This window comes from Geotrypetes seraphini, chromosome 2 (assembly GCF_902459505.1).
Source record: "Geotrypetes seraphini chromosome 2, aGeoSer1.1, whole genome shotgun sequence".
Taxonomy (NCBI): domain Eukaryota; kingdom Metazoa; phylum Chordata; class Amphibia; order Gymnophiona; family Dermophiidae; genus Geotrypetes; species Geotrypetes seraphini.
In genome coordinates this window covers 88,957,602-89,101,780 of record NC_047085.1, presented here as the reverse complement: position 1 = coordinate 89,101,780, position 144,179 = coordinate 88,957,602, and the positions used below count along the sequence as shown (strand labels likewise).

At 44.1% G+C, this 144,179-nt stretch overlaps 1 protein-coding gene across 2 annotated transcripts; it reads left to right on the top strand.

Annotated features, from left to right (window-relative positions):
• The first annotated feature begins 72,653 nt into the window (after nt 1–72,653).
• On the top strand, nt 72,654–138,377 carry MRPL53 (mitochondrial ribosomal protein L53). Of its 2 annotated transcripts, none has more exons than XM_033929534.1 (3): nt 72,654–72,738; nt 115,526–115,638; nt 137,866–138,377. In XM_033929534.1, exons 1-3 carry the CDS (start codon nt 72,677–72,679, stop codon nt 137,982–137,984), a joined length of 294 nt encoding a protein of 97 aa, XP_033785425.1. In that variant the 5' UTR covers nt 72,654–72,676; the 3' UTR covers nt 137,985–138,377. The 2 variants fall into 2 exon arrangements, with proteins under 2 accessions (XP_033785425.1, XP_033785424.1); XM_033929533.1 differs by lacking the exon at nt 72,654–72,738 and adding an exon at nt 112,958–113,128.
• Nucleotides 138,378–144,179: the final 5,802 nt, after the last annotated feature.

The following is a 144,179-nucleotide window of genomic DNA, read 5'->3' as shown; positions in this document are numbered from 1 at the left end:
ATCCTGGAGGATTGGAAGATAGCCCATGTTACGCCCATCTTTAAAAAGGGATCAAGAGGTGACAGGGGAAAGTACAGACCGGTGAGTCTGACCTCGGTTCCGGGGAAAATGGCGGAAGCACTGATAAAAGAAAACATCAATGAATATTTTGAAAGAAACGAACTTCTGATAACCAGCCAACATGGTTTCTGCAGGGGGAGATCGTTCCTAACTAACTTATTGCACTTCTTCGAAGGAATTAACAAATGGATGGACAGAGGAGACCCCATAGACATCATATATCTAGATTTCAAAAAAGCCTTTGACAAGGTGCCTCATGAGTGGACGGAGACGTATATAGATGGATCAGAAACTGGTTGGCAGGTAGGAAACAGAGGATAGGGATGAAGGGCCACTACTCGGACTGGAGGAGTGTCATGAGTTGTGTTCCGCAGGGCTTGGTGCTCAGGCCGCTGCTATTTAATATATTCATAAATGATCTAGAAACAGGGACGAAGTGTGAGATAATAAAATTTGCAGACGACACCAAACTATTTAGTGGAGCTCGGACTAAGGAGGACTGCGAAGAATTGCAAAGGGACTTGAACAAACTAGGGGAATGGGCAACAAGATGGCAGATGAAGTTCAACGTTGAGAAATGTAAATTATTGCATGTGGGAAGCAGAAACCCAAGGTACAACTATACGATGGGAGGGATGTTATTGAATGAGAGTACCCAAGAAAGGGACTTGGGGTAATGGTGGACATGACAATGATGCCGACGGCACAGTGCGTAGCGGCCGTTAAGAGAGCGAATAGAATGCTAGGTATAATCAAGAAGGGTATTACTACCAGAACAAAAGAAGTTATCCTGCCGTTGTATCGGGCGATGGTGCGTCTGCATCTGGAGTACTGCGTCCAATATTGGTCACCGTACCTTAAGAAGGATATGGCATTACTCGAGAGGGTTCAGAGGAGAGCGACATGTCTGATAAAAGGGATGGAAAACCTTTCATACGCTGAGAGATTGGAGAAACTGGGTCTCTTTTCCCTGGAGAAGAGACTTAGAGGGGATATGATAGAGACTTACAAGATCATGAAGGGCATAGAGAGAGTAGTGGGACAGATTCTTCAAACTTTCAAAAAATAAAAGAACAAGAGAGCATTCAGAAAAGTTGAAAGGGGACAGATTCAAAACAAATGCTAGGAAGTTCTTCTTTACCCAATGTGTGGTGGACATCTGGAATGTGCTTCCAGAGGATGTAATAGGGCAGAGTACAGTAATGGGGTTTAAGAAAGGATTGGACAATTTCCTCAATGAATATGCATGAGATCTATGTGCATGCACTGCTTTCAGTGCAGATTCATTGGGGAAATCCTGAAAACCCAACTGGATTGCGGCCCTCAAGGAGGGACTTTGAGATCCCTGGTATAGATAGAGGATTATTACACAGGTCCTGGACCTGTTGGGCCGCCATGTGAGCGGGCTGCTGGGCGCGATACACCTCAGGTCTGACCCAGCGGAGGCATTGCTTATGTTCTTATGTTCACAGATTTTTTTGAATATAAGAGGTAAATTAATATATAGCAATTTGCAAGAGTTTTACTTGTCCACTGTACTGCCCTTTGCATTAATTTTCCTGTGTTAATATTTCTTCTTGTATCAGGAGTAAGACTAGCACAGGGAAATCAAGTGTAAACCACTGAACTAATGAGTAGGGCAGTTTATTACATCAGCCCCTAAATTGGTATAGTCCTGAATCCAGGAACATGTGAGGCAAATAAGAGCTATGAAGGGATCCCATTCCTTACAATAAAAAAGGAACATTCAAAACTTCTAAATTAGTTAATACAGCTGACAGAATCACATGCATATCTCTAAACATGCATATCTTCTTTTAGATCAATATTCAGTATAGTTTAAGGGGACACAAGAGACTCCTGCCTGCTTAAATCATACTGAGTGGGACAGCCACCGATATTCAGAAGTACTTAACTGGATGGCTGAATAATTGCTCTGATTACCCATGCTGGGAGGAATGAGGGAGGATTGGGGAGGAGCCAGCAGTTATACAGCATGGACCATATTAAGTGGCAGTGCCCACATAGCAAGAGGGATTGTTCTGGGCCCGATCCTATTCAACATCTTTATAAGAGACTTGGCAGAAGGGCTGTGAGGTAAAATAGCATTATTCGCCGATGACGCCAAACTAAGCAATGTAGTGGGCAAAAGCACAACAGACATAAATTCAATGTCCGACAACATGATGCACGACCTACTCCTACTGGAGCGCTGGTCTAGGTCCTGGCAACTCAGTTTCAATGCCAAAAAATGCAAAGTCATGCACCTGGGCAGCCAAAATCCATGCAAGACTTACACCCTTAATGGCGAAATCCTAACAAGAACTGAAGCAGAACGAGACTTAGGGGTGATCGTCAGTGAGAACATGAAGACTGCCAATCAAGTGGAGCAAGCTTCATCCAAGGCAAGGCAAATCATAGGTTGCATACGCAGGAGTTTCGTCAGCCGTAAGCCTGAAGTCATTAAGCCATTGTATAGATCCTTGGTGAGACCCCACCTGGAATACTGTGTGCAATTCTGGAGGCCGCATTACCGTAAGGATGTGCTGAGACTGGAGTCGGTCCAGAGAATGACCACCCGGATGGTCTCAGGACTCAAGGATCTCCCGTATGAGGAACGGCTGGATAAGTTGCAGCTGTACTCACTCGAGGAACGCAGAGAGGGGTGACATGATCGAGACATTCAAGTATCTCACGGGCCGCATCGAGGTGGAAGAAGATATCTTCTTTTTAAAGGGTCCCGCAGCAACAAGGGGGCATCCGTGGAAAATCAGGGGTGGGAAACTGCACGGAGACACCAGGAAATTCTTTTTCACTGAAAGGGTGGTTGATCGCTGGAATAGTCTTCCAGGTTATTGAGGCCAGCAGCGTGCCTGATTTTAAGGCCAAATGGGATAGACACGTGGGATCTATTCACAGAGAAAGGTAGGGGAGGGTCATTGGGGTGGGCAGACTAAATGGGCTGTGGCACCTTATCTGCCGTCTATTTCTATGTTTCTATGTTTCTATGACCCGCACAAAAGGCAGGCCTTAGTTTGGCAGGCCTAAGTTATGCAGGCACTGAGGAGTAGTGGCTCGTGGCCAGCAGGGGGTGCTGTTTATGGGACGGGAATGGATGTCAGGACATGATAAGTGCAGTATTTTTGTTTGTGGAGTTTTTTCTACAAAAGCGCCAGTTTTTCGTATGATTCTGGGTAATTCTAGTTAGACAAACATCTGTGTCAGTTAAGGACCACGCCCAGTGGAAACGTATGAAAAACGGGTGAATAAAAGTCTGAATAATGTAGCTAAGGCCAGAGAAAAACACACTAAGGATTAATATAAGGGAAAGCATAATAATATCTGTTTATGTACTTTGCTGTTGAGCCAAATCATGGTGGAAATCATGATTACATGATTACATGGAATTCAGTTTGGGTTCTCTGTGTGTACTATATCTGTCCTGTCTTCGGACACCATCTTGGGCCAGTGACTGGTTTTCTGTCTTCTTTGTCCTCTCTGAGTTTTTCCCACCAGATGTGCTTGCTTTAGACTGGTAGAGAAGGATAGTGTGTCCCCAAACTGAATTGGATGTAGTTTTGAATGAAAATTATGATTTATTGAATGGAAGCTTGGCCAAGCAAAGTATAAATGAAGTGTATGACTGTGTTGCTTTGAAAAAACATATTTTATATATTTTAAACCTGAAGAAACACTAAGGAAAATCCTAAGGCAGCATCTGGAAGTAATTAGAGTCAGTCTCAAGAATGGGAAGGAGGGGCATTGGAAGCCCATGCTTAGCACTGCATCAGTGTAATATGAAGCTGTCAGTTTTCCTCCTCCAGAGTAAGGTTTCTGTGTAAGGCTATGCAGTTTGAACCTGTCAGCTTAGGAAGAGTTTTTTCCTTTAGGGCTGAGAATTTCTCAGCACCCTGTTAATAATTGTAGATTCTCTTGAATAATAATGTTAATTCAGAAATCAAATGTACTGTTCTAAACTTTTAAACATTGAAACATGAGGGATTTATTTTTCCTTTGTCTTTTTAAGACCACCTCTTTGGTAAATTGTTATTGGCTGTTATGATGATGATGTCACCGAAAAGCCAACAGTATATAATAGGAAATTTGGAGCTAGTAAAACGAGACCGTTGTGAGAAGGCCAGCATTTTGGCACCTCTGACGATCTCCCATTAGCGCAACCGGTAAGCAATTATGCTGGATTCTTTTGATCTAATAATGGAAAAATAGAAACAATAATTCAATAAATCTTGGTTATAATTTTAAAAACCTTGCGCTGGTGTCATTTTGCATGTATTATTATTTTCAAACCTGAAGCTTTCACAAAGGCGTCAATGACCCTTGCTCAGCACCGGCACTGAATACAAGCCAGCATCTGGCTTGCCACCTAATGTTCCCATCCTCCAACATCTCCCCTAGATTCCCTCTTTCTGATACTTACTACTACTATTTATTATGGGGTTCATAATAATGGGGTTCATAATAAAAAAAAAAAAAAGTCTAAAAAGTGGCCTAAATGGGTACTTGGACGATCAAAAAGCCTGATCGTCCAAGTACCCATAATCAGAGCTGGTTTTAGACATATCTAAAACCAGCGTAGGCCTTTCCCCTGCATCTAAACGCATAGAGCCAAAAGAGGTGTTTTTAGAGGAAGGGAAAGGGCGGGAGGTGGGCCGATCTAGACCTAGACCTGACCTAGGCTGATCTAGACCTGTTTTGGTTACAGCAGGTGTAACCAAAACTTTAGGCAGGTTGCCTAGTCGGCACTTATACATTTTGACTTAGACCAAGTCAAAACAGGTATAAGTGCTGAAAAAGGGGCCGCTGAGCTGATCGCTGAAGGTCAGCGGCCCCAGCAACCTGCCTATTGCTGCAGGAGAGATGGCTCATCTCTCCTGCCGCGATGGTGATTGCCCACCCCCTTCCGAACCGCGACACTTCAGGGTGAGCATCGTGGCAGGAGGGGCCTAAGGCTACGGGGCCTATTCCGGTTGGCCCAGGTGCCTCAGGCTTCACCTGTGGGTGGGATTTGAGCTGCCTGGGCCAATCAGGCCCTAAGGCCAGCCATTCAATGGATGGCTGGCCTGTCGGACGGACAGGCTTGGCACCCATCCGTCCGACCAACGATTTTGAAGGTACGGGGAGGGGGTGGGATGGGGTAATCAGGGGTTCGGGGGGCCCTTGTGTCGAGGGCAGGAGGGTCTGGGATCCCTCCTGCCCGTATCTTAGTGGGGGTGGGGGGTTCACCTGGGCAGGAGGGCTTGGGCTCCCTCCTGCCCGATCGTGATGGGGGAGTGCAGGTGCCGCCGGGGCAAGAGGGCTTGGGCTCCCTCTTGCCCAATCGTGATATGGGGGTCGCGGTGCCACCTGAGCAGGAGGGCTTGTGCTCCCTCCTGCCTGATCGTAATGGAGGGGTGCTGGTGCCGCCAGGGCAAGAGGTCTTGGACTCCCTCTTGCCCGATCATGATGGGGGGTCGTGGTGACGCCTGGACAGGAGGGCTTGGGCTCCCTCCTGCCCGATCGTGATGGGGGGGTGCAGGTGCCGCCGGGGCAAGAGGGCTTGGGCTCCCTCCTGCCCGATCGTGATGGGGGGTGTAGGTGCCGCCGGGCCAGGAGGACTTGTGACTCCCTCCTGGCCCCGATCGTGTTGGGCAGGTGGGGGATCGCGATGCTGCCGGGCAGGAGGGCTTGGGCTCCCTCCTGCCCTGATCGTTATAGTGTGTTTGGGGGGGAATTCTGTAACCGGTGTTCTTTTTGACAGACACCGGTTACAGAATCCAGCTTTTAGGCAAAGGACTGGCTCTTCCTTTGCCTAAAAGCTCTTGTTTTGGGCGTTTGGGAGTTAGGCCTTTTTTAGGTTGATTATATGGTGTTAGTGTAGACGTAGTGATGATCTGGGCATTTAAACAACCGAACGTAGAGGCAGGCCATTATCAAAACAAATCTCCTTTTGGACGTTTTTTTTGATAATGGACATTTTCCCTGCTTCTACTTTCAACATTTAAGGCCTTAGGCTAAAAGGGGACTTAGACGTTTTTTTTATTATGCCCCTCTCTTTCTATAGCACTATCAGACACATGCACCTTGGCAACAATAATCCATGCAGAACGTACACATTAAATGGAGAAACCCTGGCTAGGACTGCAGCAGAATGCGATTTAGGGGTGATCATTAGTGAAGACATGAAAACTACCAATCAAGTGGAGAAGGCTTCATCCAAGGCTAGGCAATTGCTGGATTGTATCCGCAGGAGCTTTGTAAGTCGGAAGCCCGACGTCCTAATGCCACTGTACAGAACCATGGTGAGGCCTCACCTGGAGTACTGTGTGCAATTCTGGAGACCACATTACCGTAAAGATGTACTGAGAGTTGAGTCGGTTCAGCGAATGGCCACCAGGATGGTCTCCGGACTCAAGGATCTCCCGTACAGAGAAAGGCTGAACAAATTGCAGCTATACTCTCTCGAAGAACGTAGGGAGAGGGGAGACATGATTGAGACATTTAAGTATATCACTGGTCGTATCGAGGTGGAAGATGATATGTTCTCTCTTAGGGGACCCTCAACCACAAGAGGGCATCCGCTAAAAATCAGGGGCGGGAAGTTTCATGGCGACACCAGGAAGTATTTCTTCACTGAAAGAGTGGTTGACAATTGGAATGAGCTTCCAGTGCAGGTGATCGAGGCCAGCAGCGTGTCAGATTTTAAAAATAGATGGGATGCCCAGGTCGGATCTCTAGGAGGGTAGAGTTAAAGGAATATCTCAAAAGGTAGTTAGAAGGGAGGGTCAATAGAGTGGGCAGACTCGATGGGCCTTGGCCCTTTTCTGCCGTCACTTTTCTATGTTTCTATGTTTCTATGCAGCAATGTACATTGAACACTCAAGAGACAGTCCCTGCTTGAAAGAGCTTATAATTATGACAGATTCACAGGACAAAAAGGGTGAATCTATACATGCTGCTCAGATAGGAACTGCAAAGGGAATGATGAGGCGGAAAGGGTAAGGAACTGCATAGGGAATGACAAACAGATATGGGTTGACCCATCTTGGGTCCATTCTCCCCCTTGTCCCCTTATTTTTAATCTGCCCCCTTGAATCTGATTTCCCTCCTCCATAGCTCCTCAGTTTCAATATCCCTGATCCATCCCCTGTAAATATTGTATATAATCTAAAACAAATAGACTACTTTTGTTGCATTACAGTAAGGTTCATGTTTCTTCCCTTTTCATTAGATTTCTTTACACATCCAGGGAGGGTGGGTGGGTGGGGGAAGGGAAATGTATTTTGAGGAGTTAAATTATTTAATTATAATATTAATTATATTATTGAAATCACATCATATGTTTTATTGTATTAATAATTAAGATGAGGATGGGAGTAAATGACTGTCTAATGTTATAATTGTATAGTTATTAGTGCGTTCTATGCTGTATTTTATGATTTACCAATTGTATTGCACTATCAAAGTTTGAAAATCAATAAAGATTTAAACAAAAAAAAAAAATAGAAACATGACGGTAGATGGCCAAATGGCCCATTCACAACATCCACTATCTCTTCCTCTTCCTAAGAGATCCCACATACCTGTCCCACACTTTCTTGAATTCAGACACAGTGTTTGTCTCCACCACTTCTACTGGGAGACTATTCCAAGCATCTACCAACCTTTCAGTAAAAAAGTATTTCCTTAGATTACTCCTGAGCCTATCACGTCTTATCTTCATCCTATGCCCTCTCACTCAGGAGTTTCCTTTCAATTGAAAGAGACTAGCCTCATGCATATTTATGCTACATAGGTATTTAAATACCTCTAACATATCTCCCCTCTCCTGCCTTTCCGTTAAAGTTCTTTGAATCTGTCCCCATACACCTTATGAAATAGACCACTAACCATTTTAATAGCCTTCCTCTGGACCGACTCAAGTCTATCTTTTTGAAGGTGCAATCTCTAGAATTGTACACAATATTCTAAATGAGGTCTCAAAGTCTTATACAGGGGCATCAATACCTCCTCTTTACTACTGGCCATACCTCTCCCTATGCAACCTTCTAGCATTTGCCGTCACCTTTTCGACCTGATTGGCCACCTTAAGTTCATCACATACTATCTATCACACCCAAGTCCCACTTCTCTTTTGTGCACAAAAGTTCTTCACCCCCTAAACTGAATTGTTCCCTCTCTGGTTTTTGCTGCCTAAATGCACGACCTCCCCTCAATTATTTGGTTGGCTTTGTTCTTATCTTGGGGTACCACTAGTTTCCAAAAGAATTACATTTCAGGATCTCTTTACCGAAAGTCTTCAAACACATACCAACTCCCCTGATACGCCACACGACATTTACAAGGGAATTGCAGGTAGAATATAGTCACTCTGGCCCATATTTTATAAACGGCATCTTAAGTTAGACACCAGTAGGCACCCTACTGGTGCTTAACTTAAGTGAAAAAGCCATTTTAAAACAATTAATATAAATATTTTTTAAATGTAGGTGCCTGTTGGCACCTAAAAAAATGGTGCCTGCATCATGACTACAGAGGCATATATGATACTTAATGCCACTTAATGGCACTGTAGGTGTGGCTAACACCAGATGTGGCATTAGGCATCATAAAGCGCCTCCATAGCTCCGATTCATGTGAAACGTAGGCGCCTGAATGTAGGCCTTTGAAACCCTGGCCTACATATTTTGGAGCCTTTCACGAAGCCGCGATTCTGTAAACGGCGCCTTTGTGATTGACATGCGATCAGTAGCCATTTTTTAGGCAGACAACAATGGCACCATTTATAGAATCTGGCCCGCTATGCATACGCCCACTTTTTTTTGCTTTTCCTTCTATGAAGGATCATTTAAGTAAAAAATATATGTAACGATTGATTTCTTACCAGGAGGCATATTGGGAACATGATTTTCTATCTTTATTATTGACTTCGAGGTCTTATTTGCATTTTAGAAAATTGTTAAAACTCCATTTGTATACTAGATTTTTGTCTGATTGATGTTTTGTTATTCACTGATGACGTTTTATTTGTTAACCACATAGAACTGAAAGGTTTTGCCGTATGTAAATGAATTATTGTTATATTATCAACTACCAACATGTAATATAACCTCTCTCGTTTTTGTGATGAGGTGAGATTTGGGTGCTCATATGACTGGATGGACAAATAGAAGGAAGTTATTTTCTCTCACCCCCTTTTACTAAACCTTGATAGCGGTTATTAGTGCAGGGAGCTGCGCTGAATGCTCCACGCTGCTCCCAATGCTCATAGAGTTCCTATGAGCGTCAGGAGCAGCGCAGAACATTCAGCGCGGCTCCCCACGCTAATAACTGCTATCACAGTTTAGTAAAAAGGGGGGGGGGATCTATTTCTTCTTATTTTGAATTTTCTTTATTAATGCTTTTTTACTGTCTTCTTCATGTGAACATGAATATTTGTATTACTTTGCGGTTAATGTTTCTTATGTTTACGTTCCTGATTTTTCTTTGTGTTTTTGGAATGAAATAGTTTCAAAATGTTTAAAAAACGGAATTACATTTCTGGTCATTCTCTTTAATATTTTGTGATAATTTCAAAGACAATATTGATGCAGGCATGGAGGACCTCTCATATACTGACAGACTAAAAAAGCTAGGGCTTTTCTCCCTGGAAAAGCGGAGACTTAGAGAAGACATGATAGAAACCTTCAAGATCATGAAGGGCATAGAAAGAGTAGACAGGGACAGATTTTTCAAATTATGGGGAACCACAAGTACAAGGGGGCACTCAGAGAAATTGAAAGGGGAGAGGTTTAGAACAAACGTCAGGAAGTTCTTTTTCACACAGAGGGTGGTGGATACATGGAACGCGCTGCCGGAGGATGTGATAAACAGGAGCACGCTACAGGGCTTCAAAGAAGCTTTGGATGGGTACTTGGAGGACAAAGGGATTGAGGGGTACAGATAAGAGTAGAGGTAAATTATAGGGATGGGATTAGAGGTAAGTTATAAAATTAGTCAGGGACCACTGTTCAGGCACTAGGCCTGATGGGTGCCGCGGGAGCGGACCGCTGAGCAGGATGGACCTCTGGTCTGACTCAGCGGGGGCAACCTCTTATGTTCAGGCTCTGTCATACTCTGGAGCTCCAGCATTTCTCTTCCTTCATAGCTGCAGAAAGACATCAGTCAGGCTGAGAAGACATTTTGCATATTCCCTCAGCAGTTTCTGAACAATGAGAATTTTAGAATATTGAAGCTCTACCGATATGAAAAATAGGTTTAGACTGTTAAAAAAAAACCACCCTGGCAAAACACCAGCCAGCTGTTGCATTTCTTCTCATTAGAGACACAAATCAGGCTATTAACATTTCAGTGTAGCTGCCAGAATGAGCCCTTACAGGTTAATCACTAGTGACAATGCCAATTATTCATAACTCAGTACAACTGAAGCATCTACATGGTCTATTCTTAAGTGCAAAGTTGCAGAGCAAATGCAGTAGTGAATATCTGCTGAGAGCTACAGTTTCAAGGAAACACAGAGAAAGGCCATGGCATGTACCCAATCACTCTTCTTTTGACAGTTCCTTAAACAAGGCTGGATACATACAGATCTCAAACAGCTGTAATCAGAGGGAATTAAGTGTGGAGTGGTGAGCAGAGAGCTATGTCATCTGCAGAAGAGACCGCCTAGTTTTATACACAGCCTTGGACGAATCGTTTCACAAAGAAGATTAATAAATCACACTCAAATCAATAAATGTAAAGAGACAAAGAGAGCACCCATACACACATTTCAAAGTGAAGCACATGCCCCATGATGTGCTTCTCAGATAGAGAAGGTTTATCCCAGGGAGCAGCTATTATCTCAAATACCCAGTATAAAGGCTGAAATGTAAGGATGAAATTGTATTTTTGGTTTGTATAGCATCTCAGGTAATGCATAAAGCCGAGCTAAAAAGAGAGAACATTTGTTTTATTGTACTGATTTAACTGATTAGAAAAGCAATTAAATGGGTATTTGATTTTTCTTATTGTTGCCTATTAGGCTGAAGGCCAACAGTAACCACCATTCAGCAGCCACTATTTATGCTGAAAGTCAAAGAAATGTGTGAGCATATATCCGCATTCTGTTTCAAAATAAATTTTGATTTGAATATTAAAATAAGGTATATAGGAATGGGGTTTATGGTAGGTTTTCTTGAATTTAAAGAAGGGAGGGGGATAAATTCTGATGTGGATTTTAACAGAATATTAAGTGTTGTATTTGAGTTTAAAATGTTATAAATGCTGTTATACTTATTGTAAATTTTTAAAAAATGAATAAAGAATTGGAAAAAAAAAATGAAATGTGTGAGCATTGGAACCCACTACATCTTTCTTGGTGGGGAAGAGTCCAAACTGTAAAAATGATGATTTTGCCTGTAGTTTGCTACCAAATGAGTATGCTGCCAGATTTTTTTCAATTTTATAAGAAATTGAATGGAATTCTCACTAAATTTATTTGGCTGGGTAAAACTGCTAGAATAGCTGTGGAGGAGCATAATTGAAAGGGATGTCTAAGTCCGTTTACGTCCATATCGCAAGTCGTCCAAAGTTAAAAAGAGCCTAAGACACATTTTCAAAAGATACGTCCAACTTTTTTTTACTTTCGAAAATCATCTAATTATACGTCCTGCCGATCTGACCGTCCAAGCCACTAAATCTTTATACCACATTTCCGTCCAACATTCCGTCCAAGTCCAAAATGCCTAGAACAAGCCCTGTTGGATGGCAAAGTGATGGACTGCACACCCAGACATGGCACCTAAATAGTGGGGTACCTTACAGGGCGCCGCTGTGAACTTCACAAAAAGGGTACCATGGCTTCTCCTCACTACAGCTCCCTTATAGGTGACAGTGAGCCCCCCAAACCACCTCCAGAATCCCCACGACCCACTTATCTACCACCCCAATAGCCCTTATGGTTGCAGGAGCCACTTATATGCCAGTCAAAAAGGGTTTTGGGGGTGTATAGGGCAGTGCACATGTTTCTGTATCAATGCAGTGATTACAAGGGTTTATGGGCATGGGTTCTCCTCTCTATGGGTCTCTAACCCACCCCCAAGACGACTTAAGCTGCCTCTGGACTGAACGACTAGGCTTTCCTATGCCAGGCGGCCAGGTGATGATGGTCTGGAGGCTAAAATTTAAAGTTGTGAATAAAATTTTTATGGGGGTGGGGGGGGGGGTGATCACTGGGGTAGTGTGTGGGGGGTCTGTGTTATGTGTTTGCAGTGCTTATCTGGTGAGTTTAGGTGGGTTTTTGTGACTTAGACCATGTTTACATGGTCTAAGTCACAACGTCCAAGTTCCGTCTGTTGTTAAACTTTCGGTTATACATGCTGTACGACTAAGTCTAAGCCGGCCCACGTCCCGCCCAACTCCTGCCCTCGACAAGCCTCCCGAAATGCCCTGTTTAGCTTTGGACATTGAGCGGCACTATGAAGGCCTAGGTCATTTTTAAATATGTCCAAAACCCGGTTTTATTATCGGCGCTTGGACGTTTTTGAGAAATGTTCGTCCAACTGCCGACTTAGGCCGGTTTTTGGACGATTTCTCTTTCGATTATGAGCCCCTTAGTATCTTTGCAAAAACCAATTGCGGTGGGTAGGGTAAATTTCCCAAAGTTTTATAGATACCATCAAGCTTTTATTATGCGGCAAGGTATGTATTGGATCCTTCCTGAGGTCTTGGAACATCTCCCAGATTGGCTTTACCTGGAATGGCAACTTATGTCCCCACTGAGATTGTGTCATGTTTTGAGTATCAAATTACCATGTATTTATAAGGACAACAGCATTCTTCTGTCTACTTGGAAAACCTTACAATTCATTAATAATTTAATATCTGAACCGATACAACAGTCCACATGTCAGTCCTTGTGGTTAAACTCCAAGATTCAAATTGGCAAGTCTAAGATCCTTTGGAAGCATTGGCTGCAGGTAGGCATATGCACATTAGATGATATATTATCAAACGGGAACATGCTTGATTTTTCATGATTGCAACAATCATTTGGTATTTCAAAATCTCAAGCGTGTAAGTGGTTGCAGTTGAAGCAGCCATTCAGAAGGGGATCCCTGATTGGCAAAAATTAAAAAATCAGTATAGTTTGCCGGGCTTATGCTTCCAGACTGATTTGCTAGGGCATCAGGCAGCCAAGTGGTATAAATTAATATCTGAATTTTTGAACAAGAAACTAAAAACTAGTCTTAGAGACATTTGGAGCATTGAGATTAAGCAACAGATTTTTGCTACTCAATGGCCACTGATTTGGACTTGGAGGATGAGATATACATTGTTGGCATCTATGAGACAAACATGTTTTTTTTGTTGCATAGAAATTTTTGTACCCCTGTTTGTTTGCAGAAATTAGATAGTTCTAAATCTAACAGATGCTGGCACTGTCATCTAGATATAGAGACACTGGATCATCTGTTGTTCTATTGTCCTTTGATACTCAACTTTTGGAGGTCAATATAGGGACAGATTAATACCATATTGGAGTCGATTCCATTGACATATGATGTTGTTATATGTGGGGTGTTATTACGTCTTAAACCTCCATTGGACAGATATAAATGTCGGCTTTTCCTTATTATGACCGGGATAGCCATGCAATTGATTATTTGTAACTGGAAAAATTGGGATCGCCTTGGTTTTACTTTTTGGTGGGAGAGTTTATGCTTATGTTATAAATATGAGAAGATGAACGTTAAAATGCTGGGGCATAGTAAGTTATTCAAATTAGTTTGGGGTCCATTGACAACTTTTGTGGCTTCGTTATAGTTCATTATAGTTGTATTTTATCTTTATTTTCTGTTGCTTTAACACACATCCAGGGGAGGGTGGGAGGGGGGATATCTCTTTGGTTTGGTTTTATTCTTTGATTGATAACGCTGGAAGGAAAAGGGTTTTTTATTCTTTCTGTACTGTTATTGATTGATTATAAGTGCTTATAATGATGATGATGATTATTATAAGTATGTATATTGTTTAGCACATTTTGTTAGTTTGAAAACTTAATAAAGATTTTAATTAAAAAAAAAAGCAAATTCCTGAGATGCTTCTGGTTTGTCTTGCTTCTAAGATCTCCCTAGCAAAATTTGTGAGATTTTCTGTTGCCCCTACAGATTTTTCCTTGTACCTGCAATCTTTGGGGCTTTCCAGGATTATTTTTATTTGCTCAAATTTCATTCACATTTTATGAAGGCTCACAATCTAAGGGACGCCATTATCCCCATATCACAAAACCAGAACTCCATGGGCTGTTTTCTCTTCACTTCTTAAAGAGCCTTCTCAGCAATACCTATAAGGCCATGGGAAAAAGAGGAGGAGTGGTGGCCTGTATACCAGAATAGCTATTTTACAAAGAAACATTCAGAAAAAAGGAAGCATAGATCTCTTTTTTTATATAATTTCTTTACATTTTTCCTTCTCTTTTCAAAATATGGGCTAGAAATGCTTCTGTGAATTATGTTTAATTCTCACTATTTCTGTTTTCCTTTTTCTTTTGTGCTAGATTTCCTGATTTATTGCAAATTATGCAGGCAATGAAAATTTTAATTAAAAAACCCAGAAAAAGAACAGCATCACTCAGGGCTTTGAACTGCTACCATATATACTCGAATATAAGTTGATACAAATATAAGTTGAGACCCTCTTCCCTCCCCCCCAAAAAAGGAGGAAAAATGGTTGACTCGAATATAAGTTGGGCGGCTTACTATTCAAGTGCCCTGCCCTGCCAGGATCTGCACCCAGCCCCCTTCCCTCCTTCCCCTTTCAGGCTCTACACCCAGCCCCCTCCCTGCCAGGAACTGCACCCAGCCTCCATCCTTCTCTCCTCTGTCAGGCTCTGCACCCAGCCTCCACCCTGCCAAGCACTGCACCTAACCCCCTTCCCTCCCTCCCAGGGTCTCCACCCTGTCCCCCACCCTGCCCTGTCCATCATACCTCCTTTGCCACTGAAATCCCTGGTAGTCCAGAGGTGTAGCGGGCAGGAATGAGCTTTCTGTGCTCCTGCCCCGCTGATTATCCATTCGGTCGCTGCCACAAGTTCCTGCTTTATCCACTGACTGGTATTCTCATGAGAATTCATGGGAGCCATTCAGGAAGCTGCTCAGCGCTGAACATCAGCGCCCAAGCGGACTTGCGAGATTGGATAACCTCTTCCCAATTTTTAAGTTCGGACTTAAGCCTCCCAGTGTCTCCCAGTGGTCATTATAAATGTGGCCGGTGCAGTATATGTTCTCATGCCATGGAAATGCAGCAGGTCACACATCCCCGACTTCATAAAATGCATATTTTAAAACAACACATAAATTGCGATACTCAAGGGGTTGTGTATATGATCTCCTGTCCGTGCCAATTACTATATATAGGGCATACCACTAGGAGTATTCGGGTACGGGTTACGGAACACCTCAGTAAGATCTGTCCAGGTGGCATGGGGGCTCCACTCACTCAGCACTGGCAAATGAGGTCTCATACGTTAGAATATCTCAAATTTGTGGTGCTGGAAGCTCCGAATTTAAAGAGAGGTGGGAATAAGCAAGCTTAGTTATGGAAGAAAGAGCAGTCATGGATTTTCCATTGGCAGACAGTGGTTCCAACAGGATTAAATTGCGAAGTGGAGTGGTGGGAGTTCCTACACTGAAGATTGACATCTAGGAAAGCAGTTATATCGGGAGACCAGCTGAAGATAACGTCAACAGGAAGTGCAGCATTTATGGGCAAAGAGTGAGGTATCCACCGACAGCATCGTGAGTTTGTTTGAAGCACTTAATTGTTTTACAATTTAAATGGTGTATTCTATCTTCTTTTGCTAGGAAGGAGTTTTACTCATCTGTTACAGCCAGCGTAAATGGGTTCTCTGAGGAAGCCACTGGCGAAACGCGTCAGGACCCGCTGGAGTGAGACAACTTCCTAACAACCTCACCTTTACTGCCAAGTTAAGTTCTTTTGCAACACTTGCACTTTAATCTATTGGAGATAGCAGCTTTATAAAGAAATGGACATTTTAAAATAATATATTTATTCAGACACAATTTAAACCTTTCTACCGATTGAAGATGGTGCAATGATTGACTGTTGAAAACACTTACAGGGGTTCGTCCCAGTTTCGTGATTTTATTACCATCTACTGGTACTGAGCACCTTCTTGGTTATAAAGGATTATATATAATTTTTCATTGTCCCACTGTTTCGTTGTGTTTGTTTTTGTTAAAATTATGGATACATAATTCAGTGCTTCCCACACATATCAGAAATAATAGGGGAGGCATGAAACTGAAATGCCCACATATAAATCCAGAGTAATTTTGAAAATGCATACCTTTGGCCAAGTTTCACAAGAAGTTTAGTTTAGTTTAATTTATCTGATAAATCACAAATATAAAAATAAAATTTTATATCGAAGCAATTTACAATAATAAAAATATAAAGGGAAGGGGAATAACAATAAATAGATAAAACACAACATAAAACAAACGGGAACACAAAGATAAAAAGTAAGGATTGGTTACAATAATTCAAAGGTTCCTGGGAAAATGGTTAGAACGTAAGGAAAAGGGAATTAGTCCTGCCTAAAAATAAGAAGAGAAAGCTTGAGAAAAATAATAAAAACTTTTAACTTGGATTTAAATCTTAAAAATTAAGTTTCTATTCTGAGATAATGAGGAAGAGAATTCCATAAAATTGGTGCCATAACTGAAAAAGTTGAATTTCTGTGAGTACTAAGAAATAATTGCCTAAAGGAAGGAACCATTAGCAATTGCTTCTGAGAAGAGTGAAGGGTTCTCTGTGGAGCATATTGAAGCAAATAGTTTAATAAAAAAAAATGGAAGACCTGATGACTAATTCTGAAAAGTAAATATATTATATTTAAATTATTTGAAATGTAATTAGAAAAATATGCTCTGCTTTCAAAAGAGGAATAACGATCAAATTTTGAACGGTTGTGCACAAGTTTCACTGTAGTGTTTTGCATGAGCTGTAATCTTTGTAGCTGATAATTTGGAAGACCTATGACAACAGAGTTACAGTAATCAAGTCTGGAAAGAACCAGAGAGTGGAGAAGAATACGAGGAGAACCTTTATGAAGAAACGAACAAATAGAACCATGAGTTGGGTTAGATTTAATGTCTGAATTCTGCTAGTATGGTTTGCATCATACTGTGTATAACACTTCTCCCTCAGTATTCGCGGGGGGATAGGGGCAGAGCCGGACTGCGAAGTGTGAAAAACCGCAAATAACTTCTCTTCCAGCTCTAACCCATCTCCGCCTCCCTCCTGCCTTCCGCCCCGGCTTTACCTGGTGGTCTAGCGGGCTTTCGGGGCAAGAGTGAACTTCCTATGCTCCTGCCCCGTGCAGATCGCCAATAGTAAATGACTGCCGTGAATTCCTATTGGCGATCTACACGGGGCAGGAGTGTAGGAAGTTCGCTTCTGCCCAGAAAGCCCGCTAGACCACCAGGTAAGGAGTAATCTGTGAAATTCTGAATTTTAAGTCCTGTAGGGAGGCAGGAAGGTCCTAATCTATGCTTTTACTCCACCCTACCCAAAAAAAAAAATCACAGATAATCAAAACCGCGAACCCCGAAACCGCGAATAGGGAGGGGGAAGTGTACTGCAGCTTGTTTGATTTTTTTCAATGAACATCATTACTGCAGATGGAGTATTTATGGGAATCTTGGAATCACACTAACGTTCACCTGTGCATCTAGCATCAGGGTCTATTTAAGTAGATGACAGATCTATTTCTTTATCATTAAGCTGCCTCTTTTTTATATATATATATTCTTTATTCATTTTTAAAACTGAAAAAAGTGCCAACAAGTATACATACATACGATATCATAAAAATACAGCACTGATATTCGTACAAAATATTTTACAAAATCACTTAATCCCCCTACCCCCTCCCATTTCCCATCCCCCTCCCTGGATGTGTGTAGGAATCAGAAACCATAAATAAAGATGCAATCTATTGTCTAACATAAACCTCTAATGGACTCCAAATAGTTTAAAATCTTTTACTAGTCCCCAATTGCTCTGCCTCTTTTGTTTTTATAGCCTCATTTGGGGTTTTTTATAAGAACAAAAAAAAAAAAAAAACATCGAGGGAATCAAAAATGCAGTGGACAAAGCACAGTATAAAGTAGCACAATGTATATCCCCATCCCCCACCCTCTTATAGCCCAGTATCTCTCTTGCCACTCTATTCCCTGACCTCCACAGCCCAGCGTCCATTCTGTTCTTCTCTACACCAGCCACCCACCCCTGCCTACCTCTATCCATTCCCAAAGCAAGAATAAGGTATGTATTTACAGTATATTGTTTTGTTACCGGTGGGGGAGGGGAGTTGTTCAAGCAAGAGGGACTGGGCATCCCTCCTGCCGTCAATGTACCGGGGGGGGTGTCTGAAAAGAGGGGGTTCCGGCAGAAGGGACTGGGCATTCCTCCTGCCATCAATGTACCGGGGGTGGGGGGGTTCCGGCAGGAAGCACTGGGCATCCCTCCTGCCGGTAATCTTCGCGTTGGGGAGGGGGAAGGGTTGACGCTAAACTTATCGTGATAAGCTCAACGACAACCCAATTCTCTAACTGGCGCCTACGACATGGATTCCGGTCACAGACAGACACGATTCTCTATAGGACACCCGTGTGCGATTCTCAAAAGCCGCTGAAGCGGCTTCTAAGACTGGCTCTCCTATACAGAATCTGGCCCTTATTCATTATTGTTATTCATTGTCATACTAAATTTTTCATAGTATGATTCTGTTAATATTCTACTGTTGTATTGTTTTATTCATAAATTTTTCAACCAAAATATTGAATTAAAATTAATTCAGAAATGAGCTGGTCTCAGCAAAAGAGGATGTTACCTAAAAATGCAGTATAAGTTAGTCACAGATTTTGTTACAATGGTGGTATGAACGGGAAAATGATATAAGATGTAATGTGTTCACAGTGATAAAAAGGTGACTGAGAGACAGCAAAATTATATTGTAAAACTGCTATGAAACTGATTTTAAGCCTATTTGAAATACGTTTTGAGAGCTGAAAATAATCATTTGATATCTTTCAACTGATTTGAAATAGATGGAAAATAAACTGCAATAATGGCATTTTATCTTTGGGGGGGTCACATATTTAGAAATGATCTTTTTAATTTAATTTTTACCAGGGAATCATTTCTAAATGAAAGAAAACTAAAAGTGGGGATTGAAAGGTAAATGTCTTTTTAACTAATATATTTTTTTTTCTGATGGTCAGTTGCCCTTTTAGTCCAAATTTACACAGTATGGGCCTGATTCTATATATCACACCTAAAAAAAATCAGCATTGCCTAGTATGACACTAAGGGCTCCTTTTACTAAGCTGCGATAGTGGTTTTAGCGTGCGCTTAGCACGCGCTGAATTGCCATGTGCGCTAGACGCTAATGCTAGCACTGAGCTGGCGTTAAGTTCTAGCCATGCAGCATGAGTCTAGCATGCGTGGCAATTCAGTGCACGCTAAAAACACTATCACAGCTTAGTAAAAGGAGCCCTAAGTGCGATTCTGTAAAAGTTATGCGTAACTTGTAGAATCACACTAAGCAACGGTTATTCTTCATAGTTTTTAGGTACAAACCTTTAAGCCAAGGAAAACTTAGCCTAAATGCAAATAGGTTGCACTTGATTTCAAAGAATTCCCATGATCCACCCCTCCTTTCCTGATTCATGCACTAGATCTGACGCACAACATTTTGGGCGGTGCGCCTACCAAGTTGTACATATAACTTTCAATTAACTCTAGCATCAATTATAAGGTGTTAATTGCCAATTATTGGTGCTTATTAGGCCTATTAATTAAATTCTGCATACACATCAGTTACACGCACCAATGTAAACACATAATTTTAGGCGCCATATTCCATCATCTCTCATGATCCTCTATTTAACTCACTTTTCAAGGTTTAGCCATTTTGCGTGTGCTGTAAAGTTTGACATGGCGACAAAATTCATCACCGTTCCAGTCCCCGCAGATACCCACAGGAAACCATCTCTATGTCATTCTTTAAGGAGAGAGGGAAGAATCAGAGTATGAATGGGCACGTCCATTGACCCTCAAGCCTTGCATTGAAGAATGCTGGTGTAGAAGGACTGAAGTTGAGATAGACAATAAAGAATGACATGGGATTATTTCCCGCGGTTATCTGCGGGGACGGAAATGGTGGTAAATTTTGTCACTGTGTAATTCTCTAGTTTGAACTGAAGCCTGAAGCACACACTCCATTCTCATTACATTAAGGTCTGAGCATAATGCAGTATGGTTAAAGGTAAAAATAGCTGTTATTCTAGTGAAAGAGAATTGATGGAGACGCTATTATAAATCTACTGTAGATCAAATATATTCCTTTCTTAAATAAAGTCAGCAACTTTATAATATCATTTATCAAGCCATGAAGATGAGCAGATTTATGAGACCTAATGAACTTGTTTCTGAAAAAAACAACAACCCGTCACTGTGTTTTGATTAGATGATATTGTATTGCCTCAGGATGTGGATAACTCCGGGAAACCATTTTTAGGGCTCCTTTTACAAAGCCGCGTTAGCGGTTTTAGCACACGCAGCTTTTTAGCGCACACTAAACCCGCGCCACGCGGCTAGAACTAACGCCAGTTCAATGCTATTACACGCGTTAAACCGCTAATGCGGCTTCGTAAAAGGAGCCCTTTAGTGTCTATCTCAAACCTCCTACACCAGCATTCTTCAATGTAGGTCTTGAGGGTCGGTGGTTGTGCCCAACCATATTCTGATTCTTCCCTCTCTCCTTAAAGAATGATTGGGGATGGTTTCATTCTCTAAAAATGTATTGAGTTCAGTAGCACTATGTAACAAAAATGTTGGGGTTTTTTGTTCCTGGGTAATAAATATTCTTTCTTAATCACCTATGCCACAAATGTATAGAAAATGGCTATCATTCCCCTCAAACTTTGCTTTTGTGACAAGGACATTGATAATTTTAAAAATTAAACCTTTTTTGCAGAATATATCAGATTAATTCTAAACTGAGTAAACTTAGGGTTCTTCCACTGGCTCACTCAGTGCACCTCAAAAAAGATTATAGCAGCATCAAGACCTTACTAGATGCTTTGAAGTATGCTGAGTACGGCTAGGAGGTCATTGGAGATTTCAAAACAGTGACATTCCTAATGGGTCTCCAAGGCAGTTTTACCAAGGTTTCTTGCTATTCTGCCTTTGGGATAGTAGAGACACAAAGGCATACTACCAAAGGTGGGACAGGCTACAGCGAACCAAATTCTCTGTGGAGAGAAACGATGTCAAATGGGAACCACTGGTGGATCTTGGAAGGTACTGATGCCACCACTGCACATCAAATTGGGCCTAATGAAACAATTTGTCAGAGCTCTAGATAAGGAGTCAGCAGCCTTCAAGTACGGTACCTTCAAGATATCTTTCCTAATCTGTCACAGCTGGTGTCTTTGCCAGACCACAGATAAAGAAGATCCTGGAGTGCAAGGAATTTCCCAAGAAGCTAACTAGGAAGGAGAAAGCGGCTTATAACAGCTTTGTTGTAGTGATTTGGGGCTTCCTGGGCAATCACAAGGCTGAAAACTACTTGGGAGTTGGTTGAGAATCTGGTGAAAAATTACAGTAAAATAGGCAGTAGGATGTATTTCAAAGTGCATGTCCTTGATGCTCATCTTGAGACATTCAAGGAGAACATGGAAGCATACTCAGAGGAGCAAGGTGAGTGCTTCCACCAGGTTATACTGGACTTCGAATGGTGCTACTAAGGACAATATAGTGAGAACATGATGGGAGACTACATCTGGGGACTGATTCCTGAAAGTGATTTACAATATAATGGCAAGTCTCAAAATACTACTCACTTCTAAATCTTCTGTAGTCATCTTTGTATAACTTCAATATAAATATGAGTACATGTTAAATGTGATTCATATGTTGCTTTTTTGTGACTTTATAAGAATGAAAAGATCAAAATGTGTAACACACGCACAACATCTGTGCCATTAAAAAAAATAGAAGCCCTAACAGCAGTGACAGGAGGCTGCTTCCCCTGTCACTGCTGTTAGGGCTCTGTGCATGTGTCAATCACTCAATGAACAATTGATCTGTCGGGTCTGCACGCAAACTTGGTCGCTAGTTCACAATCGGCCAGAGAATCAGACTTAAGCGATCCAATCGGTATTACCGACTGGCTTTAGTGCATCTAGTTTCCAAGTTTATTATTTCTTTGATATACTGTCTATCAAAATTTATCTTCTATGTGGCCATTAAAAGGATTTTTTTTTAAAATAAATCTTTATTCATTTTTTAAAACTCACAATAAGTATAACACAAAATACAATCATTTTATACTTTAACATTACTTATTATATCATCAAATTATAGCTTTTTATCAAATATCCCCCTCCCTTATATCCAACAATTAATCATAAACAAAAGAAATCATAAAATATTTCCACTCCCCCACCCCACATTGCAGAAGCCCTTACTAGCATCTACTTTGTAAGTGGTAAAGGCTTGCAAGATAATGTGGACACACTAACTGATTAGCGCAGAAACACCTACTTTCTACCCCCACCCTCCACCCCCAACCCTGACATGCTCTCGCAACAAAAATTTTAAAAACATTTTTCTGCATGCAGTTAGCGTGTGCCAATTTTAAACTTACAGCAAGGTGTTAGAGCACATACTGAAGTAAGCCATTTTAAGCTGCGCTAAAAATGTGTTAGCGCTTACTGCAGCTTAGTAAAAGGACCCCTAAGTGAAGTATTCTCCTTACTCACTCATTGAATGTTAAATCTTATACAACAGATAGATATTGAACTGAGAAAGGATGTGATGCTTACAGACAGCTCTCTACCATTCTCTTATTCACTATAAGCCAGGCCTAAAAGCCACATTCTGAAGTTAAATTATTTTAATCTTAACATTATTTGATTACATGAAAGTACTTGAAAGCCCCATGGAGCCTGGAGAGCTGCAGTTTGATTATCATTGATCAGTACGCTTATCATGAAATTATTTAACTTTGTATTTCTGCGTGGTTTCTTAGATGTGTTTATTGAAATCAACAGTGATGCTGAAGATTTTCTTTCTAAATCTGATCCCTGCTTCTATGATATGCTACAACTGCCATGTAAATGAATTTATCTTGCAAGGTATCCAGGCAACAGTGTGAATTAGACAAAATGAGTCATTATCTGAGCATACAATATCCATTATAAAGTCATTGAAGTACCTCCAGAGAGTAAGCAATATGAAATCTCTTAGGAACAGCTGATGGGGTTAGCATGTCTCTGGTATGCTCACAGAGCCACTTAAGGGTCAACAAACCTTTATATTACAAAAGTAAATAAAAATAAGAAGGAAAAAGGATTAATAAAGCCGGTAATTGAAAAGGTAGATGTTGGTTAATTTGATAAAAGTTGAGTGTGTCGAAACAATGTTTTACATGCACAAATTGGGGGAAAGGGGTGTATGCACTGTTTGCTCTAAACCAGTGGTCTCAAACTCGCAGACCGCCAGGTACTATTTTGAGGCCCTCCGTATGCTTATCATAATCACATAAGTAAAATAAAACAGTTTCTTGATCATATGTCTGTTTAGTTATAACTTAGAGAATGACACGGTGACAAAAAAAAAAATGTCACCGCAAGTACGGGGACAAGGCCATTCACTGTCCCGTGGAGCGGTGAATGGTCTTGTCTCCACAATTAAAGGAGTGAGCACGCGCGGTGAATGAGTGTGCGGTCCATCAGCCCCCTCTCTCCCACCAGCCGTCCAGCTGTGCATCTCCCTCCCTCCCTTTCCCTTACCTTACCTTCTCTTTGTGCCGATTTCTATAAGGTTATGCGTTGTATTGCAGCCAGAGCCTTGAAGTCGCGTCGTGCATAGCTGCTGGAAAAGTCTCCTCTGACGCAACTTCCTGTTTCCGGTTGCATCAGAGGAGACTTTTCCAGCAGCCAACACGACGCGACTTCAAGGCTCCAGCTACAATACAAGGCATAGCCTTATAGAAATCGCCACGAAGAGAAGGTAAGGGGAAGAGAGGGAGATGCACGGCTGGCCTGCAGGAGGGAGTTGCTGGACTGCATGAAGGATGCTGGGATGGGGGGATGGAGAAGAGAAGACACTGGGAAATGGGGAAGAGAGAGTGAGGAGAAGATGCTGGGAAATGGGGAAGAGAGAGTGGACAGAAGATGCTGAAGGGAAATAGGGAAGAAAGAGTGGAGAGAAGACGATGAAGGGAAATGGGGAACAGAGAGTGGACAGAAGATGCTGAAGGGAAATGGGAAACAGAGAGTGGAGAGAAGATGCTGAAGGGAAATGGGGAAGAGAGCGTGGGGAGAAGACACTGAAGGGAAATGGGAAGAGAGCGTGGGGAGAAGACGCTGAAGGGAAATGGGAAGAGATCGTGGGGAGAAGACGCTGAAGGGAAATGGGGAAGAGAGCGTGGGGAGAAGACGCTGAAGGGAAATGGGGAAGAGAGCGTGGGGAGAAGACGCTGAAGGGAAATGGGGAAGAGAGCGTGGGGAGAAGACACTGAAGGGAAATGGGGAAGAGAGCGTGGGGAGAAGACGCTGAAGGGAAATGGGAAGAGAGCGTGGGGAGAAGACGCTGAAGGGAAATGGGAAGAGAGCGTGGGGAGAAGACGCTGAAGGGAAATGGGGAAGAGAGCGTGGGGAGAAGACGCTGAAGGGAAATGGGGAAGAGAGCGTGGGGAGAAGACGCTGAAGGGAAATGGGGAAGAGAGCGTGGGGAGAAGACGCTGAAGGGAAATGGGGAAGAGAGCGTGGGGAGAAGACGCTGAAGGGAAATGGGGAAGAGAGCGTGGGGATAAGACGCTGAAGGGAAATGGGGAAGAGAAGACGCTGAAGGGAAATGGGGAAGAGAAGACGCTGAAGGGAAATGGGGAAGAGAGAGTGGGGAGAAGATGCTGAAGGGAAATGGGGAAGAGAGAGTAGGGAGAAGGTGCTGAAGGGAAATGGGGAAGAGAGAGTGGGGAGAAGATGCTGAAGGGAAATGGGGAAGAGAGAGTGGGGAGAAAACGCTGACAGGAAATGGGGAACAGAGAGTGGGGAGAAGATGCTGAAGGCAATGGGGAAGAGAGAGTGTGGAGAAGACGATGGAAGGGAAGAAGACAGAGATGCCAGACTATGGGGGAGCGGAGGGAAGAAGATGGATGCCAAACCAATTGGGGGGGGGAGCGAAGGGAAGGCACAGTAACAGAGCAAATGGAAGGCACAGAGAGAAGACAGACAGTGGATGGAAGGAATTGAATGAGAAGATGAGGGAAGCAGAAACCAAACAACAAAGATAGAAAAAGATTTTCTATTTATTTATTTTCGTTTAGGATAAAGTAGTATATTAATTGTGTTTATAAAAATTTATAAACAAAGCCCTGCAAGCTGAACTTCTCTTTCTCTGGTTCAGCAGTCAGAACTTTGATTTATAAGGAAGGAATAAGCTAAATATTGCAGTACTGAGGCTTGTATGGATGCTGCGGGGACAGGGACGGGGCGAGGACAGTGGTCATGGGGACGGGGCGGGGACAGTGGTCGCAGGGACGGGGCAGGAACAGTGGTCACAGGAACGGAGCGGTGAAAGGGACGGTGGTCGTGGGGATGGGGACAAATTTTTTCCCCGTGTCATTCTCTACTATAAATTACAATATTATTATTAAGACTTAGCCAAAAGGAAAGATTTATAAACTATAAAGAGTTTTACCTCATGGAAAATTGTCATTTCTTTAATAAGATATTAACAATTTTTTTCTGAGGCTCTCCAAATACCTAGAAATCCAAAATGTGGCCCTGAATAGGGTTTGAGTTTGAGACCACTGCTCTAAACCAGTGGTCTCAAACTCAAACCCTTTGCAGTGCCTCATTTTGGATTTCTAGGTATTTGGAGAGCCTCAGAAAAAAATTGTTAATATCTTATTAAAGAAATGACAATTTTCCATGAGGTAAAACTCTTTATAGTTATTGAGCAGGTGTTAGTTGTTTAGTCAGCCGCCGGGGTTAGCGCGTGATGAAATGTCTGACGCGCTAACCCCGCTAGCACGGCTTGATAAAAGGACCCCTAAGTCTTAATAATAATATTGTCATTTATAGCTAAAGAGACATATGATCAAGAAACTGTTTTATTTTACTTTTGTGAATATGATAAACATACTGAGGGCCTCAAAATAGTACTTGGCGGGCCGCATGTGACCCCCGGGCCGCGAGTTTGAGACCACTGCTCTAAACTGAATGGGAGTCCTCCAACTCCATTTAAATAGCCTTACTGGGTCAGACCAATGGTCCATCTAGCCTAGTATCCCTTCTTCGCAGAGGCCAATCCAAGTCACAAATAGCTGGCAAAAACCAAAATAATAGCAGCATTCCTTCTGCCATCCCATGTCTGTCTCAACAGCGGACTATGGATTTTTCCTCCAGAAACTTATCCAAACTTTTTTCAATATCAGCTACATTAACCACTCTTACCCGCCAAAATGGTGGGGGAAAAAAGTGCTCACTGCGGATATGGGGACAAGGCTATCCACCATCCCGTGGAGTGAATGGCCTTGTCTCCACAGTTAAGGGAGGAAACGAACACGGTCACCGATCACATGCAGCCCCCTCCCTCCTTCCTACCTAACGGACGCATCTATCTCCCTCCTTCCTCCTTACCTTCGTGGCACGTTTTATTTTACAGTGTAATTTGTTCAAGCCGCCGGAGCTTGCCTGAAATTGTGGGCATATGCGGGGTGAAGTTGCATCAAAGGAGAAGCTTCCACCTGCAGATGCACACGACTTCAAGCAGACTCCGGCGGCTTGAACAAATTATACTGTAAAGTAAAATATGCCACGAAGGTAAGAGTGATGGAGATGCTTGGACCATGTGAAGTGTGCTGAAGGGCAGTGGAAAGGAAAAGAAGCTGAAGAGAAATGGGGAAGAGAGAGTGGGGAGAAGACGCTGAGGGGAAATGGGGAACAGAGAGTGGAGAGAAGTCACTGAAGGGAAATGGGGAACAGAGAGTGGGGAGAAGTCGCTAAAGGGAAATGGGGAACAGAGAGTGGGGAGAAGTCGCTAAAGGGAAATGGGGAACAGAGAGTGGGGAGAAGACGCTGAAGGGGAACAGAGAGTGGGGAGAAGACGCTGGAGGGAAATGGGGAACAGAATAGGGACACGACGCTGGAAGGGAAGAAGACAGAAATGCCAATCTATGGCGGGAGCGGAGGGAAGAAGATGGGTGCCAGACAAATTGGAGGGGGGGGGTAGAGGGAGAGATGGAAGGGAGAGATATAATATCAGAGCAAATGGAAGACACAGAGAGAAGGCAGACAGTGGATGGAAGGAATTGAATGAGAAGATGAGGAAAGCAGAAACCAAACAACAAAGGTAGAAAAAAAAATTTCTATTTATTTTCTTTTGCTTTAGGATAAAGTAGTATATTAATTGTGTTGATAAAAATTTATAAACAAAGCCCTGCCAGCTGAAAATCTCTTTCTCTAGTTCAGCAGCCAGAACTTTGATTTATAAGAAAGGAATAAGCTAAATGGTACTGAGACTTGTATGGATGCTGCGGGGACAGTAGATGCGGAGACAGGGCAGAGACAGTGGTCACGGGGATGGGGGACGTGACAGGGACAAATTTTTTCCCCATGTCATTCTCTACTAGGCACCCTGTTACAGAATTGTACTCTTAGGGATAGTTCTAGGAACTAACATTTTTGCACTGATTGAGTACATAAATTATTAGAATAATGGCATGTACACACCTCCTCGGCAATGAGTTCCAGAGCTTAACTACTGTTTGAGTGAAAAAATGTTTAATCATAAGTCTTTGTAATTTTTGAAAAAGTAAAAAATCGATTCAAATGTCTTTCATGCATATTCATTGTGGATATCTTGAAAACCTGACTAAAATTCTGCCTAAACATTATTCTATAACATGTGCATGTCTTATTTAGCAAACAAACAAAAAAGGCAAGCAAGATGTCTATAACAAGGCAAGTAATTTTATTGGGACTTTTGTTGAAAATAAACGTAACTGTTGGTTGTTGTAGACATCTCGCTTACCACACTTTGAGGCAAAGGTTTTTGTCTCATGTTTTATATAGCAACATATTAGACAGATGGGTGCTTACACATAGTGGCATCTGGACACAGCAGAGACAGGATTCATATTTATGCACTCATTTATAGCACATTATAAGTTATGTACTGTATGTATCTCCAGCATTTAGGTACAAGCATTTACAGTTGCTCGCACATAAATTATTTTCTCTAAAGAAAAATAGGCAGTACATAGGCGCCCTATAGGCAGCTAAATAGAGGTACCAGTACACTGTTATAGAAGTTTTTCCAACAAGTGTAATTTTGTAGCAAAATGCCTCACATACTTTAAAAGAACAAAAATTAAATAAAAATTCATGGTCATAAGTATACCAATATCCAAAAAAATTCCACTTAGAACACAAAACAACAATGTGAGAAAAATTTTTTTAAATTAATCTTTCTTTTCAAAAAAACAAAACAAAACAGGAATCGGTATCTCAGGACTGTCATAGGTGGTGTAATTAACACACAAAAACTACCTCACAAGCTGTTTTACACAGAATCGGAGACACTTTCCAAACAGACTCTTCTTAGCCTTTTCACTTATCTTAAAGTCTTTTCACTTTAGATGGTGCCAAATTTTACCACCGCTACTGCTTCAATTTACTCTGTCCGATGCAGCCTGCGTTTCGCGGGGCTAAAAAGGCTCCCGCTGCATCAAGGATTCAGAGGCAGTGGAATCTATAGTTCCAGTAGAGATATTAATTTAAAAAAATGTTTCTCACATTGTTGTTTTGTGTTCTACTTATGCACATAAAAAATAGCCTCCCCGAAAGATATCACAGAAAGGTATAACTTTTCCAAAGCAGATGTAACTTTTTCACATAAGTTAGGCAATTCTGACTGTATTTTATGGTAGAGGAATTAAGTGCTGCTCTCTCCCCTTCTTCATCCCTGGGAAGAGTGTGGAGTAGTATGTATTTTTTTTCTGTGTATAATCATGGCTCCTTCCAACATTAGGTTTTAAGTTTATTTGCTGCTTTAATGTGGGAAAGACTCAGAGGCATGCTAAAAGTCATGGAAAGTAATTTGCAGTTTTCAAAAGAAATTGTTCCAGACAATGTGTGAATTAGCTTGCAAAGGAAACCACAATTTTGTACCATTTATCACATATTTATGTTTATGTGAAAGTGCAAATCCGTCTGTGCAAAATGCTTCCTGTCTTACAAGGGAGGACCATATAAGAGACCAGAAATACTGAAAAGCTGTGAAGTACATCGGATTTTCAAGTTAAGGCACTTCTATTTTGTTTCCCAGACACAGAGTGCAATGTATACTCCATGGTTTAAATACGGGAATGCATGACCAATACCTTATTATTCTGCTACATAAGATATGCAACCTGGAGAAATCAGATAGATTAGAAACAAAGTCATAATTACTCTTATTCTTTCAGCAATCACTAAGCATTACATCCCCCCCCCTTACATTCTGGGATGGAGTTCAAAGGAGAGATTTGTTAAGCAGATGGATACAATGCAGAAACTGAACCGTGTCTCGTGTTCCCTGCTGGGGCTTAAGGAAGAAGCTGCCTATCAAAAGAACACACTTCACATAATGCTTTTGGATAACAAACATTTACATAACTTCTATTATGTCTATCAGTTTAAAAAAATCCCTTTCGGGTCCCTAAAAAATGCTACTGAAGAAAAATCTCAGTGCTAGCAGCCAAGATTGGAGCTAGACATGATGGAGCTCAGGGCAGATGCTAGGGAGCTGCCCCAAAAGTTTGCTTGAACATAAGAAAATAAGAATTGCCGCTGCTGGGTCAGACTAGTGGTCCATCGTGTCCAGCAGTCCGCTCCTGCGGCAGCCCTTAGGTCAAAGACCAGTGCCCTAATTGAGTCTAGTCTTACCTGTGTGTGTTCTGGTTCAGCAGGAACTTGTCTAACTTTGTCTTAAATCCCTGGAGGGTGTTTTCCCCTATAACAGCCTCCAGAAGAGTGTTCTAGATTTCTACCACTCTCTGGGTGAAGAAAAACTTCCTTACGTTTGTACGGAATCTATCCCCTTTTAACTTTAGAGAGTGCCCTCTCATTCTCTCTACCTTGGAGAGGGTGAACAACCTGTCTTTATCTACTAAGTCTATTCCCTTCATTATCTTGAATGTTTCGATCATGTACCCTCTCAGTCTCTTTTCAAGGGAGAAGAGGCCCAGTTTCTCTAATCTCTCACCGTACGGCAACTCCTCCAGCCCCTTAACCATTTTAGTCACTCTTCTCTGGACCCTTTCGAGTAGTACTATGTCCTTCTTCATGTAAGCCGACCAGTGCTGGATGCAGTATTCCAGGTGGGGGCGTACCATGGCCTGGTTCAGTGGCATAATAACCTTCTCCGACCTGTTTGTGATCCCCTTCTTAATCATTCCTAGCATTCTGTTTGCCCTTTTTGCCGAGCATTGTGCAGACAGTTTCATTGACTTGTCTACCAGTACTCTCAAGTCTCTTTCCTGGGGGGTCTCTCCGAGTACTGCACCGGACATCCTGTATTTGTGTACCAACATGAATCACTTTGCAGGCTGTCCCTGTCAACTTCAGGAAGGTTGGTGCCCCTTATGACAGGGGGCCCAGGGAAATTACCCTGTTTGCCTACCCCTGATACCGGCCCTGTCAGCAGCTAGCAATTAAAATGTCTTCCCCCCACCCACCCCATCCACTTCCCAAAGAGAAAACACAAATAAGATTAATACTAAGGGCAGGTGCAGCTCAAGGCAATCTGGTGCCTGAGGTGAGGGATGAGTTGGTGCCACCCCCACCCAACCCCACCCCCAGCATCCCAAATGAGGGTAGAGAAAGGGCTGCCCCAACTACTAGGCAAGTCTGACCAGCTGCCTGGGAAGCAGCTTCTTAAAGGGTATCAGCAAAGCAAAACAATAAATCCTGCCAGACAAACTCAAAGAGCCATATTTCTGTGTTTCTATCCTCAAATACTTTAACCTGCTTATTTGCAAAAACACAAAAGAGATGCAAGATGCTCAAACAATAAGAATGGAAAAGAAAAAGTGAGTAAAAGGAAAAGCTCAGTTATGGGAACTGATATTATAAGGCACTGGATAAATGCTGATTATAGAGATATTCAGTGACACTAAGGCCTGGATTCTCTAACCAGCACCGATTTTTTAGGCGGAAGTAGGCACCCAAGCTCAGTACAAAAATGTCATTTAAACAATATTTTTAACTGAGTTTCAAGGTACAGTAGTCCCCCCAAAATTCACAGGGGTTCCATTCCAGGAACCCCCGCGAATTTCAAAAAACTGCGAATGCAGTTTTTCGCCTATCAAAAGGCAGGGGAGGCAGGAGAGGACAGCTGGAGCACCGGCAGGTGAAGAAAATCACTCGCAGTCTGCTCCGACCTCCTCTTCCTGTAGTAAAGTCAGGCTACACCAATCAGGAGCTGTTTGACACGCAGCTCCTGGTTGGTGTAACCAGACTTTACTACAGGAAGAGGCGGTCGGAGCAGACCGCGAATGAGTGAGTCTGCGATTCGCAAACCACAAATTCAGAGGGGAACATTGGACCTACTGCAGCCCCATCTCCTTCCCCCACAAACAAGGTTTAGCACATCCCCATATTTAGGTCCAACACATCCACATACCCCCCAACCAGGTCCTGCACATCTCCATCTCCTTCCCCCAAACAAGGTCCAGCACATCCTCATATTTAAGTCCAACACATCCATATACTCCCCAGATCATGCACATCTCCTTCCCCCAAACAAGATCCAGCACATCCCTATACCCTGCCTAGCAGAGTCCAGCGCATCCTCATGTCCCCCCTAGATTCTTCTCTCCCTATACCCTAACCAGGTCTTACACAGCTTTCTCCCCTCACCTTCACAATGGGTCCAGCGCTCTCCCCCCAAGTCTTCCAAATTTGCCTGAATCACTAGCAACAGCAGCAATTAAGGCAGTCTGCTCCTGACCGGTGTTGGGCCCTTTCCTTTCCAGTGTCCCACACTAGCCACTGCTAGTGATCCAGGGAAGTTTGGAAAGGCGGGCAGGGGGAGGAGGATTAGAGATGTTTCACCTTTGAAAAGGAGGAGCCTCCTCTCTGGTTCGTTTACCATCTTTGTGCTCTTCCTCTCTTTCCCTCCAGCTCCTCCACCCACTGGCGTATCTAGGGTATATGACACTTGGGGCCAATCATTTTTTAACACCATCCCCCCCATAAAAAGGGATCAGAGGAGTACCGTCTAGAAGCTGTAGCTAGGGCAGACCCCCACCCCCCACTCCTCTTGGTACGCCACTGCCTGAGGAAATGTATTTTGGTGTCCAAAAGTTAGTAAGAAATGTATTAAAATTAGTCCAATAAAAAGATTACTTTATTTCCATTTTCTATTTATAAATGTTTATCAAAACAGCTACAATGCTACTTTATTCTAAAGCAACAAAAAAAAAAATTTTCTACCTTTTGTCGTCTTTGGTTTCTGTTTTCCTCATCTTCTCTTCACTCTCTATTCCATTCAGCGTTACCTTCCATTTTTCTCTTTCTGTCTCTACTTCCTCCCCTATGCTCTGGCATCTCTCCCTTCTCCTTTCCTTAATTCTCTCCCACCCAACTCACCCCATGGTCTGGCATCTGCTTACCTTCCCCCATGCCCTGGGATATCTCTCATTTCCTTCCATCTTCCCCTCTCCCTCCATGCTCTGGCATTTCCTTTCTTTCTTTTCCCTCCCTCCCTTCCTTCCTGATGGACTGGCATCTCAGTCTCCTTCCCTTCCCTTCCATACCCCCATGTTCTGGCAGCTCTTTCCTCTCCTTCCCTTCCATCTCTCCCTCTCCCTCCATGCTCTGGTATCTCCTCTCTTTCCTTTCCTTCCCTCCTTTCTCCCTGGTCTGGCATCTCTGTCTCCTTCCCTTCCCTTCCCCCATGCTCTGGTATCTCTTTCTCCTCCTCCATGGCCTGGAATGTCCATAGAGGCAGGGAGAACAACAGACTGAGGCTTGGAACACTCATTCATAAAGAGAGACAATAAAGCTCTTGCAAGATTTCCTTTACAATAATGCATCCAGTCCCAGAGATCATATTTCAAAAGGAAATAGGGAGGGAATGACAGAGCAGCTACTAAAATGACTAGTAGCCTTCATCATAAACTTTAGATGTATTTATTTATTTATTTAATCAATTTTCTTTAACAGTGTTTCTCAACTCGGTCCTGGAATACCCCCTTGCCAGTCAGGTTTTCAGGATATCCACAATGAATATACAAGAAAGAAATTTGCACAGAATGGAGGCAGTGTATGTATATCAAGTTTGTGCATATTCACTATGGATATCCTGAAAACCTGACTGGCAAGGGGGTACTCCAGGACTGAGTTGAGAAACACTCACTGTTCTATGGCCTAGATTCACTAAACTCACCTTTCTGATCCGATCCGTGGCCGAGTCTTGCCGGGCAACCAATTCACTAAAGAGTCCCCATGCAAATGATCTGAAAGGACACACACCTACAAGCGATCCCATGGATCGCTGCAGAGTGATCCAGACGCATGTGCAGACCATCCTGGAGATGCGATCCGTGCATGCGCTTGCTCTCCGCACAAACTTGAGGTCAAAACAGAACAGGGGATGACTGCCCCACGAGAATCATTTCAAGGGAACAGCCAGACTGGAACAACTAAGCAGAGCACGCCATAGTGCAGACCTGCTTTAAACCCACAAGTTAAAATCGAGGGTTAAAAACACGGGCTTGCAGAGAGCAGAGAGATTGGCGCTTTTTGCACAAGGGAGATGTTTTTTGTTTTGATGGTTTCAGGGCTGCAGGGCTGGGATTTCAGGGCGGCAGAGAGCAGGACAGTTGGCAAGGACATGAGCGACTGGTCTTCAGTAGTCGCTTCTTTTTGAATCGGCCAGCCCAATCGGTGTTGCTTAGTTGGTTTAGTGAATCACTGCCTTCCAACTTTGCATGCTATTTCCCCTCATTTGCATGTGCGGATCAGATCGGCCAGAAGGTTAGTGAATCGGGTCAGGGATGGACAAGGCTCGCAAACTGGTCGGAGAAGGCTCGCAAAGCTTAGTGAATCTAGCCCTATACCATTCTCCCAGGGGAGTTCAGAACGGTTTATATGGATTTATTCAGGTACTCAGCATTTTTCCCTATCTGCCCCAGTGGTCTCACAATCTAATATCTTCCCTCTCTTCCTCTCCCCTCTGTCCATGTGCACTATCTCTTCCCCTCCCCTCCATTCATCTTAAGCATTTCTACCTTGAAGAAAAGGGGGATATAATAAAAATATTCAAATACTTAAAATCAAATTAAATCAAATCATAGGGTAGACCTTTTTTTTTTATTCAAAGAAAGAAAGCTTAAGTGAAGGATTACAGGATAAGGAGGAGGACTTGAGGGGAAATGGAGGACATTTTTATGGTCAATATAGTGGATTGTGGAAGAGTCTCCCATTGGAGATAAAACAAGTACATTTCAAGGAACATATGAGACAAGCACAGGAGATTGCTCAGGGTGGGAAAAACAATTGATATGTTGAAGATTGACTAAGGTGTGGAGTTAAGTAGAATGGGAGATGGAGATAGGCAGACTGAATGGACCTTATGGTCTTTAAATGTCATTATGTTGTAGATTTTTATAAAGAAGGTTAAGATTGATCTAGAGAAGGTAAAAATAAAAGTTGCAGGGAAGCTCATGGGTGATTTTGAGGTAAATGGTGATTATTTGCGTCCCTATCCTAAATTAGTTTGGAGTAGTGATTTTCCTTTCCCCATTAAAGTGAGACATGAGCTTGTCCATTGGTCCAGGATTTTTGGAATCAGTTGCGACGCCACATTACTCACATGTGGCAATATGGATATACTAGTAGTCCTGAGTTGCTCTTCACCTTGGATCGTATCCCTCGTGTGTCACCAAAGGAGTTTCGGGGGGTTTTGGTCTTATTGGGGAAAAAGACAATATTGCATTGTTGGATTGTACCTGATCCCCCAACATTATCTCATTGGCGTTCTTTTATGATGCAACAAGCTTCAATGGAGCATCTTTCATTGACTTCCTTGGATACCCCACAGGGACATGTGTTTTGTCACATTTGGAAGCCTTTTTGGCTCACTTTAACTCCTACTGCTCGTAGCCATCTCTTGAACCCTTGATTAGCCATGAACTCTGAAAGTTAGATTGTTTGGATTGTGGGGGGGAAGGTGGATGGGGGAGGGGGGGTTGGGTAGCATTTGCATTGTGTATTTTTGCTGTTTTGACTTGTTTTATTGTATTTCCGATTTTCAATAAAAACACTTTCACATAAAGTGAGACATGAAAGGTCACGTGGTATCATGCACGAGTGAGGACGTCTCCTCGTTTGCTCCGGGGCTGCCCTACAAATAACTGACGCGATCGAGCCACTTTGACCGGCCACGGAGATTACAGCGCGCCTGGAAGTACCCCCCAATTGCATGGACAGATATTTAACTCGATCACAAAACTCCATGCAGGCGAAACCGGCCAGGAAGGAGCGCGATCGAGTGCGGCCGACCAAAACCAAAATGGCGATGAGCCCCGCGGCGGCGGTATCTAATCTCACAGAGGCCGCGCTTAGCGATATCAAGTCGGCACTGGGGCCCCAAATGGACACTCTGACTGCTCAGATTTCCAACATTGAACTGCTCCTAGCCACGGCAGCTACTCGAACCTCAGAACTGGAACAACGGGTGTCTGACCTAGAGGACACATCCACTGCACGTGCGGCTGAGGTAGAGACTATGCAGGAGAAATTGAGAGCCCAAATTGATAAGTTGGATGACCTAGAGAATAGGTCGCGATGCTCTAATTTGCGGCTGCTGGGGGTCCCGGAGACTATTGCTGACCGTCTCCTGCTGGAAATTTTGGAAAAATGGCTACAAGACGAATTCTCCTTCCCACCTTCTATGGGGCCTTTGCGCTTGGAAAGAGCGCACCGCTTGGGCCCTAAGCCTGGCCTAGACACGCGACCCCGGGTGGTAATACTGAAGATTTTGAATTTCAGACATAAGGTGGCCCTCCTGCAACAATTTCGAACCAGGAGGGAGAGTTTGAAATATGATGGACACTTGATTCGCATGAGTCAGGATTTTTCTGTAGCGCTGCAGGAGCGACGGAGGCCGTATTACCCTCTTTGTGCACGGCTCTCCGAGCTGAAACACCGCTTTCAATTTAACTATCCAGCCACGCTGAGGGTTCAACACAATGGAGTTTGGAAAACTTTCCAGACCCCAGAAGCCGCTGCTGAGTATATACAGCACTTGGAGAGTCCGGGGACTGGAGCTGTCTGACTCTAAGGATTACTGCAACACTGAGAGGGGCATGAGGACTAATGGCATAGTTTACTGTTCTAGTTACTTGAAGAGGGAAGGGTGGCCTATTGGCTCTTTTGAAAGAATTATATTGGTGGTTGGGGTGGCCCTGGGGAGATATCTCTTGTGACCTGTACCCCCGACACGGGATGGGGGTTTTTGGGATACCTTGGGGGTATGGCAGGGAAAGGGAAATTTTGGGGGCAGCAGCGGTGGGGTATTGTTCTCTTATGATCTACTTTGCTTATTATTTTGCGTTGAATTTCATGTGGTGGAATGGATGGTTTGCTAACACTGTGAGTGTACTGTCTTGGGGTGAGGCTGGGCGCCCTAGGACCCTTCCTTTTGGGGGGATTGCCTATACTTACACAGGGAGTGTGGATCCTTATGGGTGACCGGAAAATACGTATAATCTCCTGGAATGTATCGGGCATAACATCCCCTGTTAAACGCACTAAAATACTTTCACAATTGAAACATCACTCTGCAGATATAGCTTGCTTGCAGGAGACTAGGCTTACTGATAGTGAACATCGGAAACTTCAGAGAGGTTGGGTCGGAGATTTACACTTTGCTTCTGCACCAGGGAGGAGAGCTGGGGTGGCCATATTGATTCGCAGGGGCTTCTTAGGTAAAGTACAAGTATTGCGACGTGACCCTCAGGGCCGGTATCTATTGGTAAGGGTGGAGGGACCCGGTGGGATATTCAGACTATTGGTGGGATATGGTCCAAATAGCTATCAACATGCATTTTTTCAGAATCTGGTGAATATTTGTGTGCAGGATCTGGGCTGCCCTCTAATCTTGGTGGGTGACCTAAATCAAGTACATAATCCCACTATGGACCGCTCTGGGTCGACGAATACGGCCAGAGTGAAACAAACGAAGGGTATTCCCTATCTGTGTAGAGCCTTGGGGTTGGTGGACCCCTGGAGACTACTACACCCATCTGAACGTGATTATACGCACCAGTCTAGAGCACACGGCTCTTTTTCTAGACTCGATTACATCTTACTCTCTGAGACATTGTTTACCAAGGTCTCGGAGGCCACGATAGGCCCTCTGGAAATATCGGACCACAACATGATCTGGATTGATGTGACACTGGGGGGTCAGCGGGGTCCGGGGGCTGGATGGCGATTTCCCTCCTATTTACACAAAGATGCTCATTTTCAGGAATTCTTAAAAGAAAAATGGGAGGCTTACTGTACACATAATGCCCAACATGTAGACCAACCAACTTTATTTTGGGATACGGCCAAGGCGGTATTGCGCGGAGATATTATTGCGTATGCCACTACTAGAACCCGTCGAATTGCACATCGCATAATATTTCTTGAACGACAAGTGACAGTGTTGAAACAGGACTTGTTGCGTGATCCATCTGAGGCTAACAACGAGGCATACAGGGCGGTGTTGGTGGAGCTTAATTCCCTAATCCACGAACGCACTAAGAAACTCCTGTTTTACCGTAAATTTCACTTTCATAAATATGGTAACAAGGCGGGGAAATTGCTAGCCTCTATAACAAAAAGCTGGAAGGGGTCTAGATACATACCCATGATACAGGAGAGCTCGGGGAGGTTCCTAACTTCGTCAGTGGATATATCGGCTGGCTTTCGGAAATATTTTGAGGCCTTTTATGCTTCCCCTGGTCCTTACACGGGTCCTGATGTACAGGACTATCTGGCGGACGCGGGAATGCCTCGATTGACGGCGGCCCAGTCGTCCAGATTGGACAGGCCATTACATGTACAGGAGGTGACCCAGGCAATACTAAAATTGAGATCTTGTACTGCACCGGGACCGGATGGTTATTCGCCCGAGTTCTATAAGATCTTATCCCCTTATATAGGCAAACCTCTTTTGGATTATTATCTAACTATCCAAGAACAAGGGGTTTTCCCCCGTCATAGTAATGAAGCTCTGATTACATTGATCCCAAAACCTTCTAAGCCCCCAGAAGATATAGAATCATATCGACCAATATCTTTACTAAATGTTGACGTTAAAATATTAGCTAGAGTCCTGGCCGATAGGTTGGCCCTTCTTTTGCCGTCCATAATAGTGCCCGAACAGGTGGGATTTGTGCGGAATAGACATTCTACCATTAATGTCAGGCGCACACTTTTAGCTTTTTCCCGCGCTCAACAGGAACACCGCCCTGGATTACTTGTCGGGTTAGATGCGGCAAAGGCCTTTGACAAGGTTAACTGGCACTACCTGTTTCAGGTTTTACACTATATAGGGATTCCCGTGGGCTTCCTATCCTCTGTGCAAGCACTATACACTGGTCCGACGGCCTCAATTTTGGTCAATGGAGTGAGATCTTCTCCCTTTGACATAGGTAGGGGGACAAGACAGGGCTGCCCACTTTCTCCTTTACTTTTTCTGTTATATTTAGACCCATTGCTGCGCACTATACAAAAGGATGATATACTCCTGGGTTTACCTGAGGGCGCGTCGCAATTACAGGTGCTAGCTTTTGCGGATGACCTCTTACTTGCATTAGATAACCCCCACAGCTCACTACCAAGAGCGTTAGAAATACTGGATGAGTTTCACATTTATTCTGGCCTGGAACTAAATAAGCAAAAGTCTTTAGCACTCCCCACTCTTTTAGAAGTGAGACACACTTGGCCGGGTGATTTTCCATTACAATGGGCAACTTCTTCATTGACATATTTGGGAGTAATTATCCCCCAAAATTTGAAGAGACTTTATTCAGCAAATATAATACCCTTGCTTCATCGAACCTTTAGTACATTGAATGGCTGGCGGACATTTCCCATTTCCCTGTCCGGCCGCATAGCTCTCTATAACATGATGGTTGTGCCTCAATGGACATATGTCCTACAAATGCTCCCTATCATGTTAACCGCACCTCACATTGCACTTCATAGATCCCATCTATCTAAATATTTGTGGCAGGGTAAAAGAGCGAGGATTCCTTTGGCTAAGTTAATGCTTCCTGTGGATCGAGGGGGGTTGGGATTACTATGTATATCTCGGTTTAACCTTGCATGTCAACTGCGTCATATCCATGACTGGTTCTGTACCACTTCTGATTTTTCTATGCCTGTGATTGAATGTTTTTCCTTACAGCCGTACCATTTTAGCTATCTGCTCCATGCTCCTCAGTTACCAGACTTACCTCAGCTGAAATCCCATCCACTTTTGCCAGCGATGCGTACAGCATGGAAGTTGTTGTGCAAGGGCTTGCAGATTTCTCCGCATCATACCCCTTGCCTCCCCATAGTTGGAAATGGAGACTTTCTACCTGGCATGGATTCCGCAGTGTTCAGACGTTGGTCTCATGAGGGCTTACAATTTGTGTCACAGACCATACAAGATAATGGTTCACCGATCTCCTTCAGTGACCTACAAATACAGTTTCGGCTATCATCTACAGACTGGTTTGCATATCAACAGCTTAAACATTATTTACAGTTCTTGACTCCGGTGAGGTTGAAGGAGGATGTGCAAGACCGACTGCAAGAAGCGATTGCACTCACTGCTCCTGAGTCCATGTCCCTCAGATTCTTCCACAAATGGTTACAGAAACGGGCGGGTGAATTAGACTTTATCGCCTTGGCTCGGAGGTGGTCTGATGATCTTCAATTGCCCATTGCTGCAGCTGTGCTTCGCAGAGGCCTTCGCTTGGGAAAGGCCACGACTGTGTCCTCGATTGAGAGGGAACGACATTATAAATTTATACTAAGAGCCTTCTGTACGCCCAAGAGGGCACATGTGATAGGGATCAGCGCGGACCACTGTTGCCAGAAATGTGCGGGTCCTCAGGCATCGTTTGGACATATGTTTTGGACTTGCCCCATGATATCTTCCTTTTGGATACAGTTGGTGTCCTTGGTGGCACGACTTTGGCATTGCTCTTGGAGATTACGCCCTGATTTTCTTTTTACGATGCAGGTTCGATTTCATCCATCTAGACCAGGTTGTGCAGCATTCTTCAGGAAAACCGTGTTGCTGGGACGGAAATGTATCTTGTTACAATGGCTTTCACCCCACCCTCCGACCGTCCCACAATGGAGAGCATTGATGTTACATCAAATGTTGCTGGAACGGCGTGAAGTGATGGACTTGTCGACTAAAGCTGGACGATTGTACGCTCAGTGTTGGTACTCTTTTAGCTTGACTTTTACACCTTACGTTCAAAACCGACTCTGGGGTACTTAATTGACTTCTTTTCCCCCCTATTGCTTTATCTTTTTTGATTTGTTACCGCTGCTGCCGGGGTGGGAGGGAGGGTGGGAGGGGGGTTGGCGGGTTGGGTGGGTGGGGATTGGTCTTGTGTGATATTTGAAAATAGTGCTCTGTTTTGTTCATTGCTATGTTTGTGCTTCAATAAAAATGATTTAAACATAAAGTGAGACATGAAAAATTCCAGGCAGTGCTGCTGGTGGTACTTTCTGTGTTACTAGGTAACAGTTCAATCCAGTAGCATCAAGCTTTGTATTGGTCATGATTTTACCTGCTAAGATTTATCTCCCAACATCTTTATGTTTCTGTTGTAAAACTAAGCTTAAGTTTGTCACATTTCCTCCTGCTTCCCGCCTTTACGAGAGATTGCTGAAAGGTTCTTAGCCCAAGCAACAAAGTTGGGGCAGTCTCCATCAAGAGCTATATGCTTAGTCCAGTGATTTTCTACTTTTTTCTTTCCATCGGAAAAATATGTAATGAAAAAAAGTGGAAAATTGCTAAATGAAGGGCTCCTTTTACGAAGGTGTGTTAGGGTCTTAACGCGCGGAATAGCGCACGCTAAATTGCCACACGCGCTAGCCGCTACCGCCTCCTTTTAAGCAGGCGGTAGATTTTCAGCTAGCGCACACTATAGTGTGCGCTAATCTTCTGCGTGTGCTAAAACCGGTAGCGCACCTTCATAAAAGGAGCCCTAAGTCTAGAGCTCTCAATGGAGACTGCCCCAACTTTGTTGGTTGGGCTAAGAACTTTTCAGTGGCCCCTCATATAAGCAGGGTTCCTCAGTCAATGATTTAATGCAGCAGTCTCAAACTCAAACCCTTTGCAGGGCCACATTTTGGATTTGTAGGTACATGGAGGGCTGCAGAAAAAAAAGTTAATGTCTTATTAAAGAAAAGACAATTTTGCATGAGGTAAAACTCTTTATAGTTTATAAATCTTCCCCCCCCCCCAAAGGCCTGCATGTCCCCCCCCCTTCTTTGCAGTGTCCTCCAGCTTCTCCCCTGGCCTCCTGGTCTTAGTTTCAACTAATTACCATGCCTGCAGAGAGGATCACCAGTGCTGTAACATTCCTTACAGGCTGCCATCGGCCTCCGCAGCACGTTTCTTCTGCCGCAGTCCCGCCCCTCTTCTGACGTCAGGGGCAGGATCGCGGCAGAGGGAACATGATGCTGAGGATGACGGCAGCCTGCAAGGATCACTACAGCACTGGCAATCCTCTCTGCATGCTGCAGTAATTATCTGAAGGTAAGAGCTGGAGGCCAGGGGGTAAGCTGGAGGACGCAGCAAAGAGCGAGCAGCACTAGTACAGACTGCGTGCCGCAAAATAGTAGCTGGTGGGCCGCATGTGGGCCCCGGGTCGCGAGTTTGAAACCACTGATTTAATGCAATTTTGTGCTCTGGGGAGTGGGGGTGTGGGGGGGAGGAACGGATAAAAAACCATGAGTTTGCAAAGTTTTAGGCATACCCTACAAAATAAGTGAATTTGGTGCTTCTGCTGTAGTGTGACAGACATTTGTGTAGCTTTTCTTATTGGTAATATTTCTATAATATACTTATGTGTCAGCACCAAACATATCATAAATACGACTCACAGCGTTTCAAATACACTTAAATCAGCTATTCATTTTACAAAGGGAGATGGAGACTTGCTGAAATGTTTTTACTGGCTAGCAGAACAGGGCTGGAATAGGAGAGTGGCTCTTTACAAATCTTTATAAATAAATCATCTAAGAGAAACACATCTCGTACAAAAACACTTCATCCGTTTGCTTTCTGCCCCCACCACTTTCATTTCTCCTCTACTTCCATTTGTGGCACTTGCCTATCAGCTTCTGAACAGGATGGCAATACGTTGGCACTATACCATCTCTTAAACACAGTTTCCTCTAGAACTTATTTTCTATTCTAATTTTTGAGTGTTCTTACAGCTGGGATTTTCTAGCTTGATTGAGGCAGCTTTGGATAAATGCCATCAATATATATGTAAAGCTCCTCAATGACAGCTCATGTCAAAATCTAACATGTTAGCATGTTACAATGTTAATACTATTTTATGTGATTTTGCAAGGCTAAGCTCAAAGAGGTGAGAGGTTTGACTTTGGTGCCATTATAATGCCTGCTCTTTATTATCTCAGCACCTTTAATAACACCAGAACTAATCCATTACAGCCAAGAAATATCATCCTTCCTCTTATAATCACTGTCCCATTATTTAGTAATCTGGTTGGAAGCTATTAATCCAGGCACAGGAAACATTTATCTTTATTGACTATGATATATAATGGAGGTCAGGAGCACAGTACATTTTTTTTAACTGATTGTAACTGAAGGAAGCCTCCAATAATTAATGTAACTTCTCCTCATCTAAATAAATGCAATATCTCATTATAAAGTATAGATAATACGAAACCAAGAGAGGCACTTGCTCAGCAATGATGAATGCACAATATAGTGAATTTAGGGCCCTGCAAAAGTTAAGGTATGTTAGCTGCAAAACCTCAGTTACAAGACAGGGAAAACACTAAGTGCTCCTTTTACAAAGGCCCGCTAGCGGTTTTAGCGCGGACTAAAATGCCGCACGCGCTAGCCGCTACCACCTCCTTTTAAGCAGGCAATAATTTTTCAGCTAGCGTGCGCTAATCCTGTGTGCGCTAAAAACGCTAGCGCACCTTTGTAAAAGGAGCCCTAAAAGTACCCGGTTGCTATTCAATATAAACCACTTAGGATGTAAGTGGTATATAAAAGATATAAATAAATAATAACTGATGGGGATGTTCCTGGCACTGCAGTGAATGCAGAGCAACGTTCATTAGTACATGTTAACTATAGTGCAAGTTACACAGATTGCAATTAGAGTCTAGACCAGTGTCCGGCAAACTTTGTCGAGCCGCGGCACACTAAACATAGTGTGGCATCCAGAAGTGTGCGGCTGTCGCAGTGATGATGACACGCGCAAGTGTGACATCACGGCGACGGTCAAGCAAGCGTGAAGATCCTCCAGACAGCCCTGAACTTCCAGTGGGGGGGGGGGTGCCAGCAGGGAAGAGGGCTGGAGAGAAGGAGAGGCGTTGGTGCTGGCTGATTGCCTACAGGATTGCCACGAGAGGTACATCATGTAGGCAGTCGGCCTGTGCCGGCGCCTCTCTTCTTCCCCAGGAAATCTCAGGAGGCACACAGTTTGCGATACACTGGTCTAGACACACTTCCTAAGGCACAGGTGTCAAAGTCGGTCCTCGAGGGCCGGAATCCAGTCGGGTTTTCAGGATTTCCCCAATGAATATGAATGAGATCTATGTGCATGCACTGCTTTCAATGCATATTCATTGGGGAAATCCTGAAAACCCGACTGGACTGCGGCCCTCGAGGACCAACATTGGACACCCCTGCCTTAGGCAAAACTCTTAACCCTCCATTGCCCCAGATGCAACCCCCTCCCCCCAACAATTTAAGATTGTGAGCCCACTAGGCACAGAAATAATATGTACACTTGGTAATGCTATAGCAATGATTAGAACAGGGGTCTCAAAGTCCTGTCAGGTTTTCAGGATTTCCCCAATGAATATGCATGAGATCTATGTGCATGCACTGCTTTCAATGCATATTCATTGGGGAAATCCTGAAAACACAACTGGATTACGGCCCTCGAGGAGGGACTTTGACACCCCTGTCCTAAGGCATAATTCATAGCATCATGTTATCTGGGGGAATTCTGCACAGCATAGAACCTGTGCAAAATTCCCCACTTCCACAGAATGAACAAAATTCTGCACTTGCTGTGCAGAATTCTGAGAAAGCACCAGCATCAGCTCTCTTCTTGATTTTCTCCTCCTCCCCCACAAAGATCACAGGGAAAGAGGAGGAGGGAGTGAACCACAGCACATCAAGCTACTTCCTCCTCTTTTGCCAGCCTAGACCTGTTTATTTGAACTATGTAGGCCTCCATACTGCCCTGAGGTTCACATGCACAATCAAGTTTAGGGCAACAGAGGAGGAGAAAGTAGCTCAGTGATTTACTGTCTTCTTCTCTTTTTGTGAGATCTCTGCAGGGGAGGAGAGAGAGGGACTGAGAAGAGTCTTTTTTTTTTCAAATTTTTAAAATATACATTCAGCAATTAGTAGCATAAATGAAAGAAATGCATTATACTGTTACAAGGAAAATAAGCTAACATCACAAAATAAAAACATCTTTAGCCCGCAATATAAGTGAAGCCATCTGAGAAATCAAAGAAAAATTAGGAAATTACTTCACATCAAAGAAGGTATCTGAATATCCTATTACTTGCTGGTTAAGGTATCTGTGGGACAATTAGCTATTACAGGTTTTCCCTTGCCAAAATAAATTCCAACAATTGTTTGGAATTCGTGAACAAATAATCGTATCCTCCTAAAGTTACAAAACATCAACAAGGAAATTTTAACAAAAATGAGCCTCCTAGGTCAAGAACTCTGGGTTTATATGCCAAGAATTCCCTTCTAGCCTAGGTTGTTCTAGATAAATCAGGAAATATACACACTTGTGATCCCAAAAATTGTAGAAATAAAGTCTCAATACCTTATTACGGTCTGATTCTAAGGCGAATGTTACCAAGGGAGTCATTCTAGATGTTATTGGTTCTAATGATGATTCAAGAAATTCGGTCACATTTAAAGATTCCTGTTGGATGGCTTCTTGGTTTTCTTCCCCTTTACCAGACAATAATTTGGAAGTAGATAAGTAAATGGCCTTCACAATAGGGGGCAAATTATCTTCAGGAAGACTCAAGATCCTTCTGTAATATTTCCTCAGCATCTCTATAGGAGTTACTAGAGGAGATTTAGGAAAGTTCAAAATTCGTAAATTATTCTTTCTAACTTGATTTTCAAGATGTTCCATCTTCCTGTATAATATTCCCCTTTCTTTCGATTCAGCAGCAGTAAATTCCCCCACTTGAATCTCCAAATTATCAATTCTGGTAGCTTGTTATTGCTGCTGAATTAGACCATCTTTCTATATTGCAAGATCAGATAATTTATCAGAAAAAAAAATTAAATTGTACCTGAAGGGAATGATTCATGTGAGACAAAACTTCCCATAGAGAGTCAAGAGTGACTACTGTCAGTTTATTTAATCTACTCTGCTCCAAAGCCGAGATGGTAGATGGCAGGGGCTCCCCCCACTTGCCATTACTGCTCCACCATTTTGTGGGACCAGAGATGACATTGCTAGCGGTATCCCCTCCATAGGTGATTTTTCCATGCTCATCTGTGCAGGAAGATCACACCTACATGCTGAAGAATCACCTCCGGGTCACGAGGGGAGGGGAAGGTAGCCTGGGGCTCAACGCCGCCGCTTCTAAACTTTCTCTAGTATCCATCGGTGGGCGATGAACCACGCAAACCTCCAAAGTGGTCTGTTTCAGCCAGGGAAGTTCGGCTGCCGCCGGAGGGTAAAGCTTGAGCTTCGCCTTTCGCTTCCCCATTCCTACTAGGGCCACTTCAGGGAGAGCGGTGCTCACACCTCCACACCTTCCAACACCATCTTGGCTTCGATCCCGCAAAACATCCACAGGAGAGTCCTGATGCCAAATTACTGTGTGCCAAGCAGATGAAAGGGGACAAAGCAAGGTGAGTGTGCCATAGGGCAGGGAGAGATTCAGAAAGGTGAAAGTGTGCCATAGAATAGGGGGGGTAGAAGTGAGAGTGTACCATGGGAGGGGGGTGGAACAGAGGAAGGTGAATGTGCCATGCGGATTAGGTTAGCGGCAAAGCAAGGTGAAATTTACAAGGAGACTGGGATGGAGGCAGAATAAGTGAGTGTGCCATGGAGATTGGGAGGGCAAAGCAAGGTGAGAGTGTGTCATGGCGATTACAGTGGTAGGCAGAGAGAGGTAAGAGAATGTCATTTTGCTGGAGAAGCCACAAGGAGCAGGAGTCAGTGGGGTTTGCTCCTGCCCAGGGCAGGATTAATTCGTCGAGGGCCCCTAGGCACACAAGTACACTTTCCCTCAAACCCAATTTCATCCAGTATCCTTCCCCCTTATGTCTCTCTTCCCTTTCCTTGCACACCAATTCCATCAGCATCTGCCCCCTTTCTCTCTCTCCACCACCCTTCCATACCATCCTTCCCACCACCCTTCCATACCACCCTGCCCCCTTTCTCTTCCTCCACCACCCTTCCATACCATCTTTCTCACAACCCTTCCATACCACCCTGCCCCCTTTCTCTTCCTCTACCACCCTTCCATACCACCCTGCCCCCTTTCTATTCCTCCACCACCTTCCATACCATCCTTCTCACAACCCTTCCATACCACCCTGCTCCCTTTCTCTCCCTCCACCACCCTTCCATGCTTCCAAACATTGCAGCTACCGGCTCTGCCCTCTGAGCTCCTTGCAAAAGGCAGCCCGAAAGCAGATTTAGAACAGCTGATGGTAACGGGTTACCACCACCCCACCACCCGCATCAATGGCAATGGGCCTCCCCCCACATCAATGGCAACGCAGCCGGATCTGTTACATGAAGATCCCGCGATGACTGCATCTGCTAATCCATCCCCCTCCGACGTCACTTCTTCCGGAGCAAGTAAATGACGTTGGAGGGGGATGGACTAGCAGACGCAGTCATCGCGGGACCTTCCTGTAACAGAATCAGCCGCATTGCCGTCGGTAGTGGGGGGCCCGTTACCATTGATGCAGGGAGGGGGCCGTTGCTGTTTTAAAAAATGGCAAGGTGAGTCATCTTCCTTCAGCGGGCCCCCCTCACAGTATCGGGCCCTAGGCACGTGCTTACTGGGCCTATTCTTAAATACGGCCCTGCTCCTGCCCCCATCGTCCCACTGGACAACCAGGGAGTTTAGGTAGGCCTGTGGGAGGGGAGGGGAGTTATCCTGATTGGGGAATGGTTGGAAGGGGGAGGGCTTGAACCTGCGGGGAGTTTGGGATATTGTGCCTTGTCAGGTGAAGGGAAGATGGGAGAAGAATCTGAACCTCATGAAGGGGGGAGGGAAGAGGATCAAGATCCATTGGAGAGGGTCTTGCCTTGTTATGAGGGGGTGGAAGAGGGGTGTGGGTCTAACTGGGGAGAGAAGGTATCAGAAACAGAGAATGGAGGGGATAAGGACTCTTTTTTATTGTTATGTGGGTCCCAGCCGCTGACTGAATATTGACCCGATAATATGTATACTGTATAAAATCAGGACCCAGATGGCATTTCAAAAAGACATATAAGGAGCCCTCTAGCTATCTGGGGTGTTTTGAGGCCATGATGGTGAAAAGGAAAGCTAAGCTGCATCTTTCCCTTCGAACATAGCAAGCTCCCCAGAATAGTTCAGTCTATCTTGGACTTTGCTGTGAGATAGCCATCTGTATTAAACCCAACATCTTTGGGTGGCTCCAGGAGTTCTGCAAGGGCTGTCATTGAACTTAATAGTGATTGCTGTGCTGCTTCAACTAGAAACTGAAGTTGCAAGATTATCAGAACCTCACTAGAGAGTTATGTCAAGGAATTAACCACAGAGGGGATCCCACTGGCGGTGTCTTTTCCAATTAAAAGGAAGACCTGGTGAAAAGGGAGAGATGTCAAGCTCATCTCTTGGGTTTTGATGCCAAAAAAAACAAAAAGTCGGCTAATAATATGGGGAGAGAGAGAGACACCTCTACACCATAACCCCGGAGAGGAGGAGAAGGTGATGAAATGAAAGTGATTTGGTGACTATATTTCACCTGACATCAATATGAATGGAAGAGACCTCAGTATCAGGGAACTGTGATGAATAAATCAAATCTGTAACAGTATCCCCTGGGCTGGCAACTCTAGTAAGGACTATTATAAAAGCCCAAATGAGTTCGCCCGATAAGTCATAATGTCTCCACCTTATAATAATAATGTGAAGTGAAAAAAATCAAACTCAAATTCAAAACAAAACCAGTGAAAAATAAATGTATATAAACATGCATCACCTCCTTCTCTCACAGGAGGGTCTTCAATTTTCAGTAACCTGCATCCTATATATATATATATATATATATATTTTTTGCATTGTGCTTGTGTGTGTATATATATATATATACGTATATATATATATATACACACACAAGCACAATGCAAAAAATAGATATGAAAATATTAAACATATGAAAAACGTTAAACTTATCTGTGTTGAAAGGAAAGTCCTGTGAGAGAAGGAGGTGATGCATGTTTATATACATTTATTTTTCACTGGTTTTGTTTTGAATTTGAGTTTGATTTTTTTCACTTCACATTATTATTATAAGGTGTCTTCTTCAGGAGCTGAACCCCTCTGTTTTAAGTCTTCCAAAACATTGCACGTTGCAAACGATGAAAAAATCTGTTCAGGAAAAAGCATTGGAGGTGAGTGAAATCTGTTGAGAACTCACCTCCAATGCTTTTATGATTTTGTAGGCAGTCTCCTCTTTTCTGCTGAAAGTGATTTCTCCTTTCCATATGAATCAGGAGACTTGCTTGCCCTGCTTTGTGGAGGAGAGTTCGGTGGCCCCAGGCTGGAGATTTCACAAGTTTTATGTTTGGAGAACTCTTTGGTAACTGAATGAAATAAATAAATTTTGTCTCTCTGACCACTTTTTGTTCTTTTTCATGGCCCTTGGAAGGATCAGACGGTCTCAAAGGCCTCCATTGTGAGATGGATTATGGTGGCTATTGAATTTGCTTACATCATCAGGAGTAGGCCAGTTCTTCAGGGGCTGAAGGCCCACACTACCATGGCTCAGGCCGCGTCTTGGGCAGAGGCCAGGGCAGTATCCCCTGAGGAGATTTGTAGGGTGACGACACGGTTGTCGCTTCATTCATTTGCTAAGCATTAAATATTGAACATACTTGCCAGACTTTGGTAAGGCTGGCATTCAGGAGGCCTTGTCTTCCCCCAGACATTAGATCTGCTTTGGTACATCCCATTTGTGCAGAATGGTGAGCCAATGCTAAAAAGGAGAAATTTATGCATTACCAGATAATTTAATTTTCTTTAGACAGCGAAACCTGCCCTTGGACGACCTCTGCCTGAGGTCCTGGGTGTGCTCTGTGTTCTCTCAGTTGCTCAAATTTTTTTTTCTGATTGGCCTTGTTGGCTTTTCCCTGGTATGCACAGGGTAGTGAGTGCCACTATATGATTTGCTTGCGTGCTGACTATTGCGATTGCATTGATTGATGGGGTATAGGTACGTTATGAAGGGACCTTCTGCTTGGGCAGATGCATACTAGAATCTTCCAGGAGGCAATACAGCTTATCCATCACTGGTAAAAAAAAAAAAACCTCAGTCCACCTGCTCCACCTGCTGGAAGGAAGGGATAACCCACTTATATAGAACAGTATTGCAAACAACGGGATGGTTGGATAGAGTGGAGTGAGCTTGGATGCCAATTCCAGTATTTGGAACCTAAGACAGTATCAGGTGGACTTTACAGTCTATGGCCCAGAAATATAAAAAAAAAAGAGACAAGTTAATTTAATCAGGTATTTTTAATGAGTATAACTAACTTTAAACTTTAATGGCAACCATTTAAACTAAACATTCACATGATTTGACATGGGCTACGTTTCGGCTGGAAAGCCTGCCTCAGGAGTCCTTATGAATGAGTCACCAGGTCACGTGATATAAAAATGCTACAAAAGAGTGTCAGTACGCAACACGTGTTCAAAAAGAAGAACAGGGGCCAACCCAGGTCCCAAGTACCTAGATAGATCCCAAGTAGTAAAACAGATTTCATGCTGCTTTCCTAGGAATAAGCAGTTGATTTCCCCAGGCCATCTCAATAATGGTCTATGGACTTCTCTTTTAGGAAATTATTCAAACCTTCTCCTACATTACATGATGAATAGAAACATAGAAACATAGAAAATTGACGGCAGATAAGGGCCATAGCCCATCAAGTCTGCCCACTCCACAGACCCATCCCCTAAGTCTGTTCTAGAGACGCCCCAAATGACCCATACTTAAATAGAAACATAGAATAGGCCGATAATATTGAAGGTAATTTTATGCAAGGGCATTTATGTCTTTTTTCTGTCACATCTTTTATAAGAGTGACACATGTGCCTATGCACCTTTATAAAATAGCTTCCCTGAGATCTGGCTTTAAGACAGGTGTTACTTTCTTTGTCTAATTACTGGCTAATCATCATAAGTTCCAATCACACCGTACTCTATACATTCTCTAGCCCTGGAAACAATTAAGGCATCAATATTCAGCCTGTGATGGTAAATGACTTTGTAAGCCACTTACACCCAGGGGCTGAGTTAACACCAGATATTTAGTGTCTAGGCATGTCTGACATCTGGTATTGAATATACTGGTTAGTGCAACAACCTGGAAGTTAATCATGTATTGACTGATATGCAGACTAGTGCATAGTTAGATTGGTGGATAAAATTAAGTCAGCCGTTCAGCTGAATACCGTATTTTCGCGGATATAACGCGCGCGTTATACGTGATTTTACGTACCGCGCATACCCCTCGCGCGTTATATGCCTGAGCGCGGTATACAAAAGTTTTTAAACATAGTTCCCACCCCGCCCGACGCCCGATTCACCCCCCCAGCAGGACCGCTCGCACCCCCACCCCGAACGACCGCTCGCACGCGCTCCCACCCGCACCCGCATCCACGATCGGAGCAAGAGGGAGCCCAAGCCCTCTTGCCCGGCCGACTCCCCGACGTCCGATACATCCCCCCCCCGGCAGGACCACTCGCACCCTCACCCCGAAGGACCGCCGACTCCCCAACAATATCGGGCCAGGAGGGAGCCCAAACCCTCCTGGCCACGGCGACCCCCTAACCCCACCCCGCACTACATTACGGGCAGGAGGGATCCCAGGCCCTCCTGCCCTCGACGCAAACCCCCCCCCCCCAACGACCGCCCCCCCCCAAGAACCCCCGCCCGTCCCCCAGCCGACCCGCGACCCCCCTGGCCGACCCCCACGACACCCCCACCCACCTTCCCCGTACTTTGTGTAGTTGGGCCAGAAGGGAGCCCAAACCCTCCTGGCCACGGCGACCCCCTAACCCCACCCCGCACTACATTACGGGCAGGAGGGATCCCAGGCCCTCCTGCCCTCGACGCAAACCCCCCTCCCTCCAACGACCGCCCCCCCCCCAAGAACCTCCGACCGCCCCCCAGCCGACCCGCGACCCCCCTGGCCGACCCCCCCACCCCCCTTCCCCGTACCTTTGGAAGTTGGCCGGACAGACGGGAGCCAAACCCGCCTGTCCGGCAGGCAGCCAACGAAGGAATGAGGCCGGATTGGCCCATCCGTCCTAAAGCTCCGCCTACTGGTGGGGCCTAAGGCGCGTGGGCCAATCAGAATAGGCCCTGGAGCCTTAGGTCCCACCTGGGGGCGCGGCCTGAGGCACATGGGCCAAACCCGACCATGTGTCTCAGGCCGCGCCCCCAGGTGGGACCTAAGGCTCCAGGGCCTATTCTGATTGGCCCACGCGCCTTAGGCCCCACCAGTAGGCGGAGCTTTAGGACGGATGGGCCAATCCGGCCTCATTCCTTCGTTGGCTGCCTGCCGGACAGGCGGGTTTGGCTCCCGTCTGTCCGGCCAACTTCCAAAGGTACGGGGAAGGGGGGTGGGGGGGTCGGCCAGGGGGGTCGCGGGTCGGTCGGAGGTTCTTGGGGGGGGGGCGGTCGTTGGAGGGAGGGGGGTTTGCGTCGAGGGCAGGAGGGCCTGGGATCCCTCCTGCCCGTAATGTAGTGCGGGGTGGGGTTAGGGGGTCGCCGTGGCCAGGAGGGTTTGGGCTCCCTTCTGGCCCAACTACACAAAGTACGGGGAAGGCGGGTGGGGGTGTCGTGGGGGTCGGCCAGGGGGGTCGCGGGTCGGCTGGGGGACGGGCGGAGGTTCTTGGGGGGGGCGGTCGTTGGAGGGAGGGGGGTTTGCGTCGAGGGCAGGAGGGCCTGGGATCCCTCCTGCCCGTAATGTAGTGCGGGGTGGGGTTAGGGGGTCGCCGTGGCCAGGAGGATTTGGGCTCCCTCCTGGCCCAATATTGTCGGGGAGTTGGCGGTCCTTCGGGGTGGGGGTGCGAGTGGTCCTGCCGAGGGGGGAGAAGAATCGGACGTCGAGGGGGGGCATCAGGCTTTCAGGATGGGGACAGGACTTCAAGGGGGGACAGGCAGATCTTCAAGGGGGACAGGCAGACCTTCAAGGGGGACAGGACTTCAAGGGGGACAGGCACGGAGAGGCGGGGCAGTGCACCGAAAGTCAGGGCGGGTGAACGGTGAGTCGGGGCAACCAGAGGAGAGTCGGGGCAGTGCACCGAAAGTCAGGGTGAGTCGGGGCAACCAGATGAGAGTCGGGGAGGGCGAAAGGAGAGTCGGGGTGGCCAGAGGAGAGTCGGGGAGAGCGAAAGGAGAGTCGGGGTGGCCAGAGGAGAGTCGGGCAGCATGCGCGTTATATGCCTGAGCGCGGTATAGAAAAGTTTTTTTACATATCTTCGTGATTTATGCGCGCTATACCCCTGTGCGCGTTTTACAACGGTGCGCGTTATATCCGCGAAAATACGGTATTGCTGCTAACCAGTTTAGTGCTGGTTTCACCACTATTGGCAACTTGCAGTGATCGTTAAAAAAAGCAACTTAAGTTTTATTGGAAACAGAAGTCTTCTGACAACCTCCAAAACATGTTGGAGTTTGTGCTGATAAATCAAGAAATTCTTTCTTCAAAAGATTGTCACATTTGTTTAAAACAGCGGTCTCAAACACGCGGCCCGCGGGCCGCATGTGGCTCTCCAGGTGTTATTTGCAGCCCGCGGTCTAGACGCGATCAACAGCATTTCTCTTCCCCTTTCCCTTCCTTTTGGAGCAGCAGCGTGTCTGGCTGGCTCGTTCCGTTCAAAGCCGCGGGTTGGCGGCTCCTCGCGCTATCCACTCCTGCATCGGAAGCCTCTCTGAGTTTTACCTCATGCAAAATTGTCATTTCTTTAATAAGACATTAACTATTTTTTCTGCGGCCCTCCAAGTACCTACAAATTCAAAATGTGGCCCCGCAAAGGGTTTGAGTTTGAGACCACTGTTTTAAAAGATGGTTAATTTAATGGAAGCCTGCATTATGAGTAATCAAAAAGTGGTAATAGTTATTGCTCATATGTGAGCACTGTATGAAAAACTTTGCATGATATTTAGGGACGCGATGTGGGAACACACTGTGCATCTTGTCAGACTGTGGGGTTTTTTTTTTTTTTTGGGGGGGGGGGTTTCTGTGTCTTTTGTGCAGGCTGTGTTTGCTATTATTTTGTCCCCAGGCATACTCAGAACTGTCAACTAATGTGGCTAATCCTGCAGGAAGTGAGATTAGTGTGTCCTTTAGAGACAGCTGAAATTTTGTCAGCCATGAAACTAATTTTAGCAAATTATTCAAGCAAGTGGAAAACTCATGTCTTCATTCAGCATCATATGTGGCTCTTCAGCCTCCGGGAATATCAAACATTTTTTTTTTTTGCTCCATTATTGTTATTTCTTTTTTTGAGTGAGGGATTAGAACCCTGCTGATCTTCATGAACAATGTAAAACTGTAAATAAGTACCATCCATTACACTGTAGCACCCTAAATGCTGTAAGAGTATAAATAACATGAAGTTTATACAAAGAGAAGCTTGCTTTTTTTTTTTTTTTTTTTTTAAATAACATAAATGCCAAGATTTTCATTTTCTGGCCTGGCAGATTTCTTCCATTCTTTTGTGCTTGCAGCTTAATCAGAACTAGCTTCTCTTAGGCTACAGTGCCATAAAGCACAGTTACTTACCGTAACAGGTGTTATCCAGGGACAGCAGGCAGATATTCTTTACGCATGGGTGACGTCACCGACGGAGCCCTCGGTACGGACCTTTTTACTAGAAAGTTCTAGTTGGCCGCACCGCGCGTGCGCGAGTGCCTTCCCGCTCGACGGAGGAGAGCGTGGTCCCCAGTTAGTATAAGCCAGCTAAGAAGCCAACCCGGGGAGGAGGGTGGGACGTAAGAATATCTGCCTGCTGTCCCTGGATAACACCTGTTACGGTAAGTAACTGTGCTTTATCCCAGGACAAGCAGGCAGCATATTCTTTACGCATGGGTGACCTCCAAGCTAACAAAGAGGGAGGAGGGATGGTTGGCCATCAGGAAAATAAATTCTGAAGTACAGATTGGCCGAAGTGCCCATCCCGTCTGGAGAAAGCATCCAGACAGTAGTGAGTAGTGAATGTGTGAACTGAGGACCAGGTGGCCGCCTTGCAGATTTCCTCAATGGGTGTGGAACGGAGGAAAGCAACAGAAGCGGCCATAGCTCTTACCCTGTGGGCCGTGACAGCACCGTCTAGTGACAGACCGGCCCGAGCGTAACAGAACGCGATGCAAGCTGCAAGCCAGTTGGATAGCGTTCGTTTAGAGACCGGTCGACCCAAACGGTTCGGGTCGAAGGTCAGGAAGAGCTGAGGGGACAAGCGGTGAGCCCTTGTACGATCAAGATAGTAAGCCAGGGCACGCTTGCAGTCAAGACTGTGCAATGCCTGTTCCCCGGGATGCGAATGGGGTTTCGGGAAGAAAACAGGCAACACAATGGACTGGTTGAGGTGAAAAGCTGAGACCACCTTGGGGAGGAACTTTGGATGGGTGCGCAGAACCACCTTGTCATGGTGAAAAATAGTGAACGGTGGATCGGCAACCATTGCATGAAGCTCACTGACCCTCCTGGCAGAGGTGATGGCAATGAGGAAAAGCACCTTCCATGTCAGAAATTTGAGCGAAGTTGTGGCAAGCGGCTAAAAAGGAGGTTTCATGAGGGCAGACAAAACCACATTCAGGTCCCAGACGACTGGAGGGGGCTTCAGAGGTGGTTTGATGTTGAAGAGGCCCCTCATGAATCGGGAAACCAGAGGATGAGCCGTGAGGGGTTTTCCTAGGACATGCTCATGAAATGCCGTGATGGCACTGAGATGAACTCTGATTGAGGTAGACTTGAGGCCTGCGTTGGACAGGGAGAGCAAGTAGTCCAGAACAGATTCCACCGCTAAAGAGGTGGGATTGTGATGATGACGGAGGCACCAAGAGGAGAACCTGGTCCACTTCTGATGGTAACATTGGAGGGTGGCCGGTTTCCTGGAGGCGTCCAAGACGAGACGGACAGGCTGAGATAGGTTTCCTGGAGAGGTCAGCCCGAGAGAAACCAAGCTGTCAGGTGGAGCGAAGACAGATTTGGATGTAGTAGAGACTGATGCTGCTGTGTAAGTAGAGTAGGAAACACAGGTAGAGGAATGGGCTCCCTGGAGCTGAGCTGAAGCAGGAGGGAGAACCAATGTTGACGAGGCCACCGGGGAGCTATGAGGATCATGGTGGCTCCGTCCCTGCGGAGTTTGGATAAAGTCCGCAACATCAGAGGTAGAGGAGGAAAGGCATAGAGGAACCGATCCGTCCAATCGAGAAGGAATGCATCCGGGGCCAGACGGTGAGGAGAGAAGAGTCTGGAGCAGAACTGGGGCAGCTGATGGTTGTGAGGGGCTGCAAATAGGTCCACTTGCGGAGTGCCCCAGCGAGCAAAAATGGAGAGGAGCGTGGGAGGATCCAAGGTCCACTCGTGAGGTTGCAGGATGCGACTGAGATTGTCGGCCAGGGAGTTCTGTTCGCCCTGGATATAGACAGCCTTGAGGAAGAGACTGCGGGCTGTGGCCCAGGTCCAGATGCGAAGAGCCTCCAGACAAAGGAGGCGAGATCCGGTGCCGCCCTGCTTGTTTATGTAGTACATGGCGACTTGGTTGTCCGTGCACAGGAGCAGAACCTGAGGACAAAGAAGGTGCTGGAAGGCCTTGAGAGCGTAGAACATGGCTCGTAGTTCTAGAAAATTGATGTGATGTCGACGCTCCTGTGGGGTCCAAAGACCCTGGGTGCGTAGGTCTCCCAGGTGAGCTCCCCATGCATAAGGGGAGGCATCCGTGGTGATGATCATGGAATGCGGGGGCAGATGAAAAAGAAGGCCCCTGGAAAGATTTGAGGAGTTCAACCACCATTGTAGAGATCGCTGAAGAGACGATGTCACAGAGATGGGATGAGAAAGAAGACTCGAGGTCTGGGACCACTGGTTGGCCAGAGTCCATTGAGGTGTCCTGAGGTGGAGTCGTGCCAGGGGAAGCACATGCACCGTCGAGGCCATGTGTCCCAGGAGGACCATCATCTGTCTGGCAGAAATGGAGTGATGAAGGAGCACCAGACGACACAGGCGGAGCAGATTCCGCTGTCGGTCGGAGGGGAGAAACGCCCTCATGAGTGTGGTGTCGAGAACTGCTCCAATGAACTGAAGGCGCTGTGTGGGAAGCAGATGCGACTTGGGGTAGTTGATCTCGAACCCCAGAAGATGAAGGAGAGAGATGGTTTGATGAGTGGCTTGTAACACAAGCGGAGACGTAGGTGCTTTCACCAACCAATCGTCCAAATAGGGAAACACCTGGAGGTTGTGAGACCTGAGGAAGGCCGCCGCCACAATGAGGCATTTGGTGAACACCCTGGGTGATGAAGCGAGGCCAAAAGGTAGCACTTTGTACTGATAATGGCGATGGTGCACCTGGAATCGTAGGTAGCGACGTGAGGATGGATTGATTGGGATGTGAGTGTAGGCCTCCTTGAGGTCTAGGGAACATAGCCAGTCGTTCTGAGAGAGATGAGGGTAAAGCGTGGCAAGGGAGAGCATTCTGAACTTCTCCTTGACTAGACACTTGTTGAGGTCCCTGAGATCGAGAATGGGACGTAGGTCTCCTGTCTTCTTTGGAACTAGAAAGTAACGGGAGTAGAATCCCCGGCCCCTTTGTTCCAGAGGTACTTCTTCGATGGCATTGAGGAGAAGGAGGGATTGGACCTCCCTCAGGAGGAGGGGGGTTTGATTTGAAAGAGAAGCAGACTCTACGGGAGGATTGTCTGGTGGAAGAGTCTGGAAGTTGAGAGAGTAGCCGTGGCGGATGATGTTGAGGACCCACTGGTCCGATGTGATGACCTCCCAACGGCTGATGAAGATGTGGAGCCTGCCTCCGATTGGCTGAGGAAGAGGCAATGAGGGTGGAAGACTGGCTAAGCCCTGGAGAGAGGAGTCAAAAGGGCTGAGATGGTTTGGCAGGAGGAAGAGGCTTGGCAGGTTGATTAGACTGGGCACGAGCCTGGGTGTGCTGGTGTTGGCGGGCCCGCCTAGGTTGCTGTGAAGGTGGATTGAGCGGCCTAGCAGAGAACCTGCGCTGATATGAGGTCTGTGGTCTGTAAGGACGAGCAGGTGGAGCCTTTTTCTTAGGTTTTATGAGAGTGTCCCATCTGGTCTCATGGGCAGAGAGTTTCTGCGTGGTGGTATCCAGGGACTCTCCAAATAATTCATCACCAAGACATGGAGCGTTGGCTAATCGGTCTTGATGGTTGACGTCCAGATCAGAGACCCTGAGCCAGGCCAGGCGGCGCATAGCCACAGCGATGGCAGATGCACGGGAGGTGAGCTCAAAAGAGTCATAGATAGAGCGCACCATAAATTTTCTTAGTTGAAGCAGGCTGGAGACGTGCTGCTGGAAAAGTGGAACCTTATGCTCTGGCATGTACTTTTGCATGGCGGAGAGTTGCATTACCAGATGTTTCAGGTAGAATGAAAAATGGAACGAGTAGTTGTTTGCCCTGTTGGCAAGCATGGCATTCTGGTAGAGCCGCTTGCCAAACTTGTCCATGGTTTTGCCCTCTCTGCCAGGAGGGGTGGAGGCATAGACACTGGAGCCCTGAGTCTTTTTTAAAGTGGACTCTACCAGGAGAGACTCATGAGGCAGTTGGGGTTTATCAAATCCTGGGATTGGTATAACCCTATAGAGGCTGTCCAATTTACGGGGGGCCCCAGGGACAGTCAGCGGGTTCTCCCAATTTTTATAAAAAGTTTCCCGTAGGATATCATGCACGGGCAACTTGAGGAACTCTTTGGGAGGTTGATCGAAATCCAATGCCTCCAGGAAAGCTTGTGACTTCTTAGAGTCAGATTCCAGTGGCAAAGTCAAAGCACCCGACAACTCCCTGAGGAATTTAGAGAAGGAAGATTGTTCAGGTCTCGAGGTGGTATCGGGTGCCGAAGGCTCTTCGTCCGACGACGATGCATCCTCCTCGGTACCGGTAGGGGATTGTTCCCATAGGTCCGGGTCTCTGACATCGGTATGTGCGTGTCGAGAGACCGGAGTGGAAGGCTCGGTATGGTGAGTTTTAGACAAAGACTTGCCTGAGCGTACCGAGACGTTACCGGGTGATGCAGACCTGTGTCTGTCTCGGTCCCGGGAAGTACGGTGCCGGTCAGGGTCGTGGGAAGACCGGTGCCCTGCTCGGTCCCGAGGAGGATCGGTCGTCGTCAAGGCCATAGTCTCGGCATGGGAATGGAGATGTGGTGCCGAGAGAATGGGCATGGAGGAGTCCATAGGTACCGATGGAGTGGACGGTGCGGGGCTCGGGCCGGTCTGGTACCGAGAGCAGCGGTGCCAAGATAGAGGGTAAGAGCTGCTGAAGTTGCTGGTGGAGTTGTTCCTGCAACTTGTCCTGGAGGATGGCCGCAATGCGGTCATCCAGGGGAGGCACCGGAACCACTTTTTTCTTCTTTGGTTCCATGGGTGCCGCTCTACACTCCGGCGATGAGGAGGCCGATGACGAGGCACTCACCGATATCGGAGTGGAGCGTTTTTTGGCTCGGCGTGGAGCCGAAAGGACTGGTGTCGTCCCCGAGGTGGGAGGGCGCTCAAGGGTGGAAGGCTTCTTAGCCGGCTTACCTGGCGCCGGAGGCGCCGATGTCGTCTCAGGCGTCGTCGAAGTGGTCGGTGCCGATTTCGACGGTGCCGCAGATGAAGAGGTCGAATCCATAGTCGGGCCGGTGCCGAAAAGTAGATTTTGTTGGATTTGACGATTCTTCAAAGTGCGTTTTTTAAGAGTGGCACAGCGGGTGCAGGAGTCCGCCCGATGCTCCGGTCCCAAGCACTGCAAGCACCAGTTGTGTGGGTCAGTGAGGGAGATCGGGCGTGCACACCGCTGGCACTTCTTAAAACCGGGCTGCGGGGGCATGAATGGGAACACGGCCTCCGCAAAATCAAACCCCGAGGCCTGGATCGTGACAACAGGCCCCGCCGGGGCAGGAACGAAAAATAAAGCAAAAAGAAAAGTTGTTTTTTTTTTTTTTTGTAAATTGAAAGAAAAAAGCACCCGAAGGTGGAAAAATCGAAAAAATAACGCGAGCGGGAAGGCAAAAGGAGGATTTCAACAACGTTGAAAAACACACGTCTTCTTCGCTCCGCGGAAACGAAGAAACTGGGGACCACGCTCTCCTCCGTTGAGCGGGAAGGCACTCGCACACGCGCGGTGCGGCCAACTAGAACTTTCTAGTAAAAAGGTCCGTACCGAGGGCTCCGTCGGTGACGTCACCCATGCGTAAAGAATATGCTGCCTGCTTGTCCTGGGATAAAGATTCATTTGCAGCTACCTAATGTCTTACTCTGTTGAATATCATTCTTCCAAAGCAATACAATATTATTATTTGGAGTGGAGGAGTGGCCTGGTGGTTAAAGCTGCTGCCTCAGCACCCTGAGGTTGTGGGTTTGATCCTAGCATCACTCCTTGTGACTCTGGGGAAAGTCACTTAACCCTCCATTGCCCCAGGTACCTTAGTTAGATTGTGAGCCTACTGGGAAAGATTGGGAAAATGTTTAGAGTACCTGACTACTGTTCAATGTAAACCACCTTGAGTGAATCTCTTCATAAAAAGGCAGTTAATACTCGTAAATCTAAATAAATACATTATAGCCACAGTCCTTGTTCAGGAGGAGTACACTGGGTCTCCTCTTTGAACTCTAATTTAAATAATTAGGTGTTGCTGTTGGACAATGGCAGCCATCCCATAGTATTCATAGTAACATAGTAGATGATGGCAGATAAAGACCCGAATGGTCCATCCAGTCTGCCCAACCTGATACAAATTAATTTTTTTTTCTTCTTCCTCTTAGCTATTTCTGGGCAAGAATCCAAAGCTCTACCCGGCACTGTGCTTGGGCTCCAACTGCTGAAATCTCCGTCAAAGCTCACTCCAGCCCATCCACAACCTCCCAGCCATTAAGGCCCTCCCCAGCCCATCATCGACCAAAAGGCCATATACAGACACATACCATGCATGTCTGCCCAGTACTGCCCAGTACTGGCCTTAGTTCTTCAATATTCTATTATTTTCTAATTCTAGATCCTCTTGTTCATCCCACTCTTCTTTGAATTCTGTCACCGTTTTCCTCTCCACCACTTCTCTCGGGAGCGCATGATAGCATATAGTACTGCTACTGAACTACCATCTCTAGTGGTATTCAAATCCAAGCTAAAAGCCCACTTTTTTGAAGCTGTTTTCAACTCTTAACTCCCACACCATCAGTTATCTTTACCCATCATATCATTCCTTCTGCTAGAAATACCCCAACTCTGAGATGTGTCCATAAGAAGCATTTCTTCTATCTCTCTTCCATTCCACATGCATTGCTGTGCACCATCTCGTCCCTCTCTCTCCCATGGTCTGACATCTCTGTCTTTCCCCCTCCTGTGGTCTGGCATCTTTCTCCTCTCCTTCCCACAGCCTGGCATCTCTTTCCTCTCCCAAAGTCTGGCATCCCTCTCTCCTTCCCTCCTCCCTTCCGTGGCCAACATCATTCTCCTTCCCTTCTTCCCTTTCCATGGCATCTCTCTGCTCTCCTTCTGGCATCTCTCCTTTCCTTCCCACAGTCTGGTATCTCACTCCACTCCCATGATCTGGCATCTTTCTCTCCTTCACATGGTCCAACATCTTTCAACTACTCTTTTCCCCTTCCCAAAGTCTGGCATCTCTCTCTCCTTCTCTCCCCACCTCCTGTCTGAGTTTCCTCCTGCTCTCACCCCTACCCCTTTCCCTGGATAACTTAAAACAGCTCCAGAGGGCCCCATAGTCCACGCATCTCTTCCCCTTCTATCCATCATCCTCCCTTTCTTCCTGGTCAACTTTTCTAAAAGAAATCTTCTTTTTCAAGGGGCCCCCAGGGTGGCAGCCATTCTCACAGGCTGCCGGCTCTGTTTTTAAGCTTTCCCTCTGCTGCAATCCACCCAGGCGGACACAGGAAGTTGTGTCAGAGGGAAGCGGATTGCAACAGAAGGAAAGCTTCAAAGTAGCACTGACAGGATGTGAGAATGGTTGCTGTACTGGGGATTCCCCCTACTGAAAAAGAAGATTTATTTTTGAAAGGAGACCAGGAAGGTGAGAGGAAGGGAGATGAATAGAAGAGGAAGAGATGCCTGGACCGCCCGCCGGCCCTGGTCATGCGAGGTCCCAAAATTATTGGGGATACTCGGGCACCCACAGAGCTGGCGCCTTTGTGTAGCAGTACGTAGGAATACCATCTTTGGGTCATCAGTGTTACCAGCAAGTGCAGAGGTCCCACCCTATATTGCTGAGTCTGCTTTTGTACATCTCTGCTTTCCAGAATGACACACCTATTACACTAAAAAAAAGAGATTAGGTTCTTACCTTGATAATATTAGTAGATAGGTGTGTTATTCTGGAACCCCTCCCTGTCAGTTATTTCTCCACCTGCCTGCTGTCTCAATCAAAACCAAGACTTTGATGTCAGTCAGACCTTACGGGTCTGAAGAATATTGCTATAATTCATTGGAGGAATGTTTGCGCTCCATAAATGTTTCTGATTGGTATGGCTATTTCCATGTTTCGCTTGTTCAATTTTTAATATATTTGTTATACTTTCAGAGCAGAACAGATTTGTAGTTCGGGGAATCTCCCTGTACCCCTCTTTTTTATTTGTTCCTATATAGGGCTATCGCCTGCTTTGGTACAAACTGAAGGGGCCAGAAGAGCCCTCTGGAGAAGGAGATGGAATCCTTCTGCAAAACGACAAACCTATCTCTTTTTCCAGTGCAGGAGGGATAAGAGTCCTGACTAATGGGTACTTTCAGTTTACTTGTGAGGATTGCAGAAGGCATCATCTACATTTTTTCAATTCTGTCTCCTTGTGTCACTGGGCAGTGCTCCTCCTCAGTTTTTTCCTTCTACAAACGAGTTGAGAAGGTGTCTTTTTTCCTGTAGTTCCTGGTGGCTATCAGCTCGACATGAAGGGTTTTGGAGCTCTAGGCTCTTTTTCTAAGATCCACGGAGGCGGGCGTGACTCTACGCATGGTGCCTTCCTTTTGACCAAAAATGGTCTCAGCTTTTTATGAAAAACAGGAAATCTGGCTCCCGGCATTCCATGCTGTAGGATTTAGGAAAGAGGACAAAGTGCTAGTCTTGCTGGACATCAGGAGAGTTCTTCTTCATTATCTCGAAATGACAAATGATTTTTGTTTTGCAAACCTTTTGTTTTTTGTATTAACCAACCTTAACCAAATGGGGAAAGCAGCCTCTAAGGTGACCATTTCCAGATAGTTTCGCAGTGCCTCTATGTACATCAGCAATTTCCTTGAAAGCACATTCTTTTACAGGCGTGGCCTCATCATGGGCAGAGTCCTGGGCGGTAATCTCACAGTAGTCTAATACTAGGTATCAATGAGCATCAATTTGGAACTGGAATCAAATGGGGAGGGAGCAGAGGGGTGATTAGGGATCAGGTTAGTCCAGGGTGGGTGGGAGAGGGTTCACTTGGGGAAATGTAGAAAGTGCTTTGTGTCAGAAGAGGGACTTGGGAAATGGATTGGGAGGTGGATGGATCAGATGTGAAAGTTGGTGGTAGGGTGATTGAATATGGGAATCGTGGGTATCAGATAGGGGAATTGGATGGGGGAGGGTGGGATCAGAAGATTTTGGTAGTCCCTTATATAAGGACTGTGGCTGCACTACTGGGCTGCTGATAGCATGACACTTACCACCACCTCTTGAGGTAGCATTAAGTGCAGCCACACAATGGGCTGTCATGAGAGCTAATATGCAGTATGTTTCAAATTTCAAGTTTTTATTAAAATTTGATAATGTCGCTTATCCAACTTCTAAACGAGATGCATATTAAAAATGGGGAAAACAGATACAAATTTAAAAATGCCAATAACATTACAATTAAAAAGGAAAAAAAAACCAATATTAATCAAATGGTGCAACTAGTCTGGAACATCCGATACAAGACTTACACGAGACAAAAGGGAAGTAGGGAAGAAATACAATTGAAATAGGATAGGAAATAAATAAGGAGAGAATGACAGGAAGGGGGGCGCTGAAACTTGCTTCTTTGAATGAAACTTGCTCTCTGAATGAATGACTAGAAGGAATTTAAAAAGGCTTAAATGTTGAAAGCATCCTTAAATAGATGGCTCTTTAGTAAGCCTTTAAAGTGGTTTACATTATTTTCTTCTCTTACTGGGTTTGGAAGCGTATTCCAAAGTTGAGGGACAACCACTGAAAAAAATGTCATGTATTCTAGTGCCTATTATTCGCAGAGAAAGTACAGTGAGTAATTTATGGTCAGATGATCTAAAGATGCATGACGACTCATAGGGAATCAAATACAGTGGTGCCTCACACAACGAACTTAATTGGTTCCAGGAGCAAGTTTGTTATGTGAAACGTTCGTTATGTGAAACGCGTTTTCCCATAGGAATACATGTAAAAAAAAATAATTCGTTCTGCAGCATAAAATATGCTAAGATGACATAAAAAAGATAATTTTTTTGTTATTATTTTTATTTAGATACATCTAAAAACATACATCTCCCTGTCCTTTTACTTCCACTATCTTCCTATCCCATCTCTATTCCCTTTTGTCCCTCTCCCCATGATCAATCATCTCACCACCTCTCTCTGCCCTCACCCTCAGGGTTCAAGATTGCTTCCACTCTTTTTCCTGTTGTTCTCTCTGCCTGTCACCCTATGATTTAGCATCCCTTCTGCCCTTGTCCAATATTTCCCCTTCTCTCCCTCCCTCTCATCCCCTGCTCCAACATGTGCTTTCAGCGGCCTTCTCCCCCCTTAAGCGTCTTTTCTTCTCCACTCCACCTTTCCTCCCTCCCTGCCTCCACCTTTGTGGCGCTTTTGCACCCGACCGACAACAGAACAGGCCCGGTCGGACAAATCTCCCTGTCCTGTAGCCGCGAATCTAAATTACCTTCTTACAGCAGCTGGATTATTGAAGCTGCTGTAAGAGGTAATTTAGATTCGCGGCTACAGGGCAGGGAGGTTTGTCGGCCGGGCCTGTTGTCGGTCGATCGGGGGACCTGACCAGCTGTGCACATTCTTCGGGGCGGACCGCCCCCTCCCCCCTCTTTCGTTCGCCATTGCCTTCTTCCTACCTGCCCTGCCGCAGCCGCACACAGCCGAACGGAAGTCTTCCTGATGTCAGCGCTGACGTCGGAGGAAGGGAGGGCTTTGCTTAAGCCCTCCCTCCGACGTCAGCGCTGACATCGGGAAGATTTCCGTTCGGCTGTGTGCTGCGACAGGGCAGGTAAGGAGAAGGAGACTACCCTCGCGGCTTGACCAACCCCGCTGCGATCCAACCCCGCAGGAACCCCGGACTTCGTTGTGTGAAACGAAGTCCGTTGTACGAATCAAGACATTAAGTTCGTTGTGCGCAGCGTTCGCTGTGCGAGGCGTTCGCTGTGCGAGGCACCACTGTAATTGTCTATTACTTGGGGTGATTTTGTTTGCAACGTTTTAAAAGTTAATAAGGATATTTTATATGAGATCCGATGTTTAATTGGCAACCTGTGAACCTTAAGGAGCAAGGGGGTCACATGATCATATTTTCTAGCTTTTGTTATGAGTTTGATGGAAGCATTTTGAATTATTTGGAGGTGTCTCAATTCCTTTGGAGATAGAATGTATAATTCTAAGCTTGAAAAAACAAGATTTGACTATAGTGCTCATGTGTTCATGGAATGACAGTTCTTCATTAAACGTATAAACAACAGAATTTGCAGAGTACATATTTTTCCTTCATAGAACAAAACATTTTGGTTTAATGTCTGAAACAAGATGCTGGGACCATAACAATGGTTCCATGAAAGTGGCCTAAAAGTCACACTAACATATTTGCTTATAAAAACATATTTTTCTTCCAGTAGTTGTTTAGATGGTTTAGAGAGAAAAACACATCCGTTTATAAGAACGAGATATTTGCAATAGAATAGAACATGTCTGCAAAGGTCAGCTTGACTTCAGTAAACCAATAGCATGTTGTCCACTTCCTTCTACTACTGACAGAGGTGACGACTAGCATGTGATGAGTTAAGTCACTGTTGCTAAGGAAATTATTAGCAAAGTAAAATTAAGAAACCGTGTGACTTCAATTTGTAAATCGATTGTGATTGGAAGATGTGTCAACTACGTATGTTTACTAATGAATTAATTAATGATGTCAATAAAATGGCCAGTCACCTGTATTTGGGAAGCCTTTCTGATGTCCCGTTATTTTGGCAGATGCAGAAACGCTTCTCAAAACTTTGACTATCTAGCTACACTTGAGTGTGGAATTCTTTCTCTGATCTCCCCAGAAATAGAATTAAGAACTGAGAAATATATGGAATTTTTTGGAAGCAGGTAGATAGCCTGTATACATGTTTTTTTTTCAACCAAACACTAGCACCATTTTTTCCCTACCTTGCTTTTTTTAACAGATGTTAGATATTGCAGGTCTGCACTAATACTGTATTTAACTTATGGTGAAACCTGTTATAGCTGCTTAATACAGTTTAGTAAAGGGGCTGATTCAATAAAGGGCACCTAAAGTTAGATGCCTAACGTAATTGGTAAAATACCCTTAATAGGCTCTATAATTGCTTAAAAAAATGTCCATTTTCAAAGTTGCCAGACGTCTATCTTTTATTTTTGAAAATGACCTAGGTATAAGTTTTGGTCCTTAGAACGTCTACCTTTTTTGGCCATTTTCAATAATAAAAACGTCCATGTGAAAAACGCACAAAAAAGGTTTGTAGATGTACCCAACTACCTTGTCTGATCGCGGCAGAGAAATCCCCATTAGCTGAGCTGGTTTCAAGGATTTCTGCTGGTTCAGCTGAAGGGGATTCCCCCTGCCAGAATCAGCTGGAGCCCTAAACCCCTCTCCCTGACCCCCCATCCCCCCACATTCCTGTCCCCCCCCAATCACCGGACACAACCTGACTTCAGGCAACACCCCCATCACTGGACACCCTTGCGCTGAAAAATCGACAAGAGGGAAGCCCACTCTCTCCTGCCTTCAGGACTGCGTGCTGCGAAAGACGGGCTTTTCCCCTCCCAATGCATCTTGAGATGCAGTGAGAGGGGCCTAAAGCCCTGATTGGCTGGCAGGAATCCCCGAAACAGGCTCAGCTAATGGGGATTTCTCTACTGCAATCAGCTGATGGCAAGAGTGGAAGAGTGTGGCGCAGTGGTTAAAGCTACAGCCTCAGCACCCAGGGGTTGTGGGTTCAAACCTACACTGCTCCTTGTGACCCTGGGCAAGTCACTTAATCCCCCATTGCCCCAGGTAAATTCGACAGATTGTGAGCCTGCCGGGACAGACAGGGAAAAATGCTTGAGTACCTGAAAATAGACAAAAATCTTTTCTTGGTTGTAAAGTACAGATGTTTCCTTATCTTACAAGGGAGACACAGAAGCGTCGCCATGAATTTCTTCTTTTGAAACCTGGGGTTACTTCTCTGGGGGCAACTTTTTATTTGAGACATCCATGTAAATGTATAGTGTGTTACCATTCTGTTAAATATACTGCACAACAATTTTTTGGTTAAGTCTTGATTCCTGAAAAGTTTTTGGTGATTATGACAGGTACCAACTTGGTATGCTCAAATATGGTTTTGGTTTTACTGCATCACGTAAGAACTATGAGAAATAGACATTTTTATGTTTACTGACAATAAAATATATAGTCAAGTTTACGTTTCGCACAAGCGACTAAATGAAACAGAATTAAAAGTGTTTTGCTCCCGAGTTTCTTTTATATTCAGTGTCTGGTGCATCACGTTGTAGCATCCAACAATAGTCGGCAAGCATTGACGGATTCCAATTGCCCTGGTATCGTTTCTCCATCGTAGCTATGTCTTGATGAAACCTTTCACCGTGCTCGTCACTCACAGCACCGAGATTTGCGGGGAAGAAGTCCAAGTGTGAATGGAGGAAATGAATCTTGAGTGACATATTGCACTTCATTCTCTTGTATGCTTTGAGAAGTTTGTCTACCAGCTGAATGTAGTTTGGGGCTCTGTAATTGCCCAGAAAATTGTCAACAACGTCTTTCAAGGCTTTCCAGCCAATTTTTTCCGGCCCAACTAACAGATCTTCAAATCGCTTGTCACTCATAACATGTCTGATCTGGGGGCCAACAAAAATACCCTCTTTGATCTTGGCATCAGTTATTCTTGGGAACATCTGTCTTAAATAACGAAAACCTTCCCCTTCCTTGTTCATTGCTTTCACAAAATTCTTCATGAGTCCCAGTTTAATGTGAAGAGGAGGCAAAAATATCTTTGTCGGGTCAACAAGCGATTCATGTGCTACATTTTTCTGTCCTGGAACTAACTTTTTACGGAGTGGCCAGTTCTTTCTAGAATAGTGCGACTCTCTGTCTCGGCTGTCCCATTCGCAGATGAAACAGCAGTACTTTGTATAGCCAAGCTGCAGTCCTAGTAACAGAGCAACGACTTTGAGGTCTCCACAGATATTCCAGTTATACCTGGTATACTGGACATACTTTAGTAACATTTCCATATTCTCATATGTTTCTTTCATATGTGCTGCATAGCCAACAGGTACTGAAGGATAAACGTTGCCATTGTGCAACAGAACAGCTTTCAGGCTTAACATTGACGAATCAATGAAAAGACGCCACTCTTCCGGGTTGTGATCACAACCAAAGACCGAGAACAATCCTTCAATGTCACAACAGAAACAGAGAGTGTCGACTTGTGCAAAAAATTTGGTTATATCATGATGCCGGTCTCGAAACACAGAAATTTTCGTACCTGGTGATAGCAAACACCATTCCTGCAGTCTCGAACCTAGCAGCTCAGCTTTTGCTTTTGACAGACCCAAATCTCTGACCAAATCGTTCAATTCGGACTGTGTTATCAGATGTGGATCGCCTGATGAGGATGGTTCAAAATCCGGGTCAATGTCACTGTTAGAACCCTGCACTGCAGTTTCTTCATCTGGTTCGTCTAAGGTCCAATCCTCTGGTGGTTTCGGAACTGGAAGACTGTCATCATGTGGCATGGGTCTCATTGCTGAAGGCAGATTAGGATATTCAATTGACTTCTTGTTTTTGGCAGAGAAACCAGACACATTAGTCAAACAGAAATAACAGTCCGTCACATGGTCTTTCTGTTCTCGCCATATCATCGGAACAGCAAATGGCATCGTCTTTCGAGTACCTCTGAGCCAGGCTCTCAGACTAACAGCACATGTCGCACAGCAAATGTGAGGCGCCCATTGCTTGTCTTGATCACCTATTTTGCAGCCAAAATACAGATGATAGGCTTTCTTTACAAGGGCAGTCATCGAACGTCTCTGAGGCGTAAGTGTATATTCCCCACAGATATAGCAGAATGTGTCGCGGCTGTTACGACACCGACGAGACATATTGCCCGACACCAAAACGTCTATAGCATCAAGCTTACTTACTGTTATATTGCTACAGCTACTATACTACTATACTTTACTATACTGATACTATATACACACACGGACTATCTATATTAACCAAATGAGCAGGATCGGTGTATGGAAGCCACCATTATAGCATGGTGAGACAGCGCAAGCTCGTTCAGACCTGCCCAGACATGCCCAGGATGTCATCTTCCATAAAACAGCTTCCAACCTGGCTAGATTTTATGCATGGACATACCCAGGCGGCACAAACCGTTGTTGATAAGACACTTATGGGAGAAAAAATTGTTTGCATCCAAATATAAGAAAAAATCACGACAAAATTGAAGATTTCTCTGAAATGGTACGTGATGGGTAATTTTTGATGTAATATTCATGATCAGCACCCAAAATTCTATAAGAAACACCCAGCAGTGTTCAGGAAGCAAAAACTTTGTTGTGCAGTGATATGTATTCTTTGAACCATCTCAATTGACAACTTTTGTAGCTACGTCTCGTTTGGATGGAGAATCATCTTGAACTCTAATATAATTAAGAAACTTCATTTCTCAGTGCTTCTGCTTTGAACATCTTGCAAAAATAATTTCTATAATTTTAATTTTTCGCTAATTTAAAATCTTGGATCCTTAAGGAGGACTTGAGCTTAAATAGTTAAATAATAATGTTTTCTTATTGGATGTTTAATTTCTTTATGATTATTTTGCTATTATGACTATTGCTTTCTGTACAAGTGCTTAGCTTGATTTAAATTGAAAATTAATAAAGAAATAAAATAAAAAAAAGACCTATTTTACTTTGGTCTAAGTCCTGGCATGTAAGTTCTGCCTAGGATGTTCTGGAAAAGCTTCAATTATTGCTTCAGAACGTTTAGGTAGAAGCCCCCCCCGATTCTCACCCATAACACACTTCCCAATATGCCCCTTTGAGCTCTGGACACACAGAAGCTTAAAAAGTCCAGAACGTCCAGAAAGTTTGTTTTGATTATCAGCACTTGGACGTTCCTCCTATTAGGATGTCCAAGTGCCAACTTAAGCAATTTTTTGGACATTTTAAACTTTTGATTATGACCCCCCCCCCTTTTTTTTGTGTGGTTTTACAGCCATACTGGCTGGTAGCTAACTAAACTCTGGTCTCCATTAACTTCTAGGACAGAAGAAACACCATTGTCCACTTGAGTGACAGGTAGAAGGAGAGAGCTCTTCCAGTGCTTGTCACAGAGGAGAAATATACAAGATAGAAAGAGCTGGATGCTGATAATCTTTTTTTTAACAGTCTGGAATTACAGTGTCTTTTGGCAAGATGACATTTTTTTTATTGGCAGTGATTTATGATACAAGAAATAATCAGATATCATGGCTAAGCTTTGAACACTGGTTGCCAGCTCTGCTTCTTCTGAGCTCCAGATTAAGGCTACTGTAGAATAAATACAGCTTTTGGAAAGGATCCAAACAAAACAAGGAGGCAGACTGTGATATTAAGGAATAATACATTTTACCTTTGTCATAGGAAGGGATGTAAAGGATGGAGCATTTTTCAAGTATTAGCTTCAGCTATTGCACTAAATCAGTTCATGAAGTTAAGATTTTAGAAGAAAAAGATATTGGTGAGTGTGATGAACTATCCCTGCTGTTGAGAAAAATACTGATTCAGCAATTCTGCGCTGATCTCTGTATTTGGGATCAGAAAAGGATTTTTTTTCCTTACAGCTCTGTTTCTTAGAGGGCAACTCCAGTAGTTGGGAAGTAAGGACAAGGTGGGGTAGACTTCTATAATCACTCTAAAATAAAGTAAATTTCAGAAGTTGAAGATCTCTGATAGACTGATGGAACAGGTCAGCAGTGTGTGTACATTTATGGTTATCTGAGGTATGTGGAAATTTAATGTGTGTGACTATGAATGTGTTCCCAGTCAGAATAATAAAGCAGTTTCCCAACTTCTTCAAGCCAAGTACCTCCTAAGTCTAACAAATATCAACCGAGTACCCACACTCAAACTCCGCCCCTATAATAATAGTACTAACTGTAATGTATTTTCTTCCATCCATTTTTCATATATACACAATTTTATTAATACATAATGGTAACCATAAAATTTAAAAATACAAAGCACTCTGTACGAAAAGAAAATCTTAATTATCATTTATATTCGGGGGGGGGGATTCAAAGAGGTCAAGGCAGAAGACTAAATGTCACCTCAGTAACAACTATAGAAATATAGTGCAAAATATAGATAGCAGATATAAATTCTCAAAATTGACACATTTCAATCACTAAATTAAAAATAAAATAATTTTTCCTACCCTTGTTGTCTGGTGATTTCATGAGTCTCTGGTTGCACTTCCTTCTAATGGTGCATCCAATATTTATTTATTTCTGCCTCCTGTATGCTTCCTCTCCTCCAGACCTCATTCCATTCCCCAACCAACATCTCTTTCCATCTCTCCAAGAATCCAACTTTTCTTTCTCTTCCCTCCACCCTTATTGGCAACATTTCTCCCTCTCTCATCCCCGGATCATGCACAGCATTTTTCACCACTGCCCACCAGCCCCATGCCCATTTCTCCTTCTATCGCCCCTCTCCAGCACCATGCCACATCTCTCCCTCCATCACTATGTCCAATATTCCTCCACATCCCCTTCAATCTGTCCCTCTATTCTCTTTCCACCAGCATATCCAACATTTCTCCCTCTCATCCTTCTCTCCCCATGCATCTCTACTTCTCTCCTCTCTCTTTCTATGCCCAATTTTCTTCTTTCTTCCTTTCCCCATGTGCACCATCTCTTTCCCTCTCACTCACACACTTATGCCCAACAATTCTCCCTCTCTATTCCCTCCCTCCTATATCCCAGGTTAGTGCCCCCTTCCTCCCTTCCTTCTGTGTTCCATAATCATGCTCCCTCCCTTCCTTTTTTGTCTTGAGTTTGTGCCCCCCTCCCCCTCCGCTTTCCAGCCTTTGTCCCAAAATTGTGTCCCTCTGTCACAGGGTAGACCCTATGACTGAGAAGGGTAGTGAGAAAATGCCTGTGCCTAGGGCTAGGCAGGGGAAAATACTGTCCCAAAGTGGAAGAACCCTACCAACACCTCAACCCAGAACTAGAACCAGTCAAGGACGGTTTAGTCATGAGCAGGAAAATACCTATTTGTTTTCACCTGAATTAAGGTAGGGGGAACAATATGCAGGTAGAATTAATAGTGCCGAGAATAGTGTTCCTAGAGGAAATGTTTACAAGGCAACTCACAACATTCATGGGGGACCCAGTTCAAGGCAACACCAAGAATATTCTAGTCTCCACTTTAGCCAGGAACAAGCAACACCTGCAGCTCATTATCCTGAGGCTTATAAGAGCCAGCAGCAGTGCTCAGAGGGAAGGCAGCCACTGAACCAACCCACACTGGAGAGGAACCATGGTAATGAAGAAAGACCAGTTCCTAAGACTCGAAGCAGCATACGTCAACAGAATACACAGGTCAGATCTAACCATATTGATTCTGAAATGTTAGAAGATTTTGCAAGTGAAGCTTCTGAGAATGAAGATTATTTAGACCCTGAAGAAGTCATGGACTTTAATGAGGGAAATACTGAAACTGACCTGTGGGAGATGGAAACTGATTGTGTTTAAATTGAGGTTATGTTGGGACTTTGCCAAATAGCAAACTTAGAAGTTAAAATGGTTTGCTAATGTGTTGGGGAAGTAAAGGGGCAGGCTGCCCCAGTAAACTCAAGTCTGGAGAAAGTTTACTGTAAAGCTTAATGCCTTGTGAAGGTTCTTGCAAGCTTCTTTTGAAAGAACCCGCGTTTTTCTAGGCTGTGGCAGTAGCCTTTTTGGGATATTTTTACTTTTAGATTGGATTGTGGTTACTGTGGGGAGGGACCACAACCAACGATCACTGTGGGAGGAGGTCCATTCTGCACTGAGCTCTGCAGTCAGAAGAGCTCAGAGGCAAGATCCAGGCTGACACTGCCAGTAATACTTTTGAATAGAAACTGCTGTCGCTAGTGCTGTTTAGCACTGTCTTCATCGGGACAGGCAGTCCCGCAGCAGCCCGACCCAGCCAGCTGAGAGGGTCCTCCGGGGAGCCTTGAAAATCGGAGCAGCTGCCGAGGGAGCCTGTCGCTAGTGCTGTTTAGCACTGTCTTCATCGGGACAGGCAGTCCCGCAGCAGCCCGACCCAGCCAGCTGAGAGGGTCCTCCGGGGAGCCTTGAAAATCGGAGCAGCTGCCGAGGGAGCCTGTCGCTAGTGCTGTTTAGCACTGTCTTCATCGGGACAGGCAGTCCCGCAGCAGCCCGACCCAGCCAGCTGAGAGGGTCCTCCGGGGAGCCTTGAAAATCGGAGCAGCTGCCGAGGGAGCCTGTCGCTAGTGCTGTTTAGCACTGTCTTCATCGGGACAGGCAGTCCCGCAGCAGCCCGACCCAGCCAGCTGAGAGGGTCCTCCGGGGAGCCTTGAAAATCGGAGCAGCTGCCGAGGGAGCCTGTCGCTAGTGCTGTTTAGCACTGTCTTCATCGGGACAGGCAGTCCCGCAGCAGCCCGACCCAGCCAGCTGAGAGGGTCCTCCGGGGAGCCTTGAAAATCGGAGCAGCTGCCGAGGGAGCCTGTCGCTAGTGCTGTTTAGCACTGTCTTCATCGGGACAGGCAGTCCCGCAGCAGCCCGACCCAGCCAGCTGAGAGGGTCCTCCGGGGAGCCTTGAAAATCGGAGCAGCTGCCGAGGGAGCCTGTCGCTAGTGCTGTTTAGCACTGTCTTCATCGGGACAGGCAGTCCCGCAGCAGCCCGACCCAGCCAGCTGAGAGGGTCCTCCGGGGAGCCTTGAAAATCGGAGCAGCCGCGGTACGCGGCCCGCGGTCGCAAGCCTCGGGTCGCGAGCTGAAGGGGCGTGGCTAAAGGGGCTTGCCCCTTTTGAGCCCCTTCGGAGCCTAAGAGGAGCAGGGAGCAGGATTACCATCTCTTCAGCATGGGTAAGAGGAAAGCTAAGGCAATACCATCTGCTGCAACAACAGGCCCGATGGATCGCCATCTTGTGGTTCCCATCTTGCCTCCTGTTGAGGAACAGGTAACTTTTAATATTCAAGCTGTCTCCTTATCCTCTGGGGAACCAACACCACCTCCTCAACCATCATATTCCTTACGGTTAGAAGAATCTCCTTCCCTTTTTAAGGAAGGAATAATTTCTTCTTCCCTTCAATCATTGTCAGTATCTGGTCTGGAGGTTTCAGGACAGTCCCTGGGACAGGCTAAAGAACTAACCCCAGTGCAGATGAGTACTGGGCAAAGCTCGGATGCTCTCCCCAGGGATAAAGTGATCACTCTAAATGATGTTTGGCTTAGTATTAACAGAATAGAGTCATCTTTACAAAAAACCGTTTTGAACTTATGTCAATTTTCATCTGATGTAACTGTGAAAATTAAAGAACAAAATAATAAAATTGGAGAAACAGCTGTAAAGGTTGAAAAGTTAGATCAGGCAGTAGGTAATTTACAAGTTAGCGCTGTTTCTAATATAAAGGATAGTATGATGTTACATGCTAAGTTAGAAAAAATGGAAAATGCTATTAGAGTTAAAAATCTTCGCTTGCTAAATTTTCCTACCACACATTACCTTTCTGCAATGGAACTTTTGAAAATGTATTTGAGGGAGATATTACATTATAACAAAGTGGAGACCTTTGAGGTCGATAATTTATATTACATTTCAAGAGATTCCAAAGAAAAGGTAGAGGAAGGTGGAATGGATAGAATAGTATCACCAGAGAGTCTGAATGTATCACAGTTTTTGGAGTCTTCTAAAGACATAATTGAGAAACGAGCAACTCTTCTCGTGACCTTCAAGACAGAACTTGAGAAACAAGATATTTTGAAATTATATTTCCTGAAAAAGCAAGAGATGTTTTGTGGTCAACGGGTGATAATTTTTCCAGATGTCTCTAGACAAACCCAGTTTAAGAGGAAACAGTTCCTTCAGCTAAAGCCTAAGGTTTTGGCAGTCGGAGCTACTTTCTTCTTAAAATTTCCATGTAAATGCCTGATATCATATGGAAATGATAAATATGTGTTTTTTGATCCAGCCCAGGTGGAAGATTTTATCAAAGAGAAACCTTTGTTGAAAGTTTAATTCCTTATTTTGGTTTACTTTTGGAGGATGATGTATAATATATATAATAGCCATTTGCCTGTTCCTAGAAAGTAGATAGAAGTTTTGCTTTGATGTTTTATTTGTACTGGCGATCACTTTTAATGTGGACTAGGATACGGTTGAATTAGTTTTCTTATATTATGTTAATTCCTATTTTGGAATTTACATCTTGTATTTTGTATTTTTTTTGTGTTCATTCATGTATGTTTGTTACAGAGATATTGTAATGAATAATCCAATAAATAAAGGGAAAAAAACAAAAAAAGAAACTGTATGAAAGCATTTTTGAATCAGTTGAATACAGTACTGGAGTTATAAGCAAAGCCCACGGGAGGCCATTTTGGCCTATATCTTTGAAAGCCAACTTTTCTTTGAACCATGAATGTTATTTTGGGTTTTTTTGAAAATTGAAGATCCAGATGGAATAAAGTACTTTAAGTTGAAACCAATCCAGGTGTTTTTATTACTTGATCCACCACTCCAATTGGGAACTGATTAACTCTCTTCCCCACCCAAATTGGAAGGGTTTGGAATAAGAATAAAAGTTGAGGTAATATCATCATTTTGACTATTTCAATCCATCCTACCCAGGAAAACCACATTCCCTGCAATCTATCCAATTCCCCTTGGATCCTACAAAGTGTGGCGATATAATTAAGATCTTGTAGCAGGGCTCCAAAGTGACCCAAATAGATTCCTAAATGTTGCTTAGATGTACGCATCCAGTGAAACAGGAAGGAAAGCTTTTAGGCCTCCTTTTTTAGGTGGTAAAATTCACATTAAAAATCTCAGATTTGTTCAAATTCAACTGGAACCCTGATAACTGTACCAACTGCGGAACTACCTCTTCCACTGAGCTCTCCGGATCAGTTAAAGCAAACAACAAATCTGCATACAGACTCAGTTCGTATTCCCACCACTTTACTGCCATCCCCTTAATCTGCACATTCTCCCTCACCCGCTGAGCTAGAGGTACAACAACTAATGCAAGTGTGTGGTGAAGTGGTTAGAGCTACAGCCTCGGCACCCTGAGGTTGTGGGTTTGAATACCGCACTGCTCCTTGTGACCCTAGGCAAGCCACTTAATCCCTATTGCCCTAGGTACATTAGGTAGAGTGGGAGCCTACCGGGACAGTTAGGGAAAAATGCTTGAGTACCTGAATAATTTATAAACTGCATAGAATTGTAGGATATGCGGAATATAAATTATTAAAAAAAGGAATGGGCATAAAATGGGAGGTATTGACTCCCCTTTGTGCTTGAAATATGGCAGGGACCCCAATACTTTCGCTCACTCTTTTTGGGATTGTTGGACTATACAGGTTTTTTGGAAGGCTATTGTTCGATATTTCCGTGGTTTATTTTTGAACGCCATTGTGGGTACTGTGGAACAGTTGGTTCTTGATCTTCCTGGGGCCTTTTGCGGTCTTCCTAAAGGGGGTATCCTTTGTTGTCGTAAGGCGTGTCTCCTTGCTCGCAAATGCATTTTGAAATCCTGCACTGTTTCGGAGCCTCCCTCTTTTTGGACCTGGAGAGCGCTGGTGCATAATTTGGCCATGTGGGAGGCCCGTGAGGCCGTTGGCCACCCTCGTCGTCGACGTAGTTTTCTGCTTGTGTGGGGAGTATATCTGGACTCCTTAACTCCTAGAGGGCGTAGTCTCCTGTTGAATCCTCTGGCTTAGCTAGGTTGGGGTTCTTGGCACCTTCTCCTGGGATCGGACACCGCACTTTTAATTGGTTTGTTTTTTTTTCTTCAGGGTTGTTGAGGGGGGGATGGGCTTTTCATTGGGTCTGCCGGGGGCCACCAGAACACGGGCCTTTGGTACTTTGGAGTTACGTCTTTTAGCTTCTGTCAGCTGATGGGGGTGGGGTGTTTGTACGGGGGGAATGGGCTGTTTGGGGGGGGAGTTTGGGGCTGGGGGGTTGTTTGTTCTGTTTGTCTCTACACTGCACGGACTTGTGTATTTCTGGAAGCTTAGCCCTTGCCATGTTGTATTTGTTATTTGCTGTTTCCTATTCATTCTAATAAAAAGATTTGAACATAAAAATGGAATGGGCAATAACAGGCATCCCTGCCTAGTCTCTCAAAATAACTGGAATGGTGCCAAGTAACTCCCAATCACCTTGATAAAATCCAGTGGGCTGCTATAAAGCACCTTAAACCAGTTTAACATTAATTACATTTGCATCAGCTGCAGCTACCGTATTTTTTGCTCCATAAGACACACTTTTTCCACCCTCAAAAAAAGGGATGGATATGTAAGTGCATCTTATGAATCAAAGATACAAATTTGCTGCATATTTTTACACCCCCCCCCCGCCGTCGTATATTTTTAACCCCACCCCCCGCCGCATATTTTAAACAAAACACCACCACTTCATCTCTAATCCCACCCGCCGGCCCACTTCCGTCGTATCGTCCAGCGAATTTCCCAGCCAGAAGCGCAGAGATCAGGAGCAAGCCTTCCGCGCTCCCGCCTGGGCCTGCGCCGATCTCCAAATGGCTGCAGTCAGCTCTCGCAGGACTTGCAAAACTCACGAGAACTGACTGCAGCCATTCAGAGATTGGCATGGGCCCAGGCGGGAGTGCGGAGGGCTTGCTCCTGATCTCTGTGCTTCTGGCCTGTGCGCCACGGCTGGGAAAGATGAGAGCCATCTAAGGAGGGAGGAATTAAAAAGGTACCGTATTTTTCACTCCATAAGACGCACTTATTTTCCCCAAAAAAGTGGATGAAAATAACAGTGCGTCTTATGAAGCAAATATAACAGATAATGGCTCTGCCTCTCTCTCTCCCTTCCCTCCATCTCCCCTCACTTCCCTGCCCACGCTTCCGAGCGAGCGCCGCCTGAGAGCCACTGCGAGCCTCCCCAGGTGACTCGACTTCCTTGCAAGTCCATTGCATCCTGTGGGGAAGCTACGAACGGGCATGCTTCCCGTTGCCCAGACCTCCATGATTGAGTTGAAAATCTTAGGCCCAGCCATCTCTCCCTTTCCTCCATCCCCCCCTCACTTCCCCGCGAGCGTGCACTGCCTGAGAACCACCATGAGCCTCCCCGGGCCAGCTCAATCGTGCGGTGCCATCAGCTGCTATAGCCATGTCTGCACCGCGTGACTGAGCTGACCTGGGGAGGCTTGCAGTGGCTTTCGGGCGGCACTCACTCACTGAGAAGGGTGGGGCTGTTCTCCCAATTGGCTGTCCTCCTTTGGCCAGCTCTGGGAACAGCAGCTGATGGTACCATGAGACTGAGCTGACCCGGGGAAGCATGCAGTGGCTCTTCGACGGTGCACACTTGCTGGGAAGCTTGGGGCTGTTCTCCTGATTGGCTGTCCTCCTTTGTCAGCTTTGGGAACAGGAATACGGTAGGTTTCTTGCCTAATTTTCCTCTGTCCAAGTGATCTGTGCAGCCTCTCTCTCTCAGGCTGTTTAATTGCCTCACCAGGTGGGGCTGTCCTCCTGATTGGCTGTGTTGGCTGCTGCAGGTGACCTGACTCCCTTGCAAGTCCAATGCATCCTCATTGCAGCCCCGCGGTGAAGCTACGAATGGGCATGCTGAGGAGACCCAACATGCGCCCCTTCTTCCCGCTGCCCAGACAGGAGTGGAAAGGGATGTGAGTGAGAGTGGCAGCTGCCTGTCAGGGGATCAACTGAGCCTCTAACAGAACTGTCTGTTCGGCATGGGATTTTGGCTCTGGACTTTTATTTTTCTGTTCGGTGCAGTGGCTTTTTCCTTCACCAGAGGATGGTCTGGTGCTCTGAGAACCCTGCTGGAGGATGGCTCATAGGGAGTACCGGCGGTGTAAGAGACGCACGTTGTGCACAGTTTACTTGTTAAGAAGAGCAGTCTAAAAACGCACTCACTTCGACATCCTTTGATTTTCTTTATACCATCGTCCACCCCAGACGGAGGGCAGTTTTAGGGAAATTTATACTTTTCTTTAACCCAAAAACAACAACAACAAAAAAAACAAGTGGCTGGGACTGCCTACCACTTAGACCTGCCCAGTACCCTGTCCTGACCTACCACTAGACCACCAGAGGGGCTACAGGGTACAGAGCATGGAGGGGGGACAGGGTGCAGAGCCTGGCAAAGAATGTGGCTTTGGGTGCAGAGCCTGGCAGAATTTGGTTCAGAATGGTTTTTTTCCTTATTTTCCTCCTTCAAATCTAGGGTGCGTCTTATGGTCAGGTGCGTCTTATGCAGCGAAAAATACAGTACTTTAATATCCAAATGAATTATTTTAAAATAAGTTGGTAATATTGCTGCTTAAAGTCTATCTGCAATAAACTGTTAGGCTAGCTAGCTATTTCTAGCGCCATCCCTTGGAAAATATAAATACATATAGAAAGATAGAGATATATATAAAACCATCACATTGATAAAAAGCATGCAGTTCACAACAGAAGAATACTAGCATCAATGTTCTGTACTGTACTATACTGATTTACCATTATTTCTTCCTACAGTGAGTTATTTCCAGCAAAAGTACACAATGCTAAGGATTTTCTCAATAAATAAGATTTTCAGAAAGCATTCCGAATTCATTCATTCTGTTCTGCAACCCTGTGGTCGGCTAAAGACGGACTGCAGATATAGCACCCTCCTTGTTTATGGTGACAGTTGACAGGGGAGGAAGGAAACGGACAGGAGAGGCAGCCCCCAACTTCTTTGGTCCTTTCCTTTCGTGTAAGCCGCAGAGTCAGCTTTGCCCTGTGCATGCTGCATGGATTTAGCTGCGAATTATTTAATCCGATCAGCAGCAAACTGACAGTACTGAAAATCCAAAGCTCCGATCAAGCTAATAAGGAGATACCGTGCGCCTGCGTCCCCCTCCCCCACTCTTCCTCCCATTCAACAGCAGAACCAGATTCCAACATAAGCTTCACCCTACCAAAAACTTCCCCGAGAACAGGGAAGACCTAACATGAAATTATTGGGGGGGGGGAGGGGGAGGGGAGAGAACGAGAGAGAGGCTCACCTGGTCTAATTAAGACGTGATGGTGTCGCTCGGGTAAAGCCCCACAGAAGAGAGCAGCATAACAGGCAGTCGATGGACCAGGTGGCTGAGGGAATGAATGAGGCAGTGAAGCAGGGTTAAGTCTGCACATCAATTAGCATGCGGCTTCCGATCACCTACACACTTAAACCAGCGTGCGAGTCGAGCTCAGATTATCCACAAACCAGCACCAACACGCACGATCCGATCGACGATCCACTCTCTCCAGAATCCCCATCTGTTCATACACACACCATGTGCGATCCGATTATCGGTGCAACTGAACCAGCATGCGGGATCAGACCTGCACTCAGCACATCCCTGCAGAGCAAGAGGGTCGCAGCAGTAGTCCCTGCTCCCTATGATTGATCCGGGCAATGCCTGAGAAATAGCCACCAGCCCAGATCTAACAATATCTTCCTGAATGCAGTTTGTGTCTGCTCCTGAAGCCAGCGCCACTCACGTTGTAATTTGCCTCCATTCTTGGGTTGTTGTTTTTTTTTTTTTTTAAATTTCAATAACTTTATTGACTAGCTGACTTAGAAACATGCCTGCAGACTGCACAACACAGAGGGATCAGGAAATTGTTTTAAAAAGCACTACTGTGTTCTATTAGAGGTTTATAAACATGAACATAAAGAGAACAAGAAATGTATACATGCTTGTATGTAATAAGGCACCAAAAAAATTAAATAAAGAAAATTGTTCCTAAATTATGAAAGAAAATGGTCTAGACTAGAGACTTCCATTTTCTAATTCTTAAAGAGTAATTTGGAGAGTTATAAGAAAGGTTGTTTTATATTTTTTTGTACATCAATATCCAGTTCTAGCACATGTCTAATGATAAATGGGAATTATCTTTCCGGTTGTTAATGATAAGTTTTAAAGCTATGGAAATAAAGAAGTTTAAAAGGGCTTTGTCATAATCAGAAAGTTGTGTGGTAAGAGCCAGTGACTTGAAGAATGTGGGCCAAATTCTATAAACGGTGTCCTGATTGTAGGTGGTGGTAGGTGTCCTACCGCTGTCTAACCAATTGGGACGTACTAAAAAAAATCAAAACACCCCAAGGCAGGCCCCCTACACCAGTGATTCTCAACCCTGTCCTGGAGGACCACCAGGCCAATCGGGTTTTCAGGATAACTCTAATGAATATGCATGGAGCAGATTTGCATGTCTGTCACTTCCATTATATACAAATCTCTCTCATGCATATTCATTAGGGCTAGCCTGAAAACCCGATTGGCCTGGTGGTCCTCCAGGACAGAGTTGGGAACCATTGCCCTACACCATAGGCATAAGCTTGCCCAAGGCTAGGCATGGTTGTCGTTTCACCCAGAAGTGGCCTTAGGTGAGCTTAGGCGGCTCTAGACGTCTCCCTAGGGCTGCAATAGGCGCCTGAAATGTATGCCAGCAAAATGCTGGTCTACATTTCAAATAGACAGGGCCACTGAGCCAATCGTGACAAGGGAATCTCCCTGCTACAATTAGTCTAGCGGCTACAGCAGGGAACCCATCCACCCTGTGAAGTTGGCCAGCAGGAGGTATGCCCACTCACTCCTGCCGGAACCCCAGAAGTCCCACCACCAAATGTCCATGACAGGAGGAGTGCCCCATTGCTCCTGCCACAAAGGCAAAACCTCCCGATACAGTCCAAGGCAGGAGGGATGCCTACTACCTCTTGCCAGAACCCCCCGAGGCATCCACCAGCAAGAAGGATGCCCGCCCCCTCCTGCGGCTGGCCCCATCATCCCCAAGAACCTCACCAAACACTCCCCGACTCCATTCAAAAGCAAAAGTTCTAGACTTTTTAAAAAAAACTAACTTTGTTCTGATGGGGGATTATGTCAAGGAATTGTCTGAATGGGAACATCTGGAAGGAGTGGAAATGCAGTGGGCAAAACTGAAAGGAGTAATTGTAAAAGCGACAAACCTTTTTGTGAGACAAGTAAGTAAAAGTAAGAGGAAAAGGAAGGCAGCTGAGAAGATAAGGAATAAGAGGTTAGCATTCATAAACTACAAAAGATCACAGAAAGAGGAAGACAGGCAAAAATATCTGGAAAAGTTAAGAAAGGCTGGCAGTGTAGTCAGGAAAGCAAAGATGCAAATGGAAGAAAAAAATAGCTGACATGGTAAAAAACGGAAGCAAGATTTTTTTAAAAAAATATATTAATGATAGGAAGAAGTGCAAAAGTGACATTGTGAGACTCAAAGGTGTAGGGAAGGAATATGTAGAAGCTGATAAAGTGAAGGCTGAATTGCTTAACAAATTTCTGTTCAGTTTTCACGGCTGAAGCGCTGGAAGCGGGACCGCAGAAGACAAACGTGAATAGAGATGGAGGAGAGGTAGAACCTGATCGATTTTCAAAGGGTTGTGTTCGTGAGGAGCTAGCTAAAATAAAGGTAGACAAAGCGATGGAGCCAGATGGTGTACATCCAAGGGTGCTGAAGGAACTTAGGGAAGTTCTGGTGGCTCCATTGACTGATCTTCTCAATGAGTCTCTAGAGTTGGGAGTGGTACCAGAGGACTGGAGAAGGGCAAAAGTGGAAGTAAGGAAGAAGTAGGGAATTACAGGCCAGTAAGTCTGACTTCTGTGTTAAGCAAATTAATGGGAATGCTTTTAAAACAGAGAATGGTGAAGTTTCTGGAATCCTGTGGATTACAGGACCGGAGGCAACATGGATTCACTAGAGGTAGGTCCTGTCAGACAAATCTGATCAATTTCTTTGACTGGGTGACTAAAGAATTGGATAGAGGGAGTGCGTTAGATGTGGTGTATTTAGAATTTAACAAAGACTTTGACAGTGTTCCACACAGACGTCTAACAAATAAACTGAGTGCCCTCGGGATGGGTCCCAAAGTGATGGGCTAGGTTGAGAACTGGTTGAGTGGAAGGCGACAGAGGGTAGTGATCAATGGAGATCGCTCTGAGGAAAGGAATGTATCAGTAGCATGGAATATTGCTACACCTTGGGTTTTGGCCAGGTACTAGTGACCTGGATTGGCCACTGTGAGAACGGGCTACTAGGCTTGATGACCATTGGTCTGACCCAGTAAGGCTATTCTTATGTTCTGTTCTTGGGCCTGTTCTTTTCAACATTTTTATAAACGATATTGCTGAAAGGCTGTTGGGTAAGATTTGCCTCTTTGCGAATGATACCAAAACCGGATGGTGAAAGACGTGGCGAAGCTTGAAGAATAATCTGAAATTTGGCAGCTAAAATTTAATGCTATGAAATGCAAGGTCATGCATTTGGGCTGCAAATACCCGATGGACTAGCACAGTTTAGGAGGTGAAGAACTTGTGTGCACGACAGAAGACCAGGACTTGGTGTGATTGTATATGATGATCTTAAGGTGGCCAAATAGGTTGAACAGATGATGGTGAAAGCTAGAAGGATGCTAGGGTGCATAAGGAGAGGTAAGGCCAGTAGGAAAAAAGAGTTATTGGTGCCCCTGTATAAGACTTTGGTGAGACCTCATTTAGAATATTGTGTACAATTCTGGAGGCCGCATCTTCAAAAAGATATAAAAAGGATGAAGTCGGTCCAGAGAAAAGCTACTAAAATAGTGCATGGTCTTCGTCATAAGGCATACAGGGACAGACTTAAAGATCTCAATCTGTATACTTTGGAGGAAAAGAGGGAGAGGGGAGATATGACAGATGTTTAAATACCTACATAATGTAAATGTGCATGAGTTGAGTCTCTCATTTGAAAGGAAGCTCTGGAATGAGACGTCATAGGATGAAGTTAAGAGGTGATGCGCTCAGGAGTAATGTAAGGAAATGCTTTTTTACAGGGTGGTAGATGCGTGGAACTATCTCCCGGAAGAGGTGGTGGAGACAGAGACTGTGTCCAAATTCAAGAAAGCCTGGGATAGGCACATAGGATCTCTTACAGAAAGGAAGAGATAATGGGTACTAAGGATGGGCAGATTGGATGGGCCATTTGGCCTTTATCTTCCATCATGTTTCTGTTATGCATAGCGAACATAACTGCACAAACTTGGTTATATAGTTGAGTTTCATGCACATATTACTGGAGCGAAACATGGGCAGAACCAGAGTGGACCTGGAACATATCGAGACAGCGGCAGTTTTGTGCCTGCTGTCCAGATAATTTAGCACAGATAGAAGACTGTCCTTAGTTATCCAGATAAGTTATCTGCATAGCAGACTGAATATTGCCATTCTCTGGATACTTTCACACTGTCCCCTCTTATCCGAATATTCACCACTGGTCATGATCTGTGGCACCTGTTGGATTATTTACAAAATCTAATGGTTAGGTATGAGAAGGGAGGCATGCTGGATGCAAACAAAGCAAGGAATCACCTGTGCTCATTTACTTGAGAGAGTAAAAGAAAGTTGACAAAATGGTTAAAACCTGATATCTTACAAGGATCAAGACCCTGCCTGACAACTGGTATAGCTCCTCCAAAGGGCCTGGGGTAATAATCCTTTTTTTATTTGAACTGCGTTGGGCTTCAATGCAGTTTCCTAAGGTACATGCTGAACAAAAACTTTGCAGTAAATTAACAGCATGCAAATTAGTGTGGAATTTTAAAAAAATGTGAATGGACAGAAAAAACAGCAACTGCTGTAATAATCTGCTGCTGTTTTCTGCATCAGGCAGTTTTTCCTTTAGTTTAGTACATGAGCTAATTCCCATTCAGCCCCAGATATAACGCCCTTGTAAATCTGATTAGGGGTAAGAGAATAAATTAATTACTGCTGAGCTTTCAGTGTCTGGGAGCAGGTTTTGGTTGATATTTTATTTTATCCTTGTTGTTGTTATACATCAGTAAATTATTCTATTTATATAGCTTGTGAAATCAGCCAAAATATTGCACGTTTGAAGCAGTTCAGGCACTGCACCTCTAGTACCTTTGGCAACCCCATTCCACCTAATTTAAACTATTTGATGTACTTCTCTTCAGGTGAGACATGCTTTAGTTGCTGAAACACTCTGAAGTTCTCAAATATAATTTCACTGCTCTTTGATATATCTGGAGAAAGCTGGCTATAGACAATTAGTGGTCACAAAAGGGATTAAAGTATCCTATTGAGTGTTGTTTTTCTTGCACTAACATATGGTAATTAGGGACTTGTTAACCTAGAGAATATAATTGTGAGTTTTCCCAATGGACATTAATTGATAAATTTCCCATCAGCAGCAGCTGGTAGTTTTCCTGGTGTACTGAACTCATTAGGAGTGTGCCACACTTATTTGTAAGCTTTCTTACTCTCACACTCTTTGATCCCTTTTGCTCACTCATTAAAGTTTCAGTACCAGCACTGATCTTGATCACTGTTTTCATGAGAGGGAAAGCTTAGGGAAGTAAATCGAACTGTGGTCTAAGGAAGGTTGTAAAATTATTCCACTTCTATATTTTTAGATTTATATTAGTATTATTCTACTGTATTTCTGTAACAAGAAGTTATTTTTCTTGTAAAAAATTAGATGAAAATATAAATAAATAAAGAAAAAAGAAGGGAAGTAAATCGGTGGTCCAGCCAGTAGGAAAAAATCTGAACCTTCCTGCTTCTCTTTTCCCTTTACTGCAAGTTCATGTGCTCAGTCTGTATTCTTTCAAGAAAAGCCAATATCATTGATTTAATGCTGCCTTGTTTCATTTGCAAAACAATATTACACTTAAATCATTCTAGATTTATACCGTAGATGCTCTATCTTCAAAATCTCACTCTTTGACCTTCAATTTCACTACTAGGCATAGTAAATCTCACTCAGAGATTGGTTTTATAGCCACTAACCCTCTAATTCTATAAGTTTAGCATTTAAATGTAAGCAACATTTACATACTAAGAATACTAGCACTTGCGTACATGAATGTAACTTCTAGGGTTACCATATGTTGGATAAAGGAGGATGGATTGAGACATCTGGGTTTTACTTCTATTGCTTTCAATGGAAGTAAAACCCGGATGTCTCTGTAGCTGGGGATAATTTCATGCACCATACCCGACTACTTCAATTCAATACTATCTCGACCATCACCAATCTGTTATACTTATTTCATTGGACTGATTGGCAGCCTCGATACTATCGACCACCAACTACTTCTAAGCAGATTATCTTCAGTAGGTATGACTGATCAAGTTCTCAAATGGTTTCACTCTTACTTCTCGAACCGATCCTCCACAGGTATCTTTAACAATTCATCGTCTGACACTTACATAAATAACTATGGAATTCCATAAGAGTCAATACTTTCCCTGTTACTGTTCAATATTTATCTGCCCCCCCCCCCACTAACATTATGCCAATCTATAGGTTTCACAGCATATGCTTATGCTGATGATATTCAGCTTATTCATCCCCTCAATCTCTTCAGTAAAAATACTAGGCATTATAATAGTAAACTAAACTACAACGAACAAATCAGTGCCATGGTCTGAAACTGCTTCTACAAATTAGGAATGATCAGATCATTAGCTAACCTCCTTGAGCTACCATCTTTGAACATATTGGTCCACTAACTTGATATCTAAAATAGATTATTGTAACTCTCTCTAAGGGATAGTGCAGAAAGAGATTAGACGACTTCAATTAATCCAAAACACTGCTATCAAAATTATTACCATATCAAAGAAGTTCAATCATGCCACCCTTCTTCTGAAAAAAGCCCTTTGGCATCCCATCCCCCAGAATAACTTATAAAATTGCCTTATTAACTTTCAAAACTCAAACAACAAATGTTCCAATCTTTATTGACAAACTTCATATCCCCCATATTCCACCAAGATTATTCAGATCTATTACCGGTACTCAACATATACTATTTGTTCCATCTCTAAAAGATTATGAATACTCGCCACATGACAATATTCTCAATAACAGCCGCTCTCATATGGAGTTCTTTACCCTCTTACCTTAGGGAGGAAAAAAAGCTTAGACAAATTTAAAGGGACATTAAAAAGTTTTATTTTCAAAGGTGCATTTGAGCTATGATCATTCTCCTGTTTTTTTCAATGTAGTAAAACCATTTCAACTCTGATTCATGGCCTGAGCCATAAACTCGATCAATCACCCCCTTCTTCCCCTTCCTTTTGTCTCAATCTCTTTGTTTACTTTTCTGAATTTATTTGAGTTCTACCTTGTCCCTTTTGTGTTTTTGTGAGTCCTAGCACAGGGGGAGGGGGAGAGATGAGAAGAAAGAAAGTTGCTGGCATGGGGAGGGATGAGGGTGAGGGATGAGAGGAAGGAAAGATGCTGGCACAAGAAGAGAGAAAGGATGAGAGGAGGAAAAGTTGCTGACATGGGGAGGGGCAAGGGAAAGGAAAGATGCTGGCACAGGTGGAGGGGTGGGAGACATGCATGGAGATGAGGAGAGGGTAAAATGTTGCACATGATAATGGAGGGGCGGAAGGGAGAGATGGGGCATGGAAAGGGACAGAGAGGTTTAACCTAGGGCACAAGGCAGGGGGAGCGAGAGATGGTGGAATAGTAGAAAAGAAACAAATGTTGGATATGGAAATGGAAAAGATGAAGGGACAGAGTGCTGTATGGGAAGAAGGATGTAAGGGAGGGTGAGAGAGGTGTTGGATATGGGGGAGGATGAGACAGAGGGCTACACAGGAAATGGAGGGGGAGAAGGAGGAAGATGTTGGATCCAGGAGCAGAATGAAGTGATGGAGAGATGCCTGGCAATGGGAATGAGGGAAGAGGGTGGGAGAAATGCTTGACCATGGGGGAGAGTGCAGAAAGGAAGAAAGAGGAAGATGTCAGGCTATGAGGATTGGAAGGAAGAGAGAGCAGATGCTGGGCTATAAGAGTGGAGGAAGGAAGATACCGAGAATGGTAGAACCCTGAGGGGGAGGAGAGGGTGACATGGAACCAGATGGGGGTACATTGTGGGTACAATGAAGATGGGGAAACAATGGGGGGTACATTGAAGATGAAAGGGAATGGACGGCTGAGGAAGAAATGAGATGGGGGAATGGGAGAGAAGATAGCAATGTTATAGATAGCTGAAAAAGAGGAGAAGGGTAATAAAGAGGCAGAAAAGAGCTAAAAGGAATAATCAATATGTCAGAGGCGGGTAGTAATGGAATAGGTAGGAAAGAGGAGAAAAGACAAATGAATAGCAGCCGCTTGGAGGAGAATTAGCAGATGACAGGAAACAGAAAAGAGAAATTGGAACCATGGTGGAAAAATAAAATATCCAGACAACAAAGGCAGAAAAAAAATATTTGATTTTAAATGTTTTAAAAGGAATATGGCTAATAATTAGCAAAAATATTGTTTAAATTTTAACAAATAAACTTGCAGAATTTGCTAATTTTGTACAAATTTTTTTGCACAAATTCTACCCCCTCTTTTCACATCCATTCAGTGTCTGCTCCCCTCTTCTTTCCTCCCCACTTCCTTCCTGTGTCTGTTCCTCTCTTTTTCTCTCTCCTCCCCACTTCCATCCAGTATCATCAAGCCTGATGACTATTATCCAATACTGCTCTTCCATGTTGGCACTAACAATACTACTTCTACTATTATTTCTATAGTGCTATCAGATACATGCAGCATTGTGCAGAGTCACAAAGAGTAAGAAAATAGTCCCTACTCGAAAGAGCTTACAATCTAAACAGGCAAGACAGATAAACAAGATGGCATGAATACAGTTAAGGGGAACGGTTAATCAGCGGGCTGGATTGGAGGGCAGAGGAGTAGGGTTAAGGGCTGAAAGCTATATCAAAAAGGTGGGTTTTCAGTCTGCTTTTAAACAAGGGAAGGGGCCTGACAGACATTCCAGGCATTGGGGGCAACTAGATGACAGGAACGAAGTCTGGAATTGGCAGAGGAGGAGAAGAGTAACTTTAAGAGGGACTTAATTGAGGAACGGAGTTCTCTGGGAGGTGTATAAGGAGAGAGAGCAGTGAAGAGAGATATTGAGGGGCAGCAGAATGAACACACTTGTAGATCAGCAAAAAGATGTTGAACTGTACGTAATGGCAGATAGGGAGCCAGTGAAGTAACTTAAGGAGAGGGGTGACATGAGCGTAGCGAGGTTGGTAGAAGATGAGTCACGCAGCAGAGTTTTGGACAGATTGCAAGGGGGAGAGGCGACACTGAGGGATATAGTTAGGAGTACCCCCACGAATGTATCAAAAGCGACTTTGTGGCTCTGCAAAATCCATTTGTAACATGGACACTCATTCAAATTTCAGCTTTTCCCATAAGACTGAAATGAATAGCCTGGGTTTGGCTTCCTTATTTTATCTTGTCTGGAAGCTGGAACATTTTTGAGAGATGAGTGCATTCCCAGGAAAAAAATTAGAGCTGTGAAGTGGTATTACTCTGCTCATAGGTATTCAAACATATTGCTAATATAAGCACTTTCCTGTGTGCTCCCATGTGTCCAGTTAATAGCATGTCCTTTCCTGTTAGATCTCTTATACATGTTCAGTATTATTATCATGGTTAGGGAATAAAAAATGCACACAAAGGCAGTTTTTTTCCCCCTAGGAAGGCATTGATACTTATCTCTATAAAGCTTTTCCTTAATTACCTTTTTTCCCCTCATTTTCAACAGCAATTTGTTTTTCCCTTTTCTCTTGTTCCTATTTTTTGGTGTTTTTGTTTTGTTTTTCTTGTTTTTAATGTTAACTGTTTCTATTGTAAACCACATAGAAACACTTTGGTAATTTGCAGTTTATCAAATAAATGATGAAGATGATAACCCCCCCTCCTCCTCCTTTTACAAAGTCACGCTAGCGGCTGCTGCGTGGCAATGGCACTGAAACTCATTAATTCCCAATGGACTTCAATGCGACTACCATGGGCCGCTGCGCTAATCAGCTGACACAGATAAACATTTATGGTGCACTAACCCCCCTCCTTTACTAACGCTTAGAAAACATAGAAAAACATAGAAAAATGATGGCAGAAAAGGGCTATAGCCCACCAAGTCTGCCCATTCCAAGTATCCGCCCCCCTGAATTCACTCCCTTAAAGATCCCACGTGAGCATCCCATTTGCTCTTAAAATCCGTCACGCTGTTGGCCTCAATCACCTGCAGTGGGAGTCTGTTCCACTGATCCACCACTCTTTCGGTGAAGAAGTACTTTCTGGAGTCTCCATGAAACTTCCCTCCCCTGATTTTCAGTGGATGTCCTCTGGTGGTCAAGGGTCCCCTGAGACAGAAGATATCATCTTCTGACTCGATGCGACCCGTGATGTACTTAAACGTTTCAATCATGTCTCCCCTCTCTCTTCGTTCCTCAAGTGAGTACAGCCGCAACTTCTTTAGTCTTTCTTCATACGTGAGATCCTTTAGCCCCAAGACCATCCTGGTGGCCATTCGCTGAACCGACTCGATCCTCAGCACGTCCTTACGGTAGTGTGGTCTCCAGAATTGAACACATTACTCCATGTGAGGTCTCACCATGGATCTGTACAGCGGCATAATGACTTCAGGTCTCCTGCTGACAAAACCTCTACAGATACAACCCATCATTTGTCTTGCCTTGGAGGAAGCCTTCTCCACTTGATTGGCAGCCTTCATGTCTTCACTAATGATCACCCCTAGATCACGTTCCGCCGTGGTCCTAACCAAGGTCTCACCATTTAGTGTATAAGTTATGCGTGGGTTTCTCTTATCCAGGTGCATTACCTTGCATTTTTTAGCATTGAAGCCTAGCTGCCAAGTCGTTGACCATCGTTCCAGCAGCATTAGGTCCTGTGTCATATTATCAGGTAACAAGCTTTTGCTTACTATATTGCAAATTTTGGCGGCGGCGGCAAACAGTGATACCTTTCCCCTAAGTCCTTGCGTCATGTCTCTTATGAATAAGTTGAATAGAATCGGGCCCAAGACTGAGCCCTGCGGCACTCCACTAAGCACACTCGACGCTTCTGATGGGGTACCGTTCACCACCACCCTCTGTAGTCTACCGTTCAGCCAGTCTCCAACCCATGTAGTTAAAGTGTCTCCCAAATTCAGTGTTCCCTCTAAGCGGGCGGGTGTTGTGAGCAAACTTTTTTCACTGTGAGCTAAAAATATCGGGCGCCAGCAAGTTATGAGTCAAATAAATATGTTGCTTTCTACCACAGAACTTCCTTACGTTTGTATGGAATCTATCCCCTTTCAACTTTAGAGAGTGCCCTCTCGTTCTCCCTGCCTTAGCTACTAAGTCTATTCCCTTCAGTACCTTGAATGTTTCTATCATGTCCCCTCTCAATCTCCTCTGCTCAAGGGAGAAGAGGCCCAGTTTCTCTAATCTTTCGCTGTACGGCAACTCCTCCAGCCCCTTAACCATTTTAGTTGCTCTTCTCTGGATCCTTTCGAGTAGTACCGTGTCCTTCTTAAAGTACCAGTGCTGGACGCAGTACTCCAGGTGAGGGCGTACCATGGCCTGGTACAGCAGCATGATAACCTTCTCTGTCTCTTCAGTCCAGCATCTGCCCCTTCCATTCACTGTCTGTCTTTCCCTGCCATCCCTCCTCCTGCCCCCCCCCCACCCCCCAATTTGGTCTAGCATCCATCATCTTCCTTCTGTTCCCCTCATGGTCTGGCATCTCTATCCTTCCCTCCCCCCTGTGGTTTTTAGCATATCTCTCTTCTCATTTCCTCCACTCAGATCTGATCATTCTCTGCTCTCTCTTCCCTTTTCTTCTCTGGTCTTCCTTCTCTATTTTCTGCCTCCATCTAAATTAAATTCTTTCTTACTATTTAGTCCCGTTTCCCTCTTTTCACTGTGTCTACACACAGCTTGTCACCCCTTTCCCTCACCCCTCCATTATCTTACTATTTTCTTCCCCCTTTATTTATCTCCTCCTTCCATCCAGTATGTGTTCTTTCCCCACTTCCATTCAGCATCTGCTCTCCCTTCTCAACTGACATCCATCTGCCTTCTGCTCTCTCTCCCTTCTTCTCACTTCCATCATCTGTCCCCTTCTCTCTCTCTCTCTCTCATCTCCTCCATTCCATCATCTGCCCCTTCTCTCTCTCTCTCCCCCCCCCCCCCAACTTCCATCATCTGCCCCCCTTCCCCTCACCTTTGTGGGTCACTTTCTTTCCCCTGAGGGTGGCTCATGTCACAGGGGAAGCTTTGGCCGAGCAGAACCGCTTGATTGACAGTGGAACTTACTTGATTGATGTCGATGCTGGGGCCCGTTGCCGTTTGAAGGAAAAAAAAAAAAGGTGGAAAAAAGGAACCTGTAAAGGCGAGAGGAAGGGAAACCTACAGGACAGCTGCTTTTTGCCCTCCTTCAGCGGCCCAAGAGTTCAGACCAGCAGCGGCAGCTGTGTATGCTTTTAACTTCGGCACAGAGCTGCCCCTAATCAATAGTTTAGCGCGGTTTCATAAGGCAGCCTCGGGGCCTTTGATAGCCGGCCCGCTTCGATGATGCGATGTGGGCCGGCCTAGCAAAGGCCCCGAGGCTGCCTTATGAAACCGCGCTAAACTATTGATTAGGGGCAGCTCTGTGCCGAAGTTAAAAGCATACACAGCTGCCGCTGCTGGTCTGGAGGTGCGGAGACAAGGCAGGAGGCAAACGCGGTGGAAGGCAGGAGTCCCGGCTAAGGCAGGAGTCCCGGCACAGCGACTGCAACAGGAAGTTGCAAGTCAGCTGACGCCGGCCTTTCGTTGCGGCGGGGACCGAATCCTTCGCGGACCGGCAAGATTTTGTTTGCGGACCGGCGGTTGAAGAACTGTGCTCTACACTGTGTGCGCTGTGACGAGAAACTTGTGCGCTGCGAGGTAATATTTTGTGCGTCAGCGCACCCCAGCGCAGCTTAGCGGGAACACTCCTATTGATTTCAGCTTGTTCAATAACCTTCGGTGTGGGACGCTATCAAAGGCTTTACTGAAGTCCAAATATACCACGTCCAGTGACTCTCCGGCATCCAGTTGTCTAGTAACCCAGTCAAAAAAGCTAATAAGATTGGATTGGCAGGATCTGCCCTGGGGAACCCGTGTTGGTGGGGATCACGTAGATTTTTCCTCATCTAGGAATGTGTCAAGATTCCGTTTGATTAGTGTTTCCATGAGCTTACACACTATAGACATGAGACTCACTGGTCTGTAGTTTGCTGTCTCTGTCCTGCAGCCCTTTTTGTGGAGTGGGATTATGTTGGCGGTTTTCCAGTCCAAGGGGACTCTTCCTGTGTGTAGGAAAAGATTGAAAAGCACAGATAATGGTTCCGCCAGGACCTCCCTTAACTCCCTGAGCACCTTGGGGTGTAGGTTGTCCGGTCCCATGGCTTTGTTTACCTTGAGTCTTGTTAGTTCGTTGTAGACGTCACTGGGCGTAAATTCGAAATCCTGAAACGGGTCTTTTTGGTTATCTCCCGTCTGAAGCTGTGGACCATCTCCCGGTGCTTCACATGTGAAGACTGAGCAGAAATATTCGTTTAGTAGTTTTGCCTTGGCAGAATCTGTTTCTACAAAGTTACCGTCTGATTGCTTCAGGCGTTCAATCCCATCTTTGTTTCTTTTCCTGTCACTAATATAGCTAAAGAAAGATTTATCCCCTTTCTTAATGTTCCGTGCTAGAGTTACCTCCATTCGTGTTTTGGCCTCTCTGACTACTTTTTTGACAGCTCTAGATTTGTCTAGAATCTAGATAGTCCTCTTTTGCCTCTTGTTTGTAGGTGTTGAATGCTTCTTTTTTCTTTTTGACTAGGTCTGAAATTCTTTGCTAAACCATTGGGGTTTTTTGTTTCTCCTGCGTTTACTTACTGTTCTTATGTAGCGGGTTGTTGCTTCCTGTAGGATGGACTTCATAGTCAACCACATATCCTCCACATTGTCAGCTTTTGCTTGTTTATGTAGCTCTTGATGGACAAAATCTCCCATGCGGTTGAAGTCTGTGCCTCTAAAGTTGAGAACCCTCGTTGCTGTGTTTGACTTAGAGAAACCTTTCTTGAGGTTGAGCCATACCATATTATGGTCGCTGGAGGCCAGTGTATCACCTACTGAGACTTCCGAGACGCTATCTCCGTTGGTCTAGTATCGCCTGGTCCCTGGTTGGCTCCAATACCATTTGCTTGAGACGTGCACCCTTTATGGAGGTTAAAATTATTTTGCTGCTACATGTAGTCGCGGAGAGTGTGCTCCAATCTGCATCAGGCATGTTGAAGTCTCCTAGCATTACTGTGTCCCCGCGCAGTGTGATGTTCTCTATGTCCTCTATTAAACCCTTCCTGTTGCCTGGGAGGTCTGTATATCACACCAAGGTATAGGCATTTTTCAAACCCTCTGGCTAGGTTCACCCAGAGGGATTCCCCGGTGTATCTAACATCTGTGATTCTGGTAGTTTTGATGCTTTCCTTAGTGTACAGTGCTACCCCTCCTCCCGATTTACCCTCTCTGTCGCAACGAAGCAAGTTGTAGCCTGGTATTACCATATCCCACCCATGTGAGTCCGTGAACCAGGTTTCGGATATCGCTATCACGTCCAAATCGGTGTTTATTATTTCAGTCTCCAATTCTAGAATTTTATTGCCCAAGCTGTGTGCATTAACATACATAGCCCTCCATATCTGTGAAGAGATTCCCTTATTTGATTGTTTATCTCTTAAATTATCATTGATAATATTCCCCGACTTATCGTGGATATCATTTGTACCTACTTTAGACCCAGAAGTGTGGGTGTGACCTGCCTCCTCAGGGTGGTTTCTTACTGCTCTGGGATATAAGTATGTACCCTCCCCCAACTTACCTAGTTTAAAGCCCTATGTGCTTAGTGCGGGTTTTGACGCCGATAGTGGCAGTAACTGCTCCGACGCTCATAGAATTCCTATGAGTGTCGGAGCAGTTTCCGGCCCTGCTGGTGCTAAAACCTGCACTATGCATTAGTAAAGGAGAGGGTAACTGAGGTATCATCACTGTACAGAAAACAATCGGGAGAAAATGCCTTTACAACAGTGAGAAAAACAACAACGAAGGAGACCAGATGGTGTTCAGTCCTTTTTATTTGATAACTCGACAATGAACGTGTTTTGGCCCAAGAAGGCCTGGCTCAAGAGTCTTGCTGTTAAATCATGATAGAAAAAAACATATTGATCCATATGCTCAATTATTGCAATGAGTTCTCTTGAAGAACACCATGCCGAAAATTTCATTTTCATTGGTACGTGGTTTCGCTGTTCTCGCTGCCAGCTTTCGGCATGCTATTCTTCAAGAGAACTCATTGCAATAATTGAGCATATGGCTCAATATATTTTTTCTATCATGATTTAACAGCAAGACTCCTGAGGCAGGCCTTCTTGGGCCACAACACATTTGTGTCGAGTCTGTCATCAAATAAGAACATAAGAAGTTGCCCCCGCTGAGTCAGACCAGAGGTCCATCTTGCTCAGCAGTCCGCTCCCGCGGCGGCCCATCAAGCCTAGTGCCTGAACAGTGATCCCTGATTAATTTACCTCTAATCCCATCCCTATAATCTACCTCTACTCTTATCTGTACCCCTCAATCCCTTTGTCTTCCAAGTACCTATCCAAAGCTTCTTTGAACCCCTGTAGCGTGCTCCTGTTTTATCACATCCTCCGGTAGCGCGTTCCATGTATCCACCACCCTCTGTGTGAAAAAGAACTTCCTAACGTTTGTTCTAAACTTCTCCCCTTTCAGTTTCTCTGAGTGCCTCCTTGTACTTGTTGATCCCCTTAATTTGAAAAATCTGTCCCTGTATTTTTTCTATGCCCTTCAATAAAAAGGATTGAGCACCATCTGGTCTCCTTTGTTGTCGCTTGTCTGTATCATCACAGTACACCATGAAAAAGTGATGCTGAGTAATGCATATTTCAGAAAAACAATCCCATCAAAAATTGTAAGGTGCTACATTTACCCATAGTAAACACCCAAGTACGTCACTGAAACCTAACAGCAATTTATTCTTTTTTTTTTTTTTTTTTTACATTTTCCTTTCCTTTTTTAAAATCTTTATTCATTTTCAAAAGCCAACAGTAAGTGCAACAGATAAGCAAACAAATAATACAATAATCAGCACTCAATACAATCAAATGATATAATAAATATATATCACCCCCCTCCCATACCCTCCCAACCACCCTTCCTGGACGTGAATAACAGAAATCAAGGGGAAATTTTCTAGTCTTTTAGGTGCTATCAAGTACCAAACAGCTAAGAAAATAGTTGCTTATTTCTGGCTTGATAAATATTTAGGTTTCATCTTGTGTTATTGCAAGGCATAATTTGGGGCTTTGTTGTGTTAATAATCAATTCTCCAGTTGTGTAATGTCTCCTGTGGTTTCATAATTGAGGGTATAATGCCAAGGTAGCAGTCATTTGCAAATCATGTGCTCAACTGATGCTTTTAAACTCTGCTGTACTAATTTGATCAGGATCAAAAGAACCACAGAACAATGTTAAGACAATCATTTATGAACAAGGGAAATAAAAGCACAGTCTTGTAGAAATATGTGCATTCAGCAAAACTCAGGGCATCTAACAGTACCAACAAGTAAGACACATGCCAGTGGGAGGTACCTGGGTGAATGTGAAGCAACAACTGTGTGAGCTGTTGAATATCTGAGATAGAACTGGTGTGTTTTGTGTATGTGAGACATGTACTTAGAGGGAATACACAGGTGGTGGTGTCATCAATCCTCCCTGACATGGATAAAGGCCAAGGCAGAGAAGATCACATCTTGGAGATAAATGCATAGCTACACAGATGGTGTCATCAAGAGCATTTTCGCTCCCTGGACCATGAGATGATTTTCTGAGGGCTGCTGAGCAGAGATTGTGACCACCTATCAGCAGACTGGCTAACCTACTGAAAAGGGCTTTAACTAGAATTTTGGGAGCAGAATGATTAAAGGCCCCAGGTAAATATAAGCCCTTAGGTAAGTGAAAAATTAAATATCTCTACACAAAACTGCAATATGTTAGACACTGCTGATAGTATGATTAACATGAGGAGAGACCTAGCAAAGCTTGAAGAAAGGTCTATAACTTGGCACCAAAGATTTAATGCTAAAAAAAAAGTAGGATCATGCATCTGGGTTCATAAGACTGCCATAGGAGGTTGCAGCAGCCAAAAAGACTGGAACTTGCATAGCCAGAACTGATCCATGTCGCTCCTGCCATGTATATCCAATGCAAAAATGGCTGCCACTACGTCTACATCAGTCTTGAAAGGCTGCTGAGGGAAGTCACGGCAACCGTTTTGACTGCAGAACCAGAAGTGGCAGTGTAGCATGATATGATTACATTTTGCTGAATTTAGTAATTATAAAATATTGCTTGAACTAAAGTGTATTTTCTGACCTGGAACTCTGAATGAACCTAGGTCATCTTCCTCAAACTATTGCAAGCCTGAAACAAAAGGTATTAAGTAAAGATATGCACCATAATAGAAGGTACAGGAGTGTTAAACTGAATTCTATTCTCCAAAATACTGACAGCAAACAAAGGCTGGTATAGAACAAAAGACTCAGAGCCTAAGCCATTTAAAACTGAGATAAGATAAAAGTACCTGAAACTTCCCAGACAATGACCCTATTAAAATTCAATCAATGCTCTGCCCAGCCAGAAAGCAAACCAGATGACATCATCTAGACAAAGCAGAAATAAGTTTGAATTGAATTCCTAATTTGGGATTTGACAATATTCCTGAGTTGGTGATTGGCCACAGCTCCTGAGTCATGATTGGCCACTATGACTGAGTTGTAATTGGATCATGTCTCCGCTTCTGCTAAAACTTCATTGACTTCCAATTATTTCTAGAGTCTACTTTAAATGTGCCTGCTTTACATTTAAGATCTTGTATGGCATCTTTCCTTCCTTCCTTCCTCTATCTTGGAACTTTACAAGATCTGAGATTACCAAACCTACTCAAAAACTCAAATTATTTTTTCCTATGCTGAAAGGCGTTATCTATACTGGCAAACTAGAGAAGTCTCTTTTTAAATTACTGAGCTCCGGAATAATTTTCCTGTCCAGTTGCGTGAATTGAGCTCCTTTCAATTATTCCAAAAACATTTGAAAACTTGGCTTTTTTTAAAAATCAGAAACTGTGCTTCCCTCTTTATCATCCTTAATTCCTATTGTATTTTTTCTTAATTTCTGTAAAGCGTGCCAAGCTCTATTTTTATAGAGAAGATGCGGTATATAAGCCTAAGATTTAGTTTATCTTAAGTCCCTATAATCCATAAAAAGGGGAGATTCATCTAAGCTCCTCCTTTTTTGGATCACCCCTGGACATTCTGAAACACACCTTGCTGGCTTATTGCTCCTTTATATCCAAGATGCCATGTGCTCCCAACTAATCTGCAATTGAAGAACTCCTTTTCCAGCAAGGGCCTTCATGAGCATGTGGATAAAGGTGAGCCAGGTGATATTGTGTATTTGGATTTTCAAAAGGCATTTGACAAAGTACCTCATCAAAGACTTCTGAGGAAATTAGAAAGTCATGGGATAGGAGGTAATGACCTTTAGGAACTGATAACTGGTTGAAAGAGAGAAAACAGAGAGTAGATCAATATTCTCAATGGAGAAGGGTAAATAGTGGGGTTCGCACTATCAGAATAATGCAGATGGAGTAGGTTCCTTTAAATTCAATATAATAAAATGCCTACTCCTTTATGTCACATTAAATATAAATTTTAATCTTGTTTCATGTGTTACACTTCAGCAAGGAGGAAAAAGCCTCAGATCCCCATCTTCAGCCAGAATGAATCTTGCTGACAGACTAGATAGGGTAAGAACCTCACCAGCTTAAAAAAAATACTCTTTGAACAAAGTTACTTTTAAATCTCAAAGATCGTAGTTGAACTCAGGCTTAAATTGAGACACAGTTCTATGCTTTAACATTTTAATCCATTCATATCTATAGAGTTAATAGTTCAGGCGGTGATAACTTATCTTGTTAAGTAAACACCGTTGCTGATCTTGTTTCAAGAATCAAACTGCCTGTGAGAGCAGTGTGAGGCATCCTAAGTGCCTTCCTCCGACGTTGGCAAGCCAGTGTTTCGCTATTCGTCGCGTCAGGGTGGTAGGATGTATTCTTTGCTAATTGGCACAAATTATTCCTCTTTGTATTATAGCAAGAGCACCTGGGAGATAGCTCCTGCCCTAAGACAACTAGGAAACTAGGGTTTCAAAGGAAGACTTGGGGGAGGGGGGTGCTGAGTGGGGCCCACTTTTGGTCAGTGGGATTTTTGGTTTCAGCTGAAAATACATTGGCATTTTTGGCTGAAACCAAAACAAGGCTAAAGTTTGAGGAGTAGTGGCTCGTGGCCAGTAGGGGGTGATATCTATGGAACGGTAATGGAATGGACGTCAGGACATGAAAGTGCAGTATTTTGTGGAATTTTTCTACAAAAGCGCCTGATTTTCGTATGATTCTGGGTAACTCTAGTTAGATACAAGCATATGTGTTAGTTAAGGCCACACCCAATAGAAGCATACGAAAAATTGGTGAATAAAAATCTGAATATGGATGTAGCCAAGACCAGAAAAACACACTACAGATTAATATTAAGGAAAAGCATAATAATATTTGTTTTATGTACTTTGCTATTAGGCTAGATCATAAAGGAAATCAGGATATACATGGACTCCATTTTGTAATCTTTCTTTCTGTATCTTCTGCTTGGCTTTACTCCATTTTGGGTTCAGCCTATGTCCCTAGCCTTTGTTCAGGGTTTTCCTGCTTCTAGCCTCGTGGTTCTAATTGATACCAGATGTGCCTTAGGCTGGTTAGGAAAAGTATATTAGATTTCATATTCCAAACTGAGATATAACATGCATTAAATATGAATGAAATACATGGTCTGAATGAATGGAGGGGCCCCTAAATATGTGGTGATATGAATGGATTTGTAAAAGAAGGGGTACTTAAAATGAAAGTGTTTATAAAAAGAACACTAAGAAAAAAATCCTGAACACAGCATCTGGAAATAATTAGAGTCAGAGACACTGCAGCAGTCTCCAGCATAGGAAGGCTTCTGTGTGAGTATCAGTGAAATTTGAAGCTGTCAGCTCAGAGAGAAGGGGGGAGGGGGGGGAAACAGCCCCTCATTCTCCTTTATTGTAATGACAGGGAGAGCTGAGAATTTCTCAGCACTTAACAAATGCAGGTTCTCTTAATATACCTTTTTGAAAAGGACAAAAAGAATATTGAATATGTAATAAAATGTTAATGTATATTCAGAAATGAATGTAAACAAAACAAATATGATTTCTGAAACTTTTAAACATGTAGAGGAATTTTCTTTGTCTAAATTTAAAGACCACCTCTGTTAGTTTGGATTGGCCCACGGCCAATGATGTCACACTGGACTGAAGGTATATATTGGGGAACTTCGAAGTATCGAGTTGAGTTCGTTATCAGAAGGTCAGCATTTTGGCAACTATAACGACCTCCCGCTAACGCAACTAGCTTTTGAGGTCCATGATGGAAAAATAAAAGCAATAAAATTATATTTTGGTGAACCTTACGTTATGCGTCATTTTCCATGTTTTTGTTATTTTTCACACCTTGAGTGAAAGCTAGCAGTGTATTTGGCAACTGCAGCTTTATGAGTGCGCTGGCGTCCAATACCCATGCTCAAGTTGAATTTCAAGCCAAACCAAAACTGAAATTTGGTTGGCCCTTAATGGTAAATGGAACTCACTCTGAGGAATGGAATGTTATCAGTGGTGTGCTGCAAGGTTCGGTTCTTGGGCCAGACCTTTTTAACATTTTTTTAAATGATATTGCTAAATGGTTGCCAGGTAAGGTTTGCCTCTTCATGGATGAAACCTAAACCTGCAATAGGAGAAACACCCTTGCTGATGTAAAAAACATGAGGAGGTACCTAGAGAAGTTTGAAGCATGGTCTAGAATTTGGCAGCTAAGATTTAATGCTAAAAAATACAGGGTCAAATATTTGGACTGCAAAAACATTAGGGAGTGGTGCAGTTTAGGGGGATGAAGTACGTTTGTCCACTAATAAGAAGCAGGACTTGAAGGTGACTGTGGTGATCTTAAGTTGGCCAAACAGGTTAAAAAAGTGATAGCGAAAGTCAGGATACTAGGTTGCATAAGGAGAGGCATCGTCAGCAAGAAAAAGGAAGTGATAATGCCTCTGTATAAGCCTCCGAGACCTCATTTAGAGCACTCTCAAAAAGATATAAACAGGATGGAGTCAGTCCAGAGGGCAGCTACTAAAATGGTTCCTGGTCTTCATCATAAATTCCCGAATTCCATAAAATGCTGCTAAAATTTGCAAAAGCAAATTTAGGTACATGCCCAGTTTACTTGTGCAATTTAATTGAATAATGAACCTATTAGATGGCTAATAATTAGGTTCTAACAATCAATTATCTGTGCTAACTGGAATCAGTTGAAAGTTATGTGCACATATTTATGTTCAGATTCATGCATATATTGTACATACAGATCCCAAATGGGGGATTAGCCATGGGTGGGTTATGAGTGGATCGGGTTCATTCCTGTAATTTCTGCTATAGAATAAGGGAGATCCACACCTAATGTAGGTGTGAGGATTTACAACAGGGTTTAGTTGGTGCAAATAGTCACACCTACAGTTAGGCAAGGTTGGGACTGATTTTATGGAATCATTTATAGAATTCAGTCCAAAGTGTATGGGGGACACACTTAAAGATCTCAATATGTACATTCTGGAAGAAATTTGGAAGAGGGGAGTTATGATAAGAGATGGTCAAATCCCTCTGTGACATAAATATACAGGAGGCTCAATTGAAAGAACTTTCTGGAATGAGGGGGTATAGGATGAGATTGAAAGCAGACTGACTTAGGATTAACCTGAGGAAATACTTTTTCTTTGACAGGGTGGTGAATTCATGGAAGTCTTCTGATGAATGTGGTGATGAAAACTGTATCTGAAGTCATGAAAGCTTGGGACAAGTACATAGAATCTTTAAGGGAGAGGAAGGGATAGGAGATGGCATGAATGGGCATACTGGACAGTCCATATAGTCTTTATCTTCCTTCATTAATCTCTGTTTGTTTCTACTTGTTATTATTACACTTATGATGTCCAGTTTTATATGTGGAATGGATGTCTGTTTAAATTCTGTTAATATCAGGCTGAATGAAAATTCATTGAAACTGAACCCTATTACATTAGAGATCATGAATAGGGATGATATCTCAGTTTGGACAATCTTTAAATAAAACAGCAGATAAAGACTAAATAGCCCATCCAGGCTGCCTATTTGCAGCATCCACTATCTCCTCCCTCTCCCTAAGAATCCCATGTGCCCATCCCATGCTTTCTTGAAACTATCTTGACTATATTTATTTATTTTAATACCACTTATAGCCTAAGTGGTTTACATTCAGGTACTCAAGCATTTTTTCCTATCTGTCCCGGTGGGCTCACAGTCTATCTAATGTACCTGAAGCAATGGGGGATTAAGTAACTTGGAATGGGCCACACATCACGTTTGTGCCAAATTAAAAAGCTCTACCTCTTCTTTTCCCTGACGCAGCTGTGAGGCGAAACGGTTGGGCTATCGTTGGTTTTGGGGTAGGAGCTTTGCCTGGACATATCCTGAGCTGGAGTGGAGGTCTACAGTTCATACCAATTGTACTTGAGGCATTACTTTAACTTACACCAACAGTGATTTATATACTAATGATGATCTGTGCTGTTTGAGTGCTACTAACGGTGTGGCTAACAGTATGAGGAGTGGAAGGAGGTTTTCTGTCAATGGTGTGAAATGCCCTCTCAAGTTAGAGAAAGGCTCTTCCCTAAAAGGATTCTGAGGCTTTTTCTCCTTTCCACTACAAGCACTAATCCAGCAGTGTTGTCATTTCAGTTTTTTCAGTTGCATAGCCTTTTGGTGAGAGGATTAAGTGATTTCCCAAGAGTCACAAGGAGCAGTGTGGGATTTGAACCCACAACCTCAGGGTGCTGAGGCTGTAGCTCTAACCACACACTCAACTGTAATCCATTCTGAGCTCACTGGGGAGAACAGGATAGAAAATGAATTCAACAAATAAATAAACAAATTCAGACACAGTTGTCTCCACCACCTCTACTGGAAGACTATTCCATATACATTACGTGAAAGGAAATGTTCTACCCATAAAATCAAAAGTCCAGAATTTAGGGTGTGTTGTTTTTTGTTGTTTTTTTTGGGGGGGGGGGGGGGTTTTTTTTTTTTTACTTCTGGTCTTAAGTTGGGTAAAATTACTTGGTAGCTAGGTAGGTATTTTATCATTAGTACATGATTCCACAGCCATGACCTCATTTTATCTCACTGGAGTTTATAAAACTTAATTCATGCACTACTTACTTTAATGTTGGATTACTGCATTGTAATATAAAATGGTTTACCGCATACTTAAACCTGTCTGCTTCAAAGAGTTCAGAACTCACAATTCAGAGTACTCAGAGGCTGCAATTTTCAGAATCATATTACACCTATTTTAAAGCATTTACACTGGCTTGTTCAATTTAGAATTTAACATTTGCACCATTAAAAAATCTTCATCTAAATCTGCAAGATGGGAAGAGCTAATTTTAAGGCATAAAACTTAATTCAATTAGTTTTTATGGTTTATTTAATTTTGAGTAGATTGTATACTCTTCTGAGCAGGGATCATGTCTTCAATGTTCTAACGTACAGCATTGCATACACCTATAGAAATAAGTAGTAGTAGTGGTTTATTCCCATGTAACATGACTCAGCAGTTTAAGATATGATTAGCATGGATTCATTAGAGGTAGGTCTTGTCAGACAAATCTGATCAATTTCTTTGACTGGGTGACCAAAGAATTGGATAGAGGGAGTGCGCTAGATGTGGTGTGTTTAGATTTTAGCAAAGCCTTTAACAGTGTTCCACGCAGATGTCTAATAAATAAACTGAATGCCCTCGGGATGGGTCCCAAAGTGACGGGCTGGGTCAAGAACTGGTTGAGTGGAAGGTGACAGAGGGTAGTGATCAATGTAGATCGCTCTGAGAAAAGGGATGTTACCAGTGGTGTGCCTCAAGGTTCTGTTCTTGGGCCTGTTCTTTTTAACATTTTTTATAAATGATATTTCTGCTGGGCTGTTGGGTAAAATTTGCCTCTTTGCAGATAATACCAAAATCTGCAATAGAGTAGACACCCAGTATTGTGTGAATAACATGAAGAAAGACCTGGTGAAGACTGAAGAATGGTCTGAAATTTGGCAGCTAAAATTTAATGCTAAGAAATGCAAAGTCATGCATTTGGGCTGCAACAACCCGAGGGAACGGTACAATTTAGGGGGTGAAGAACTTAAGTGTACGACAGAAAAGCAGAACTAGGGTGTAATTGTATGTGATGAGATCATTGCTAATTGATTGGTGGAATCGGTGGTAAAGCATCCTCTCTGGTGGATATAAAGTAAAAGTTAGTATAACACCTTTTCTGCCATATTTGTGATGCTACAATCTACAAAGTAACGATTTATGAATGATTCACCCCTGAAGCAGCATTGTAAAATGTAAAATGAATGCCTCCGTTGGGTGTTATGTGGAAGAAAAATATTAAGGTAAGTTAAATTTATTGATTTGGATTAGGGTTGCAGGTTAATCATGATTAATAATTAATCATGTGCAGCCCTTCTGCCTGCCTTCCTCCTCTCCCCTTCCCTTCCCTCCCCTCCTCTCCTGGATCCGACCACGGCTTGCTGCCTCAGTGCCCCCACACTGGTACCCGGTTTATTTTTCCAAGCCAGTCTTCAACACTGCCTTATTGAAGAGCTGCCTGCGGCTTGCTCTGGACTTTTCCCTCTGACCCGGCCCTCCTTTCTGAAAACAGGAAGTTACATCAGAAAGGGGTGGGCTGGATCAGAGGGAAAGGTCCAGTGAAGGCAGCCTTTCAGTAGGACTACTGCTGGCTGCAGGGCCAAAGACTGGCTTGGAAAGTTAAGCTGGGTGCTGGTGCAGGGAGCAATGGTCGTCAGTCGGGTCCAGGAAGGAGAGATGCCAAACCATGCAGAGGGGGGAGAAATAGGGAGAGAATTAAGAGAGGTGAACCTGGGGCTAGAGGGAGAGAGTTGGATCTGAGGGAGAGAGATTGAGATGGACCTGGAGGTGGGGAGAGATTTGTACCTGAGGGGAGGGGGAGAGAGTTGGACCTTGGTAAGGGAGATAGGGAGATGCGGACCTTGGGGTAGACAGGGGGAGGGAGAGAGAGTTTGAGCTGGGCACATCCAGGCTGTAGTGTCATACACAAGTAGGAAGATCTTGCATTCTCCAGGGAAAACTGTTCCAACAACTGATAAAGAAACCCATACAGGATGCTGTACCTGCTGCTAACAAATGGGGACAGTAGTGGCATAAGAACATAAGACTTGCCGCTGCTGGGTCAGACCAATGGTCCATCTTGCTCGGCAGTCTGCTTACGCGGCGGCCCCAAGGTCAAGACCAGTGCTCCAAATGAGTCCAGTCTCACCAGTTTAGCATGAACTTGTCCAACTTTGTCTTCAAACCCTGGAGGGTGTTTTCCCCTATAACAGACTCTGGAAGAGTGTTCCAATTTTCTACCGCTCTCTGGGTGAAGAAAAATTTCCTTACGTTTCTACGGAATCTTTCCCCTTTCAACTTTAGAGAGTGTCTTTTCGTTCTCCCTACCTTGGAGAGGGTGAACAACCTGCCTTTATCTACTAAGTCTATTCCCTTCAGTATTTTGAATGTTTCAATCATGTTCCCTCGCAGTCTCCTCTTTTCAAGGGAGAAGAGGCCCAGCTTCTCCAATCTCTCACTGTATGGCAACACCTCCATCCCCTTAACTATTTTAGTCACTTTTCTCTGGATCCTATCGAGTAGTACCGTGTCCTTCATGTACGGTGACCAGTGCTGGATGCAGTACTCCAGGTGAGGGCGCACCATGGCCCAGTGCAGCGGCATGATAACCTTCTCTGATCTGTTCGTGATCCCCTTCTTGATCATTCCTAGCATTCGTCACCACAGTGCATTGTGCAGATGGCGCCGCCACAGCGCATTGTGCAGATGGCTTCATGGACTTGTCGATCAGAACTCCCAAGTCTCTTTCCTGGGAGGTCTCTCCAAGTACCACCCCGGACATCCTGTATTTGTGCATGAGATTTTTCTTCCCGACATGCATCACTTTGCACTTATCCACATTGGAACCTCATCTGTCATGTCAATGCCCATTTCTCAAGCTTGATTGTCACGTTGCAGATCTTTGCAATCCCGTGTTTTCACTACTCTGTATAATTTCATATCGTCCACAAATTTAATCACCTCACTCGTTGTACCAATGTCCAGATCATCTATAAAGATGTTGAAGAGCACAGGTCCAAGCACTGAGCCCTGCGGCACCCCACTGGTGACGCTCTTCCAGTCTGAGAATTGTCCATTTACCCCCACTCTCTGTTTCCTATGCTTCAGACAGTTTTTAATCCACGTGAATATTTCACCCTCTATTCTATGGCATGCAATTTTCCGAAGCAGTCGTTCATGTGGAACTTTGTCGAACGCCTTCTGAAAATCCAGATATACAATGTCTCAAGTTAGGCACTTTGATATTGTTCATGAGCATCAATTCAATAACAGCATCTTGGGGCCAAGATTTATTTACAGAATACTAGTGTAAGTCAGCATTGATCTCTTATGCCAGGTCTGTGGCTGCTATAAGTGGAACCCAACCATGCTCCATCCCGTGCTCTTCAACATATTTATAAACAACCTGGAAATTGGTACGATGAGCAAGGTGATTAAATTTGCAGATGATACAAAGTTATTCTGTTGTAGTTCCTTCCTATTTCTCCTACTGTAAACCGCGTCGAGCTCTACGAACGTGGAGATGATGCGGTATACAAACCTAAGGATTGGATTAGATTAGATTCGATTCAGAGTAATGAGGATGCAGAAAGATTGCGACGACCTGCAATGTGACATAAACATGCTCGAGAAATGGGCCGCAACATGGCAAATGAGGTTTAACGTGGATAAGTGTAAGGAGATGCATGTCGGTAACAAAAATCTTATACACGAATACAGGATGTCCGGTGCAGTACTTGGAGAGACCCCCCAGGAAAGAGACTTGGGAGTACTGGTCGACAAGTCAATGAAACTGTCCGTGCAATGTGCGGCAGTGGTGAAAAGGGCAAACAGAATGCTAGGAATGATTAAGAAGGGGATCATGAACAGATCGGAGAAGGTTATCATGCAGCTGTTCTCGGCCATGGTATGTTCTCACATGGAATACTGCATCCAGCACTGGTTGCCGTACATGAAGAAGGGCACAGTATTACTCGAGAGGGTCCAGAGAAGAGCGACTAAAATGGTTAAGGGACTGGAAGAGTTGCCGTTTAGTGAGAGATTAGAGAAACTGGGCCTCTTCTCCCTTGAAAAGAGGAGACTGAGAGGGGACATGATTGAAACATTCAAGATAATGAAGGGAATAGACTTAATAGATAAAGACAGGTTGTTCACCCTCTCCAAGGTAGAGAGAACGAGAGGGCACTCTCTAAAGTTAAAGGGGGATAGATTCCGTACAAACATAAGGAAGTTCTTCTTCACCCAGAGAGTTGTAGAAAACTGGAATGCTCTTCTGGAGGCTGTTATAGGGGAAAACACCCTCCAGGGATTCAAGACAAAGTTAGACAAGTTCCTACTGAACCACAACGTACGCAGGTAAGGCTGGACTCAGGGTACTTGTCTTTGACCTACGGGCCACCGCGTGAGCGGACTGCTGGGCACGATGGACCACTGGTCTGACCCAGCAGCGGCAATTCTTATGTTCCTAGCGATGAATACGAACATAAGAATTGCCACACTGGGACCACCAAAGGTCCATCAAGCCCAATATCCTGTTCCCAAAAGTGTCTCAAGTACCTACCTAGCTCTCAAGTAGTAAAACAGATTTTAAGCTGCATATCCTTGGAATAAGCAGTGGAATTCCCCAAGCCATCTCAATAATGGCCTAAGGACTTCTGTATTAGGAAAGTTTACAGTGAACTGGCAAGACTCAAGGTGAACAAAGCCATGGGACCAGACAATTTGCACCCAAGAGTGTTCAGAGAATTGAGCGATGTCCTGGCGAAACCGTTGGCTGAGCTATTCAATCTCTCCCTAAGTAAGGGGAAAGTTCCCCTGGACTGGAAATTAGCTAATGTCGTTCCTCTGCATAAAAAGGGTTGCAGGGCAGAGGCTGCGAATTATAGACCGGTGAGTCTCACATCAATAGTATGCAAACTCATGGAAACACTAATTAAAAGCAAATTGGACACGATCTTGAATGAAGGGACGTCATGTACCTGGACTTCAGTAAAGCTTTTGACAGTGTCCCACACCGCAGGCTGCTAAGCAAGACACTAACTGCATGGGTCAATGATTGGCTGAGTGGCAGACTTCAGAGGGTGGTGGTTAATGGTACCCTCTCTAAAACATCGGAGGTGACCAGTGGAGTGCTGCAGGGCTCGGTCCTGGGTCCACTCCTTTTCAACATATTCATAGGGGATCAGACTCAAGGTAAAATAACACTATTCGCCGATGATGCCAAACTATGTAATATAGTAAGTGAATGCAGTTTACAGAATTATATGGCACAGGACCTGCTTACATTGGAAAGTTGGTCCTCAACCTGGCAGCTAGGCTTCAATGCTAAGAAATGTAAGGTCATGCACCTCAGAAGCGGAAATCCATGCAGGACGTACTTCTTGAACGGAGAAACTTTAACTAGGACTTCAGCAGAACGAGATTTAGGAGTAATCATCAGTGCAGACATGAAAACTGCCAATCAAGTGGAGAAGGCTTCATCTAAGGCAAGGCAGATATTGGGTTGTATCAATAGAAGTTTCGTCAGCCAAAAGCCTGAAGTCATAATGCCGTTGTACAGGGCCATGGTGAGACCTCATCTGGAGTACTGTGTGCAATTCTGGAGGCCACATTACAGTAAAGATGTGCACAGAATTGAATCGGTTCAGCGGACGGCCACCAGGATGATCTCGGGGCTCAAGGGTCTCTCGTACGAAGAGAGACTGAACAAATTGCAGCTCTACACTCTCGAGGAACGTAGGGAGAGGGGTGACATGATCGAAACATTTAAGTACCTCACGGGACGGGTCGAAGTGGAAGATGATATTTTCTTTCTCAAGGGACCCTCGGCCACAAGAGGGCACCCGCTCAAACTCATGGGCGGAAAATTTCATGGCAACACCAGAAAGTATTTCTTTACAGAGAGAGTGGTTGATCATTGGAAAAAGCTTCCAGTGCAGGTGATCGAGGCAGACAGCGTGCCAGATTGTAAGAATAAATGGGATATCCATGTGGGATTCCTACGAGGGTCAAGATAAGGAAATTGGGTCATTAGGGCATAGACAGGGGGTGGGTAGGCAGACTTGATGGGCTGTAGCCTTTTTCTGCCATCATCTTCTATGTTTCTATGATACCAGCCTATATGGCCTCCAAACTTCCACCCTACGCCCCGAATCGACCGCTTTGCTCACAAGAAGAAAAGCAATTATGCATTCCCTCAGGATGCGCAATCCACCTTGAGAATGCCCAAAAAAGATCTAACTTGCACTACATACTGTGTCTCTGGAACAAACTACCTACCCGTATAAGATCACTAGGTCTACTGACCTTCAGGAAGGCAATAAAATTCACCTCTTCCCCTGATCCTCTATGAAAGTGCGCGGACCCAAATTCCATGGACCTGTTGATAAAGGGCTCGACTCTCCACTGCCTCAAGTCTCAAACATTGATGTGCTTCATTCTATGTCTGACCATGTCATGTTTGTTAACCAATATTCTACCACACTATATCACGCTGTTCGCCATCCTTATCCTACTATACTTTACTGTAAACCATATTTATCATACTTTATTGCCGTACTATGTTAGTCCTGCTACAATCTCTCATACCATGGTTGCCACACAATGTTGCCGTTTCTTGTCTTCTATGCTGTTTCATCATGCATGCTTGTCTAACCATTTTGTTAGTCATACTATGCTAGCCATGCTCTGTAATACTATTATCATGCTATGTTTTGCTGAAATATGCTCGCCATGCTATGTATCACCATACCATATTTTGTCATATTAAATTTTTACCATGCTTTGTAAACTCTATTTTGACAACCTTGTCAAACTTCCCCAGGTACATTAGATAGCCTATGAGCCCACTGAGACAGACAGGGAAAAATGCTTGAGTACCAGAATAAATTCATTTAACCATTCTGAGCTCTTCTGGGAGAACGGTATAGAAAAGTGAATAAATAAATACATCTATTCACTCACTTTTACCCATTCTACATCACTCAGGATTTTGTAGACCTCAATCATATCCCTTCTCAGCTGTGTCTTTTCAAAGCTGAAGAGCCCTAACCTCTTTAGCCTTTCCTCATATGAAAGGAGTTCCATCCCTTTAATCATTTTGGTCGCTCTTCTTTGAACCTTTTCTAATTCTGCTATATCTTTTTTGAGATATGGCAACCAGAACTGAACACAATACTAAAGATGGGGATGCGCCATGGAGCGATACAGAAGAATTATAATATTCTTGGTTTTATGTCCAATCCCTTTCCTAATAATTCCTAACATCCTTTTGCTTTTTTGGCCATTTCCGCACACTGGAAAATTTCAGCAGGTTTTGTCATCTTCCTTCTTTGCACCCCTGTGTATTTAGTAATACAGTATTGCCACATCTTAATTCCTGTCATGATCCAGACTCTAGCAAGGATCGGGAGGTCCCATCTGGTCACCTCTGATCACCCTGGTCACTTGGCTCACTTCTGGTCACTTTGAGTCACCGCGGGTCACGCTGGTCACTACCGGTCACATCAGGATACTTTGCCAGCATTCATCTACGAGGATCACCTTTAGAGCTGATAGCTCTCACTTTTCTCAGGCAACTTGTCCTGGGTGTCTTGTTAGTTAGTCCCTTTAGGATGAAACTACCATTCCTTTTATAAAGTGTTGGGACTTCCTTTATTCTCTTTCTCCAGACTCACGATATTGACTCTTAGGATATTGAGTCTTCTTCCCCTTTTGGGTTCCTTTTAATCCCTCAAAAGGGCATCTTTTCAGTATGCAAATTCATATGCAAATGATCAGCCATTATTCTCTTCAAGGCTGCTCTCTGTCTTCAGACTCATGCAGTCTTCCTAGTTTCTTGCTGGGAGCTCTTCCCCAGATCTGAAGTTCCTGGTGACGGAAGATATATACCATCATAATTACCTACACCTAGAAAAGAGAAGTGATTTATAATATACTCAAAATAAATTATAACACAACTATAAAACTTTTAAAAATCTTTTTGGATTGGATTTATTATCCTCGATATACTGCTATTATATACCTGTTCCAGAAATACCTAAACAATTGACCCGCACTCCCTCTCCCTCCCTATTCCACCTGAACTTACAGCACTGTTATAAATATAATCTGTTATCTTCATCTTATCGTAACTTTATGTTGCTATTTATCTCCAACAGGTCCTGTCGGACATTACCTACTAAAATGTATATATTACATTTTCGCTCGGCAAATTGTATTTCTATACTATTGCCTCCTGAGGTCTCTGATCTCTGTATTTCCTCTGAATATCTACTTATTGTATTTCGCTGAATGTCCAGCACTCTTGATTGAAAACTGCCTAGAAGTCGCAAGATTGTGGCGGTATAGAAGAATAAAGTTATTATTATTATTATTATGATGTATTAAGCGGTTTACAAAACTACTAGTAAACCAACTACAATAACATTAAATAAAATCATATTAACTGATTAGCCTATCATACAGCATAAATAGTTCTTACCCCATTTCAATGTCTAACCACAAGGCCTTACCAGTAGCCTTAAGAACCTCAAGCACCAGCATGGCTTTGAAATGTACCCTAGCTATGTGATTGTTTGTGTAGCATGTCTGGGTTTCCCCCCCCATAGTCTCCTGTATGCACGCGTTCTTGCTCCACTCATTCTTATAATACCCCCTCTACATGTCCTTTTTTATGTATATGCCTTATCACGTGCTTTGCTTTACCACCACTTTCTTTTCTGCATCTTTGTCATCTTGGATTTAACTTTGGTTACTCGCCTTTCTAAACCCAAGTTCAATATAAGTTAAAAAAAAAAAAAATAGGTACAAGTATTTCACTTTCCTTGTTTCATTCAGCTCTCACAAATATTTTCCTAAGAACAAAATGCCAATTTTTGGCCATCTCCCTTGAAAATTATACCAATTTCATAGTCCCTAATGAAAATTACCCTTAGTACAGAACCTTTTACAGTCCACTATTGTATTGCACAAAGATTTTCATATTCTACCAGGTGCACTGTACTTTCTTATTTTAACAGTCACTAATCTAAAATATTGATTTTCTCATGGGATTAACATCTCTCTTTTGGAAGATTTCACAAACTAGATTCAATTTTCCCCCAACAAGAATATGTTCCTTCTTAGCCACATTCTATTGCCTTCAAATTTCCAGAAACAGTATTAAAACAAGAAGTCAACAGCACAATAACATTATGGGGATGAACGAAAGTCACTTCCGATATACGTAGCAGAGGCCTAACGCAACTTTCCAGAATGTGGGACTAGGATTCCCATCGTCCCATGCGCGAAGCATTGCTTTAGTCAGCGGGTTTTTTCGGAGATGTGTTGTATGCGAATTGTAGTTCTAGTGCCTCATTGGCCACCAGTCGAAAAGGTGAAAGGATCAGTTTAGCAGAGCAAGATGGCTGCGTCCAAGGCGAAAGTGCTGCTGAAAGCAGTGAAGAATATTTCAATCCGGTTCTGCCCCTTCGAGTCTAACGTGAGCACCACACGGTAAGAATTTGAACGCTGGTGTTCGTGCCGAGAAGGTCACAGGATGGAGAAGATTTCCCTGCCCATATGGCCGGGTTCGGGGCTCTTTACTTTCTAGAGCCCCTTCCTAAAAACGTTTGAATATCGCTCCCAGTTATAGGATTCCCCAGCTACGTTGGTTGTGTTGAAAATGTACTGTTTTGGGTTGGATCTAAGGTGATATGCAGGAGAATGTTGACTGACAAGAGGTAGTTGGATGTATACTTGCTCTTTGTTAACTATCAGACGTTACCGTAGTTATGTCATTTTATTCTGCTAATCTGTCATCTATGATTTGTATGTGAAGTAGGCTCATAATCTTAATGATAGATCGGTGTTAACTACTATATGGTTGGTGTTGAGCTGTAGCAGATACCCTGAGGATAGACCATCCGAAAGAGTGAGATTAAAGGTCAAAGAATGAGATTTTTCTGATAGATCAAGTTCAAGTTCATTCGTTCTTAATGAATCGCTTATTTAGATTGCTAAGCAATGTACAACATAATATAAATGTACAGATAAAATATTAGTGCTGACGTACAAAATGACTTTTATATTGTGGGTTAAAACTTACAAGAATTGTGGGGGAAAATGGGGAGAAAGTTACAATGTTTAAATAGGAGAGAAAGAAGAACATAAAAGGAATGAACAAAAAAGGGGGGGAGGGGTAATTTTGGCTACTTAAATAAAAATTGTTAATTAGAAAGCTAGGAATCATATGCATCTTTAAAAAGATATGTTTAAGGTTTTTTTTAAATAAGGTTAAATCTTTTAATTCTCTAATGTATTGAGGTAGAAGGTTCCATGATTGGGGGGGCCATTACAGAAAACATGTTGTGCCTTCTAATTCCTATAACTTTCATTGAGGGAACGGAAAGAAGATTGTGGGAAGTCGAGCGGAGAGATCATGAAGTGCTGTATGGGATTAACCACCTATTAATAAATTGTGGTTCATTATAACTCAAGGCTTTAAAAACTAAAAACAGTAATTTAAAAGTAATGTGGTGGCTTACCGTAAGCCAATGGGATTTAATCAACAGAGGGGTAACATGATCATATTTTTTCGCAGTTTCACGGCAATATTTTGGATTAATTGCAGCCTTCTTTTTTCTTTTTGAGTGATATTAAGAAGGAGGGAGTTACAATAGTCTATTTTGAATATTACCAAGGAATGTATTAAAATATTAATAGATTTAGACTCTAGGAATTTGGCAAGTGAATGAATTAAATGTAATTTATAAAAACATGATTTAACAATATTGCCAACATGTTCATGATAGGTAAGTTTATCATCAACGAAGACGCCTAAAATTTTTATAGTGGTGACCAATTCCAATTCGGTGTTGTTGATGGAAAACGGAGTGCTTAATGCTATATCCCTTTTCCAAGAAAAAAGCATCGATTTCGTTTTTTTGAGGTTTAATGGCAATTTATTTGTGTTGAGCCAGTTTTTTATTATTACAAGTTTATTGTTGATAGTTGTAATGTCTTCTTTTTAGATTTATACCATGAATTCACTAACCCTCTCTTTTACCAAGGCGCACTAGCCATTTTAGTGTGTGCTAAATGCTGATGTGCCCATAGACTATGGGTTCCTTTTACGAAGCCGCATTAGCAGTTTAACGCCCGTAATAGCGCACGCTAATTTGCCGGCCACACTAGCCACTACTGCCTCTTGAGCAGGCGGTAGTTTTTCGGCTAGCGCGGGGTTTAGCACGCGCTAAAAAGGTGCATGCGATAAAGCTGTTAATGCGGCTTCGTAAGAGGAGCCCTATAATGGACATGTTAGCGTTTAGCGTGCACTAAAATGGCTAGTAAAACGACCCCTAAGTGTCACAGCTTTACCATTTCTTTTGGGGTGTGTGTGGGAAGGGGGGGGGGGCAACTTAAAAACTACATTTGCTTTTCATTTATGCCTCTGAAAGTAGACAGTGGGAGGCAGTATGAAAACAATTTAAAAATAATTTGCCCAGGCAACTAAGCAGTTACCTAGGTAAATTCTCCAGATTGAAAACTCATCCATTCAGAAACTAAAAATATATGCGTTCCACCGCATATACAATATATGTCTTAAGTGCAGGGAACTGGGATGAGGCAGAGAGAGACAAAGTAGACAGCAAAGTGTGCCGATATTCCTTCCTACTAGTAGGGCCACCTGCCGTTTCCCTTAAACTTTTCTCTTTACAGTAAAACAGTGATCAGGATCAGCATGCTGGCGTTGAGGCTCTAATAAATGAGAGAAGGGGGCCCAAAAACATGAAAGTGAGAGGATCTTCAAATGAGTGTGACATGCTCCTCCTATATGAGTGAGACTTTGCATCTCTGCTTTACTAAGTAGGTGTTCATACATTACTGATTTATTTTTTCTGTTCTGTACAGAGAGTTTCTTCATGCTATCAGCAGTGAAACAGCTCGTTCCAGCAACATAAACTGTGATGTGACAGTAGATGTGAAGCATGACAAATCTGAACCAGTCATTGACATAATTTTTGGTGGGTTGGATGTGAGAAAACAGGTTTTTTTTTTTCAGCATGCTCTAAATGTGTTGATAATTTTATTGAGGGATTTGCGTATGTTTGGAGGACATAAGGAAGAATGTTTTAATAAAGTATGCATTAAAACTAGTTACATGAAAAATGGCTAAAATTGTGTGGGGTATACACAGATTAAAATTAAGCAAGCTGGAGTAGGTTTTTGACCACTTTTTGACCACTCAACTGGGTGGTGTGTGTGTGTTTCCCAGTTGTCTGGGGTTAGGAGGGCCATTCACTATCCCTGCTGTCATACATCTCTCATGGTGGTGGTGTCTATATTTCTGCTTTTTCTGCTTACTCATCTTGAACTGTACAGGCCATGAGAGGGGAGAGGTGCTGGCAGCAGAGGGAAAGAAATAGGTAGGGTAGGGAAAGAGGAGAGTGAGGGCCTGAGTGGGAGGTTAAACAAAGGTGAGTTGCTAGGGGCATAGGATAGAGAGAAAAAAACTAAGGGCATAAGTGGGTGGGAGGTGAGAGAAAGGTGAGTGAGGGTGTACATGAATATGGGGAAGAGAAAAATGAGTGAAGGCTTCACTCTGTCTCTCTGGTGCCTCTCACTGCCTGCAACTACTGCTCTTTGCCCTGCACAGTGGTTTCAAGTACTTATTTTAGGAGTGCTATTCGAGTTTTAGATGTGCATGAACTGGCATTTAGATACTTATATTGGATAAACATCTAAACCCAATTTAAAAGCCAGGATATATACATTTAAAACTCTAGAATAGTGGTTCCCAACCCTGCCCTGGATGATCACCAGCCAGTTAGATTTTTGGGATAACCCTAATGAATATGCATGAGAATGATTTGCATATAATGGAGATGACAGGCATTCAGATCTGTTCCATGCATATTCATTAGGGCTATCCTGAAAACCTGACTGGCAGGGTTGGGAACCACTGCTCTAGAACATACATATGGGGACTACGGTATTCCACATATATACACACAAATCTATATCCTAGAGGGGTCAAAATACACAATTCTTGGTGGAGAAAAAAGACGCATTGCCAGAGTGTTGTGGTAAGAGTGGAAAGCGTAGCTGGTTTTAAGAAAGGTTTGGACAATTTCCTGGTGGAAAAGTCCATAATCTGTTATTGAGAAAGACATGGGAGAAGCCACTGCTTGCCCTGGATTGGTAGCATAGAATGTTGCTACTCCTTGGGTTTGGCCAGGTACTAGGGACCTGGACTGGCCACCATGAGAACAGGCTACTGGGCTTGATGGACCATTGGTTTGACCCAGTAAGGCTATCCTTATGTTCTTATATGTATGATTATAGTCTTTCAACAACTGTGGATGGGCAGACTGGATGGACCATTTGGCCTTTATCTGCTATCATATTTCTATGTTTAATAGGAAAGTCATATCAGATAGAAGAGATGTGAGTAGGTAACTGTAAAAAACAAACCACACCATGAATTCCTTCTCTCACACCAAGCAGCATCATGGGGTAAAGACCTAGAACAATTACTTTCACCCTCTACTTATGAGGAATTTAGGAAACGTCTAAAAACACACCTGTTCCTAAAACATCTTGACAACTGATCCACTTATCTCTTTCCCCTCAATAGCGACCTACTGTCCTTTTGATCACTTTTCTCCTCAACAATGAATTTCCTGTCTAATTACTTCTCTTTCTTCTTCCCCTCTTGAAATCAGTCAATTTGTACCTTTGCTTAATCTTTTGTAAACCGCAGAGAACTTCATGGTATTGCGGTATATAAGCTGTTATTATTATTATTATAAAAACAAATCCTGGGGCAGCACAATGTGGCAGTGTTTAAAGTAGAAAACTCACAAATTGCAATAAGTTCAACAAAAGGTCCAACCCTCCTTTGAGCAGTTCAATAGTTTAAATCAGTACTTGGTAATGTATCAATCAATAGTAGCAGCCTTTTTAAATTAGTTAATGATCTATATCAGTGTTAGTGTGCCGCGAGATGTTGCCTGGTGTGCCGTATGGTGCAGACACTGATTAGGCCTCAGGCCGGGTCCTGCACGCGCTCCCATGAGACTCCCCCGGTCCCCGCTGTTCAGTTTCGATCTTCTGCTCTGACGCAACCGGAAACAGGAAGTTGCAGCAGAGCAGAAGATTGAACACTGAGCAGCTGCGCGTGCGCGGCTCTTTGGGAAAGCGTGCATGTCGCCGAAAAACAAAACCTACAAACTAAGATGAGGCGAAGGGAGAGAGCTGGCTAAACAGTAGGATCGATTGGGCAGGCGAGTGGTGGCTGCGGGGACCATGCGATCGCTCGTGTTCCCGGCTGAAATTGGAAGGAGGGAGTGAAAGGGAAAAGGATTCTGGGCCAAGGGGATGAAAACGGAAAGAAAAACCCACAGCAGGAAAGAAAGGGAAGGACAGGCAGGTGAGCCAGATGCTAGAAGCAGGGGGGGGGGGGAAGAAAGAGGGAAAAAAGCTAGATGGGGTTGAAAAGAAGAGACACACTGGTATGAAGAGGAAGATAGGGGAAATCTGGACACAGGAAGGTAACAGAAAGAGGGGAAATTATGTGCATGGGGCATAGGGACAGAGACATAAAGGGGACATGCCATGGGGATGGTATATGGACACAGGGGGGGGGGGAAATGGCAGATACATAGGTGAGATATTAGAAATGGGGAAAATAGGAGCACAGAAGCGAGATGGTTTGTGGAGATGGGACAGGGACCGAGCTCGCAGGCTCCAGTGGCTTGCACAAATTACATTGTAACGTGCCATGAAAATAAGAGGGAGGAAGGTAGATAGATAAGCTACGTGAGAGGAGCTGAAGGGTAGTAGAAAGGAACAGATGGTAAAGGAGGAAGGGAAGGGTGGTGGTGGAAAGGAATAGGACAGACATTGAAGGAAGGTGGAGAGGAACAGACCCCAAAGGGAAATGTGGAAGACAGAGTGGGAAGAAGACAGATGCCAGACTATGGGGGAGCGGAGGGAAGAAGATGGGTGCTAGACCAATTGGGGGGGGTGAAGGGAGAGGCACAATAACAGCAAATGGAAAACGTAGAGAGAAGACACACAGTGGATGGAAGGAATTGAATGAGAAGATGTGGAAAGCAGAAACCAGACAACAAAGGTAGAAAAAAAAATTATATTTATTTATTTATTTTTTGCTTTAGGATAAAGTAGTATATTAGTTGTGTTGATAAAAATTTATAAACAAAGCCCTGCCAGCTGAACATCTCTTTCTCTAGTTCAGCAGCAGGAACTTTGATTTATAAGAAAGGAATAAGCAAAATATTACAGTACTAAGGCTTATATGGATGCAGCGGTGACGGTGACGGGGCGGTGAATGGGATGGCAGTGGCGGTGACGGGGCGGTGAAAGGGATGGCGGTGACGGTGACTGGGCGGTGAAGGGAACGGCTGTTGACGAAGAGCTACGTGTGTGTCTTTCTTCGATTCCAGCCAGAATATCAGCTTTGTGTTCAGCCAAACAGGCCCAGGTTTCGCACTGAATAAAGTATTTTATAATTTTTCACTATTCTGTTTACTTAATATTTCATAATAAAGTAATTATAAAATACTTTCTTTGTGTTTATTTGATTCCTATTCAAGAGAATTACTTTATATATAGTCAATATAGGCACAGAGTTAAATTTTTTAACATTTTCTAATGGTGGTGTGCCTCGTGATTTTTTTCATGAAACAAGTGTGCCTTTGCCCAAAAAAGGTTGAAAAACACTGATCTATATGACATAGAGACATTCACTGACCCTTTTGAAGGATCTGCTCTATCCGCAAACAGTTTGGCCGACTATTTCAATTCCAAAATACAAAAATTAAGATCTTTAACCCTCACTGGTGCTACCCTATCCTACAGGATTTTGATGTTCCCAGAGTTGATCTGAGTTGGAACAAGTTCACAGCTACTGACTGGCAAACATTTAGTAAATTATACAATAAGTATGCTAAATCATGTAGACTGGACACCTGCCCTCCAAATGTTATGAAAACCGCCCTGGTTAATTTTAAGGCTAAGTTGCTGACTTGGGTTGATTCTTTATTATCCTTAGGAAAATTTCCAGTGGAACAAGGAGGTCATATTATGATTACACCAATTTAAAAAAATGCTAAAGAACCATCTAATATTGCATCTAATTTCAGACCTATTGCTAGCATCCCCTTGACCACCAAATTATTGGAGGGGGTGGTAAATGTTGAAATATAACCTTGGAAAAATTGGAATAGATTAAATTTATAATTTTTGGTGGAACTCCTTATGTCATATTTATAAAATGGAGAGACTTATTGCAATACAACAGGGTTGTTTAAGGACATTTCAAGATATTGGGGAGCCATTAACAAAGTATTGTAATGATTAGAAAAATTTTGTTTCCCTTAAATTTACAAGTTCAATTATGGGGTGGGAGGGAGGGTATTTTTATTGTTACATGTTGTATAAGTATTGATTTATATGATAGATAAGGGTGGGGAGGGGGGAGATAAGAGAATACTATATGTATCATTGTTGATTATTAAGTGATATATTTATGGTTATTTGTATGGATATGTTATCACACTTATTATAAGTTTAAAAATGAATAAAGATTAAAAAAAAGAAAAGAAATATAACCTTTTACATGACAACCAGTCAGGTTTTCGATCAGGTTACAGCACCGGAACAGTCATAGCTTCACTGTTTGATTATCTGCACTCACTTTTCAGCAAAGGATCAAATGCTATGATTTTGCAACTTGATCTGAGTAGTGCATTTGACTTGGTCGATCATATCATTCTAGTTTCCTTGGAATCCATTGGAATCTTGGATAATGTCCTGAATTGGTTCTTTGGGTTTCTGGGAAAAAGATCCTATCGGGTGTTTAAGGATGATACTCTCTCCTACAGTTGGGACAGGGCTCCCCTTTATCCCCCATCTTGTTCAACATCTATCTCGTCTCTTTGGGAAATTTTCTGCAGAGCTTAAAGCTCAAATTTTACATTTATGCGGATGACATTACAATAGTCATTCCGCTAATTTGTTTTGCATCTGAGTTCATAAATTCTCTATCACTTATTTTAAATCAGGTCGAACTTTGGATGACTGCTATCAAATTAAAATTAAATACAGAAGAAACTAAATTTTTCCTAGCAGCCCCTAAAATCAAGGAAACAATGATACATGTGAATGGGATGGATTATAATATTGAACAATCCTTAAAAATATTGGGAGTAACTCTGGACAAACATCTTATACTGGAAAAACATTCTGATTTAGTATTTAAGAAAAGTATCTCGGTGCTTTGGAAACTCCGCACTATTAAGAAGTATTTTGATGAAGCCTCTTTTCGTCTGTTAGTTCAATCTTCCATCCTGAGTATTCTTGATTATTGTAACATCATATATTTGGGTGCTTTCAAAAAAATTCTCAGGAAATTGAGGGTGGTTCAGAATACAGCTGTCCGCCTTATTTTCGGCTTAAAGAAATGGGAACATTGCCCCCCTTTTATCAAAAGCTTCATTGGTTGCCACTGGAATCCAGAGTTTTGTTTAAATTTTCATGCATTTGCTACAAAACAGTATTTAGCATGTTACTGGGTTATCTTACTCCTCATTTTACTTTGAGTTATACTAAAAAGAGTTCTCGAAGAATACACTAGTTTGCATTTACCTCAATAAAATTATGTCGTTATGAAAGGTTCCTTGAAAAACCTTTTCTTTTCAGGCGGCCAAACTGAATTTATGGCTGGCCAAAATTGTGTTAGAAGCTTCCTCTTATCTCGATTATAGAAAACAGATAAAAACTCAATTATTTAACATCCTGGGTTTTTAATGTATCTTATTCTTTTAATGTATCCTTTTTATGTATTCTTTTAATGTATCCTTCCTATATTGTATGTATTTATATTGCATGCACTTAGGGCTCCTTTTACGAAGGTGCGCTAGGGTATTTAGCACACGCACAAAATTACCGCGCACCAAAGTGCATGGTAGCCGAAAATCTACTACCTCCTAAAAAGGAGGCGGTAGTGGCTAACGCACTCGGGAATTTAACGTGCGCTATTGTGTGCGTTAAGTCCCTAGCACACCTTTGTAAAAGGAGTCCTTAATCTGTCCAATCTCAAATGATTTGCATTGTTTATTTTATGCTTAACTGTTGTGAACCGCCTAGAACTCATGGGTATGGCGGTATATAAAAATAAATTATTATTATTATTTACTTAGCTCAAAATAGTGGTCTGGTCTCCAAAAGCTGGTAAACACTTCCACTGCTGCCTCCTCATCCACAAATCCATGATTGCAGGCACCAAATCATCCCTATGGGAGTACCCCGTTTCACATTCCGCGTCGTCAGGGGGTTACACAAAACAAGCACATCTTCAAGGCTGCCTCCACTGGACACAATGACTCAGATATCGCTTCCATTCTATGACGTGGTTTAAACCAATAGGTGCAGCAGAACGCAATGTGAAAATCCAACGCTGCTCCCTTTGGCGTAGCTGACAGCGGATATCCCCATGCTGAGCTGTCAACTGTAACTGCTCAAGCACCCAACAACGGAATGAAACAAAACTGTGCTGGTGTTGAGTACAGTGCAACTGGTACGATGTTTTTCCCACATAGAAAAGACCACGGGGCAAACGAGCAAGTAAATCACATTCAAAGAGGAACACGAAGTATCTGCCCTTAAATAGAAGGTGCTATTGATGCTATCAACTCGAAAACAGGTCCCTTCTATCATCATTGGGCAGTCCACACAATGACCACAACTCCGATGGTCCTGAAAAGCCTCCCCCATTTCAAAAGGAGAATGAATATATGTGTCCAAAAAGATCAATATTGAGATTTATACATTCTCCCCCAAGGTTTCATAAAAGTGCTCCTATTGAGCAGTGCTCTACTGAACAGATAGGGTTTGATAGCCCCCTAAAAGTGAAGCTGGCAAGAGATACTGGTCTGTGTGACAGTTTTAGGAAAAATACATGGTTATGCTATGCATTTATTATTCTAAAATGGATGCACCCACTGCATGTAACCAACTCATAAAACATCCAGCTCGTAGGGCTCCTTTTACAAAGGTGCGTTAGGCCCTTAACATGCGGAATAGCGCGCGCTGGCTGCTACCGCCTCCTTTTAAGCAGGTGGTAATTTTTCGGCTAGAGTACGCTAATCTTGTGCTTGCGCTAAAAACGCTAGCACACCTTAGTAAAATGTATTTTAAAATAGTCTCTACGTTGGAAGACAGATCCTGTTCTAAATTAATATTAGTGGAATTTGAGACATCGCAACCTGAACCTCTCGGTTCTTATTTGTTCATTCTGCCTTCACATGCTCTGTAGTTTAACACAGCCGTTGGTATGATTGCTAAAAGTTGAATGCATTTTTCTTTTCATTTTTGGACCGTATTGTTCCAAATATATTTTTGTAGTTTTGTTTTTCCCAATGTTTCTCCACCAGGCAGCAGTTGGGAGCATTGTAAGTTTTCAAGTTTACTGGGGGGGAGGGGGTGTTTCTCTCTAATTCTTCTATTTTATTTACTGTAAACCGAGTTGAGCTTTATTTTATAAAGATGACCCAGTCTATAAATTCAAGTTTTAGTTTAATTTATATGATTATTTGGATTTTGTCTCCCTCTGCTGGTTCTACAAGAGAGTATTCTCTTACTTGTAAATTTGCTATATACAGGGTGGGCCATGGAAAAGTAGCCCACCTCCAGCGATAGTATGACAAGATGAACGAGCAAGTTACAACAGATGGTGAAAGTGGTCCCCATTCACATCAATGCACCTTTGGACACGTCGGATTATGTTGGCTGATACTGCTCGCACCTCTTCAACAGTGATGCTGTGGGTAGTGTTCGTGATGTTTTCCTTGACTTCATCTAGGGTATGTGGATTGTTGGCATACACTTTCTGTTTTAAATTTCCCCACAGATAAAAATCGCATATGGACAAGTCCGGGGAACATAGTGGCCATAACCCCTTGCTCACAGTTCACTTCTCTGTAAATAGTTCATGAACCTGTGCCAATGAGTCGCGTGACGTGTGGCATGTTGCATCATCTTGTTGGAAAAAGCAGTACATTTTTTCTTCTGGTGTTAGTTGGCCATAAAATTGTTCAAAGATGTCAAAGTAAACTGTGGTATTCACAATTAATTCAAAGAAAACTGGGCCCACTATTTGTGTTTCTGACACCATGCACCAAATGTCAATTTTCTGGTCATGAAGTGGTGTTTTGTGAGTTAAGTGGGGATTTTCAGTGGGCCAGTACCTCCATATTCTGTGAATTTACGTGACCTGATAAATGAAACCAAGCTTCGTCCATCATGAAGTACAGTGATTGGTCCAAATGTCCGTCAGCAATCTTAGCAACCATGTACAGTAATTTGCGCGTTTAGCTTTTTCGGGCTCTTTCAGTTCCTGCATGTTTGGTACGATTTGAGGTTCAGAGATTTCAGCACTCGCTGACAACGTTGTTCATGATACTGAGAGAGTCTTCGAGTTGATTTTGGGGGGCTAATTGCAATCCACTGTTTGGATAATCCACTGCTGAGGGCTATGGCCTGCTCTCAAGAGCGTGGCACTGATATTAGAGGCGGGCTACTTTTCCGTGACCCACCCTGTATTTTAACTTTGTGTTTGATTGCTTGGTTTTATCTCTTGTGTATCATGCATATTTTAATAGCCAGCAAAATAAAGAGTTGAATGAATTTTATAGTGGTGATTACCTATATGACTGTTCTGTTTCCATTGATAGTGTGAATGCTGTGCCTGTATTTGGCTGCACTAGTATTTAATGAAAGATGATTCGTTGCTGTAACTCTTTGTAAGCTTTATTTTTTGTCCTGTGCCTAAAAGGATCCTAAATTTAGTGCACAATTTATGTTCATTATAAGTTGGATTGACAGAACCTAGTTGTTAAAAACAAAACAAAAAGTTCTGGAGATCCATTTATGTAGGGGGCATTTTAAAAAGAATATTCATTTCAGAATTGAGATAACCTGCTCATAACATCTCCCCAAAAATGTTCATCTCGCAACCTTTTTCAAACAGGAAAAACTTTGGGATTTCCTGTTCAAAATACTTGAGAAGGACATTCTTGCACTGAAAACATCCAAAATGAACAGCCATTTTCCAAAATGAAATGTCCAAAATATGAACACGAAAAAAGCAGGCCCAAAAATGTCTTCTGGCATCATTTGTATAAAAATGACAATACGGATGTCCCTGCAGACCAGAAGAGCAGCCTAGTGGTCAGTGCAGGGGATTTTGAACAACAGGACTCAGGTACAAATCCCACCTTAATTCCATTATATGTTATTGTGAGACCTCAAAGGAACAGATAAAAACCTACTTTACCTAAAGGTACATACATCACTGCAATAGCTATCATAGACAAAACTTTTATATATTTTATTTATTTATTTAATTTGTTTTCTATCCCGTTGTCCCCAAAGAGCTCAGACGGGTTACAGTTTAAACATACATATATAGTTGACAGGTTACAATTTGACAAATTACAGAACAAGTTTGCAATACAAGGTTGTGTCCTAACTTGATACTAACAATATAGAGTTTCCAGGTTACAATTTGCCATTGTTATCCTTAATAGTGCATGCTTTTTTCCAATACAAGTATTCAGGTACAGTAGAAATATATATAGAAATAAGAGTTAAAGTGGAAATTACATCTGGGTTCCATTCTGGTCAGTGCAGTCTACTTTGAACTAGGCAACTCTTGCTTGCTGCTTCATTAGAAAGGGCCATAATTCTTGAAGCTGTCATAGATCCTGGTATCCACTATTACTTTCACTTCTTAGGGGAGTGGGAGGGGTCAGTAACCACTGGGAGATTAAAGTGTGTGCATGGGGGGGTCATGCCTTCATCCCTCCAGTTGTCAGAGGGCACTTTTTGTACTCTGAACATGATTGAACCAGATACGTATAGATAAAGTTCTGTTTTTGCCTTGAATGTTTCATCTCGTTCATTATTGTGAAAAATATCCTAATTTTGGGCCGTCTCACCCGAAATAGACCTCCAACTTGCCTCCTTGCTATTTGGTTGAACTGCAGTGTTAAACATCCATATTCTGCCTTTTGAAAATCACAATTTGGACGTTTTCAGCAAATGGATGGCTTTTTTGGCCATTTAGAGACGTCCATCCACTTCAAAAATAAGTGCCTTACTATTTTTAGTAATTTACATACCAGTTGGCTTAACTTCTTTTTGTCTTTGTTGTAATTGTCTCTCTTCCAATCTAATTGTGGTATATTATGCTGACACGTAGAGATGTATGCTTATTTCTTTAAAAATAGCATGGGAGGTATTGCCACTAGAGGGAAAAAGAAGTTCAAGGAATTTAAAAAAGAGAAACAGTTTTGTCTGTCATTAAATCTGCTTTATTTCAGATGCGGTTTTTGAGTAGATTAAAACCAATGCTGTCCCCATAATGATTTTCATCTTGTATTTCAGAGTGTTGTGTTGCAAAGGTTGGATTATCCCAGGACAAGCAGGCAGCATATTCTTAACGTATGGGTGACGTCACCGACGGAGCCCCGGTACGGACCTTTTTAACTAGAAAGTTCTAGTTGGCCGCACCGCGCATGCGCTGGTGCCTTCCCGCCCGACGGAGGAGTGCGTGGTCTCCAGTTTCTTCGTTTCCGCGGAGCGAAGAAGACGCATGTGCTTTCAACGGCCGTTGAAAACTCTATTTTGCCTTCCCGCTCGCGATTTTTTGATCCTTTTTGTTCTATATTTTGTCTTTTGACTTTACTTTCCTTTTCAAAAAAAAAAAAAAAAAAACTCGTGTCTTTTCTTTGCTTTTTTGCAGCCGGCCCCGGCGGGGCCTGTTGTAATCATACAAGCCTCCGGGTTTGATTTCGCGGAGGCCGTGTTTCCCTTCATGCCCCCGCAACCGGGCTTCAAGAAGTGCCAGCGGTGTGCACGCCCGATCTCTCTGACTGACCCACACAACTGGTGCCTTCAGTGTTTGGGTCCAGAGCATCGGGCTGACACCTGCACCCGCTGTGCAACTCTCAAGAAACGCACACTTAAGAACCGGCAAATACAGCAAAATATTCTTTTCGGTGCCGGTTCTACCATGGAGCAGGCCCCGACGTCGACGGCACCGCCTAAATCGGCACCGGCCACATCGACACCGCCTGATCCTCCTTCGGGGTCGATAGCGCCAGGTAAGCCGGCTAAGAAGCCTTCCACTTCCCTTGAGCGACCTCCTGTTACAGCGGTGACACCGGTTCTTCCGACGTCCCGCCGATCCCGTAAACGCTCCGCTCCGATCACGGTGAGTGCCTCGTCATCGGCCTCCTCATCGCCGGAGCGTCGAGCAGCACCTATGGTACCGAAGAAATCTAAAGCGGTACCGGTGCCCCCATTGGAGGACCGGATCTCGGCCATCCTCCAGGACAAACTTCAGGAGCAGCTACAGAAGCAACTCCAACAGCTCCTTCCAACCATACTGGCACCGCTCCTTCCGGTACCAGTCCAGACCGAGCCTGGTACCGCCCCACCGGTATCCACCCCTTCGGTACCGCTGAACACATCCATGCCGGTCTTATCTGCTCAGCCTGTACTTCAGACTTGCTCGGCAGAGGACCCGACCCAGGCCCCAGATCGACGCCGGTCATCTCGGGACCGGGATGGGCACCATTCCTCCAGGGACAGGGATCGACGCCGGTCTTCATCCCCCGGCACCGTATCCATGCGATCTGGCAAGTCCCTTTCTAAAACACGCCATACTGAACCGGCTGTCAGGGACCCAGACCTGTGGGAGCAATCCCCACTCGGTACCGAAGAGGATGCCTCTTCTACCGATGAGGAACCCTCTATGGCTGAAACCACTTCCAAGCCCGAGCAATCCTCATTCACGAAATTCCTTCGGGAGATGTCTGCGGCTCTCTCCATCCCACTTGAGTCCGACTCCAAGAAGTCCCAGGCATTTTTAGAAGCCTTGGACTTCGACCAACCTCCCAAGGAATTTCTTAAACTCCCCGTACATGATATCCTACGGGAAACATTTTATAAAAATTTGGAAACCCCACTGACTGTCCCAGGTGCCCCTAAAAAACTGGACAGTTTATACCGGGTCATCCCGATCCCGGGATTTGATAAAACCCAATTGCCCCATGAGAGCCTCCTCGTAGAGTCCACTCTAAAGAAATCTCAGGGATCTAGTGTGTATGCCTCCACCCCTCCTGGCAGAGAGGGAAAAACTATGGACAAATTTGGAAAGCGCCTGTACCAGAATGCCATGCTGGCTAACAGAGCCAACAATTACTCGTTTCATTTTTCATTTTATATGAAACACCTGGTCCAACAACTTTCTGCTTTGGAAAAGTATGTACCCGAGCGTAAAATCCCACTTTTCCAACAGCAGATTTCCAGCCTCCTTCAGCTCAGAAAATTTATGGTGCGCTCGATTTACGACTCCTTCGAGCTTACTTCACGAGCCTCTGCACTAGCTGTAGCCATGCGACGCCTAGCCTGGTTGAGGGTGTCTGACCTTGATGTGAACCACCAGGACCGTCTCGCCAACGCGCCCTGCCTTGGTGATGAACTTTTTGGGGAATCTCTTGATACCACAACACAAAAACTTTCGGCTCATGAGACCAGATGGGACACCCTCATTAAGCCGAAGAAGAAGACTCCACCGGCACGACCATACAGGCCTCAGTCCTCTTATCAACGTCGATTCTCTGCCAGGCCGCTGAATCCTCCTCAGCAACAATCCCGCCGGCCTCGCCACCAACAACAGCAACACACTCAGGCTCGTTCTCAGTCCCACCAGGCGACCAAGCCTCTCCCTTCGACTAAAAACCCTCAGCCCTTTTGACTCCTTTCTCCAGGGCATAGCCAGTCTCCAACCTTCCATGCCTCTTCCTCAGCCTATCGGAGGCCGCCTCACCATCTTCCTCCACCGCTGGGAGGCCATCACGTCAGACCTGTGGGTTCTCAACATCATCCGTCACGGATACTCACTAAGGTTCCAAACTCTACCCATAGATCATCCTCCCGTAGAGTCTGCTTCTCACTCCTCCCAAATTCCTCTCCTCCTTCGGGAGGTCCAATCCCTTCTCCTCCTCAATGCCATCGAAGAAGTTCCGCAAGACCAGAGGGGTCAAGGTTTTTACTCCCGCTACTTCCTGGTACCCAAGAAAACGGGAGATCTTCGTCCTATCCTCGACCTCAGGAACCTCAACAAGTGTTTGGTCAAGGAGAAGTTCAGAATGCTCTCCCTTGCCACACTTTATCCTCTTCTCTCTCAACACGACTGGCTATGTTCCCTGGACCTCAAGGAGGCCTACACCCACATTCCAATCCATCAGGCTTCACGTCGCTACCTCCGATTCCAGGTTCAGAATCACCACTATCAATACAAGGTGCTGCCCTTTGGTCTCGCATCATCGCCCAGGGTGTTCACCAAATGCCTGATTGTGGTAGCGGCCTTTCTCAGGTCCCACAACCTACAAGTGTTCCCCTACTTGGACGATTGGTTGGTGAAAGCAACAACCGCTCCACTTGTGCTGCAATCCACTCACCACACCATCTCTTTCCTCCATCTCCTGGGGTTCGAGATCAATTATCCCAAGTCGCATCTGCTTCCCACGCAGCGCCTTCAGTTCATCGGAGCTCTTCTCGATACCAACTCCATGAGAGCGTTCCTTCCTGCCGACCGGCACCGGACACTGCTTCACCTCTGTCGACAGGTACTCCTCCAACCATCCATCCCTGCTCGCAAGATGATGATTCTTCTGGGTCACATGGCCTCGACAGTCCATGTGGTTCCTCTGGCGCGACTCCATCTGAGAATACCACAATGGACCCTCGCCAACCAATGGTCACAGACCAGGGATCCTCTTTTTCATCCCATCTCTGTAACATCGTCTCTTCAGCAATCTCTTCAATGGTGGTTGAACTCCTCAAATCTTTCCAGGGGCCTCCTTCTTCATCCGCCCCCTCATTCCATGATCATCACCACAGATGCCTCCCCCTATGCATGGGGAGCTCACATGGGGGATCTACGCACCCAGGGACTCTGGACCCCTCAGGAGCGTCAACATCACATCAATTTCCTGGAACTCAGAGCCATGTTTTATGCTCTCAAGGCCTTCCAGCACCTTCTCTATCCTCAAGTTCTTCTCCTATGCACGGACAACCAAGTCGCCATGTACTACATCAACAAGCAAGGAGGCACCGGATCTCGTCTCCTTTGTCAGGAGGCCCTCCGAATTTGGACCTGGGCCACAGCCCACAATCTGTATCTCAAAGCCGTCTATATCCAGGGCGAACAGAACTCCCTGGCCGACCGGCTCAGCCGCATCCTTCAACCTCACGAGTGGACCCTGGATCCTCCCACTCTCCACTCCATCTTTGCTCGATGGGGCACTCCACAGGTGGACCTCTTTGCAGCTCCTCACAACCATCAGCTGCCCCAGTTCTGCTCCAGACTCTTCTCTCCACATCGTCTGGCCCCGGATGCTTTCCTACTCGACTGGACGGATCGGTTCCTCTATGCCTTCCCTCCACTTCCTCTGATGTTGCGGACCCTGTTCAAGCTCCGCAAGGACAGGGCCACCATGATTCTCATCGCTCCTCGGTGGCCCAGACAACACTGGTTCTCCCTCCTGCTTCAACTCAGCGCCAGGGAGCCCATTCCTCTTCCTGTATTTCCTTCTCTGCTTACGCAGCAACATCAGTCTCTGCTACATCCCAATCTGTCTTCCCTCCACCTGACAGCTTGGTTTCTCTCGGGCTGACCTCTCCAGCAAACCTGTCTCAGCCGGTCCGTCGCATTTTGGATGCCTCCAGGAAACCCTCCACACTCCAATGTTACCATCAGAAGTGGACCCGGTTCTCCGCTTGGTGTCTCCTTCATCATCACAATCCCACCTCCCTGGCGGTGGAAACTGTACTGGACTATTTGCTCTCTCTCTCCGACGCTGGCCTCAAGTCGACCTCAATCAGAGTGCACCTCTGTGCCATCACTGCGTTTCATGAGCCTATTCTTGGAAAACCCCTCACGGCTCATCCTCTGGTTTCCCGGTTCATGAGAGGCCTCTTCAATATCAAACCACCTCTTCAGCCTCCCCCCGTCGTCTGGGACCTCAATGTGGTTTTGTCAGCCCTCATGAAACCTCCTTTTGAGCCTCTTGCTACTACCTCGCTCAAACTTCTCACATGGAAGGTGCTTTTCCTCATTGCCATCACCTCTGCCAGGAGGGTTAGTGAGCTACATGCACTGGTCGCCGATCCACCGTTCACTGTTTTTCACCATGACAAGGTGGTTCTGCGTACCCATCCTAAATTCCTTCCTAAGGTGGTTTCAGCCTTTCACCTCAACCAGTCCATCGTACTGCCTGTCTTCTTCCCTAAACCCCATTCTCATCCTGGGGAACAGGCTCTTCACACGCTGGATTGTAAGCGTGCCCTGGCGTACTACCTTGACCGTACCAGGGCTCACCGCTCCTCTCCTCAACTCTTTCTGACCTTCGATCCTAACCGTCTGGGTCACCCTGTATCTAAACGGACGCTGTCCAATTGGCTTGCTGCCTGTATTGCGTTCTGTTATGCTCGAGCTGGCCTGTCGCTGGAAGGAGCTGTCACGGCCCACAGGGTCCGAGCTATGGCTGCTTCTGTGGCTTTCCTCCGCTCTACGCCTATTGAGGAAATCTGCAAGGCGGCCACTTGGTCTTCAGTTCACACATTCACTACTCACTACTGCCTGGATGCCTTCTCCAGGCGGGATGGACACTTCGGCCAATCTGTGTTACAAAATTTATTTTCCTAATGGCCAACCATCCCCCCTCCCTCTCTGTTAGCTTGGAGGTCACCCATACGTTAAGAATATGCTGCCTGCTTGTCCTGGGATAAAGCACAGTTACTTACCGTAACAGGTGTTATCCAGGGACAGCAGGCAGATATTCTTACGACCCACCCACCTCCCCGGGTTGGCTTCTTAGCTGGCTTATCTTAACTGGAGACCACGCACTCCTCCGTCGGGCGGGAAGGCACCAGCGCATGCGCGGTGCGGCCAACTAGAACTTTCTAGTTAAAAAGGTCCGTACCGGGGCTCCGTCGGTGACGTCACCCATACGTTAAGAATATCTGCCTGCTGTCCCTGGATAACACCTGTTACGGTAAGTAACTGTGCTTTATTGTAATGCACTGTATCCCCCCTCCCCCCTTTTTACAAAACCGTCATAGCAGATTTTAGCGCAGGCCGGTGCACTGAATGATCTGCGCTGCTCCCGACACTCATAGAGTTCCTGTAAGTGTCAGGAGCAGCGCAGAGCATTCAGTGTGCCGACCTGCGCTACAAACTGCTATCCTGGTTTTGTAAAAGGGGGAGGGGTGTATTTGGGTATGTCATTATCCAAATGTAGATCTTTACAAGTGGTTCAGAACGCTGCAGCGCGTTTAATCTTTGGTGGCAATAAATTTGAGCATGTGACACCTTTACTATGAAAATCACATTGGCTACCTTTTAAATCTTGAGAAGTGTTTAAGGTGTTGGTATTGATTTTTCTTTTTTTCAAATTTATTTATTGCAATTTTAACATAATTTCACAAGAGACATCTTGTTCAAGCAAAATAGAAAGTAACATTTCAATAAAGAAACATCTAATAGTATACTTCTATACTAAGGGTAAAAGAAACTTAATTCTTTCTTAAACCTCTAATCAGAAGGCAGGGGGGAGTACACAAAGGAGTCCTTTTATCAAGCTGTGGTAGGGGTTTAATGTGCGTTAAACCGCCTGCCGCGCTAGCCGCTAATGCCTGCATTGAGTGGGCGTTAGTTTTTTAGCTGGTCGCAGGGGTTAGCGCGTGATGAAATGTTTGACGCGCAAACCTCGCTAGCGGGGCTTGATAAAAGAACCCTAAAGTGTAAGGAGCAACTCAGGGGTCCTTTAATCAAGGTGCGGTAAGGGTTTAACGCGTGGAATACCGTGCATTAAACTGCCTGCCGCGCTAGCTGCTAATGCCTCCATTGACGAGGCGTTAGTATTTTGGCTTGCCGTGGGGGTTAGCGCGAGATGAAATGTCCGACGTGCTAACCCCCTTAGCGCACCTTGATAAAAGGAGCCCTCGGTTAAGCAAAAAATCGGGAATAGGCTTAACGGTGAAATAAAATGGCCCTACTTTCATTACGACTATCTAGATTTAATTACACTTTCCCCGATGTTATTTTCTTCATATCTAGGAATGCTCTGAGTTGTTCACGCAAAAAGAAAACATTTTTAACCCTTGAAATTTAATTAAGCATTTGCAGGGATATGTCAAAAGAAAAGTGGCTCCAAGGGTTAAAGTCTCAGGTTGCATTGCCAGAAAAAGTTTCCCCCGTTCCTGTGTGCTTCTTGTGACGTCCGGGAAAATCCTTACTTTTTTTCCATCAAATAGAATTTGAGAGTTACAAAAATACATTCTTTGAATTGCGTTTAGGTCTTGCTCAAAGACCAAAGAAACTAATGATGGTAACTCTCTCTGTTTCAGAGTATAGTAAGGATTCCAATAATTCAGTAATATTTAAGGGTTCTATCACATTTGGAGCTCCCTCAGCTGTAGAGGCGTCCAACTGCTTCTTAGTTGGTAGATAATATATATAATTCAATGGTGGTATTTGTTCGTGAGAGTATTTCATATTTCTATCAAATACTTTTTAAACATTTCGAGGGGTGTCACTTCAAATGCTTTCGGAAAATTCAATAATCTTAAATTCAACCTTCTATTATGATTTTCTAATTGCTCAATTTTTCTATTGAGAACAATTTTTTCCTTAAGGAACCCATTTGTTCTTTTAAATTCAACACTTTATCATTGACCTTGTTAATTTCTGAGGAAAATTCAATGATCTTAAATTCAACCTTCTATTATGATTGTCTAATTGCTCAATTTTTCTATTGTGAATAATTTTTTCCTTAAGGAACCCATTTGTTAGTTCTCTTCCCCCCTGGACTCAACATCCAACCCCTCTATGCCACGCCTTCCTTTATTAAACTCTTGTAAACCGTGCCGAGCTCTATAATTATGGAGAAAATGCGGTATATAAACTTAAGATTTAATTTGTAAATTCAACACTTTATCATTGACCTTGTTAATTTCTGAGAAAAATTCTTCTTTAGTACGAGTCAACGTCCACAGTACTCACAAGATTATCAATTCCTATAAAGACCTGGCTACTGCCGTATTCAGGCGCTCAAGAGCTTCCCAGATATTCTCAAGGGTAACCACGGCAGGTTTCTTCTGTCCTGTTCCAGCCATAACACCAGTTCCCAGGGATCTCTGCTCTCCTTGTTCTCTCGAGAGCTCAGCCCCTTCCATTTGGGTTTCCTCAGATATTTCCTCTGTACATGAGTCACCGACTGAGCTGCGAGTGTGGGACAGACTCCGGAGGAGAGAGAGAGAGAGACCTCTAGCCCCAAATCGCTGGAAGCTCCTTGCACCGTTCTATATTTGGGTCATTACCCAACCCCCCTCCTGGACTTGATGCAGGCCTCTGGTAGGCCATGACATGAGGGATTCATCCCGGCCGATACTAACAATTTTTTTACCTCCTTCCCCCAACATATCTCTTCTCGTATCCCTAGTGGTCCAGCGGTATATGGGGAGGAGCAAACTTTCCACGCTCCTGCCCAGTGCTCCTCCTCCTCGCCCTCCAATCTTGTGGCGCACTGACACACAGGAGCCAGCTTCTCAAGCTCCCGCCTGGCCCTGTTCCAATCACTGAATGGCTGCCACCAGTTGTCATGGGACTCACGAGAACTGGCAGCAGTCATTCAGCGAGTGGCGAGGGCTGGGTGGGAGCTAGAGAAGCTGGCTCCTGCGTGCTGGTGCGCAGCTGGCTGTGAGATCAGAGGGCGAGAAGGAGGGGCGTAGCGCAGGGCAGGAGCACGGAAAGTTTACTCCTGCCCATACACCGCTGGACCATCAGGGATGCGAGAAGAGGTACGTGGGGTTAAAAAAATTATTAGTATTAGCTGAGACGGGAGGGATACCTCCTGTCCCAGCCTACCACTAGACCACCAGAGGCGGAAGAGGGTAAAGGGCAGGAAGGTGGGACATGGTGAAAAGCCTAGCATGGAGGGGGGACAGGGTGCAGAGCCTGGTAAGTAATGAGGGGGGCTGGGTTCAGAGCCTGACAGGGAGGGGGGCTGAGTGCAGAGCCTGGCATGGAAGGGCGTGAGGGAGGGAACACTGGGTGCAGATCCTGGCAGGGCATGGCACTTGAATATTAAGCCCTATCTTATATAATCGAGTCAACCATTTTTCCTCCCTTTTGGTGGGAAAAATAGGGGTCTCGACTTATATTTGGATCGACTTATATTCGAGTATTTATGTTATTCTCATTCAGACAAGCTTAAAGCATTATATAATATATTGTAGAGAAGCAAGTCACACATTAAAACTCAATTTATATCAAGTTTACTGCAGAGGAGACAATGCAAAGTCAGAGTTCAGAAAGCTTTAGTTGTGTGGAATAAATGAGGCATTTCTTCTCTGTGAGAAAGACTTATCCCCCCTTTTACAAACCAGCAAAAATGGTTTTTAGCACAAGCCGGCATGCTGAATGCTCTTTGCTGCTCCCAACACTCATAGGAACTCTATGAGTATTGGGAGCAGTGCAGAGCATTCAGTGTGCCAGCCGACGTTAAAAAAACCTTTTGCGGTTTTGTAAAAGGGGGGGAGGGGTTAATCTTTTTTTTTTCCTGCATATTTTTCTTTCCTTTTACTCTATTTTCTACTGCCACATTTTGTTCTTAGTGACATGAAGCTGAGTCCTTTTAGTTATACTGGACTCAGTAATTCCTTAGTTTTATTTTTTAGGTTTTATATCAACCAATAGAAAATCTGAAATTGGTAATAATGTACATGAAGTTAGAAGACCATTAAGATCCCTTTAGATGAAAAGGACACTGGTGAAAGGATGCATTTGTGAGTTGTAAAATGATGCGTTGTAACAAGGGATTGACTTACAGCCAGTAGATAGATTAAAAATAAACTAGAATTTTGTTTTCATGGTTGAATGTAGATGGAATTGAAGTTCCACTTTTATATGAAGCTATTTTCTATTCAGAAAACCAGTGAACAATGGTGTAGAACACAGTTGAGAGAAATGATTCAGAAAGAGTATGTATATCTACTTGGAGCAAACAATATATATTTCAAAATGAAGAAAACTTATAGGACTTCTTTTATAAAGCTGCGATAACGATTCCTGGGTGGCAAATGCGATGCAGCCCATTCAATTCCTATGGGCTGCGTCACATTTGCCACACCAGGCCTTGCTAGCGGCTTTGTAAAAGGGGCCTATACAGAGCAAAATTCTTTTTTTTTTTTTTTTTTAGGGGGGGGGAAGTATGATTTATAGATTCCTACAAATGGAATATCTGAAATTGAATATTGATAAATAGTAGTAGTAGTTATGGATAAACCTCTTGGGTTTTGAACCTTCAATCTAAAATTGTGTGTTTTGACTAAATTTATTTCAAATAAAAGTAAATATGGAAAATAGAAAAGTTTTGTTCACAAATACAAAAGGTCAAGATAGGAAAACAGTCAAATACAGTACTAGAGTTTTATTTATATTTAGTTCACATCTGTTCACTAATAGCTTTAAACAAGCCACAATCAGGTGCAGTAGGTATTTCCTTGTTCCCTGTCATGTCTACACCCCCTTTGGAGTTGCGTGCTATGAAATTTAGATGTTACAACCTTAGGGGTAGAATAGACTGTAAACCTCCCCACAATGTCTTCTATACCACAACTGTTTATATAACAAAGTCTTCAGGCCCTCAGAGGTGCCACCAGATGCTCAATAATACTTCATAGCAAGTGGCTTTATGCCCCCTGTCGTCATCGGGTCTCTTTGGTTTTTTTTTTTAGGTTTTTTTGTGCAATGCTAAATAATCCTATGTTTATGTTTTTAATATTTTTTCAATAAATAATTATTGTTAAATAATAAATAAAGTTTTAAACAGTTGTGGTATAGAAGACATTGTGGGGAGGTTTACAGTCTATCCTACCCCTAAGGTTGTTACAGCACGCATTCTTCTATAAATATTTTTGACTTATAAGCCTATATATCAATTTAATGAAATTTAGATGTGCATGTTATAGAGCAGTGTTCTTCAACCTTTTTACACCTATGGACCGGCAGAAATAAAAGAACATATTTTGTGGACCGACATCGGTCTGCAGACCGGTGGTTGAAGAACACTAAGTTGTGGGCCTGACCCTGCCCATCTCTACCCAATCTCCACCCCAGGCCCTGCCCCCATAGACCTAATTGTAACACTATTTTTTCCATTCATTTTTCATATATACACACAATATAACCTTATTAACAACGCATCGATCGCACCGAGACCAGCAGTTGAAGAACACAGTTTTGGGCCTGATGCACATGCCGGCCCAACAAAATTTCTGTGTACCGGCACCAGTCCATGGACCGGTGGTTGAAGAACACTGTTATAGAGCATAGGACAGATAACACTAGTAAGCGCTTGATACCTCCCATAATGGTTGGCGTCTAATGACTATTTTACACATGGTTCTGGGATCCATGCCCAAATGTGGGCAATCTATACAGAATCCAAGAGTACAGAGTGAGTTGTACTCTCACATTGTAGAATGCTTCTGAGAGCGCACATAACACTTAATGTACATGAATGTTGCATTCATGTGACTATGTACTAGTATTCTATAATTTTATTGTGCAAATAACACTTATGTAGACACTGATGACAAAAGGGTGAAGTGATTTAATCAGGCTCTCAAAGAACATCTATGGGATTTGAATCCTGGGTTCTTCGTTCTCAGTCTACCCTTCCATCTTAATAAAGAAAGTCATTTTTCTGAATGTAGAATCACCAGTTGAATTAAGGTAGAATCAGACTTCCATTGGCATAGAAGATGACCTCAGTTGTGTAAGGGAAACTTGCTGGTTGCAGAGTAGTGCACACCTTATGGAAGTAGTCTTGGAGAAAAGAGAACCCACCACAGGAGGAGAAGAAGCAGTGACAGTTTAAGGATTATTAGGCTTAATATAGCACCTTGTGGAAAAGCATCAAAGAGGTTTCTAAAAGAGAAGTTCAAGGAGTTTCATTAGTATAAGTTGGATAACTGTGTTAGGGGTAGCATTGAGGATACTTTCAACTTTGTAACCAATCCTAGAGCTGTACAAAATAAGGTGTTTTGAAGTGTTTTCTTTGTGAGGCTGATTGATGTTTCTTTTGTAGATGATGGAGAGAGGCTGGTGATGAAAGGATCCCACCTGACCTCAAGAGAGATGCTGTCTTTTTTCAATTCCAGATGCATTGCCAAGACCAAGAAGCTAGAAGACAGCACCAAAAAATAGACTCCCTGCAGGGCAGAGAGATGGTCTGTTCGGTATCACCTACACTCATGTATTTTTCAAAAAATTTGCTCAGATCTGGGCATGACAGTCTGGATAAGAGAAGTATGTGCATGTATGCTGCTGTTCTACTAAGCATTCATCTTTAAATCTTTTCTGACAGGAAAGACTACAGTCAAGGGGAAGCAGGTTCTTTTCACCATTGTGGTCTGTGGTTCTAGATACAGCTTCAGAAAAGGAAGTTGGGTGCTGGCACTTAGTACAGTGGAGCCTTGGTTTACGAGCATAATTCGTTCCAGAAGCATGCTCGTAAACCAAAGTACTCGTATATCAAAGCGAGTATCCCCATAGGAACTAAGGAAAACTCGCTTGATACTTTCCCACCCACCCCAAGGCCAGCGGTGCTGCTCTATCCCCCATCTGGCACAGGCATGCAGCCCACAGGACATGCCAGTGCCGCTTGAAGAAGTTCCTGCCTCTTCCTAGGCCTTGAGCATCTGCGCATGCTCAACGCCTTCTAGTTCTCCCTCTCGCCGAGATTCTCAGAGATCTCCAAGAATCAAGGCGAGAGGGAGAACTAGAAGGAGTCAACACTCGGTTTGCGAGACAAGATTTGCGAGAATGTTTTAAACACTTGTAAACTGCGTTACTCGCAAACCGAGGTTTGATTGTATTTGTATAAATGGTGGTGTCTATTTTTTTGTAGACCAGCTGGTATCTCATGTTCTTTCTATCATATGAATAATTTTTGATAAATTTTAAAACTCACAAAGTAATAAAAGGATACCTGTTGAAATATGATCACAAATGTGTTTTTCCTCAACTTTTGGGGTTAACAGAATGACTTGTAATTTATAAAGTCCTTTAAAAATTCTGTTATGTATGTTTCTTTTTTTAAATGCTAATATGATAATTGGTTGAATGTCTGCTCCTTTGTTCCTATTTCAGAAACCACTAGCTATATAAATTAGACCTGCCTTAATCTTGATTTGGCAAAGGAATGTCTTATCATACTAGTTTGTATTTTTGTTAAGTGTTAATAAAAATATGGCTATGAGTAAGCCTCATAAAAACTGGATTTGGATTTTTTTTTTCAAATAACTTGTTTGTCTTTTCCAAGCCTGATCTATATGTTCAGATAAATGAGATATTTCCCAGCCGAAGCTGGATTTCAATCTAGTCATATCCAAAACAATGGAGCTTGAAGGGACATGTCTAAAGTGTCAGAATTTCTAGGAAAAACAGGTATTCAACCCTGGCTTCCCTGTTATGTAGCCTCACTTTTTTTAAACATTAAGCTGTTCCTCCACTCCATACTGTCTTACTCTGTTAGACCAAAAGTCCATCAAGGCCATTAATCTTTTTCCAACACATGTCAACAGGTCAGAAAGTAGATATATGCTGTTTACTCGCAGGGGAAAACCAGTGGATTTCTTTGTCTAACTTGTTAATAAGCTTTCCTTTAGAAACTTGTCTAAACCAGTGTTTCTCAACTTCAAGTCCAGTACCCCCTAAGTCCAGCAGAGATTTTGAAACAGACATTCTAAAAATGGACATATTTTAATCATGAAATAGAAAACATATGTATTTTTTTTCTACCTTTTGTTGAAGGGTTATTTTACTTATTATGCTGCTCTGAGCTCTGATTTCTGCTTTTCTTCATCTTAATTATCTTGTTGTTTTCTCTCTCCTTTTCCATTCAGCTTTCTTCAATTTATTTATTTTTTGCCTCTGTCCAGATTTAATTTATTCATACTATCCAGTCTCAATTTTCCTCTTTTTGCTGCCTCTACCTACAGCTTTCCATCTCTTTTTCTCATCCATCTCTCTTATTCCCCTTTCTCTTATTCTATCCTCTTCCATTCACCATATCCCCTTATTCTCTTCCATCTAGTGTTGCCCCTCTTTTTCTCTCTTCACTCCATCTGTCTTCCCTCCTGTGTGTACCCTCAGCATCTTTGTTTCTCTCAGCCGCTGCTACTGCTTCTTCAGACCAGCAGTGGCAAAACTACCTAAAGCAGTCCTTGGGCCATAGCCTTCATGTGTGTACTGTCAACCTTTTTTCTGTGTCTCCTGCTCTGGAGCAGGAAGATGATATCAGAGAGGCTGGGAACCCAAGAAGCTGGCAGCATGCATCAGGACTTTGGCTCTGGGATTACTGTAATTGGTTTTGTCACTTCTGCTGCTTGTTTAGGGAAGCACCAACAGCAGCTGGGGGGGGGGGGCAAAAGACAAAAGAGAAGAGAGAAAATACAGAGACACTGAATGGAAAGCTGGGGAAAGGGGTTAATGACGGGCAGTGATGTAGCAAGAGCAGTGACAATCGGCACTTTCCAGCCCATATCCATTAGAGCAGTGTATCACAAACTGTGTGCCATGGCACACTAATCTGTCTCTTCAGATTTCAGATGTGAGGGGAGGTGGCGATGCCAGCTGACTGCCTACAGGACGTGCCTCTCGCAGCAAGAGGCACATCCTGTAAGCAGTCAGCTAGCGCCTCTCCTCTCCGGCCATCTTCCCTGCTGGCACCCCCTACTCAGGGCCCATCTGGAGGGTCTTCGTACATGTGCAGGCGTTGACGTGATGATGTCACGCATGCAAGTGATGTTCACGCATTTCCGGATTCTTTGAGCCACAGTCATAAGAACATAAGAATTGCCGCTGCTGGGTCAGACCAGTGGTCCATCGTGCCCAGCAGTCCGCGTATCAACAAGGGATCCAAGAGGAAAAAGAACAAGGAACCGAGATGGCTCACTGTAGCAGTGAAAGAAGCGATCAGAGACAAAAAGACTTCGTTTAAGGAATGGAAAAGGTAAAAAATGGTGAAACTGGAAAAAGCACAAACAACATCAAAGCAGGTGCCATAAGGCGGTAAGAGGGGCTAAAAGAGACTATGAGGAAAAATAGCCAAGGAGGCAAAAAACTTCAAGCCGTTCTTTCGATATATTAAGGGGAAACGTCCCGCGAAGGAAGCGGTTGGGCCGTTGGATGACCATGGAATAAAGGGAGTGCTAAAGGAGGACAAAGCCATCACCAACAAACTGAATACATTTTTTGCATCTGTATTTACCAAAGAGGATATACACAACATACTGGAAGTCACAGGAAATGAAGACAGGAAACTGACAGGGTTGACGGTCAGTCTAGAAGAGGTATGCAGGCAGATTGATAGGCTTAAAAACGGTAAATCCCCTGGACTGGATGGCATCCATCCGAGGGTAATCAAGGAACTGAAAGGGGCTATAGCTGAACGGCTTTAACTAGTAGCCAATCTGTCGATCAAATCGGAAAGGATTCCGGGAAGACTGGAAAGTGGCAAATGTTACGCCAATCTTTAAGAAAGGTTCGAGGAGAAATCTGGGAAGCTACAGACCAGTGAGTCTGACCTCAGTACCGGGAAAGATGGTAGAGGCGCTGATAATGGACCGCATCATTTATCACCTTGACAGACTCAATCTGATGAGGACCAGCCAGCACGGCTTCAGCAAAGGAAGATCTTGCTTGACGAACTTTCTGCATTTCTTTGAGGGAGTAAACAGGCAGATAGAGAAGGGTGACCCGGTCGACATTGTATATCTGGATTTTCAGAAGGCGTTCGACATGGTTCTGCATGAACGACTACTTCGAAAAATTGCGAGCCATGAAATTGAGGGTGAAATACTCACATGGATTAAAAACTGTGTGGTGGATAGGAAACAGAGAGTGGGGGTAAATGGACAATACTCGGCTGGAAAAGCGTCACGAGTGGAGTGCCACAGGGTTTGATGCTTGGACCTTTGCTCTTCAACATATTTATAAACGATCTGGAAATTGGTACGACGAGTGAGGTGATTGTTTGCAGACGATATGAAGTTATTCAGAGTAGTGAAGGCGCAGGAAGGTTGCGAAGACCTGCAACGTGACATAAACACGTTCGAGAAATGTGCCGTGACATGGCAAATGAGGTTTAACGTAGATAAGTGTAAGGTGATGCTTGCCAGTAACAAAAATTTTATACATGAATATAGGATGTCCGGTGCAGTACTTAGAGAGACCCCTCCCCCCAGGAAAGAGACTTGGGAGTACTGATCGAAAAGTCAATGAAACCATCCATGCAATGCGCCACGGTGGCGGCGATAGGGCAAATAGAATGCTGGGATTAATTAAGAAGGGGATCACGAATAGATCAGAGAAGGTTATAATGCCACTGTACCGGGCCATGATATGCCCTCACCTGGAATACTGTGTCCAGCACTGGTCGCCGTACATAAAGAAGGACACATTATTTCTCGAAAGGGTCCAGAGAAGAGCGATTAAAATGGTTAAGGGGCTGGAGGAGTTGCCGTACAGTGAGAGATTAAAGAAACTGGGCCTCTTCTTTGAAAAGAGAGAGGGGACATGATCGAAACATTCAAGCTAATGAAGGGAATAGTCTTAGTAGATAAAGACAGGTTGTTCACCCTCTCCAAGGTAAAAAGAACGAGAGGGTACTCTCTAAAGTTGAAAGGGGATAGATTCCGTACAAATGTAAGGAAGTTCTTCTTCACCCACAGAGTGGTAAAAAACTGGAACGCTCTTCCGGAGGCTGTTATAGGGGAAAACACCCTCCAGGGATTCAAGATAAAGAGTTGTGCGGGGACAGAAATCCCACCCGTCCCCGTGAGGAGTCCCACCCGTCCCCACGAGGAATCCCTCCATCCCCGCCCATCCCCACGAGGAATCCCCTCCGTCCCCGCCCGTCCCTATAAATTACAGAAATAGTTATTTCATTTAATTATGCTACTGAATTAAAGGCTCTGGTAGAAACCGATTTAAAAATAAGGAAAAAGACTTTATTAATTTGGAAATATTAATTGGGAAGAATACATACTTTGTAAACGGGTTTCTACCAGAGCCTCACTGTTTATAAATTTTTATCAACACAACTAATATACTACTTTATCCTGAAGGAAAAAAAAAAAAGAATTTTTTCCCTACCTTTGTTGCCTGGTTTCTGCTTTCCTCATGTTCTCATTCAATTCCTTCCATCCACTGTCTCTCTTCTCTCTGCGTCTTCCATTTGCTCTGTTACTGTGCCTCTCCCTTTCTCCCCCTCCCAAATTGGTCTGGCATCCATCTTCTTCCCTCCGCTCCCCCCATAGTCTGGCATCTCTGTCTTCTTCCCTGCCAGCGTCTTCTCCCCACTCTCTCTTCCCCATTTCCTTTCAGCGTCCTTCTCCCCCCCATCTTCCCCATGTCCTGTCAGGCAGCATCCTTCTCCCCCTCTGCCTTCCACATGTGCTTTCAGTGTCCTTCTCCCCCCTGTCTTCCCCATGTCCTTTCAGCGTCCTTCTCCCCCCCCGTCTTCCCCATGTCCTTTCAGCGTCCTTCTCCCCCTCCCGTCTTCCCCATGTCCTTTCAGCGTCCTTCTCCCCCCGTCTTCCCATGTCTTTTCAGCGTCCTTCTCCCCCCCATCTTCCCATGTCCTTTCAGCGTCCTTCTCCACCCCTTTGTCTTCCCCATGTGCTTTCAGCGTCCTTCTCCCCCCTCTGTCTTCCCCATGTGCTTTCAGCATCCTTCTCCCCCCCCCCTCATCTTCCCCATGTCCTTTCAGCGTCCTTCTCCACCCCTTTGTCTTCCCCAGTGCTTTCAGCGGCCTTCTCCCCGCTCAGTTTTACCCATTTCCCTTAAGCGTCTTTTCTTCTCCACTCCACCTTTCCTCCCTTTCTCTCTCCCTGCCTCTTACCTTTGTGGCGCTTCCCCACCCGACCGACAACAGAACAGGCCCGGTCGGACAAACCTCCCTGTCCTGTAGCCGCAAATCTAAATTACCTTCTTACAGCAGCTGGAGTATTGAAGCTGCTCTAAGAAGGTAATTTAGATTCGCGGCTACAGGGCAGGGAGGTTTGTCGGCCGGGCCTGTTGTCGGTCAATTGGGGGAAGCGCCAAAAGGGTAAGGGGACCTGACCGGCTGTGCACACTCCCCCCCATGGCTACACCAGGGGCGGACCGCCCCCCCCCTTCTTTGGTATGCCATTGCCTTCTCCCTACCTGCCCTGCCGCACACAGCCGACCGGAAGTCTTCCCGATGTCAGCGCTGACGTCGGAGGAAGGGAGAGCTTTGCTTAAGCCCTCCCTCCGACATCAGTGCTGACATCGGGAAGACTTCCGTTCGGCTGTGTGCTGCAGCAGGTCAGGTAAGGAAAAGGAGACTAGCCTCACGGCTCGAGTGCGATCCAG

Bases quoted from the DNA above. Each gene is read 5' to 3' on its own strand.
- MRPL53 (XM_033929533.1), top strand. From the start codon at position 113,037: ATGGCTGCGTCCAAGGCGAAAGTGCTGCTGAAAGCAGTGAAGAATATT. The intron at 113,129-115,525 runs GTAAGAATTTGA...TGTTCTGTACAG, and splicing joins TCTAACGTGAGCACCACACG to AGAGTTTCTTCATGCTATCA. The intron at 115,639-137,865 runs GTGGGTTGGATG...TTTCTTTTGTAG, and splicing joins AGTCATTGACATAATTTTTG to ATGATGGAGAGAGGCTGGTG.